Source organism: Pseudophryne corroboree, chromosome 10 (assembly GCF_028390025.1).
Source record: "Pseudophryne corroboree isolate aPseCor3 chromosome 10, aPseCor3.hap2, whole genome shotgun sequence".
Classification (NCBI taxonomy): Eukaryota; Metazoa; Chordata; class Amphibia; order Anura; family Myobatrachidae; genus Pseudophryne; species Pseudophryne corroboree.
Window position 1 is genome coordinate 28,234,956 of NC_086453.1, and position 144,179 is coordinate 28,379,134.

Here is a 144,179-nt window from a genome sequence, read left to right on the forward strand (position 1 = left end):
TGGGAATAGTAACCTGTGCCGAGCGCAGCGGCAGAGGAGTGAGGCACCTTGCTCAAAGCATGGCGGTCAAAGCAAGCAATGCGAGGGTCACGATGCACTGATTGGGTTTCCCGGTCCCTTTACGCAGAAAATGACGCCTAAAAACCTTTAAAAACTCATTTTGACCTTTTACATGTCGATCGGTCAACCACATCAACTTTTTCATGTGTTGACCTAGTGCCTGTAGACCAATAGTGGTCAACCTAAATAGGGTCGACCCAACAAACCCGTTCTCAACGGGCAGGTGCGAATGAGTCCTGATAGTGAGAGAGAGCACCTATCACAAGCGGATGAATAGCGGTGGGGTGATCTATTGTACATAGATTTTGATAACTCTGAATACAGCCAGAGATTTGCTCACCACGTGTGGCCATAAGTCCACTTTCTGTGTTTCCTCCTCCAGCAATACGCATCACACGTGCTATGCAGAGTTTCCTATGTGTAACTCTACATTCTACAGTACGTAGAGGGGGAGAATCTGAAAATCTGTTCTGATTGGTCGACATTCATTATTGCTTTCCTCTGTTGTGGGGCAGGGACGCTAAGATACTTACCACTTTAACTGTAAGTGCCTGTAACATCTTGGTAAGAGAGCCATACTGTAAGTAACTTTATGTCCATTATTTATCCTTACAAGGAATTAAGGTTCAAAGAGGGTTGCGATTACCTAAAGGATAAAAAAATTGGGCAGACTAGGTGGGCCAAGTGGTTCTTATCTGCCATCAAATTCTATGTTTCTATGTTTCTATGTTACACTGCTACTAAGAAGAAAAGTCTATCTTTTTTACATACTGTAATCTTGCCAAATCTAAATGTGCATTTTTTAAATTCCAAATTTAGATTTTATAAAATGGGCACATAGTTCTGGACTTCTTGCCGCTCATAGGGGGTCATTCCGAGTTGTTCGCTCGCTTAGCAGCATTGCACACGCTAGGCCGCCACCCTCCGGGAGTGTATATTAGCTTAGCAGAATAGCGAACGAAAGATTAGCAGAACTGCTAATAAATATTTCCCTGCAGTTTCTGAGCAGCTCCAGACCTACTCCTAGACTGCGATCACCTCAGTCCGTTTAGTTCCTGGTGTGACGTCACAAACACGCCCTGCGTTCGGCCAGCCACCCCCCGTCCCCCGTTTCTCCAGACACTCCCGCGTTTTCCCTGACACGCCTGCATTTTTTAGCACACTCCCGGAAAACGCTCAGTTACCACCCAGAAACGCCCCTGTCAATCATTCACCGATCAGCAGTGCGGCTGAAAAGAGCCGCGGGATCCACAACAAATCTACTATGTTTTTAGTTAAATAACTAAGCGCAGGCGCCCTGCGTATCTTGCGCATGCGCATTTTGCAACAAATCGCAGCATAGCGAAAATCGGCAACGAGCGAACAACTCGGAATGACCACCATAGACTAGAGCTGTCAACTACACATTGTCTTATAGAGCATGTAAACACAGCCACCTCTTACAGCACAATACAATTATGTACCTGTATTTCTCACTCCTAATAAACAGTTTTGCAGTTCCCATTGGCAGTCATGATTTCCACACCTACGGGAGTATTACTAGCAGGGTGGGTAAACTGGAGCTCCTTAGAACACAATGGTGATGGCAACTTTGGAAATCTAATTTAATTAAGGCTTGGATAGTTTACTTATATATACAATCATATTTATAAACATTAATTAGTAGACATTATGGGGATAATTAATGCAAATGTTTGTTTATTCTTAAGTGGTTTCAGTATTAAGACATCTAATACAAATTACACAATGGTTTCTGGAGGAATATATTTATGTTATGCTTACTCCATTTGACATATAAACAGTGTATATGTACAGGGGGTTATTGAGGTTTGTTAGCAAACCGAAAAAGCACACTAATGGTCAAAACCATGTTGCACCGCAGGTGGGGCAGATGTAACATGTGCAGAGAGAGTTAGATTTGGGTGGGTTATATTGTTTTTGTGCAGGGTAAAGACTGGCCGCTTTATTTTTGCACTGCAATTTAGATTTTAGTTTGAACACACCCCACCCAAATCTAACTCTCTCTGCACATGTTACATCGGCCCCACCTGCAGTGCACATGGTTTTGCCCATTAGTGTGCTTTTGTGGTTTGCTAACAAACCTGCATAAGGCCTACAGTATGTAAGTATATTGGGGCTTGTTGTGGACAAAGCCACTCTTACACCATAGAGCATTGATTTCCGAACTTCTTTTGAATCACAGTGCCCTAGAGTAACAGAATTGTTTTCACGGCACCCCTAGGCCAAACGATTCTTATTAAGAAATGTAGGAAAATTATTACATTTCAGTAAATTGGGCAGTACGGATGGTGTAATGGTTGGCATTACTGCCTCCCAGCACTGAGGTCATGGGTTCGATTCCCACCATGGCACTAACTTTGTGGAGTTTGTATATTCTCCCTGTACTTACGTGGGTTTCCTCCCACAATCCAAAAATATACTGGTAGGTCAATTGGATCCCAACACAAATTAACCCTACTATGAATGTGTACTCGTGTACATGTGATAGGGAATATAGAGTGTAATCTCTACTGGGGCAGGGACTGATGTGAATGGGCAAATATTCTCTGTAAAGCGCTGCGGAATATGTGTGCGCTATATAAATAACTGGTAATAAATAAATAAAATAATAAATTCTATTTACATGTCATCCTTAGGTTTTATTATATGGTGAGGGACAATATCTGATTCTGTTTGTCCACATATTATATAATTGGCAGCTACCAGCCTATAACATTGACCATAAATAATTTGGTATGGTCCTGGACCACCAACCTGAGGCACCCCTGTAAGTGTCCTAAGACACCCCAGGATGCCGCTGCACACAGTTTGGGAACCACTGCCATAGAGTATTCAAGGGTTTTTCTAAATAAACTTACAGTATTTGATGCTGACAAATGATGATGTTGAGTATGACAGATTATAGCTTCCAGCTTGTTTCTGTGTTTTGACTTTTGACAAGTGAAGACACTTGTTTATACTGTAGCTGGATGTATATGCAAAACAATTAGACTTGTACGCACCCACATATGCACCTTTTAGGACGAGTATAACCTGCTGTGCTGGACATCAGGGATAACAATACTCAGTGTTTATAATGGCAAGTACTAGCTACAGTTGTCCTCTGTCATTGTCTGATTGCGTAATAGTACTACTTCCTAACTCCCAGTTATGCTGCATACATTTGAAGATCTCTCTTTTAAAAAACAAACAAAACAAAAACATGAATGCAACTGGAATTTGGTTTTTATTTAATTGATATGCATTTTGTATTTGTTTATGTACAGTATATACAGATATTTCATCATAGATCTAGTGTCTTTTCGCCATATAGGGTGAGACGCTTGGTACGGCTTAGATGCTCCAACATGGGTAGCAATGTGTACTTTTTCCTAAATATTGCGCATTAGTCGTATCATAGCCACATACAGAGCCACTCACAGTGTAACGGGAGTGCTAAGTTAACACTTTTGTCTCAAAGGCATTGATATATAATGGGGGATATTCAATTGTTTGAAAAGTCGGTTGGGTGTATGTTTTTCCTGTCTATTAGATAGGAAAAAAACAACTGAAACAATTGAATACCGCCCAATGTGAATAAGCATAACAGAACGTGGTGGGCGGAATGGCAGCGACTGCTCATATTGGAACCATTTTTTCACAGATTTGCAAAGCAGAACAGATTCTGCAATTGTTAGCATTACTGCCTCACAGCACTGGGGTCATGGGTTCAATTCCTGTGTGGAGCTTGTATGTTCTCCCCATACTTGCGTGGGTTTCCTCCGGGTACTCCGGTTTCCTCCCACAATCCAAAAGTATGGCTCCCAACAAAAATGGACCCTAAGACTTTAGCATCTACCATTACCACTACAGTGATAACGTTATTAGGCCACATCTCTATGCTTTCTCTACAACCATTCTACTTTATCATGAGATGTAATTAGACACACTTGTTTTTGTTAGGGATCGACGTGTACGCAAGTATTGTTAGTGCATTTAGTGTATTTATTTTTATGTTTAATTATACATTCATATTTAGTAATTAGTACAGCTTTTATAGGCAGTCTATACATGTCCTACCCATCCGCACCCCATTCAAGAGAGCATACGGTACAATGTAGTATAAGTATTTTATAGTTACTGGTAAATTTCAGACTGACAGTAATAAAACATTTGTCCACATGCCTCATGTGCTTAATTGGTAATGTACCACTGGTTCTATGGTGAATTCAGCCCTGCACAGACCTCTGGCAGTGAGGTTGATGCATTGTACAGCCAAATTAATAACGCAACATTCTGATTTTTGCCAATTATGACAGGTGTTGCAATAGTAATTAAACTCGGTTACTGGATAAATTCAGTGCTGCACTAAATAAAGCAGGGAGAGGATAGAACTGGTGTATTCTGGCACACTTATGCAATCAGGGAGGGTGTAAAAAGTACACAATGTTCTTCAGAAATATTAGATGTTTAGATAAGTAAAACAGTTTGTGTTGTTGTGCCGCTCTCACAGATATCCAGTTCAGCAGGCTTGTACTGGCCCACAGGGGTACAGGGGAAACCACCGGTGGGCCCCACTGCCGGGGGCCCCCACCTCCTGCTCTAAGGATCAGGTTCCAGACTATGCCCTTGAATTATACATTATACATATGTTGCCTTATACTGGACTATGGTGTATTTTCTACAGTGCATTGCTGTTATTACTCTGTTATTAATCTGATACATTATCATGCATGCAGCAGCTGAATTTACTGAATATATTTATGAAGGGGCCCAGACGTTGCACTCTCTAATGGTTAGTCAAACCGATGAGGTGGCAGGCCACCCCCCCTCTGCAGACTGGTTACACCCCTAACATGTGCCCCTACCACTGCATTTCCCCGGTGGGCTCTACATACCCCAGTCCGACACTGCAGTTTAGTCAATTAGGCTGAGATGCACTGGATCTCAAGGCAATCCTGTAATGTCCAGAGACCTACATATGGTTTCGGGTACATAGGAGAGCACTCACCAGGCTTGTCTTTGAAGTTGAAAAACAAGTTTTTTAACTCATAGCAGCAAAATATAGTAGTCAATGTTTTGATCCTCTCGGGGACCTTTGTTAAGACGTGTAAAGTGTTTTTGCACCTTCTCACAAAGCACTTTACAAGAGGCAAGGGTGACAGGTGGTTTGCACTTCCCCCAGGGGCAAACGCAGGAATTGTGAAGGATGGTTTCCTAAGAGGGGGTGGAGCCAAGCATAAGGGGTCGGAGACTGAGGTAGTATGCATTCTGTAACCTGCTGCGGTGCCTTCCAACAGTAATGCAATATGCAAAATGCAGTATAGAAATGGTGGCACGTACAGACTTTTCGTCACCCAGAAATGAAGACCCACTGGCGCCCGCAGGCTAGTCAAACATTTTGCTTTATAATAACCTTCGTCAGGGTATCCCTGACAATTGTTATTACAAAGGAAAATATAGTCCTAGGGGAATCCTTAATCCTGCCCTACAATAGAAGCCAGAGGTATCCAAAAATGAATTCACTGTTGTATGTATAATACGGGTGGTCTTCAGTTTGCAGGCTGTCGGGATCCGGGCGCACAGTATACCGGCGCCGGAATCCCGACAGCCGGCATACCAACACTTCTTCTCCCTCTAGGGGGTCCACGACCGCCCTGGAGGGAGAACAGATAGCATGGAGAGCGCAGCGAGCCCACAAGGGGCTCATCTGTGCTCACCCAGCTGTCGGTATGCCGGCGATCGGGATTCTATTGCCGGAATGCTGGCCGCCGGGAGCCCGGCTGCCAGGATAAACGTACTACACACGTATAATATTATACCATTATATAATTTATTAAATGTTTGCTCCCCCTCCACCCCCAGGGGGTCTGCCACACGCTGCACAGACATTGCAGCTTTTCCTGCTGCTGTCGGGACCCAGGACCTCAGCACAGAGGAACACAGTCTCTGGCAGGAGCGGTGAGATCTCTGAGGAGGACAGCAGAGTGACCGGCCGGAAGATATCACCCCCAACCCCTGCCAAGCTCTACTCCATACTGCTGCTCTGTCTCCCCCCCCCCCCCAAAAAAAAAAAAAAAAATCGGTCTACTATGGCAATGGATCGGTGGCAGAGGGGGTTTCTAGGTACTCTGACCCCCCCCCCCCCACACCCCCCGGGTGCGCTAGTGTCCCAATACAGTGCCGGATTTCCAAACAGGCAGAGAAGGCACCGATCTATGGACCTTGCACCTTTTAGGGGCCCCCTCGACAACCGATTAAAATAATATTGATTTGATCTTGAATGAAAATTACAATGAAGCTTTCTTAAATTACTACAGTAATACATGGGAGTGACCTTTTTGTTATGATGGAACGAGGGGATGTAAGTGTGTATGTGTTCGGACACTCCTGCATTAATCAAATATGGAATGGGAAAATACATATGCATAAACTTACCATACTATGTCCCAGATTTATCAAGCCTTGGAGAGTGATAAATTACACGATGATAAAGCACCAGCCAATCAGCTTTATTATCGTGCAATTTATCACTCTCCAAAACTTGATAAATCTGGGCCTATCTATGTAAACTGGAACACTCATGAATTACACAGGTTCTGTGATTGATTAAAACCAGGTGAAATGCAGCAGGGGGTGTAACTAGAAATTTTTCTCCCCCAAGCTAAAACATTCCCTGGCGCCACCCCACTCATAATTGGCACTAGTAAAGTGATGAATATGCGTGTGCCGTAAAAAAGGGGAGTGGCCTTGCTTGAATGGGTGTGGCTTTTCTTTAAGGGTCGTAGTATTGCAAGAAAATGCTACCTTATACCCCAGTTTTGCAACCTGCACACCCAGACGTTGGCCATCACAAAAATAATAATCCTGATTCATGCCCCTTACATTATTTGTAATTTTTCCTCCTTATAGTAATGCCCAGTATACATTATGCCATATACTGCAATGGCCCTTAGACATTATGCCACACACAATAATGCACATGACACAATATGCACACACCATAATGCCCCCGACACAATATGCACACACTGTAATGCCCCCGACACATTATGCCACAGACCATAATGCCCCCAACTAGTGATGTGCACTGGAAATTTTTCGGGTTTTGTGTTTTGGTTTTGGGTTCGGTTCCGCGGCCGTATTTTGGATTCGGACGCGTTTTGGCAAAACCTCACCGAAATTTTTTTGTCGGATTCGGGTGTGTTTTGGATTCGGGTGTTTTTTTCAAAAAACCCTAAAAAACAGCTTAAATCATAGAATTTGGAGGTAATTTTGATCCCATAGTATTATTAACCTCAATAACCATAATTTCCACTCATTTTCAGTCTATTCTGAACACCTCACACCTCACAATATTATTTTTAGTCCTAAAATTTGCACCGAGGTCGCTGGATGGCTAAGCTAAGCGACACAAGTGGCCGACACAAACACCTGGCCCATCTAGGTGTGGCACTGCAGTGTCAGGCAGGATGGCACTTCAAAACAATTGTCCCCAAACAGCACATGATGCAAAGAAAAAAAGAGGTGCAATGAGGTAGCTGTTTGACTAAGCTAAGCGACCCAAGTGGCCAACACAAACACCTGGCCCATCTAGGAGTGGCACTGCAGTGTCAGGCAGGATGGCACTTGAAAAAAATAGTCCCCAAACAGAACATGATGCAAAGAAAAAAAGAGGCGCAATGAGGTAGCTGTGTGACTAAGCTAAGCGGCCCAAGTGGCCGACATAAACACCTGGCCCATCTAGGAGTGGCACTGCAGTGTCAGACAGGATGGCACTTCAAAAAAATAGTCCACAAACAGCACATGATGCAAAGAAATAAAAGAGGCACACCAAGGTCACTGTGTGACTAAGCTAAGCGACCCAAGTGGCCGACACAAACACCTGGCCCATCTAGGAGTGGCACTGCAGTGTCAGACAGGATGGCACTTGAAAAAAATAGTCCCCAAACAGCACATGATGCAAAGAAAAAAAGAGGAGCAATGAGGTAGCTGTTTGACTAAGCTAAGTGACCCAAGTGGCCGACACAAACACCTGGCCCATCTAGGAGTGGCACTGCAGTGTCAGACAGGATGGCACTTCCAAAAAATAGTCCCCAAACAGCACATGATGCAAAGAAAAATGAAAGAAAAAAGAGGTGCAAGATGGAATTGTCCTTGGGCCCTCCCACCCACCCTTATGTTGTATAAACAGGACATGCACACTTTAACGAACCCATCATTTCAGTGAAAGGGTCTGCCACACGACTGTGACTGAAATGACTGGTTGGTTTGGGCCCCCACCAAAAAAGAAGCAATCAATCTCTCCTTGCACAAACTGGCTCTACAGAGGCAAGATGTCCACCTCATCATCATTGTCCGATTCATCACCCCTTTCACTGTGTACATCCCCCTCCTCACAGATTATGAATTCGTCCCCACTGGAATCCACCATCTCAGGTCCCCGTGTACTTTTTGGAGGCAATTGCTGCTGGTGAATGTCTCCACGGAGAAATTGAATATAATTAATTTTAATGAACATCATCTTCTCCACATTTTCTGGAAGTAACCTCGTACGCCGATTGCTGACAAGGTGAGCGGCTGCACTAAACACTCTTTCGGAGTACACACCGGAGGGAGGGCAACTTAGGTAGAATAAAGCCAGTTTGTGCAAGGGCCTCCAAATTGCCTCTTTTTCCTGCCAGTATACGTACGGACTGTCTGACGTGCCTACTTGGATGCGGTCACTCATATAATCCTCCACGATTCTTTCAATGGTGAGAGAATCATATGAAGTGACAGTAGACGACATGTCAGTAATCGTTGGCAGGTCCTTCAGTCCGGACCAGATGTCAGCACTCGCACCAGACTGCCCTGTATCACCGCCAGCGGGTGGGCTCGGAATTCTTAGCCTTTTCCTCGCACCCCAGTTGCGGGAGAATGTGAAGGAGGAGCTGTTGACGGGTCACGTCCCGCTTGACTTGACAATTTTCTCACCAGCAGGTCTTTGAACCTCTGCAGACTTGTGTCTGCCGGAAAGAGAGATACAACGTAGGTTTTAAATCTAGGATCGAGCACGGTGGCCAAAATGTAGTGCTTTGATTTCAACAGATTGACCTCCCGTGAATCCTGGTTAAGCGAATGAAGGGCTCCATCCACAAGTCCCACATGCCTAGCGGAATCGCTCCATTTTAGCTCCTCCTTCAATGTCTCCAGCTTCTTCTGCAAAAGCCTGATGAGGGGAATGACCTGACTCAGGCTGGCAGTATCTGAACTGACTTCACGTGTGGTAAGTTCAAAGGGTTGCAGAACCTTGCACAACGTTGAAATCATTCTCCACTGCGCTTGAGACAGGTGCATTCCACCTCCTTTGCCTATATCGTGGCCAGATGTATAGGCTTGAATGGCCTTTTGCTGCTCCTCCATCCTCTGAAGCATATAGAAGGTTGAATTCCACCTCGTTACCACCTCTTGCTTTAGATGATGGCAGGGCAGGTTCAGGTATTTTTGCTGGTGCTCCAGTCTTCTGTACGCGGTGCCTGAACGCCGAAAGTGGCCCACAATTCTTCGGACCACCGACAGCATCTCTTGCACGCCCCTGTCGTTTTTTAAATAATTCTGCATCACCAAATTCAAGGTATGTGCAAAACATGGGACATGCTGGAATTTGCCCAGATGTTATGCACGCACAATATTGGTGGCGTTGTCCGATGTCACAAATCCCCGGTAGAGTCCAATTGGGGTAAGCCATTCTGCGAGGATCTTCCTCAGTTGCCGTAAGAGGTTTTCAGCTGTGTGCCTATTCTGGAAAGCGGTGATACAAAGCGTAGCCTGCCTAGGAACGAGTTGGCATTTGCGAGATGCTGCTACTGGTGCCGCCGCTGCTGTTCTTGCAGCGTGAGGCAATACATCTACCCAGTGGGCTTTCACAGTGATATAGTCCTGAGTCTGCCCTGCTCCACTTGTCCACATGTCCGTGGTTAAGTGGACATTGGGTACAACTGCATTTTTTAGGACACTGGTGACTCTTTTTCTGACATCTGTGTACATTTTCGGTATCGCCTGCCTAGAGAAATGGAACCTAGATGGTATTTGGTACCGGGGACACAGTACCTTAATCAAGTCTATAGTTGGCTCTGAATTAACGATTTCTCACCGCCCAGGCTGCCAAGGCCTCAGTTATCAGCTTTGCAGCAGGATGACTGCTGTGATATTTCATCTTCCTCGCAAAGGACTGTTGGACAGTCAATTGCTTACTGGAAGTAGTACAAGTGGTCTTCGTACTTCCCCTCTGGGATAACGATCGACTCCCAGCAGCAACAACAGCAGCGCCAGCAGCAGTAGGTGTTACACTCAAGGATGCATCGGAGGAATCCCAGGCAGGAGAGGACTCGTCAGACTTGCCAGTGACATGGCCTGCAGGACTATTGGCTTTCCTGGGTAAGGAGGAAATTGACATTGAGGGAGTTGATGGTGTGGTTTGCAGGAGCTTGGTTACAAGAGGAAGGGATTTAGGGGTCAGTGGACTGCTTCCGCTGTCACCCAAAGTTTTTGAACTTGTCACTGACTTATGATGAATGCGCTGCAGGTGACGTATAAGCGAGGATGTTCCGAGGTCCTTACCCCTACTTATTACAGCTTGACAAAGGCAACACACGGCTTGACACCTGTTGTCCGCATTTGTGTTGAAATAATTCCACACCGAAGAGCTGATTTTTTTTGTATTTTGACCAGGCATGTCAATGGCCATATTCCTCCCACGGACAACAGGTGTCTCCCCGGGTGCCTGACTTAAACAAACCACCTCACCATCAGAATCCTCCTTGTCAATTTCCTCCCCAGCGCCAGCAACACCCATATCCTCATCCTGGTGTACTTCAACACTGACAACTTCAATTTGACTATCAGGAACTGGACTGCGGGTGCTCCTTCCAGCACTTGCAGGGGGCGTGCAAATGGTGGAAGGCGCAAGCTCTTCCCGTCCAGTGTTGGGAAGATCAGGCATTGCAACCAACACAATTGGACTCTCCTTGGGGATTTGTGATTTCAAAGAACGCACAGTTCTTTGCTGTGCTTTTGCCAGCTTAAGTCTTTTCTTTTTTCTAGCGAGAGGATGAGTGCTTCCATCCTCATGTGAAGCTGAACCACTAGCCATGAACATAGGCCAGGGCCTCAGCCATTCCTTGCCACTCCGTGTCGTAAATGGCATATTGGCAAGTTTGCGCTTCTCCTCAGACGCTTTGAATTTTGATTTTTGGGTCATTTTACTGAACTTTTGTGTTTTGGATTTTACATGCTCTGTACTATGACAGTGGGCATCGGCCTTGGCAGACGACGTTGATGGCATTTCATCGTCTCGGCCATGACTAGTGGAAGCAGCTTCAGCACGAGGTGGAAGTGGATCTTGATCTTTCCCTATTTTTTTTAACCTCCACATTTTTGTTCTCCATATTTTAATGTGTGGAATTATATGCCAGTATCAATAGTCTAAAATAGTCTAAACTAGTCTAAAAAAAAGGCACCACAGGTATACAATGTAGATGGATGGATAGTATACTTAATGGATGACGAGTGACGACACAGAGGTAGGTACAGCAGTGGCCTACCGTACTGCTATATACAGTATAATGGACCTGGTGGACACTGTCAGCAAACTGCTAAACTAGTCTAAAAAAAAGGCACTAGAGGTATACAATGTAGATGGATGGAAAGTATACTTAATGGATGACGAGTGACTACACAGAGGTAGGTACAGCAGTGGCCTACCGTACTGCTATATACAGTATAATGGACCTGGTGGACACTGTCAGCAAACTGCTAAACTAGTATAAAAAAAAAGGCACCACAGGTATACAATGTAGATGGATGGATAGTATACTTAATGGATGACGAGTGACGACACAGAGATAGGTACAGCAGTGGCCTACCGTACTGCTATATACAGTATAATGGACCTGGTGGACACTGTCAGCAAACTGCTAAACTAGTATAAAAAAAGGCACCACAGGTATACAATGTAGATGGATGGATAGTATACTTAATGGATGATGAGTGACGACACAGAGGTAGGTACAGCAGTGGCCTACCGTACAGCTATATATAGTATACTGGACCTGGTGGACACTGTCAGCAAACTGCTAAACTAGTATAAAAAAAAGGCACCACAGGTATACAATGTAGATGGATGGATAGTATACTTAATGGATGGCGAGTGACGACACAGAGGTAGGTACAGCAGTGGCCTACCGTACTGCTATATATAGTATACTGAACCTGGTGGACACTGTCAGCAAACTGCTAAACTAAAATGCACCACAGGTATAGGAATGTAGATGGATAGTATACTTAATGGATGACGACACAGAGGTAGGTAGGTAGGTAGGTACAGCAGTGCACTCTGCACTGTACTCCTCCTATATAATATTATTAATTATACTGGTGGTCCCCAGTCCCCACAATAAAGCAGCACACTGTGAGCACAGATATGGAGTGTTTTTCAGGCAGACAAACGTATACTGGTGATTACTGTCAGCAAAACTCTACTGTACTCCTGCTATAGCTGCTCCCCAGTCCCCACAATTAAGCAGTGTGAGCACGCAGCACAGATATATCATGCAGCACACTGAGCACAGATATGGTATAGAGCGTTTTTTTCAGGCAGAGAACGGATAAAAACTGGTGGTCACTTATCAGCAAAACTGTGCACTGTACTCCTAACAGCTGCTCCCCAATCCTCCCCACAATTAGTAATAAACAACTACAATCAACTGTCTCTTCTACAATAAATAAACGGAGAGGACACCAGCCACGTCCTCTCCCTATCATCTCCAATGCACGTGTGAAAATGGCGGCGACGCGCGGCTGCTTATATAGAATCCGAATCTCGCGAGAATCTGACAGCGGGATGATGACGTTCGGGCGTGCTCGGGTTAACCGAGCCATACGGGAGAATCCGAGTATGGCTCGGACCCGTATAAAAAGGGTAAAGTTCGGGGGGGGGGGTTCGGTTTCTCGGAAACCGAACCTGCTCATCACTACCCCCGACACATTATGCCACACACTGTAATGCCTGTGACACATTATGATAGGAATCGCAATGCCCGTTATACATTATGCTACACACTGCAATGCCCCTGATACATTATAGCACATACAATGCCTGTGACACATTATGACACACACCGCAATGATCCTGAGACATTATACCACATACCACAATGCCCGTGATATAGTATACCACACACCGTAATGCCTGACACATTATGCCACACACTGCAATGCCCAAGACATTATAGCACATAAAATGCCTGTGATACAGTACACCACACACAGTCATGCCTGTGACACAATATGACACACCGCAATGCCCGTGATATCGTATACCACACACTGCAATGTCCGTGACACATTACGACACACACCGCAATGTCTGTGATACATTATGCCAGGGGTTTCATGTGCTAGGTGTTATGCTTGTTGCCAGGGGGTAATATTCGTTGCCAGGGGTTTCATGCACTGCTTGTCATGCTCGTTGCTAGGAGGTAATGCTTGTTGCTAGGGAATTCATGAGCTGCGTGTCATGCTTGTTACCAGGGGGTAATGCTTGTTGCTAGGCCTGTGCCTCCATGGTGCCAGAAACACATATGACCCCAGAGCCACATATGCCCCCCCCCCCCCTTAATGCCAGCTACATACCCTCCCCCGCTGCTGTGCTGCCCAGAAAGGAGGGTAGTGGTACAGTCCAGGAAGTAGCCAGAGGGCACAGCGCGTGCCTGTCCTGTGTCTCCAGCAGCGTGTCTGTCAAATGACTGCGGGTTCGTGAGCCAATCAGAGCTCGCAGACTGGCAGCTACGGCTCCTGATTGGCTGCCAGTGACGTGCTCTGATTGGCTCACGAACCGTCACTTCATTTGACAGACGCTGGCGCCCGCCGCCACAGGAGAGGCGCGCATTTGGCCTCCGGCTCCTTCCCGGACTCAGTCACTGCAGCAATCAGTGACGGTGCCCCCGCAGCCTTGCGCCTCCGAGCCTCCGCAGTGGCTGCGGGGACTGTAGTTACGCCGCTGAAATGCAGGCTTGAAGCCAGAAAGCCTGTTAATTCATGAGTGTCCCAGTTTAAAGCAATAGTATTGTGATGCCCTAACTATGGAAAGTGCCATTGTGTCCACAAGGACCCCTATGCAACAATAATACTATCTTGGGCGGATCTAATATGGCTTGTGCTGGCTAGTGTGACAGTTGGAGGTCACATGCAGCTCCAGAGAGAGGCTGGCTCATGCTGGCTAATGTGACAGTTGGCAGCAGTTGGAGCGGCCATCTTAGGTAGGAGTACGAAGAGGGGAGTGGTGATAAAGCTCTTCCCCTGGAGGTCTGTAAAAAAGAAAGAAACCACTGCATATATTAAACCATTCTAGCTGCAGCCAAAATGAATCCTTTACTTCATGGAATAGTGAACATTCTATTTGTTAAATACAGACACACTAGCTGTCATCCAGACTCCTGCACTGACTAAAAGTTTAGATGCCACAGCCAGGAGCAGCTTAGACCCTTTGAGCTGCTTGAGTACAGGTCTGTTTTTTTCGTATGGGCTCAATGTGCAGTTTCCCAAGGGCCCCAGGAGTATAACAGTGCTAGGTTGACAGCTGAGGGTCCCCTTTTTCCAGCAGTACCAGATGTTTGAAAATTGTCGCTGGGGAACTGAAGATACCTGACTGCAAAACAGTGGTCCCCATCCAAGCCTGTTAATTGCTCTTCCAAGCCAGATATCTCAGGTTCTGTCTGACTTTTTATGAGGGTATGCTCCAAAAGCTGGGACTCTCCCCTTTTGGTGTGCAGCTTATGTCTACTATGCCCAGAACCAAATCTATTAGGCTTCCAGCAGCTGGTCCCTGCTCCAGCTCCACACGCCTGGTATGTCCTTTTATATTTTCGTCAGTGGATTGCTCCGGCTCCTGAACTCTGATCCCCAAGGCCTCAGTACCTACTGAAAGATGTCACTCTCTAGTTTTTTTTTTTTTATCCCATTGAAAACTACTGTAAGAAATCTATTTCCAGGAAATGGAGATATCTGCAGACAATCAAGCTGTTCTCCCATCAGAAAATGATGAATATTAATCCCACTCCACTATCCACCCCTTCCCTGTGTATTAAACACCCCCTACCACCCTGGAAGTTAGTACCGGGGCCCCTTCATTCAGCCCAATACCCCCTTCTACAGTTTAGTGTTCTCCCTCCCACCCCATTTCCCAACATCTGTGCAGTAAACGAGTAATTAATTACTGCTCCAGGTCCTTCATGTGGAGCGGTACATAGGACACCTATCAGGACATAAAAGTTGCCACTGATAGCACTCCTCATCCCTTCCGCTGGAGGATGGGTAGGAGCCCCAGTGCATTACTTGGTCCAGGGGCCTACACTGCTGTTAAGACAAGCCCTGCCTTGGTGACTTTTACATAGGAGTTAGATCTGGTCTGTGATCTGTGTTTCCTATAGGCCAGGGAACAGATCTATGATGAAATAACTAGAACCACCTAATCCTGCTCTTCACTTCTAGCAGCCACTTTTCCCACAAAGTGCACTAGGCTTGCCGGTTCTCTGTTACCATAAGGATTTAAGGACGATGATCTAACCTGTAGTGGAACCCTGTGCCACAAACAGAGGACATAATATAGGAGACTGTGCAATGTAAGAATAAGTGGCAGACTCACAGATAGCAGTCCAGATGAACAAACTCTGGGGAGTGTTACAGACAAGCAGTCAGAGCTAGACATGAATATCGAATTTTTGTGGTTTACCACAATCAATGTATTTTTTGTGACTGTAGTGCATCTACTGTACCTTTCGATGGTGGCTATGGTAACTGACACCAAATGGTGTGGAAGTGATTGCCGTTCAATGTTAAAATTCAGCTGCATCCTACTATTTTATATGGAGAATGTGCAATGTTTTTTTTTTTGTCTTCCATCAAATTCTTTTTATGCAATGGATAATTATCAATTATAATTAACAATGTATCAAAAGCGTCAAAGGTGGAAGCCCATGGCGGGCTTCTGATGTCCATCTCTACTCCAATCCAGGCAGGCAACAGACCATACAAGCAAACGTTTGTAACTCCTTCTCCAGGATGACCATGATAGATGGACAACAAAAGTCTCACCATCAGGGCCCCTCCTCCTGCTGTTTTGCCACAATTCCTGGTCTTGCTTTGCTGGAGGCGGAGCTATGATAATGCAATTCATATTGAATCTATAATTGTGTCGCTTGCCCACTTCACTGAAGAAGAACGTTGGGGAGAACTGATAACTTTTTCAGGAGCTGGGAGACTCCCCAAAGACCTTTGGCAGAGAAAGCAATGGAAAACTACGGGACTTGAATTACTAGAAGAACATGCTGATCTTTGTTATTTTCTACCAGTGATGCAATTTTAAGTAAACTCAGTAACTGCACAATAACAAACGTGATACACTAATTACAGCACACCAGCAGAAAGCGGATATAATTGGTGTAATTACTAGTCGCTCAGAAGTAGGACAATATTATGACAGTTGTTTTGAAACTTGGAAATAAACTTTGTAGATTAAAAAAAATGTTTTTCTTTTAATCACAAATGGATGAATTGGTTTTAGATATAGACAGGGCCGGCCCAAGCCTAAATTTTTTGGTAAGCGAATATAGATTGTGGCGTGTCCCCCCCATGGATGATGGAAAATATTATACACACAAAAGCTTAAACCGCATTAAGCGAAATATGGGTGTAATCAACTGTCTACCATAAAGTTAAAACTTCCCAATATATTCAATAATCTGATCTCAACCCACTCAGGCACGCATTTCACTTGCCGAAAACAAAGATAAATGCAAGACACAAAAACCAACTGAAGACAGCTGCAAAGCATAACAAAGGAGGAAACACAGCATTTGGTTATTCTCAGCAAAGTATTACAAATGAACACCGTGATCGCACTGAGCCAAAAAAAATAAATTTAAATTTAAAAATTGGGGTCCTACCAGTCTTTTTCTGGGTCCCATCGGAATGAAGGTTCGTATTAATCTTAATCTTATTTGGACACTACAAAAGTGTTGCAAGCTGGGGTGATGGGGTGACAATGCTGCTGGGCTGCGTAGCATGCAGGACACCCTGCACCAGAGGTGTAACTAGACATTTTGGTGCCCTTAGGCAGAAAGTGAATTGGTGTTCCACCTCCCAGACTGCATAGCATAGGCAGTGCGCACCGAAGGAGTGGAGCAAAATTTTAGGGGCATGGCTTCATGGTGACGGGGCGTGACCACATAATAGTGCCAATTCACATTACACCACACAGTAGTGCCGCTTATACACATTGCACCAGGTAGAGCACATATAAACATTGCACCAGGTAGAACACTTAGACACATTGCACCAGGTACAGCACATATAAACATTGCACCAGGTAGAACACTTAGTCACATTGCACCAGGTAGAGCACATATAAACATTGCACCAGGTAGAACACTTAGACACATTGCACCAGGTGGAGCACATATAAACATTGCACCAGGTAGAACACTTAGACACATTGCATTAGGTAGAGCACAAATAAACATTGCACCAGGTAGAACACTTAGACACATTGCACCAGGTAGAGCACATATAAACATTGCACCAGGTAGAACACTTAGACACATTGCACCAGGTAGAGCACATATAAACATTGCACCAGGTAGAACACTTAGTCACATTGCACCAGGTAGAGCACATATAAACATTGCACCAGGTAGAACACTTAGACACATTGCACCAGGTAGAGCACATACAAACATTGCACCAGGTGAACACTTAGTCACATTGCACCAGGTACAGCACGTTATACACATTGCACCAGGTAGAGCACATATACACATTGCACCAGGTGACCACTTAGACACATTGCACCAGGTACAGCGCGTTATACACATTGCACCAGGTGACCACTTAGACACATTGTAGCCACCATCTCGGACCCCCAGTTGTCATCCCCAGACACAGTGATCGCGGGTGTCAGTGGAGGGGGTGTCTACAGTGATTGTCGGTGTCAGCGGGGGAGGGTGGTGTCCACAGTGATTGCGCGGGAAAGGGGTGTCCATAGTCATCGCATGTGTCAGTGGAGGGGTGATCGCGGGTGTCAGCGAGGGAAGGGGGTGCCCACAGTGATCGTGGGTGTCAGTGGGGGTGCCGAGGGGAGGAGTGGTGACTGACATGTAGTGCAGCAGCTCTGGTCCTCTTCCTGCTCTGGTGCTGCAGCGATGGCCACTGATCCCTGTGTGATAGATGTAGGAGTCCGCTCTAAACCCCCCACCCAGCACTGTTGGAAAGGAAAGTGTACAGGCTACAGCATCATGAATATTATTTTTTCATATATATAAAAAATATATATTCACTTGCACACACACACATATATATATATATATATATATATATATATATATATTAGAGATGTGCACCGGACATTTTTCGAGTTTTGTGTTTTGGTTCTGGATTCGGTTCCGCGGCCGTGTTTTGGATTCGGACGCGTTTTGGCAAAACCTCCCTGAAATTTTTTTGTCGGATTCGGGTGTGTTTTGGATTTGGGTGTTTCATTTCCAAAAAACCCTCAAAAACAGCTTAAATCATAGAATTTGGGGGTCATTTTGATGCCATAGTGTTATTAACCTCAATAACCATAATTTCCACTCATTTCCAGTCTATTCTGAACACCTCACACCTCACAATATTATTTTTAGTCCTAAAATTTGCACCGAGGTCGCTGTGTGACTAAACAAAGCGACCCAAGTGGCCGACACAAACACCTGGCCCATCTAGGAGTGGCACTGCAGTGTCAGACAGGATGGCACTTCAAAAAATAGTCCCCACAGAGCACAAGATGCAAAGAAAAAAGAGGTGCACCAAGGTCGCTGGATGGCTAAGCTAAGCGACCCAAGTGGTCGACACAAACACCTGGCCCATCTAGGAGTGGCACTGCAGTGTCAGACAGGATGGCACTACAAAAAAAATAGTCCCCAAACAGCACATGAAGCAAAGAAAAAAAGAGGTGCAATGAGGTAGCTGTGTGACTAAGCCAAGCGACCCAAGTGGCCGAAACAAACACCTGGCCCATCTAGGAGTGGCACTGCAGTGTCAGACAGGATAGCAGATTTAAAAAATAGTCCCCAAACAGCACATGATGCAAAGAAAAAAAGAGGTGCACCAAGGTCGCTGGATGGCTAAGCTAAGCGACCCAAGTGGCCGACACAAACACCTGGCCCATCTAGGAGTGGCACTGCAGTGTCAGACAGGATGGCACTTTAAAATATAGTCCCCAAACAGCACATGATGCAAAGAAAAATGAAAGAAAAAAGAGGTGCAAGATGGAATTGTCCTTGGGCCCTCCCACCCACCCTTATGTTGTATAAACAGGACATGCACACTTTAACAAACCCATCATTTCAGCGACAGGGTCTGCCACACGACTGTGACTGAAATGACTGGTTGGTTTGGGCCCCCACTAAAAAAGAAGCAATCAATCTCTCCTTGCACAAACTGGCTCTACAGAGGCAAGATGTCCACCTCCTCCTCATCCTCCGATTCCTCACCCCTTTCACTGTGTACATCCCCCTCCTCACAGATTTTTAATTCGTCCCCACTGGAATCCACCATCTCAGGTCCCTGTGTACTTTCTGGAGGCAATTGCTGGTGAATGTCTCCATGGAGGAATTGATAATAATTCATTTTGATGAACATCATCTTCTCCACATTTTCTGGAAGTAACCTCGTACGCCGATTGCTGACAAGGTGAGCGGCTGCACTAAACACTCTTTCGGAGTACACACTGGAGGGGGGGGGGGCAACTTAGGTAAAATAAAGCCAGTTTGTGCAAGGGCCTCCAAATTGCCTCTTTTTCCTGCCAGTATACGTACGGACTGTCTGACGTGCCTACTTGGATGCGGTTACTCATATAATCCTCCACCATTCTTTCAATGGTGACAGAATCATATGCAGTGACAGTAGACGACATGTCAGTAATCGTTGGCAGGTCCTTCAGTCCGGACCAGATGTCAGCACTCGCTCCAGACTGCCCTGCTTCACCGCCAGCGGGTGGGCTCGGAATTCTTAGCCTTTTCCTCGCACCCCCAGTTGCGGGAGAATGTGAAGGAGGAGATGTTGACGGGTCACGTTCCGCTTGACTTGACAATTTTCTCACCAGCAGGTCTTTGAGCCTTTGCAGATTTGTGTCTGCTGGAAAGAGAGATACAACGTACGTTTTAAATCTAGGATCGAGCACGGTGGCCAAAATGTAGTGCTCTGATTTCAACAGATTGACCACCCGTGAATCCTGGTTAAGCGAATTAAGGGCTCCATCCACAAGTCCCACATGCCTAGCGGAATCGCTCTGTTTTAGCTCCTCCTTCAATCTCTCCAGCTTCTTCTGCAAAAGCCTGATGAGGGGGAATGACCTGACTCAGGTTGGCAGTGTCTGAACTGACTTCACTTGTGGCAAGTTCAAAGGGTTACAGAACCTTGCACAATGTTGAAATCATTCTCCACTGCGCTTGAGTCAGGTGCATTCCCCCTCCTTTGCCTATATCGTAGGTAGCGGTATAGGCTTGAATGGCCTTTTGCTGCTCCTCCATCCTCTGAAGCATATAGAGGGTTGAATTCCACCTCGTTACCACCTCTTGCTTCAGATGATGGCGGGGCAGGTTCAGGAGTGTTTGCTGGTGCTCCAGTCTTCGGCACGCGGTGGCTGAATGCCGAAAGTGGCCCGCAATTCTTCGGGCCACTGACAGCATCTCTTGCACGCCCCTGTCGGTTTTTAAATAATTCTGCACCACCAAATTCAATGTATGTGCAAAACATGGGACGTGTTGGAATTTGCCCACATGTAATGCACGCACAATATTGCTGCCGTTGTCTGATGTCACAAATCCCCAGGAGAGTCCAATTGGGGTAAGCCATTCTGCGATGATGTTCCTCAGTTTCCGTAAGAGGTTGTCAGCTGTGTGCCTCTTCTAGAAAGCAGTGATACAAAGCGTAGCCTGCCTAGGAACGAGTTGGCGTTTGCGAGATGCTGCTACTGGTGCCGCTGCTGCTGTTCTTGTTGCGGGAGGCAATACATCTACCCAGTGGGCTGTCACAGTCATATAGTCCTTTGTCTGCCCTGCTCCACTTGTCCACATGTCCGTGGTTAAGTGGACATTGGGTACAACTGCATTTTTAAGGACACTGGTGACTCTTTTTCTGACATCTGTGTACATTCTCGGTATCGCCTGCCTAGAGAAATGGAACCTAGATGGTATTTGGTACCGGGGACACAGTACCTCAAGCAATTCTCTAGTTTCCTGTGAATTAACGGTGGATACCGGAAACACGTTTGACACCACCCAGGCTGCCAAGGCCTGAGTTATCCGCTATGCAGCAGGATGACTGCTGTGATATTTCATCTTTCTCGCAAAGGACTGTTGGACAGTCAATTGCTTACTGGAAGTAGTACAAGTGGTCTTCCGACTTCCCCTCTGGGATGACGATCGACTCCCAGCAGCAACAACAGCAGCGCCAGCAGCAGTAGGCATTACATTCAAGGATGCATCGGAGGAATCCCAGGCAGGAGAGGACTCGTCAGACTTGACAGTGACATGGCCTGCAGGACTATTGGCTTTCCTGTCTAAGGAGGAAATTGACACTGATGGAGTTGGTGGTGTGGTTTGCAGGAGCTTGGTTTCAAGAGGAAGGGGTTTAGTTGTCAGTGGACTGCTTCCGCTGTCACCCAAAGTTATTGAACTTGTCAATGACTTCTGATGAATACGCTCCAGGTGACGTATAAGGGAGGATGTTCCTAGGTGGTTAACGTCCTTACCCCTACTAATTACAGCTTGACAAAGGCAACACACGGCTTGACAAATGTTGTCCGCATTTCTGTTAAAATAATTCCACACCGACGAGGTGATTTTTTTTGTAATTTGACCAGGCATGTCAATGGCCATATTCGTCCCAGGGACAACAGGTGTCTCCCCGGGTGCCTGAATTAAACAAACCACCTCACCATCAGAATCCTCCTTGTCAATTTCCTCCTCAGCGCTAGCAACACCCATATCCTCATCCTGGTGTACTTCAACAGTGACATCTTCAATTTGACTATCAGGAACTGGACTGTGGGTGCTCCTTCCAGCACTTGCAGGGGGCGTGCAAATGATGGAAGGCACCACCTCTTCCCGTCCAGTGTTGGGAAGGTCAGGCATCGCAACCGACACACTTGGACTCTCCTTGGGGATTTGTGATTTAGAAGAAAGCACAGTTCTTTGCTATGCTTTTGCCAGCTTAAGTCTTTTCATTTTTCTAGCGGGAGGATGAGTGCTTCCATCCTCATGTGAAGATGAACCACTAGCCATGAACATAGGCCAGGGCCCCAGCCGTTGCTTGCCACTCCGTGTCGTAAATGGCATATTGGCAAGTTTACGCTTCTCCTCAGACGCTTTTAATTTAGATTTTTTTGGTCATTTTACTGAACTTTAGTTTTTTGGATTTTACATGCTCTCTACTATGACATTGGGCATCGGCCTTGGCAGACGACGTTGATGGCATTTCATCGTCTCGGCCATGACTAGTGGCAGCAGCTTCAGCAAGAGGTGGAAGTGGATCTTGATCTTTCCCTATTTTACCCTCCACATTATTGTTCTCCATTTTTTATTGTGTGGACTTATATGCCAGTAATATATCAATAGCAATGGCCTACTACTATATATACTGCACACTACTTAAATGCACCACAGGTATGGATGGATAGTATACTTGACGACACAGAGGTAGGTAGAGCAGTGGCCTACTGTACCATACTGCTATATTATATACTGGCGGTCAGCAAAATTATGCACTGTCCTACTTCTATATATACTGCGCACAACTTAAATGCACCACAGGTATGGATGGATAGTATACTTGACGACACAGAGGTAGGTAGAGCAGTGGCCTACTGTACCGTACTGCTATATATTATATAATGGTGGTCAGCAAAATTATGCACTGTCCTACTACTATATATATACTGCGCACAACTTAAATGCACCACAGGTATGGGTGGATAGCATACTTGACGACACAGAGGTAGGTAGAGCAGTGGCCTACTGTACCGTACAGCTATATATTATATACTGGTGGTCAGCAAAATTATGCACTGTCCTACTACTATTTATATACTGCGCACAACTTAAATGCACCACAGGTATGGATGGATAGTATACTTGACGGACGACACAGAGGAAGGTAGAGCAGTGGCCTACTGTACCGTACTGCTATATATTATATACTGGTGGTCAGCAAAATTATGCACTGTCCTACTACTATATATATACTGCGCAGAACTTAAATGCACCACAGGTATGGATGGATTGTATACTTGACGACACAGAGGTAGGTAGAGCAGTGGCCTACTGTACCGTACTGCTATATATTATATACTGGTGGTCAGCAAAATTATGCACTGTCCTACTACTATATATACTGCGCACAACTTAAATGCACCACAGGTATGGATGGATAGTTTACTTGACGACACAGAGGTAGGTAGAGCAGTGGCCTACTGTACCGTACTGCTATATATTATATACTGGTGGTCAGCAAAATTATGCACTGTCCTACTACTATATATATACTGTGCACAACTTAAATGCACAACAGGTATGGATGGATAGTATACTTGACGACACAGAGGTAGGTAGAGCAGTGGCCTACTGTACCGTACTGCTTTATATTATATACTGGTGGTCAGCAAAATTATGCACTGTGCTACTACTATATATATACTGCGCACAACTTAAATGCACCACAGGTATGGATGGATAGTATACTTGACGACACAGAGGTAGGTAGAGCAGTGGCCTACTGTACCGTACTGCTATATATTATATACTGGTGGTAAGCAAAATTATGCACTGTCCTACTACTATATATATATACTGCGCACAACTTAATTGCACCACAGGTATGGATGGATAGTATATTTGATGACACAGAGGTAGGTAGAGCAGTGGCCTACTGTACCGTACTGCTATATATTATATACTGGTGGTCAGCAAAATTATGCACTGTCCTACTTCTATATATACTGCGCACAACTTAAATGCACCACAGGTATGGATGGATAGTATACTTGACGACACAGAGGTAGGTAGGGCAGTGGCCTACTGTACCGTACTGCTATATATTATATACTGGTGGTCAGCAAAATTATGCACTGTCCTACTACTATATATATATACTGCGCACAACTTAAATGCACCACAGGTATGGATGGATAGCATACTTGACGACACAGAGGTAGGTAGAGCAGTGGCCTACTGTACCGTTCAGCTATATATTATATACTGGTGGTCAGCAAAATTATGCACTGTCCTACTACTATATATACTGCGCACAACTTAAATGCACCACAGGTATGGATGGATAGTATACTTGACGACACAGAGGTAGGTAGAGCAGTGGCCTACTGTACCGTACTGCTATATATTATATAATGGTGGTCAGCAAAATTATGCACTGTCCTACTACTATATATATACTGCGCCCAACTTAATTGCACCACAGGTATGGATGGATAGTAAACTTGATGACACAGAGGTAGGTAGAGCAGTGGCCTACTGTACCGTACTGCTATATATTATATACTGGTGGTCAGCAAAATTATGCACTGTCCTACTACTATATATACTGCGCACAACTTAAATGCACCACAGGTATGGATGGATAGTTTACTTGACGACACAGAGGTAGGTAGAGCAGTGGCCTACTGTACCGTACTGCTATATATTATATACTGGTGGTCAGCAAAATTATGCACTGTCCTACTACTATATATATACTGTGCACAACTTAAATGCACAACAGGTATGGATGGATAGTATACTTGACGACACAGAGGTAGGTAGAGCAGTGGCCTACTGTACTGTACTGCTATATATTATATACTGGTGGTCAGCAAAATTATGCACTGTCCTACTACTATATATATACTGTGCACAATTTAATTGCACCACAGGTATGGATGGATAGTATACTTGACGACACAGAGGTAGGTAGTGCAGTGGCCTACTGTACCGTACTGCTATATATTATATACTGGTGGTCAGCAAAATTATGCACTGTCCTACTACTATATATATACTGCGCACAACTTAATTGCACCACAGGTATGGATGGATAGTATACTTGATGACACAGAGGTAGGTAGAGCAGTGGCCTACTGTACTGTACTGCTATATATTATATACTGGTGGTCTGCAAAATTATGCACTGTCCTACTTCTATATATACTGCGCACAACTTAAATGCACCACAGGTATGGATGGATAGTATACTTGACGACACAGAGATAGGTAGAGCAGTGGCCTACTGTACCGTACTGCTATATATTATATACTGGTGGTAAGCAAAATTATGCACTGTCCTACTACTATATATATACTGCGCACAACTTAAATGCACCACAGGTATGGATGGATAGCATACTTGACGACACAGAGGTAGGTAGAGCAGTGGCCTACTGTACCGTTCAGCTATATATTATATACTGGTGGTCAGCAAAATTATGCACTGTCCTACTACTATATATATACTGCGCACAACTTAAATGCACCACAGTTATGGATGGATAGTATACTTGACGACACAGAGGTAGGTAGAGCAGTGGCCTACTGTACCGTACTGCTATATATTATATACTGGTGGTCAGCAAAATTATGCACTGTCCTACTACTATATATATATATACTGCGCACAACTTAATTGCACCACAGGTATGGATGGATAGTATACTTGATGACACAGAGGTAGGTAGAGCAGTGGCCTACTGTACCGTACTGCTATATATTATATACTGGTGGTCAGCAAAATTATGCACTGTCCTACTACTATATATACTGCGCACAACTTAAATGCATCACAGGTATGGATGGAGAGTATACTTGACGACACAGAGGTAGGTAGAGCAGTGGCCTACTGTACCGTACTGCTATATATTATATACTGGTGGTCACTGGTCAGCAAAATTATGCACTGTCCTCCTACTATATATACTACAATGCAGCACAGATATGGAGCGTTTTTCAGGCAGAGAACGTATAATACTGGTTGTCACTGGTCAACAAAACTCTGCACTGTCCTCCTACTATATAATACTGGTGGTCCCCAGTGCACACAATAAAGCACACTGAGCACAGATATTTGCAGCACACTGAGCACAGATATTTGCAGCACACTGAGCACAGATATTTGCAGCACACTGAACACAGAAACTGAGAGAACGCCAGCCACGTCCTCTCACTATCATCTCCAATGCACGAGTGAAAAATGTCGGCGACGCGCGGCTCCTTATATAGAATACGAATCTCGCGTGAATCCGACAGCGGGATGATGACGTTCGGGCGCGCTCGGGTTAACCGACAATATGGGAGGATCCGAGTCTGCCTCGGACCCGTGTAAAATGGGTGAAGTTCGGGGGGGTTCGGATTCCGAGGAACCGAACCCGCTCTTCTCTAATATATATATATATATATATATATATATATATATATACATATACATACATACATATAGTTAGTCTATATATATATATATATATATAGTTAGTTAATATATATATATATATATATATATAATTAGTTTATAATTATTACAGAGGAAGCAACCTTCTGCACGTGAGTTGTTGCAATTTTTTCGTGTGGCATTATAATTAATGAGGGGGCCATGCCATCTGCAAGTTTTGAGCCCCCTGCCGACTGAAAAAAATTGCAACAGCACACATGATGTGCACTCCCTCTGTAATAATTATTGACTAGTATGTCTATATATATATATATATATATATACTGTATATATATATATATATATAAACTCCCAACGGCGGCACTCCGGACAGGTGAAATAATTTCAAATAAACTGCAAAGAAATGCAGTTTATTTGAAATTATTTCACCTGTCCGGAGTGCCGCCGTTGGGAGTTTATATGAGACACGCCATTTGACATGTTCTCTGGAGGGCACCCGGTAAAGCTACAAATTTGATCTCGTGGAGTGCCGGATCTTGGGATACGTATATATATATATATATATATATATATATATATAGCAATTGTTCCACAGTGTGGAGGGTGCACTCACGCATGTGTACAGATCAGTCCATACATAAAAGAAAGAGATTTTATTGTAGTCGTCAAAAAGCCTTGGTGTCGACGTTTCGGTTCGATGACGAACCTTTCTCAAGACCGGCAACACATAATAGTTATATCAACATCAATTGCCATAGGTTTGTAATGTGTCTATAACAGAAACAAACACACATATTAGGAGACTCCGCCTCCCAGGCCATATGACATCCAAATCTAAAAACAAATAGGTAGTTACCAATACGACAGTTCATAAAGTGTCTATATCCACATCACAGCCCGCCACCAACTATATAGGTGATATAGGAACGCAGGAACGCATACTGCTGGGCAATACACTATATATTCACTTGCATATATAATATAATATATTATATATATATAGACAGAGTAGTCTAGAATTATTACAGAAGGAGCAATCTTCTGCACATGTGTGCTGTTGCAATTTTTTCAGTGGGCAGGGGGCTCAAAACTTGCAGATGGCCCCCTCATTAGTTATAATTCCACTGTGCCCACTGAAAAAATTGCAACAGCACACATGTGCAGAAGACTGCAGTGCTCCCTCTGTAATAATTATAGACTACTCTGTCTATATATATATATATATATATATATATATATATATATAATATATTAAATATGCAAGTGAATATATTTATTTAATATATATTAATATTTATATAGGGACGGCCCTGCGCTGAGCCTGCCAGCCCAGGAATCAGGATAACACTCTGCACTACGTGAGACTGACTCCAGTCTCTACCTCCTCTCTCCGGCAGCCGGGCAGCGGATGCCAGCTGGGAAGCGAGAGCAGTGCGGCCTGTGTGCGGGAGGGACCCGCTCAAAGATGTCTCCACTCTCCGGACTCCGGCGGCAGCGGATGCGGTCAGGGCCGTCAGGCAAGCAGCACGCTGCACGCACCACTATGACAGTGACAGTGAGTGGCGGCAATGGCGTGTCTCTTTCTGTGGTGGGCAAGGTGGGAGAAGCTATGGTCACAGTCTGTATACTGAAATGGTTTGATTCCAGGGTGTTTGTAGAAATGCAGAGTAAGCTTGTCAGAGGCCCTCATTCCGAGTTGTTCGCTCGCTAGCCGCTTTTCGCAGCAGTGCACACGCTAAGCCGCCGCCCTCTGGGAGTGTATCTTAGCTTAGCAGAAGTGCGAACGAAGTATTCACAATATTGCGAAAAGATTTTACTTTGCAGTTTCTGAGTAGCTCGAGACTTACTCCTACACTGCGATCAGCTCAGTGCTTGTTGTTCCTGGTTTGACGTCACAAACACACCCAGCGTTCGCCTAGACACTCCCCCGTTTCTCCAGCCACTCCCGCGTTTTTCCCAGAAACGGCAGCGTTTTTCCAAACACTCCCCTAAAACGGCCAGTTTCTGCCCAGTAACACCCACTTCCTGTCACTCACACTACGATCAGCAGAACGAAGAAAAAACCTCGTAATGCCGTGAGTAAAATACCAAACTTCTTAGCAATTTTACTTGGCGCAGCCGCAGTGTGAACATTGCGCATGCGCAGTTTGTGGAAAATCGCTGCGATGCAAAGAAAAAGAACGAGCGAACAACTCGGAATGTGGGCCAGAGTTGGCAAACTTCCACATGCAGCCTTCCCAAGTCCACTGATAACCAATGTAGCCGCATTAGCATAAAGTCACAAACTCAACTGCAGCAAAAGATGCAAGGCAGGCCACAATTGCCTCCATTTTAGAAGGAGTATACCTCAGACCTCATCTTCTCAACAGGCCCATCCCTATTAGGGCTCCATCCAGAAATGTATGTAGGGCCAGCGCAACCTGTTCAGTGGCAACTGCTACACATGTGCATTATGTGTATAAAGGGGCGCTACTACTGGGGGCATTATGTGTATAAGGGGCGCTACTACCGCGAGCATTGTGTATAAGGGCCACTACTCTGTAGCGGAACGTATAAGGGGCACTACTGTGTGGCATAATTTGAATAAGGGGAACTACTGTGTGACATCATGTGAATAAGGGACACTACTATAAGGTGTAATGTGAATAAGATTGTGCTGCTGTGTGGCGTAATTTGAAATGTGGATATTATCGTGTGGCCACGACGCTTCTTTGTGACACCTCACCCCTTTTTGCAGCAGATTATCCCTTTGCAAAGTTTGGGAGGGAGGGCACAAATGTATAGTTTGCAGGGGGGTGCCAAACACCCTGGCACCGGCCCTGTATGTGTATACAATATGTATATGGAAACTCCCTTCCAAATCCTGTATTTGCCTATGCCTTGGACTAATGAATTAATCTGACCCAATCAAAGAAAGGTGAGTGAATATAGGGGATGTGGTTAGGCTCCAGTTATTCCGCTCTATCATCAGAGGCATCACTAGTTGAATGCAGAGGATGTGACCGAACCTGATTGTCACCTTCCGAGAGGTGACACCAAAATGCCGGCTCCTTCTCAGTGACAGGGAGCCAAGTGCCCCACTGTTAAATTATTTTGCAGCACACTGCTCCTGTCATTGAGGAGGTGATGGCCAGGCAGGGCAGGCAGACGAGTCTCCGGTTGCAGTCCCTCGAACTGATGACCCCAGTGTCCCCTCTGTCTATCATACCCATAATGTAGGTTGTGTTCCTTTATATTGGCAGGTGGTCAGATGATGTTAGGTTACATTTATACTGTATATTATTGACAGTGACCTGAAAAAGATTGAGGGGTCTATTTACTAAGCCTTGGATGGAGATAAAGTACCAGCCAATTGGCTCCTAACTGTAATTTTTCAAACACAGCCTCTAACATGGCAGTTAGAAGCTGATTGGCTACGATTTTGGGCGACATGTACTAAGCAGTGATAAAAGTGGAGAAGTTGACCATGGCAATCAATCAGCGTCCCTGTATACTTTTATAGTATGCAAATTATAAAAGTTACGTCAATGCTGATTGGTTGCCATGGACAACTTCTCCTCTGGCTTCCTTCTCCACTTTAATCACTGCTTAGTACATCTCCCCCTTTATCTCCGTCCACTGTATCTCCATCCTTGGCTTAGTAAATAATAGAGATGAGCGGATTTGGTTTCCTAAGAACCGAACCCCACCGGACTTCACTACCTGAGCTCGGAAACCAGAACGAGGCAAAATGTCATCATCTTGCTGTCGGATTCTCGCTGGGTTTGGATTCCATATAAGAAGCCGCGCGTCGCTGCCATTTTCACTCTGGCATTGGAGAGTGTAGAGAGAGGACGTGTCTCCGTCCTCAGTGTCCTGCATCACTACAGTGGTAGTGTCTTGTGATGCATCAGTCCAGTCACAGTGGTGGTGTCCTCTGCTGCCATATGTCCAGTGCTGCTGTATAAGTCCAGTCCAGTGGTGGTGTATTGTGCTGCATCAGTTCAGTGGTGGTGTATTGTGCTGCATCATTAGTCAAGTCACAGTGGTGGTTTCCCCTGCTACCATATGGCCAGTACTGCTGTATAAGTCCAGTCCATTGCAGTGGTGCTGTGTTGTACTGCATCAGTACAGTGGTAGTGTCCAGTGGTACTGCCGTATATGTCCAGTAGTACTGCCGTATATGTCCGGTGGTTCTGCCGTATATGTCCAGTGGTACTGCCGTATAAATCCAGTCCAGTGATATTGCCGTATATATGTCCAGTGGTACTACCATATAATTCCAGTGATACTGCCGTATATGTCCAGTGGTACTGCCGTATAAATCCAGTGGTACTGGCGTATAAATTCAGTCCAGTGATACTGCCATATATATCCAGTGGTACTGCCATATAATTCCAGTGATAATGCCGCATATATCCAGTGGTACGGCCATATAAATAAAGTGGTACTGGTGTATAAATACAGTCCAGTGATACTGTAGTATATGTCCAGTGGTACTGCCATATAATTCCAGTGATACTGCCATATATGTCCAGTGGTACTGCCGTATAAATCCAGTGGTACTGGCGTATATGTCCAGTAGTACTGCCGTATAATTCCAGTGATACTGCTGTATATGTCCAGTGGTACTGGCGTATAAATCCAGTGGTACTGGTGTATAAATCCAGTCCAGTGATATTGCCGTATATGTCCAGTGGTACTACCATATAATTCCAGTGATACTGCCGTATATGTCCAGTGGTACTGCTATATAAATTCAGTGGTACTGGCATATTAATCCAGTCCAGTGATACTGCCGTATAATTCCAGTGATACTGTCGTATATGTCCAGTGGTACTGCCATATAATTCCAGTGGTACTGCCGTATAATTCCAGTGTTACTGCCGTATAATTCCAGTGGTACTGCCATATATGTCCAGTGGTACTGCTATATAAATTCAGTGGTACTGGCATATTAATCCAGTCCAGTGATACTGCCGTAAAATTCCAGTGATACTGTTGTATATGTCCAGTGGTACTGCCGTATAATTCCAGTGATACTGCCATATATGTCCAGTGGTACTGCTATATAAATCCAGTGGTACTGGCGTATATGTCCAGTAGTACTGCCGTATAATTCCAGTGATACTGCCGTATATGTCCAGTGGTACTGGCGTATAAATACAGTGGTACTGGCGTATAAATCCAGTCCAGTGATATTGCCGTATATGTCCAGTGGTACTACCATATAATTCCAGTGATACTGCCGTATATGTCCAGTGGTACTGCTATATAAATTCAGTGGTACTGGCATATTAATCCAGTCCAGTGATACTGCCGTATAATTCCAGTGATACTGTTGTGTATGTCCAGTGGTACTGCCATATAATTCCAGTGGTACTGCCGTATAATTCCAGTGGTACTGCCGTATAATTCCAGTGGTACTGCCATATATGTCCAGTGGTACTGCTATATAAATTCAGTGGTACTGGCATATTAATCCAGTCCAGTGATACTGCCGTATAATTCCAGTGATACTGTCGTATATGTCCAGTGGTACTGCCATATAATTCCAGTGGTACTGCCGTATAATTCCAGTGGTACTGCCGTATAAGTCCAGTCAAGTGGTGCTGCCATATAAGTTCAGTGGTGCTGTCCTGTGCTGTATATTACTTACTCCAAATAAAGGGCTTATTAATATTTAATCCAACTAATTTTTACAGGGTTTGCCCTGTGTGGTATAGAGGTACACTCTCCTGTTCTGCATATTGTTATATAACTCCAGAAAAACAATGGAGAACAAAAATTTGGAGGATTAAATAGGGAAATATCAAGAACCACTTTCTCCTAATGCTGCTGCTGCTGCTGTTGTTGCTGCTGGGAGTCGATCGTCATCCCAGAGGGGAAGTCGGAAGACCACTTGTACTACTTCAACTAAGCAACTGTCTGTCCTTTGCGAGGAAGATGAAATATGACAGCAGTCACCTTGTTGCAAAGCGAATTACTGAGGCCATAACAACTATGCTGGTGTTAGACGTGGATCTGCTAACCGCGATTAGTGCAGTGGGATTGCAGTGCCACTCCTAGATGGGCCAGGTGTTTGTGCCGCACACGTGTCGCTTAGCTTAGTCATACAGCTTCCTCATTGCACCTCTTTTACTTCTTTGCATGATGTGCTGTTTGGGGACTAGTATTTTTAAGTGCCATCCTGTCTGCAACAGCAGTGCCACTCCTAGATGGGCCAGGTGTTTGTGCCGCACTCTTGTGTCGCTTAGCTTAGTCATACAGCTACCTCATTGCACCTCTTTTACTTCTTTGCATGATGTGCTGTTTGGGGACTAGTATTTTTAAGTGCCATCCTGTCTGCAATGGCAGTGCCACTCCTAGATGGGCCAGGTGTTTGTGCCGCACATTTGTGTCGCTTAGCTTAGTCATACAGCCAAAGAAGGAATTGTGGAATCTATAGTGAGCGCTATTCTCCTTAAGGAAGTTGCAATCAAGATGAGTCCTACAGGAGGATCCCATTTTGAAAGAACATTTACCCAAAATGCCAAAATGTATCTATAGACGAGCACCGGATAGGAGATAGTGATAGTTTATCATCTTTTTGTACCCATCTTAATGCTAATCATTTCAATATTTTATTAACTTTTCAGACCAGTGAACAGACGGTCTCCTTTCTGGATTTAAATATTTATATAAAGGATAATGTTTTGTCCACACGTATATTCAGAAAGGAAACCGATTCAAACTCCTATATTGATGTGACCAGCCAACATCATCAAAAATGGTTAGAGGGAATACCATTGGGTCAATTTAAAAGAATAAAAATAAACTGTACAGAGGAAGAAGTATGTCAAGCAGAGATTGAGTTTGTCAGTGAACGTTTTAGAAATAAAGGCTATCCCGCAAGAAATATTCCAAACGCAAAAGCGAAAGTAAATGAGATCAATAATGATGATCTCCTTAAGTCAAATAAGAAAACCCTTAAAGATGATTCTTCTTTACCATGGGCATTTATATGTCAATATGGATCCCATTTTAGAATATTGGAAAAAAGTATACAAAGAAACTGGAGAGTCCTACAGGAGGATCCCATTTTGAAAGAACATTTATCCAAAATGGCAAAATGTATCTATAGACGAGCACCGTCACTTAAAGACAAACTTCTTAAAAGCACCTTATATGAATCTAAAACCACCAGTGAGAGAACAAAGGGTTTCATAGATGTGGCTCATGAATGATGTGTCGCTCAACAAGTAATTCTTTTAATTCCAGAAAAACCTCCACATTTGAGTTGAAAAATAAAACATATACCATAAATAGCTTCATCACCTGTCACTCTAGGAATATAATTTATCTAATCGAGTGCATGTGTGGACTACTATATATAGGAAAGACCACCTGTAATTTAAAAACCCGTATGTGCAGAGCATATTTATAAACATAAAAAAGGACAATTAAATCATCCATTATCACAACATTTTAAAATGTCACACAATAACTGCAAATTCAACATTAAAAGGTTTATTGGTATAGACCAAATAATAGAATCAAGAAGACAAAGAGAGGTCGATATGCGCTTAGCGAAAAAAGAAATGGAATGGATATATACTTTAAACACTTTGGTTCCAAATGGTTTGAATTCAGATTTCGAACTAAAGTGGTTTATGATGTAATGGATTTTAAACTATGTTTGTACCTTTATCATTATGTTTTCTCTAAATTGTCTTTTTATTCCATTCCTTTGCATGATCAAATATGGAAACAACGTTGCCGTTAGGGAAGGACTTCATGGGAATACTAAGTACCAAGTAGATAAGTAGGCAACTTGTATTTCCATTATTACTTCTGAAATCAATCCTCCATCCTGCTTATAACATCAGGAAGATTCATATCCACCCTGAAGGTATAATAGTATCTACATTGAAGCCTAATGCACATTTCCTGATCGGATGTGGAACGCAACACCATGAATTGAACCGCATAAGATTCTCTTCCTATCTTCTATTGATGTTTGTAACTAGTGGAACGCATGTTTCCGGTTCCGATCGAGAGGTGGAACGCAAGTTGCCAGGACCAATAATTTCTTCTACTTCCGCTGACAATCGCGGCCGGTGGAACGCATACTTCCGGTTCCAGTCGGGTGGTGGAATGTAAACCGTGGGAACTACAAAATTTGGTATTTCCGGATCAGGACCTCGAATAGGGCTGTAGCAAACACTTTCACATATGCACTTGAAAAAGGATGACCTATCCGAAACGCATTGTGCTAATTCCGGGACTTTATTCTTCTTGGACTCTCACCGGTCTGCTGTATCCATCTGCATTGGGCAAAGTGTGTGGTGTGTTGCTGGGCTGCCTGCTGGAAACCCACCTTTTCAACATCAAGGCACACACCACATACTCAAAATGGTATGAGCTAGAGATGAGCGCCGGAAATTTTTCGGGTTTTGTGTTTTGGTTTTGGGTTCGGTTCCGCGGCCGTGTTTTGGGTTCGACCGCGTTTTGGCAAAACCTCACCGAATTTTTTTTGTCGGATTCGGGTGTGTTTTGGATTCGGGTGTTTTTTTAAAAAAACCCTAAAAAACAGCTTAAATCATAGAATTTGGGGGTAATTTTGATCCCAAAGTATTATTAACCTCAAAAAACATAATTTACACTCATTTTCAGCCTATTCTGAACACATCACACCTCACAATATTATTTTTAGTCCTAAAATTTGCACCGAGGTCGCTGTGTGAGTAAGATAAGCGACCCTAGTGGCCGACACAAACACCGGGCCCATCTAGGAGTGGCACTGCAGTGTCACGCAGGATGGCCCTTCCAAAAAACCCTCCCCAAACAGCACATGACGCAAAGAAAAAAAGAGGCGCAATGAGGTAGCTGACTGTGTGAGTAAGATTAGCGACCCTAGTGGCCGACACAAACACCGGGCACATCTAGGAGTGGCACTGCAGTGTCACGCAGGATGTCCCTTCCAAAAAACCCTCCCCAAACAGCACATGACGCAAAGAAAAAAAGAGGCGCAATGAGGTAGCTGTGTGAGTAAGATTAGCGACCCTAGTGGCCGACACAAACACCGGGCCCATCTAGGAGTGGCACTGTAGTGTCACGCAGGATGTCCCTTCCAAAAAACCCTCCCCAATCAGCACATGATGCAAAGAAAAAGAAAAGAAAAAAGAGGTGCAAGATGGAATTATCCTTGGGCCCTCCCACCCACCCTTATGTTGTATAAACAAAACAGGACATGCACACTTTAACCAACCCATCATTTCAGTGACAGGGTCTGCCACACGACTGTGACTGATATGACGGGTTGGTTTGGACCCCCCCCAAAAAAGAAGCAATTAATCTCTCCTTGCACAAACTGGCTCTACAGAGGCAAGATGTCCACCTCATCTTCACCCTCCGATATATCACCGTGTACATCCCCCTCCTCACAGATTATCAATTCGTCCCCACTGGAATCCACCATCTCAGCTCCCTGTGTACTTTGTGGAGGCAATTGCTGCTGGTCAATGTCTCCGCGGAGGAATTGATTATAATTCATTTTAATGAACATCATCTTCTCCACATTTTCTGGATGTAACCTCGTACGCCGATTGCTGACAAGGTGAGCGGCGGCACTAAACACTCTTTCGGAGTACACACTTGTGGGAGGGCAACTTAGGTAGAATAAAGCCAGTTTGTGCAAGGGCCTCCAAATTGCCTCTTTTTCCTGCCAGTATAAGTACGGACTGTGTGACGTGCCTACTTGGATGCGGTCACTCATATAATCCTCCACCATTCTATCAATGTTGAGAGAATCATATGCAGTGACAGTAGACGACATGTCCGTAATCGTTGTCAGGTCCTTCAGTCCGGACCAGATGTCAGCATCAGCAGTCGCTCCAGACTGCCCTGCATCACCGCCAGCGGGTGGGCTCGGAATTCTGAGCCTTTTCCTCGCACCCCCAGTTGCGGGAGAATGTGAAGGAGGAGATGTTGACAGGTCGCGTTCCGCTTGACTTGACAATTTTGTCACCAGCAGGTCTTTCAACCCCAGCAGACCTGTGTCTGCCGGAAAGAGAGATCCAAGGTAGGCTTTAAATCTAGGATCGAGCACGGTGGCCAAAATGTAGTGCTCTGATTTCAACAGATTGACCACCCGTGAATCCTTGTTAAGCGAATTAAGGGCTGCATCCACAAGTCCCACATGCCTAGCGGAATCGCTCCGTGTTAGCTCCTTCTTCAATGCCTCCAGCTTCTTCTGCAAAAGCCTGATGAGGGGAATGACCTGACTCAGGCTGGCAGTGTCTGAACTGACTTCACGTGTGGCAAGTTCAAAGGGCATCAGAACCTTGCACAACGTTGAAATCATTCTCCACTGCACTTGAGACAGGTGCATTCCACCTACTATATCGTGCTCAATTGTATAGGCTTGAATGGCCTTTTGCTGCTCCTCCAACCTCTGAAGCATATAGAGGGTTGAATTCCACCTCGTTACCACTTCTTGCTTCAGATGATGGCAGGGCAGGTTCAGTAGTTTTTGGTGGTGCTCCAGTTTTCTGTACGTGGTGCCTGTACGCCGAAAGTGTCCCGCAATTCTTCTGGCCACCGACAGCATCTCTTGCACGCCCCTGTCGTTTTTTAAAAAATTCTGCACCACCAAATTCAAGGTATGTGCAAAACATGGGACGTGCTGGAATTGGCCCAGATTTAATGCACACACAATATTGCTGGCGTTGTCCGATGCCACAAATCCACAGGAGAGTCCAATTGGGGTAAGCCATTCCGCGATGATCTTCCTCAGTTGCCGTAAGAGGTTTTCAGCTGTGTGCGTATTCTGGAAAGCGGTGATACAAAGCGTAGCCTGCCTAGGAAAGAGTTGGCGTTTGCGAGATGCTGCTACTGGTGCCGCCGCTGCTGTTCTTGCGGCGGGAGTCCATACATCTACCCAGTGGGCTGTCACAGTCATATAGTCCTGACCCTGCCCTGCTCCACTTGTCCACATGTCCGTGGTTAAGTGGACATTGGGTACAGCTGCATTTTTTAGGACACTGGTGACTCTTTTTCTGAGGTCTGTGTACATTTTCGGTATCGCCTGCCTAGAGAAATGGAACCTAGATGGTATTTGGTACCGGGGACACAGTACCTCCAACAAGTCTCTAGTTGGCTCTGCAGTAATGATGGATACCGGAACCACGTTTCTCACCACCCAGGATGCCAAGGCCTCAGTTATCCGCTTTGCAGTAGGATGACTGCTGTGATATTTCATCTTCCTCGCAAAGGACTGTTGAACAGTCAATTGCTTACTGGAAGTAGTACAAGTGGGCTTACGACTTCCCCTCTGGGATGACCATCGACTCCCAGCGGCAACAACAGCAGCGCCAGCAGCAGTAGGCGTTACACGCAAGGATGCATCGGAGGAATCCCAGGCAGGAGAGGACTCGTCAGACTTGCCAGTGACATGGCCTGCAGGACTATTGGCATTCCTGGGGAAGGAGGAAATTGACACTGAGGGAGTTGGTGGGGTGGTTTGCGTGAGCTTGGTTACAAGAGGAAGGGATTTACTGGTCAGTGGACTGCTTCCGCTGTCACCCAAAGTTTTTGAACTTGTCACTGACTTATTATGAATGCGCTGCAGGTGACGTATAAGGGAGGATGTTCCGAGGTGGTTAACGTCCTTACCCCTACTTATTACAGCTTGACAAAGGGAACACACGGCTTGACACCTGTTGTCCGCATTTCTGGTGAAATACCTCCACACCGAAGAGCTGATTTTTTTGGTATTTTCACCTGGCATGTCAACGGCCATATTCCTCCCACGGACAACAGGTGTCTCCCCGGGTGCCTGACTTAAACAAACCACCTCACCATCAGAATCCTCCTGGTCAATTTCCTCCCCAGCGCCAGCAACACCCATATCCTCCTCATCCTGGTGTACTTCAACACTGACATCTTCAATCTGACTATCAGGAACTGGACTGCGGGTGCTCCTTCCAGCACTTGCAGGGGGCATGCAAATAGTGGAAGGCGCATGCTCTTCACGTCCAGTGTTGGGAAGGTCAGGCATCGCAAACGACACAATTGGACTCTCCTTGTGGATTTGGGATTTCAAAGAACGCACAGTTCTTTGCGGTGCTTTTGCCAGCTTGAGTCTTTTCAGTTTTCTAGCGAGAGGCTGAGTGCTTCCATCCTCATGTGAAGCTGAACCACTAGCCATGAACATAGGCCAGGGCCTCAGCCGTTCCTTGCCACTCCGTGTGGTAAATGGCATATTGGCAAGTTTACGCTTCTCCTCCGACAATTTTATTTTAGGTTTTGGAGTCCTTTTTTTTCTGATATTTGGTGTTTTGGATTTGACATGCTCTGTACTATGACATTGGGCATCGGCCTTGGCAGACGACGTTGCTGGCATTTCATCGTCTCGGCCATGACTAGTGGCAGCAGCTTCAGCACGAGGTGGAAGTGGATCTTGATCTTTCCCTAATTTTGGAACCTCAACTTTTTTGTTCTCCATATTTTATAGGCAGAACTAAAAGGCACCTCAGGTAAACAATGGAGATGGATGGATTGGATACTAGTATACAATTATGGACGGACTGCCACGGTTAGGTGGTATAAAAAAACCACGGTTAGGTGGTATATATTATAATAATAATACAATTATGGATGGACGGACTGCCTGCCGACTGCCGACACAGAGGTAGCCACAGCCGTGAACTACCGCACTGTACACTGGTTGATAAAGAGATAGTAGTATACTCGTAACAACTAGTATGACACTATGACGACGGTATAAAGAATGAAAAAAAAACCACGGTTAGGTGGTATATATTATAATAATAATACAATTATGGATGGACGGACTGCCTGCCGACTGCCGACACAGAGGTAGCCACAGCCGTGAACTACCGCACTGTACACTGGTTGATAAAGAGATAGTAGTATACTCGTAACAACTAGTATGACACTATGACGACGGTATAAAGAATGAAAAAAAAACCACGGTTAGGTGGTATATATTATAATAATAATACAATTATGGATGGACGGACTGCCTGCCGACTGCCGACACAGAGGTAGCCACAGCCGTGAACTACCGCACTGTACACTGGTTGATAAAGAGATAGTAGTATACTCGTAACAACTAGTATGACACTATGACGACGGTATAAAGAATGAAAAAAAAACCACGGTTAGGTGGTATATATTATAATAATAATACAATTATGGATGGACGGACTGCCTGCCGACTGCCGACACAGAGGTAGCCACAGCCGTGAACTACCGCACTGTACACTGGTTGATAAAGAGATAGTAGTATACTCGTAACAACTAGTATGACACTATGACGACGGTATAAAGAATGAAAAAAAAACCACGGTTAGGTGGTATATATTATAATAATAATACAATTATGGATGGACGGACTGCCTGCCGACTGCCGACACAGAGGTAGCCACAGCCGTGAACTACCGCACTGTACACTGGTTGATAAAGAGATAGTAGTATACTCGTAACAACTAGTATGACACTATGACGGTATAAAGAATGAAAAAAAAACCACGGTTAGGTGGTATATATTATAATAATAATACAATTATGGATGGACGGACTGCCTGCCGACTGCCGACACAGAGGTAGCCACAGCCGTGAACTACCGCACTGTACACTGGTTGATAAAGAGATAGTAGTATACTCGTAACAATTAGGATGACACTATGACGGTATAAAGAATGAAAAAAAAACCACGGTTAGGTGGTAGGTATATAATAATAAATAATACAATTCTGGTCGGACGGACTGCCTGCCGTGTGCCGACACAGAGGTAGCCACAGCCGTGAACTACCGCACTGTACACTGGTTGATAAAGAGATAGTAGTATACTCGTAACAATTAGGATGACACTATGACGGTATAAAGAATGAAAAAAAAACCACGGTTAGGTGGTAGGTATATAATAATAAATAATACAATTCTGGTCGGACGGACTGCCTGCCGTGTGCCGACACAGAGGTAGCCACAGCCGTGAACTACCGCACTGTACACTGGTTGATAAAGAGATAGTAGTATACTCGTAACAATTAGGATGACACTATGACGGTATAAAGAATGAAAAAAAAACCACGGTTAGGTGGTAGGTATATAATAATAAATAATACAATTCTGGTCGGACGGACTGCCTGCCGTGTGCCGACACAGAGGTAGCCACAGCCGTGAACTACCGCACTGTACACTGGTTGATAAAGAGATAGTAGTATACTCGTAACAATTAGGATGACACTATGACGGTATAAAGAATGAAAAAAAAACCACGGTTAGGTGGTAGGTATATAATAATAAATAATACAATTCTGGTCGGACGGACTGCCTGCCGTGTGCCGACACAGAGGTAGCCACAGCCGTGAACTACCGCACTGTACACTGGTTGATAAAGAGATAGTAGTATACTCGTAACAATTAGGATGACACTATGACGGTATAAAGAATGAAAAAAAAACCACGGTTAGGTGGTAGGTATATAATAATAAATAATACAATTCTGGTCGGACGGACTGCCTGCCGTGTGCCGACACAGAGGTAGCCACAGCCGTGAACTACCGCACTGTACTGTGTCTGCTGCTAATATAGACTGGTTGATATTTAAAGAGATATTAGTAGTATACAACAATACTATACTGGTGGTCAGGCACTGGTCACCACTCCTGCAGCAAAAGTGTGCACTGTTAATTAATATAATTGTACTCCTGGCTCCTGCTAACAACCTGCAGTGCTCCCCAGTCTCCCCCACAATTAATTATAAGCTTTTAATTTATACATTGATGACTGTGCAGCACACTGGGCTGAGCTGAGTGCACACAGACTGAGTCACACTGTGTGACTGACTGTGCTGTGTATCATTTTTTTTTTCAGGCAGAGAACGGATATAGCAGAGAGAAGTGAACGGATATATTATATTAAATAAAAGTTAACTAGCTGCTGCACTGGTCACTGACTGTGGTAAACTAACTCTGTCTGCGACTCTGCACAATCTCTCTCTATCTAATCTATCTATCTCTATTCTAATGGAGAGGACGCCAGACACGTCCTCTCCCTATCAATCTCAATGCACGAGTGAAAATGGCGGCGACGCGCGGCTCCTTATATAGAATCCGAGTCTCGCGATAGAATCCGAGCCTCGCGAGAATCCGACAGCGTCATGATGACGTTCGGGCGCGCTCGGGTTAACCGAGCAAGGCGGGAAGATCCGAGTCGCTCGGACCCGTGGAAAAAAAAGTGAAGTTCGTGCGGGTTCGGATTCAAAGAAACCGAACCCGCTCATCTCTAGTATGAGCCAGAGGTTCTGCACTTGAAAATAATCTGAGTACATAGACTGTCCTTGAATGTTTACAAGCCATTGTTTACTAAAAGGTTCTGTGCAATATATTGTCTTTTATTTTTATGTACTGTTTGTTAAATCCATGTTTCATGTGCACTGTGTCACTTTATAATCATGGATACTTGACTAAATAAATTACATATCTTTTTGTCATAAATAGACTTTGTTTACATCGTGATTGCAACTTCCTTAAGGATAATAGCGCTTACTATAGATATCACAATCCCTTCTTTTGCATATTTTAATATTTTGGCACGGGTGTTTGTGCCTATTTGTTATCTCAATAGTTTGCACAAATTTTCCCTTAAAGTGCACACCATCCCACCAAACCACTATTTAGATTAGTCATACAGTGACCTGGGTGCAACCTTTTGGCCTAAAAACAATGGGGGTCATTCCGAGTTGTTCGCTCGGTATTTTTTTCTCGCAACGGAGCGATTAGTCGCTAATGCGCATGCGCAATGTCCGCAGTGCGACTGCGCCAAGTAAATTTGCTATGCAGTTAGGTATTTTACTCACGGCATTACGAGGTTTTTCCTTCGTTCTGGTGATCGGAGTGTGATTGACAGGAAGTGGGTGTTTCTGGGCGGAAACTGGCCGTGTTATGGGTGTGTGTGAAAAAACGCTACCGTTTCTGGGAAAAACGCAGGAGTGGCCGGAGAAACGGAGGAGTGTCTGGGCGAACGCTGGGTGTGTTTGTGACGTCAAACCAGGAACGACAAGCACTGAACTGATCGCAGATGCCGAGTAAGTCTGGAGCTACTCAGAAACTGCTAAGAAGTGTCTATTCGCAATTCTGCTAATCTTTCGTTCGCAAATTTGATAAGCTAAGATTCACTCCCAGTAGGCGGCGGCTTAGCGTGTGCAAAGCTGCTAAAAGCAGCTTGCGAGCGAACAACTCGGAATGACCCCCAATATTGTGAGGTGTGAGGTGTTCAGAGTAGACTGGAAATGAGTGGAAATGAATGCTATTGAGGTTAATAATACCGTAGGATCAAAATTACCACCAAATTCTGTGTTTTTAGCAGTTTTTATGTTATTTTAAAAAATCAGCTAGATCCAAAACCAAAACACGAAAGGGTGGTTTTGGCAAAACCAATCCAGATGCAAAACACGAACATGGAACCGGAACCAAAACCAAAACACGAAAAGTGCCCGCCGCACATCTCTAGTAAATAGAGCCCTAATGTTTTTGACCAGAAGACAAACATACAGTAAGACTACTTACTTTGAGGGATAAAAGAGCAAGAGAGCACCTAATAATACCATATAAGCCTTAATAAGCTGTAAAAACAAAGTGCACAGTGATGCAGAAATAGTGGACCTGTTGTGGTTGGGTCTGGTACGCTCCATATCATACTAATGGAAACTAAACGTTCTTGGACTGCAAACATGGCATCTTAGGTTTTGTAAAACTCTGGAAATAACCTATTTTTCTTAATCTTTATGCAAATGTATGGGTGTGTACAATGTATAGTAGCAGGACATAGATAATTGGTTGCTCTTACAACATGCTAACAAATAATACTAGGGCACATTGTGGGTGTGTGTAACACAGGAGGGTGTGCAAGCTCTTTAAGAAGGAAATACATGATTAAATAATGAATACAGTTGATGTGTACCACCTATTCCTGGCTCATATAAATATAGCTCACCTGCCACAGATGTAGACAGAGCATCCCAGAAGCTGGATCCTGACTGGTAAGGTGGAACATATATCATTATCATTCTCTTTTGAACTTTTATTGTTGCTGATTTTTATCGTATTGTAGGTAATTTAGGAAAGTGTGATCTGATCCCAACATAACCAGGTACTCCAGGGAATGAGGAATATCAACGGCTGTCTTCAGAAATGAAGTGTCTGCAGTCAACCTTCTAAGCAAAGCCCCAATCTGTTGCAATCTTCATTAGGCAATCACAATACAGTGCTCATTGGTGGCCAGTAAACATTATAGAACACATTTGGGTGAATCGTATGAAAAGCAGACTTCAATGTGATGTTTAGTATAGTATAGTATAGTATGGTGTAGTGTCTTGTACTGTATATATAGGAATCTCCATTCTGGTGGCTATTGTATGGTAGGACCTTTCATCTGATGGTGTGCTAGGACTTCCAATATGGCAGATTAAAGTGGTTTATGAAATCTCAGCAATGAAAGCTCTCATTCATCCTTGAGGAGTGGTACTGTACATTGGAACCCAAGACAAATGTGGCCCACAAAGCCTTGCTTAGGTCCATACCACAAGGCTCCCTTTTTCTGACAATCTCTGGGGCTGGGTAAGGTGGTCCATCCTGCATTTCTATGATGTCATTACTGGGCATATACATATTTTATCCTGTTGAGACATGTCTTCTTTGTCACAAGTCTGTACCTAACACTAATAGAGACAGATTGGAAGGATAGCCACATGGGTCTGTATACATATTATAGTATGGAGAACCTGCTCCAAATAATGAAAAACAGTCTGATGTTCATATGTGGGGAAGACCAGGACTACACAATGGGGTATACTTACTAAGCATTGGTTAGCTACTAAGCATGTTTTGAGTGTTATCTGGTCAATCAGGAGGAGAGGAATACACTTATAGTGACAGAAATGACTATGTTTTATATAATGAGATTAATACTGTTACATTGATAATTCTATTGTGTGAGAGAAATACCTTTTTGTACTAAATATATTAGTGGGAAAAGGTTTCTTTCATTTTATTAAGAGAGCAATATTATGCATTCATTATCTGAAAGTGGCAAAATTTATTGCTATTTAAAAATGTTTTTATTGGTGAGGGCAGCATCTTATGTGATTAACTTTTTTATGTAGCCACAAAATAATAAATGCTTCCATTGTCATTAAATACATTTTCAAACACAGTTAACAATTTATTAAGTTTGTCCCTTTAATCTAAGTAATAATAATAAGATTGCTCTCAATGAAATGAAACAATAATTTCCCTTACTAACCTATTACTAAAATACTATTTCCTTCATAAGAGAATATCAACGTCTATCTATCTATCTATCTATCTATCTATCTATCTATCTATCTATCTATCTATCTATCTATCTATCTATCTATCTATCTATCTATCTATCGTATCTATCTATCTATCTATCTATCTATCTATCTATCTATCTATCTATCTATCATCTATCTATCTATTATCATTATTCAATACATAATGTGTGCATAATTTGCCATGCAGCAAATGTATTTTGATTCTACTGCTTCTGATCGATTAAATTGGATCCAGTCAGCATTATGGCGGTCAGGATGCCAGCAGTTGAAATTCCGAGGCCGGAATTCTGACAATAGTCAGAAGATCGACTCTAGGATCCCAGACATGGATCACAATGCTGGAGCCGGAATCCCGGCTGCCGCATCCTGATCTTAAGTAAGCTGGGGCAGATTAGGAAAAGGCTGCTGGGGGGGAGAGGGGGTTTAGGCTGCGGGGAGATGGTTAGGGTTAGGCTGCAAGGAGGGAGGGTTAGGTTAAGGCACTAAGAAGGGGGATTAGGCACTAAGAGGGGGTAGTTAGGATGAGAAGAGGTGGTTAGGGTTAGGCTGCAGGCAGTAGTGGATCTTGCTACGGGCACACAGGATTTTTGCCCGGGGCGCCGCCTTCCAGAGGCCGCCGCTGCTGTGGCAAGAGCCGTTGTGTTGCCCCCCCCGGTGCCTGTACTGCTGTGTGGTGCGAGCGGCACTTAGACACTAGGGGTCATGATTGACCTCTAGTGTCTATGCGGTTCTATGGGAGAGACATCATGACGTCTCTCCCATAGATCAGAGGAGCGGCGCCAGCGGCCAGAGATGGAGGGCAGCAGCGGTCGGGCATCAGGAGTGGGGATGGTAAGTATTAATTTTTTTTTAACGCGGCACAAATGGGGGCAATACTACTGGGGCAGCAAACGGGGGCAGTACTACTGGGGCCACAAATTGGGGCAATACTACTTGGGCCACAAACGGGGGCATACTACTGGGGGCACATTGACCACACCCCTTTATGAAGCCACGCCCCTATTTTTGCCCAGGGCGCCACAAGGGCTAGAACCGGCACTGGCTGTAGGGAGGGAGGGCTAGGCTAATGCACTATGAAGGGGGGTTAGGCACTAAAGGGGGGGTGGTTAGGCTGCGTTGAGAGAGGGTTATGGTTAGGCACCTTTGGGGAGCATCATTACTTCTAAAAATCTCGTACTTTAGTCAATATACCCCTTAGTCACAAACAAATGGTCAATGCTTTTCAATTGCACATGTGTCTAAGTAGCTAAGAAGTCACACAGCACATGTGTCCTATGGTGTGTACGCACAGAGTCACAGTAGTGACTGAGATGCATAGTCTCTGAAATGTATTGGGCAGTGACTGGCAGGTGGTTATTCACTCAGACGCACGAAAATGCACTGCCTCATACTGTAGGTGTGTTATTGGAGAGTATTGTTCATGTTGCACAACGGGTTGCAAATTCAGATCACTTATATTGGAGGCAATATACTGATGGAGAATCTGCACCTAGTATGGGGCAGGTGTTAGTTTCAGTGGTGCATCCGACGGTTGCTTCTAAAGATACACCAAACGGGATTGTTGCTTCTAAAGATGCTCAGAGTGGGCATCTCAGTTCTCAGTCCAAGAAAAAGTCTGATACTAGTATTAGCATAAAGTCACAGATGCTACTACAACAGAAGACAGTAAAGTGTCCACAGCAGTGTGCGACTCTGGATCAGCCCTTTATAATACTGTATTTACAGTATAATATTAGTGTTTTATAGATGACACTGCTTTCTAGTGTGATAGTACATGCTGTCTATGCTGGATGTTTAGGCTGAAATTTGTATTCACTATTATTTACAGTAGTACTTTTGTCTTGTTATTTATTAGTGAACTGTTGGCAACTTACCCCAGACGTCTATCTCAGATATGGGCTTCTTGACATTCACAGCGTTTTTTATCATTACAAGTAAGTACAGTGTTTCCTTAACTAAGTTATTATCTACCTTGTGTTTTTTTCTGTGTCAATTATCGTTATGTTTCACATGACATTGTTTCCTGGCAACCCACTGTATGGTGTCATTGCCGGCACACATGGCTGGTGAACAGAGATCCCTGTTGCCCACCCATGTGGCAGTTAGAGGTCCACATGGCTTTGAGGGAGTAGCAGTCGTGAAGTCTCAGCTCCTGCAATGCCAGAGATACAAGAAACCACTTATGTGATACTAGTAGTCGGATTCCTGTGACTTCTCCGTTGTCCAGATATACGTATGATTTGCCTGCAATGACCACAGTTGGCAAATATTGTACAGTATGTATACATAGCTTTAATGTTCTGTGTGACTGGAGGAGTTGAGGGCACACATTAGGTCCAAAAATGTGTCAAGATAGCCACTACTGCTCTAGATTTTGTAATTTTATTTATAAATGATTTTAAGTTTACTCGAAAATGTTTAAGCAATGTTATTCATCCATATAGTGCCAACATACACAGGTGTTGTGCAATTTAAGTAGAAATTAAATAAATATTTGTATACGTTTTTATATAAGCTTACATCTTCTCAGGGGGAGAACAGCATATTGTAGGACCCCATAGCAGAATTTGGGCATGGTCAAAGAATTGCCAATCTAGTATCCTGGAATCATGTGCAGGGGTGGCTGATGCATTAAATACTTTACTGGAGACTGAGCATGTGCCTGACACAAACATGCTGAGACGGGCCCTGTGGGGATCATAGGGAAGCACTACCTGTTCTGATGACCTCCTGGACCCATAGTGGTCAAACCATTAGCCTTGGTGGTAATTTCACCGCTGCACATTCCTCTAATTACATCTAATTTTTTTATAAATCTTTAGCCGATTAATCTCTCATGTGATTTAACACATAAAAATGTTATCAGCTGCTTCTCCCCATTCTCATATAAATAACTGTCTATGAAGGTTCAACAAAGAAGAATATGCTATTGTACAGGGCTGCCATCAAGCATTGTGGGGCCTGGTACTGACAAAATAGGCAGGCCCGTCTCACCCTTCTTGAACCTCCGGTGTGTCTGGTAAGGTCTCCGGTGTCTGCAGCACTGGCTGCACTTCTCTGCCGTACCTTGCTTCAAGGGAAATGTGTTCTTTTTTATGGCAAATTATATTTGATAGACGAAAGGGTTGAATTTTTCAACAAAAGAATCTACCTAACCTATAAATGGGTAGGGACAGAGACACACATGAGTAAGGACAAAGGGTATGAGCCAGGGATTGACTGGGGCTCCAATTCGGCCCTGGTATTTGTGATGTACACCTGCATGCCGGAGGGCGGCGGCACGCACTTCCCAGGGGCACGTGGACATGACGCACGGAGGCATGCTGTGAGTTAGGGAGAGTGGACTCGCGGCACGCACCCATTACCATGGAAATGCACATCCCGGTGGGCACGCGAACATGATGCATGGGGGTGTGCCGCGAGTCAGGGGGTATGGAATTGCGGCAAGCCCCCATTTCCATGGAAACACACAGATCAGAGAGCCAGAGGCTGTGCTGTGCGCGGCCTTCCTGGCTCTCTGTGGGACCGTACTGGCCCATCTGCCCATCGGCCCTTCTGGCTTATGCCACAATTGCCATATGTGCAGTCCGGCCCTGGTAGGGGCAGAAGCAGACATGGGTAGGGGCAGAGGCAGACATGGGTATGGAAAAATTCACACGTGGGTAGGGGCAGTGGCACACATGGGTTGGAGCAGAGGTACCCATGGGTAAAGGCAGAAGCACACATGGGTAGGGGCAGAGGCACACATGGGTAAGGGCAGAGGCACACATGGGTAAGGGCAGAGGCACACATGGGTTGGGGCAGAGGCACACATGGGTAAAGACAGAAGCACACATGGGTAGGGGCAGAGGCACACATGGGTATGGAAAAAAGCAGACATGGGTAGGTGCAGAGGAACACATGGGTAGGTACAGAGGCATACAGGGGTTGAGGCAGAGGCACACACATGGGTAGGCAGACGGAGACACAAACAAAGCTAGTGATAAAGGGTAAATACAAAGGCAGAGACAGACAGTGGGTGACAACTACGGGCACGCAGGGGGATGATGTCAGGGAGAAGCAGACACAGACTGTTAGACAGACAAGCAGTGAGAGTCCACATCAGAGCAGAATGCAGAGCAACCAGACAAATAAGTGAAAATCAGTCATGAATTATTCAGTCCAGAAAATGGGAGAGATTAGAGGTGGAGTCACTGGCCAGACAAAAGAATGAAAATAGAGGAGGGGGTGGGCTTTGGTTGTGCTTTAAGTCGGTGCTTGGTTAGCAGTGCTGTTCTGCTATGTATAATATAGCCGCGCGCTTCCTAATTACAGCAAGTATCAGCCACAGGACCCTTCTCCTGCTCCACGGGTTACCCTGCTGGAAAACCAATATGCATTATGTAGCACATCCTCATGTATTTACTCCCTATTTCCCTCTTACATATCTGTCTGTTATTACCCAGTCTCATTGTATTTAATAAATGTATATCTTGGTGTTACTGCTTCCTACAGACATATGTTAACATTCAGTGACTGAATATTAATACAGATCTTTTTCTTCCAGTCTTCTGGCAACAGGTTGATTGTGCTACAACAGCAAGTAAGTGAAATGTGTTACTTTAAAAGCTATGTTGTAATAATTATAAAATACTATTAAAGTTTAAAGGCGAGTCTCTGGTGAGTGTGGCTGATGTTTTAAAGAGGCAGTTATGTAAAAGACAAAACCAATCTGGTTTTGCCTTTTAAATGATTAGCCCTTTAAAACAGGGAACTTGCTGATGCCATCATCCTGCAGCCTATTTCATGACCCCCCCAGACCTTTATTGGGTTACATGTACAGGATAAACTCAAAGGTATTTTGCAAATAGATTAATTATCTTATTTGCAGTTACATGTTAGATACAGCCTCTGGGTGAGTGCATCTAGCACTTACAGCTCCACAGGTCCAGTGATATCTCCATCTGGACCTACCTCCACATCATCAACCAGACATTATGTGTTATAAGTGGAGCAGGCCACTAGCTCTTCACTATTAAGTAAGTGCTTTAAATGCTGACACATAGTATAGGGGTAATATTTGCAAAATAACCTTTTGATGCCTGAATTTAGAGCTAGAAACAGGTGTATTTACGGGAATATATATATATATATATATATATATATATAAAACCAAAGAAATCAGGTGGCACTCACAGACTTGTAGTTTGTAGTGAAAACAAACTTCACTCCGTGAAGAAATTTATTGTGAAACAGGTAACGTTTCGGGGACGTATCCCCTTCCTCAAACAATTCAACAATGCGAAATACAGTGTATAAATACTATAAAATGACCCCACTTACCCCCACCGTCACGACTCCCAGCTGCGTGGACCACGGCGTGTCTCGGCGTCTCCCGGCCCGCACTTCCGGCTTCGACGTCACCGCCCAACCGGAAGTGACACGTTCAGGCTTCGCCGGTCACCATGGCAACGCGCTGGGAGCCCTGTGGATACAAACAAAACATGGCACAAATTCATCAATATAAAAACACTGAACATATGTAAAAAAAATGACACACTTCTCAACAGCGCTCACTTGGAGCTAGAGTGTCAATAAAAATGTGCATATAATGATCAAACATAACACAAAAAGATATAGACATCTAAAATCCTAAATAATCGTTTAAAACCCACTTAACAGAACCAGTCTGGTGCAGATGAACCTGGTATATAGACTATGCTCACGTGTGACAAATATCACTGGGTAACACGGGACATGGATGGCTCAATTAATGGGGGAACCATGATATCTATCAATAGGCTGTTCTCCTGAACATTACCCCACTGAGTGTAATAACTATACAAAAACCATGTGATAAGACTGTGCAAGACATGCTCACTCTAAGACATGATTAATTAGCAGGGACTGATTTCTTGTGAAGAACATTTTTCTAAAAAGATGTAAACATTAGTATATGGACTCACATGAATCTTAAATGACCTAGAGGAAGTTAATTAGTCCTAGGGACTCATTTAGTCCTCTGGGGGCTAGACAATCCAGGCGAAAAATCCACCTGGATTCTAGCTGTAACAATTTTTTCCCCCAGTCACCACCCCTTATGGACGCTGGAACGTGATCAATGGCCCTATATCTTAAGCTTGCCAACGTGTGGTGCTGTGTGGCAAAATGCCTAGCTACAGGTTGGTCACTGGTCCCTGATACTAGGGCTGCCCGTATGGCGGACCTATGTTGGGTAAGTCTAACCTTCAATTGGCATTCCGTTTTGCCCACATAATAGAGCCCACAAGGGCACACTATTATGTAGATCACGAACCGGGAAGTGCAGGTGAGTGGCCACCTAATTTTCAGTCGTTGGCCCGTATGGGGATGAGGAAAGGTTTCGCCCACTAGGAAAAATGAGCATGTCGTGCACCCCAGACATTTAAAACATCTGTTTTCTTACTTAAAAAATGCTTGGGTGCACTCTTGGCGTCAAAGCCCGTAATGTCGGTCTTGACAACCAAATCCTTCAAATTTTTCCCTCTCGCAAAGCTCGCCATGAGTCTGCTGTTTTGAAAACATTTTAAATCAGGGTCCGTGGTGACCATTTGCCACATGCCCCTGACTTGCTTAACCAGAGCGGGACTGTTGGCGTTATACTCAGTCACCCATGGAATGGTCTCCCTGGGCAGTGTTTTGTGGCGCTGCTTGGTGCGTTTCTGAAAATTATTCAGAGCTCTATCTCGTGCTTTTTTAAGTTCTGATAATGCATATCCTCTCTCACTGAATTTCATTATCATCTCTTCTAGCTGCACCTCACGTGTGGTGGGATTGGTATTATTTCTGCAAACCCTAAGGAGTTGAGAATAGGGCAAACTGCGGATCATTGCTTTGGGGTGGGAGCTCTCTGCCCGGAGAACGGTATTGCGATCCGTGGGTTTTTTATAAAGGGCTGTCTCAACTCGCCCCTCTACCAACTGAATCCGAACATCCAGATAGCAGATGTCAGTTTTGCTCAATGTCCAAGTCAATTTAATAGGACCATTAGTGTTGTTGTGTTTCGAAATGATCGATATTAGTTTTTGTATGTCATCATTCCACAGGATCAGGAGGTCGTCGATGTAGCGGAAATAAAGTAAAATTTTACTTGAAACATTCACGTCTACAAAGAACAAATCCCACTCCACCTCCCACATAAAACAATTGGCAAACGATGGGGCCACTGGGGACCCCATCGAGCAGCCCGTTAGTTGTCTGTAAAACTTCCCATTAAATAAAAAGAAATTATGCGTCAATGTGAAGGTAAGCAGCTCAATAAACAGATCGATATCAGGACCCGCATAGAGGCCATTGCCCGTGATCAGCCGTCTAACCGCCTCCAACCCAGCCTCATGGGGGATACATGAGTCAAGAAACAAAGACACATTTCTGCAGCCATGTATTCAAGCCACTTTTTCTTATTTAAAGGATACTAACATGTTGTTAGAGAGATTAGCTGGGTTAGGACTAGTTCCCAGTGAAACCACCATGGTAACATTGGACGTGACCAGCCTCTATACATGTATCCCCCATGAGTCTGGGTTGGAGGCGGTTAGACGGCTGATCACGGGCAATGGCCTCTATGCGGGTCCTGATATCGATCTGTTTATTGAGCTGCTCACCTTCACATTGACGCATAATTTCTTTTTATTTAATGGGAAGTTTTACAGACAACTAACGGGCTGCTCGATGGGGTCCCCAGTGGCCCCATCGTTTGCCAATTGTTTTATGTGGGAGGTGGAGCGGGATTTGTTCTTTGTAGACGTGAATATTTCAAGTAAAATTTTACTTTATTTCCGCTACATCGACGACCTCCTGATCCTGTGGAATGATGACATACAAAAACTAATATCAATCATTTCGAAACACAACAACACTAATGGTCCTATTAAATTGACTTGGACATTGAGCAAAACTGACATCAGCTATCTGGATGTTCGGATTCAGTTGGTAGAGGGGCGAGTTGAGACAGCCCTTTATAAAAAACCCACGGATCGCAATACCCTTCTCCGGGCAGAGAGCTCCCACCCCAAAGCAATGATCCGCAGTTTGCCCTATTCTCAACTCCTTAGGGTTTGCAGAAATAATACCAATCCCACCACACGTGAGGTGCAGCTAGAAGAGATGATAATGAAATTCAGTGAGAGAGGATATGCATTATCAGAACTTAAAAAAGCACGAGATAGAGCTCTGAATAATTTTCAGAAACGCACCAAGCAGCGCCACAAAACACTGCCCAGGGAGACCATTCCATGGGTGACTGAGTATAACGCCAACAGTCCCGCTCTGGTTAAGCAAGTCAGGGGCATGTGGCAAATGGTCACCACGGACCCTGATTTAAAATGTTTTCAAAACAGCAGACTCATGGCGAGCTTTGCGAGAGGGAAAAATTTGAAGGACTTGGTTGTCAAGACCGACATTACGGGCTTTGACGCCAAGAGTGCACCCAAGCATTTTTTTAAGTAAGAAAAACGGATGTTTTAAATGTCTGGGGTGCATGACATGCTCATTTTTCCTAGTGGGCGAAACCTTTCCTCATCCCCATACGGGCCAACGACTGAAAATTAGGTGGCCACTCACCTGCACTTCCCGGTTCGTGATCTACATAATAGTGTGCCCTTGTGGGCTCTATTATGTGGGCAAAACGGAATGCCAATTGAAGGTTAGACTTACCCAACATAGGTCCGCCATACGGGCAGCCCTAGTATCAGGGACCAGTGACCAACCTGTGGCTAGGCATTTTGCCACACAGCACCACACGTTGGCAAGCTTAAGATATAGGGCCATTGATCACGTTCCAGCGTCCATAAGGGGTGGTGACCGGGGGAAAAAATTGTTACAGCTAGAATCCAGGTGGATTTTTCGCCTGGATTGTCTAGCCCCCAGAGGACTAAATGAGTCCCTAGGACTAATTAACTTCCTCTAGGTCATTTAAGATTCATGTGAGTCCATATACTAATGTTTACATCTTTTTAGAAAAATGTTCTTCACAAGAAATCAGTCCCTGCTAATTAATCATGTCTTAGAGTGAGCATGTCTTGCACAGTCTTATCACATGGTTTTTGTATAGTTATTACACTCAGTGAGGTAATGTTCAGGAGAACAGCCTATTGATAGATATCATGGTTCCCCCATTAATTGAGCCATCCATGTCCCGTGTTACCCAGTGATATTTGTCACACGTGAGCATAGTCTATATACCAGGTTCATCTGCACCAGACTGGTTCTGTTAAGTGGGTTTTAAACGATTATTTAAGATTTTAGATGTCTATATCTTTTTGTGTTATGTTTGATCATTATATGCACGTTTTTATTGACACTCTAGCTCCAAGTGAGCGCTGTTGAGAAGTGTGTCATTTTTTTACATATGTTCAGTGTTTTTATATTGATGAATTTGTGCCATGTTTTGTTTGTATCCACAGGGCTCCCAGCGCGTTGCCATGGTGACCGGCGAAGCCTGAACGTGTCACTTCCGGTTGGGCGGTGACGTCGAAGCCGGAAGTGCGGGCCGGGAGACGCCGAGACACGCCGTGGTCCACGCAGCTGGGAGTCGTGATGGTGGGGGTAAGTGGGGTCATTTTATAGTATTTATACACTGTATTTCGCATTGTTGAATTGTCTGAGGAAGGGGATACGTCCCCGAAACGTTACCTGTTTCACAATAAATTTCTTCACGGAGTGAAGTTTGTTTTCACTACAAGCTACAAGTCTGTGAGTGCCACCTGATTTCTTTGGTTCTACATTGGTAGGCCTGCCGGTCCACAAGGAAGGGCACCACAGCCAGTTGTTTTGGAGGAGTGACGGGGCAATTCTGGGAAATATATATATATATATATATATATATATATATACACCTTGCATCACATTTTAAGCTGTGTAAATCGGGTGTGTACAGCCTCTTGATTAACTTTCGCATGTCCCATTTGAGATGCTTATATATTTGTGTTTCATATTTTATATATGGTCCTTTCCAAGCATAATTGCTGCACCTATACAAAAGTCTGCAGTTTGTGAGTTGATGATGATTTGAAGATAAATTGAGCCTTTCATGTGTGTACATTAAAAGACCGAAAACAAACTTATGTTCAAATTAGCTGCTTTGTGTCTTTCTTCACATTTAACACCTTGATGACAAAGTCAACAGAAGTGGAAATATCCTTTAACTCCTTTGTGGCTGAAGATTATTTTCAGAATTAGAATGGAACCATTTTTTGCATTGACTTCAGTAATACACAGGGAAAAAAACTTCTAATGCTACAATAATCCTAAAGTCAATTAGAACACTGGATAAAGCACTGTTAAATTACTAATAAGAAATCCACATTGGTCCAAAGGACTTCTAGTATGAACTCCAGAAAATCCCACTTCAAATATAGATTGGCAAAATGAATGTTCCCTCTACAGTAATTTATTCTACAGCAGGCATCAGAGATTAAAAAGGTTCACAGTAAACTTTTATCTGGTACAGTATCAGACTGTCACAAAATTCATAAGCCGTATGTAAACTGTGTTATCTGACTTTGTTATTGTCACAGCGCAGCCGAACCTGGCTCTCACTTACCAGATTCGGCAGTACTGGGGTCCTGGCCGGCGATGGACAGCAGGCTGGGAGTCCTGGTACCCGCTGCTGTGCTCTCTTCTCCGGGCTTCCCCTCCTCTAGCAGCTTCACTGCACAAGTGACCATGACTTTCTATAGTGTTGTGCATGCCGCTCTGTGTAAAGATTTAAAGGGCCAGAAATGCCAAAAAGGGTGGTCTTTGTTGGTGCAGGGATTGGGTTTAACCTATAAAAAGAAGTTCCTGTTCCAGTGTATGGGCTCATACCTTGCTCCAGCATTCATGACCTCGGCTATTTCTAGTGACCCATCTCTGCCTCATCCCTTGGTACTGTATTGGGTAATTCCTGGTTTGACTTCTGCTTTCCTTGTGACCTGATTCTGCTTTCTCCTGGTACTTCACTGTCTGATTGGTTCTGACCTGGCTTGTCGGCTACACTGTGTACGCCTGAATATGTTCTTCTAGCTACACTCTAGAGGAAGCCAGTATCTGTAAAGAGAACCTGGGCAGAGAGCTGCAACCTGCTTTTCAGGTTCAGTTAAGTCCATAGCCCCTTATTGGGGACCTTGGGGAAAACCACCAGAGCGCTAGACTCCATGCCTCTGTTGTGGGTCTTTGCCAATCCCAAGTACAGGCAAGCTTTCATTACCCTTCTGTGACTCGTGACTGAATACTCTGGCCTAAAAAATGGATGCTGCTGGTAACCTCTTGCCACAAGAATTGCTTGAGAACCTCCTAGTGTGCAACTGCAGACTTCACTGTCATTGCAGTGGATGGGAATAAGCTTCCTTTGGCTACCATCCATTCTCTGATGATGGAAGTTACCATGCAACTTGGCACTCTCCAATAGGAAGTCATATCTTTCTACATACATCCTATGGGTGACAGTTCTGCTATCCTGAGTCTTCTGTTGCTGCGAAAGCATGCTCAAACTCTGGACTTGAGTGAACCCTTAAATCCTGTCATGGGAGTGCAGTGCCATCAGTATTGTCCACCTACGATGAGACCTACGCATTGATTAACCAGAATTCAGTCATTTCACCAGATGACTCTCTGCCAGCTACGTATCAGTCCTTCAGGGATGTGTTCAGCAAGGAAGCCGCTGAGATTATACCTGCACATTGAGAATGGGATTGCTTAGTCGACCTAGAACCTAGAGTGATACAGCTCATTAGGAAGTCCAAGTCCCCTGCAGGAGCAGGTCTCTTTCTTTATTAAAAAAAGGATGGAGGCCATAGACCATTTATTGATTACCAGGATCTGAATGCCATTACCATCAAGGACCGGTACCAACTATGCCTGATCGCCGAACTCTTCAACCAAATTAAAGGGGCAAAGATTTTCTCCAAGCTGGCTCTTTGTGGGGCATGCAACCTACTTAGGATCTGAGAGGAGGATGAGTGGAAGATGGCCTTCAACACACGAGATCGGCACTACAAGTACCTGGTCATGCCTTTTGGATTAAGCAATACACCTGCTGTTTTTAAAAAGTTCATAAATAACATCTCACGAGAACTGTTGTACAACTATGTGGTGGTGTATTTAGATGACATCCTTATCCTCTCTAAGGACTTAGAGGGCCACTGCAAGCATGTATGTTAAGTTCTGTCATGGCTTTGGGATAACCAATTGCTCTGCAAGCTTGAGAACTGCTCCTTCAAGCAGATATGGCATTTCTAGGTTACATAATTTTGGGCGCTAGTGTCCAAATGAACTCAGAGAATCTGTCTGCAATTGTCAACTGGTATTGTCTGGTGGGGTTAAAAGCAATACAACATTTCCTGGCCTTGTATAACTTCTACTGGCAGTTCCTCAGGAACTATTGGTCTGTTGCAGCCCCGATCACTGCTCTTATCAAGATGGGTCAAGACAACAGGGTGTGGCCTTCTGAGGCAGAGGAAGAATACAGCTGCTTAAAGCAGTGTTTCATCTCTGCTCGCATCCTGGGGCAACCCAACTGTGATCATCCCTTCTTTCAAGAGGTGGATGCCTCTATAGTTGGAGTTGGGGCTGTACTTTCGCAGAAGGATGAGGAGGGAAAATGGTACTGCTGTGTGTTCTTTTTCTGTAAATTCTTAGCACCAGAAAGGAACTACACTATTGGGGATAAAGAATTGTTATCCATCATGCTGGCCTTGTAGCAATGGTGATACCTGTTGGAGGGGGCTAAATTTCCTGTGATGGTTTACACTGACCACAAGAACTTTACTCACCCTCAAGACTGATCACTGTTTGGACTATAATCAGTACAGATGGCCACTGTTCTTTGATCGTTTCAATCTGGTGATCACCTTCTATCCAGGCAGCAAAGGCATCAAAGCTGATGCCTTATCCCATTCATTCAGTTTTGCTAAGGATGAAAAAGTTCAAGAATATAAGCCTATTCGAAAACCAGCCTGCTTTGCAGCAGTCAATACCAAGTTTAGGATCCCTCCAGGACAGACATTTGTAGCCCCTGAACTAGACACAACTGCTACAATGGACACATGTTTCGCACTTCACTGGTCATGCAAGTGTTAAAAGAACCCTGGAGCTAGTCCTCAGACATTATTAGTGGACAACGGCCTGGCAAGATGTCAAGGACTTTGTGTCAGCCTGTCCTACTTGTGCTCATCTTAAGGTTCCACTGCATTATCCCTCAGGTTCCATGCATCCATTACCTGTGCCTGATTGTTCATGGACCCACATTTCCATGGATTTTGTCACTGACTTACTGTCCTGTCAAATCTTCAATAACATCTGGGTGCTAGTGGACCGGTTTTCCAAGATGGCTCACTTCATTCCATCCAAAGGTCTTCCTTCAGCCCAAAAGCTAGTGGAAGTTTTCATATGAGAAATCTTAAGATTGCACTGATTTCCCAAGGACATCGTCATGGACCATAGGGTGCAATTTACCACCAAATTCTGGAGAGCATTGTGCAAGTGCTTTGGGGGTAATATGAGCTTCTTATTGGCCTACCATCCCCAGAATAACGGTAAAACAGAGCAGGTGAACCAGGATTTTGAGAAATTCATTCAAATGTATGGGTCAGCAAGTCAAGATTGAAGTCAATTTATTCCATGAAACATCAGGCCACTCTCTGTTCTTTATTCCATACTGTCTGCAACCTGTATTTCTGGAATTGCCAGCCTTCCGATCAGTATCACTTCCAGTCATCCGTGATACAGAAAATCGGGTTCTCAAAATCTGGAGAGAGATAAATAAGAATCTGTCCAGAGTTTCTTCTACTTATAAGATGTTTGCGGACAGAAAAATTAAAAAGGTTCCATTATTGAGTGCCAGTGACTGTCTGTTTGCCAACCAAACATCTGCGACTAAAGGTGCCCACGACAAAATCTGCTCTTAGGCTCATTGGGCCATTCCAGATTCTCAAAGTGATCAACATGATGGCATACCACCTGAAACTTCTTGGTACACTCAGAATACCAAATTCCTTCCATGTTTCCCTTCTGAAACCGCTGGTACGTAATTAGTTTTTGACATCCTGCCACCCTCCTTCGACTATTCCAGTGGACTGTTAGTAGGAATATGAGGTTAGACAGACTATGGACTCCAGAATATCTTGAGGTACAGTCTAATTTCTAGTGGACTGGAAAGAATATGGTCCAGAGGAATGCTGTTGGGTCAAAGCCTTGGATATTCATGTGCCTCAACTCCTCCAGAAGATTAATCCGAAGTTACCTTACAGACCATTTGTGAGATGTTTGGTGCCCACCCATAGAGGGAGGGTAATATCACAGCATTGCCGAACCCAGGTCTCACTTACCAGGTACGGCGGTGTTTTGGTCCCGGCCAGTGATGGGCAGCTGACAGTGAGTCCTGGTGCCTGCTCCTGTGCTCTCCTCTCTGGTCTTCCTCTCCTCTGGCAGCTTCACTGTACAGGCAACTGCAGTCTCCATAAGGACACTTTACATTCTGATCAGGAGAATGTAGGTTAATACAAAGGCAGGCCTAAATGGCACTCCTGAATGGGAGTTGTTGAGACACAGTAATCAGTTCAGATGACAAATATCAAGGTAAATGTGTTATTTTTAAATCCTTGAAAAAAGTTTGTAGTTAAATAAATGGCAAATGTAATATCTAGATCGGCGAAGGAGAAATCATGCCACAGCTCCGATCCCCCTCCAGAGAGCTTATTAGCACGGAGGGCCAAATTCAGATGTGGTTGGAGGTACTATCACATCCTTAGAAGCAGCAGTGATAGTGCTGTATGGTAATGCAGCAGGAGGAGCCTATTACAAGCAGACACCTCCTGCTGCAGTAGTGATCGAGATCACTGGACTCACCATCGAGCGGCTTGAGGCACCCACGGCAACGTGCAAGCTGCCTGTCGCCTAAATAAGGATTTTTATTTTGCAACCACGGAGATCCCTGGCCTCTTCCCTTGCCCTATATGGTGGTGACAGACATCTGTTTTCCCCCTCCCTGCCCGGAAATTGGCATCAGACTGTCAACCACTGACAGTCTGATGCCGGCGTGAGTGCTACATCGCAGGATCCATTTGCGCATGCACAAAGTACAGATAATTAGTATTTTGTGCATCCCATAGCACTTGTTACGGCATCTGAATAACCCCCAGAGAGAAAAGACACAGAATGGAGAGGCACACTCTCTCTTTCACAGTAAACAACTTACATTAGAAAGAATAACTTACCCTTATCTAGCAAAATACAATTGGAAAGAAACAGGGGTCGCCATTGTGACAACTATATCAATGTCCAGGAATTCTTCTGATGCTCTCCTTACCCCAATATGTTGTTCAGATTCCCCTATTGGATAGTTGGTCTTGTGTATGAGTTACAATTTCGAAGTAGAAACATTAATTAACTAAACAGGCTTAGCTAATTTTTTCCACGGTCAGATTGACAATGGGCCACATGGAGCCAGGCCTCCACATAAACATAGACACAATCATCATAGCAGCATTATAATTAGGGCTGGTCTAGGGTGTTTTATGCCCCTCTGCAAGCTATAAATTTGAGCCCTCCCTCCCATACCTTAGATAGGCACAGTGCACGACGACAGTGTGCAATTCAAAAAAGGGGTGTGGTCTCATAAGGTAGGTGCAACAGAACCCCATTTCAAATTACTCCAAAAAGTAGCATAATCTTATTAACAGTATACAGCATGTAGTGCCCCTGATTCATATTACACCACATACTGTAGTAGTGCCTATTATTCATATTACGCAACACAATAGAACCCCTTATATACATTATGTCCCTTACATACGTTACGTCATGTCACACAGTAGTGTCCCATATAGACAATGTTCACAATGCCCACAGTATTAGTGCCCCTTATACAAGGACCACAGTAATAGTGCCGCTTACACACATAATGCCCACAGTAGTGTGACTTATACACATAATGCTCATAGTAGTAGTGATCCATTAACATAATGCCCACAGTAACGGTGCTTACACATTATGCCACCTAGACACAGCAGAGGCAGATTCAGAAAAGATTACAGTGGGCACCATGATAGGGGGAAGTGGAGGTTAGTGGTACTTGGTACAAGTAAAGGGGCATGGCTGCACTACAAGGGGCAGGGCAGAGGGACATACACAGGATGACAGAGGGACATACACAGGGTAACAGAGGGACATAAACAGGGTGACATACACAGGGTGATATAGGGGCATACACAGGGTGACAGTGGTGCATATACACGGGGTGACAGAGGCACATATATGTGCAGAGATAGAGGGACAAACAGTACACATGATGACAATGCATGTCCCGTCCCCCCTTCTCTAAATTGAGTTATACAGCCCCCATATTTTTTTTCTCCTAACCTCATTAGCCACTGACCTGGCCGGACACCACTGCAGTGTGTTTCCTGGCTGCATGAGGTCCTATGCTGTTGTACCGGCAGGCTGGAGTTAACTGCTGATGGAAGGCTCTAGAAAGCCGCTGGGTCCTAGTGCCCGGTGGCTGTGGCTGAATCCCCTATGGCAATACTGCGGCGATTCACAAATGCAGGTTGGAGGAGCAGAGAGGGAGGGGGGACTGGAGAGCAGAGCAGCGCTTCTGGGCTCATGATGCCGACGCCGACGCCTGTTATAGAGTTTGAGAGATGCATTGACGGCAGGCAGTACCACATCAGACAGCATCAGGGTAGCAGAGCAGGGAGGGCGCCTCTCCAGGATAGGCCTACAACATATGGTCAACAACCACATCACAGTCTTCCTTCAAAATATTACAATAAATTGTCATGCTCATCAACCACGTCACGGTCTTCCCTTTTGGTGAGTCCTCTTCACTGACTCTCCAAAAAATTTGAGCATTGCTCTGCATTACTGGGCTCAGGATATCACACAGATTTTAAATACAACTTATCCTTCTTCAATGGTTTTTGAGAGTCAGTGAAGGGACTCACCAAAAGAAAATACTGTAAACACATTGAAGAAGGATATGTTGTGTTAAAAATCTGTGTGATATCCTGAGCCCAGTAGTGCAGAGCAATGCTCATATGTTTTGGAGAGTCAGTGAAGAGGACTCACCAAAAGAGACGTGGATGATGAGCATGAAAATTTATAGCAATATTTTGGAAACTAACATTCTTTGATTTTAGATGAAATACAGTTTGGAATTTAATTAGGTGATGTTTGAGTATGTATGATTATTTCATTTAAATGGTGGTTTAAAAAAATTGCTAGCCCTCCCAGCACAACTGAAATCTAAATGTAACTATTACATCACTTATTAATACGTACATCATGCACACTGTATATCGATAAGCCATGCCCTCATCTGTTCAGATATAAAATCTCAAAGTCTACCTAGCCTGTGGCATTTGTAGTTACAAATCTGGAAATGTTGAGTACTTGGAAATCTACCTGCTTGGCCTGATTCTGAGGTGGGAGTAATACAAAGAAAAGCAAGTAACTTGGCATTTGGGTAAAAGCTGCAGGGGATCACTGGCATATCTATAATGGGTGCACACAGGCCCGAGTCAACGGGGGGCCCACACCACACACACTGCGCCCATTTTTTTAATACTCACCCCTCCGGAGTCCCTCGCCGACATCACCGGCACTGTTAAAACCCTGTAAAAATGGTGCAGCGGGCATTTTCATGGAGTTCTGCGCATGTGCACTAGAGAAATCACTGGAAAAATGGCCGCCGCACTATTTTCCCAGAGATCTGCACATGCGCAGTAGAGTCTGTGCCTTCTAGGGCTCAGACTCTACAATGCTCCCGGCAGAGAGGAGGGGGCCTGAGCAGAGGAGGCTGGACGCAGGCCTCCTACTCTCTTAAAGTGCCCCTAAGGGGGGGACAGATGTAACATGTGCAGAGCGATTTAGATTTTGGAGGGGAGTGTCCAAATGCAATGTATAAATAAAGTTGCCCAGCGTTCGTGGGCTACATACAGAAGCGGACAGTATATACCCTGCATGTTTACCTTGTATACTTCTTTTCCTTGTCACAGGTACAGCCCATACTTTAAGTTCGACAACCGACCACAATACATCCAGCAAAGGTAGGTAGCAGCAAGATAAGAAAAACATGACGTTAAGATAAAATGATAATAATGCCGGGGTAAATAGCTCTTGCGTGACTTGCACCATTCCTTTATCTACTAAACAGACTTAGCTAATTCTGTCCTGGTCCAGATTAACAATGGGCCACATGGAGTCAGGCCTCCACAGAAAAATAGGCCCATCATCATGGCAGCATTATGATGTCCATCTGCCTGGCTGGTTACACAGCCATAAACCATAAATATTAAAATGTTATTTCTAATTATCTCACAAAATGAGCATTTTTTATTTGTTATGTATTTAACAGTGGGGCTGATAGAGAATGGAGTGTAGATGCCCACATGGCACTGGCCACACCCACACAGAACTGGTCACACCCACAGGGTACTGAACACACCCACACAGCACTGGTCACAGCTTCTTCTCTTCTCAGTATAGGCCCTTGAACATTTTTAGCCACAGGCCCATTTGGCCTTTAATCCTGCCCTGTTTCTCTCACGTCATGTAACCTCCAACCCCAGTTTTCCTTTGGGGTCAGGAACCATTAGCTACAGTACACTAACACTGGTAAAAAAAAAAAAAAAATCAAAGTGGAATTTTGTGAAATATATTAATATCCTGATAAATTTTTGAAATTAAACCTTATTTTTGCAGTATACAGTAGTTGAACACTATTGTGATATTTACATTTTCACTACAGTAGATGTCTGTCAATCTACGAGGATAAACCAGAAAATAAAGACCATTTGGCTGTGGAAAAAAACAAAACCTTTGTCTACTGTACTTTTCCCCATAATCACATCTTTCATATAATCACGTACAGTATAATAACTGCACGAGCTCTAGAATCCCCTGTGCTTTTTCCAGTCCATTAAACCAGCTTCAGTTCATAATCACTTCCAAATCATTTTGCGACTAAAAAAATCCTTGGAACAAGGTCCACACTATAGGGTGGATTATCGAAAAAAAATCCCACCCAAACCTGTGACAAGTGATGGCCGTCCAGGTCCATCTTCGTCATGCACGTTTGTACGTCCATTACTGAACATTGCACACCATTTTCTCACACCACCATACGGTACACCTACTTTAATTGATCTACACCCTTCACTTCACAGTCAGAGAGATTTTGGATCATAGGGAATTATTTTAACAATACCCAGCATCACCAAAAACAACCATGAACGCACACCACTCACAGAGTACAGGTTAGGGAGACTGCCCGACCAGGAATTGGGGAAGGTAAGTGACCTGCATTGTGGGAATGCACAAATGGTCCTTATTTCCTGGTTTAAAGGTTGACAAAGTCAAAAGGTTGACATAATAATAGCTGTCACACAGATGGTCGACATAATTTATTTGGGGTTTTTGTGGGACAAATCTTGTATATTTCATGTTATCTGACCACCATCACTACAAACGTGTACAGTAGCCTCACAGGCTTTCTTTGCTCATCACGCTTCAGGCAGGTTACTATTCCCAATGGATGTCCACATGGATACTAAATAAAGCAAATGTTGGGCAAACATGTGAAACCCCCCCAAAAAACTTGTGTTGACCATTTGTGTGTTGACCATTGTCCTGTTGACCAACCTGTCAACCTTTTGTACCTGTCGACCTTTTGTATCTGTCGGCATAATGCGTGTTGACCATATGGTGTTGACCTTTTGACTATCAACCGGTACACCGTTGATCTATCATCCAGAAAACTTTTCATAATATGGAATGCTGATTCACTTGGAACCAGTACCAATGGGCAAAACCTGGTGGCCACCTACAGCACAAATGGTTAGTAGCGCCTAAAACACTGTGGGCCCCGTTCTGTGTCAAACGCAAATGAAAATACAGGCGGATCTAGCCAACATCTGCAAACTGTGCAGGTGCCACAGAAAGTGATCCCCGAGTGTGTGTGCACCTGACAAGTCATACGCACACAGACATGTGCGTATGACAGGCCGCAGCCTAATCCTAACCCTCGGAGGGGGTACCTAACCCCAACCTCCCATCTCCCCAGTCTAAACCTAACCTCCCCCACCCCACCGCAGCTTACCTCCTCAGTGGCGCGGTGTGGGGATGTTTTGCATCCCGGCTGTCGGGATTCTGACGCTGGGATGTCTACCTATTTGGGATGCCGGTGTTAGCTTTCCGAATAGTGTTGAGATTCCGGTGTCGGTAATCTGACTCCCGGGATCACGACAGGCAAGATCCTGACTGCATCCCCTCAGTATCAGTTATACACTATAACATCAATAGGAGATGATAACTGAGAAATTGGCGTAACCCCCAGGATTGCACTAGACTTTGTATGGAGTAATTGTATTTGTACTGTATTGTATAGATTTGTGCCAAGGTTCTAAACCACGTATTTGCTAAATAAGTTAGAAAATTGAAGATGTTATTCTAAAAGATAATGTACTGTATGAATTTGTTTTTCAACAGGTCTCAGATGCCCAGCAAACAGTCAGCTTGGGATGGTTTCAGATTGTGACGAGACCTGTGACACTATGCTTTTCGATTTCAAATGCTCGGGTGAACGGGTGGAAGGATGTATATGTACTCAAGGACAGTATGCACAGAGCGGGACTTTTGGTGAATCTGTAGTCTGTGTCACCTCTGATAAGTGTGAGGCAAAGTGTGGCCCTAATATGCATTATGAGAAGGAGGCATCAGGCTGTCAAGCAACCTGTGATCATCGACATCACAAAATATGTTTGAAACCCCATTCTCGAAAATGTGTTTGCGATGCCGGGTATATCCTGGATCACAAACATGAAGAGAAATGTGTAAAAGAAGATGAGTGTTAGCAATAATGACTTCATATACTTCTCTTACCCTGCACCCCCCTCATCCCCAACGTTCCCATCCACACTATAGCAGGCTGAGTACATTATCATGTGTAATGGGTTTAGGGGTACATTTACTAAGCAGTTATAAGAGCGGAGAAGTGAGCCAGTGGAGAAGTTGCCCCATCAACCAATCAGCAGCTCTGTATAATTTTATAGCATGCAAATTATAGATGTTACTTCAGTGCTGATTAGTTGCCATGGGAAACTTCTCCACTGGTTCACTTCTCCGCTCTTATCACTGCTTAGTAAATGTCCCCCTTAGTATGAAATACCTACAATCAAAATCCCGACGGTCAAAATACTGACAACAATTGACCAACGGTCAAAATCCCAACAAGGTAAAAATACCAACATTTAAAATACCGTCAAGGCCAAAATACCGAAATTTAAAATGTTGGCAGGTCAAAAAGTCAACACAAGTTTATCATTGTTTTTTAGTGTGTATGTTGACATAGGTTGACATGGACACCATATAAGTGTACCGCGTCCCCTCGCTGAGCTGGGCACACTATTATATTCCCACTCAAGGACCACTGGGATGGTATGACCAAGTCGGTTTCAATAAAAACAATCATGAAAAACTCATGTCAACATTTTGACCTGTCGACATTTTACATGTCAGTATTTTGACCTTGTCAGTATTTTAAATGTCGGTATTTTGACCTTTTCAGGATTTTGACCGTCGGTCAATGGTTGTCGGTATTTTGACCGTCAGGATTTTGATTGTAGGTAAATTGTCCGCGTCCCTCTCTAATAGTGCTGCCTTTATCCTCCAGGTGCTGGAAATGATTAACCCATAAATGAAAGGCTTTGTATGCTCAAATATGCTCATTTCCCTCTAACCAAAATCAGTCATTATTGTACTAATGACAATAAAAATGTGCATAAATATCTATTAAATAATGCCGTGTTGCTTCTTAAAGACAAAATTTGACATCACAAACTGAAAATAAAAATAAAAATGTATTAACAACATAAAGGTTCATTCTGGTGCTAAGTGACTAAAAAGCAATATTGTACCAATTCTAATGTGTACTACTATGTATGGTACTGAGGCTAAGGGCCAGCAACAGAAATTTTGGGGCACGGTACACGGATATCTATGGGGCCCCCATCCATCAACCCCTCACATACCAGCCAATAGACTGAGTATTTAGAAATCAATTTTTTGAGGATTTTGGTGCTTCAAATTGGGGTTCTGCCTGCTGCACAGAGGTAGAACTCTGGGAGGCAACAGAGTCATCTGCCGCCGGCCTCCTGCTCTGAAGGGGGGCACCTCTCCTCCCATTCTGTGACACCATTGAATTAAGTTAATTGATACTGTAGCTGTCACTGTCTTTTCAGTGGCCGACTTCCTCACTGGTCCCTGCACACTACAAATCACACCCTGTTTTATTATACTGTAGATACATATTTTACAGGTATCACACCCAAGATTAGAAACCACAACCTATTACACTGGAAGCAGACACCTTACTGATGAAGCTGTTTGCTCCCGTATAGGCAATATGAGAATTTTAACTACAGTATATGAAGATACTTCTCTGACAATTACACGTAACTTCATATAGGTAGAATTCTCATGCTTCCTCTACAGGAGCAAATAACTCCATCAGTAAAGTGTCTGCTGTCAGTGTAACAGGTCATGGGTTCTAATCCTGGGTATGACTGCTAAGAATTGTGTGATTTAAAATAAAAGACAATTAAATGTATAAATACAGTATATAATTTTTTTTCAGCACACACACACACACACACACACACACACACACGCACACACACGCACACACTTATTTTAATATAGGAAATAGGGGGGCACCAATATTTATCTTGCCTCCGGGCGACTGTGACGAACTTACGCCACTGCTGCTGCTAGTCGTATGGGGTTATCCCAGAAAACCGCGAGGAGTGTAAGACCATTTTTAACGATAGTATTGTTTGCTTGGCGCTCCACTTCAGCCAGGGGGAAAGTGACAAATGATGGAGGGAAAGGAAAAAAAAAAGAAAAAAAAGATCAGAAAATATATAAAGATCCAGACTTCCCTTGAATACTTTTGTTGACTCTCAGATCTTGTCCCAGGTAGTGAGGTTTTCTTCAGCAAATTCTCAGCACAATCAAGAAGATATGCGAAACAAATAAAAAATGCAATGTGTAGTAGGTTCCCAGAATAGGAAACACACTATAAAATTCTTTGGATAGATTTCAATTCTGGTATGGCGTACCAGACGTATCAAGGTATCTTTAAAATGACACAATGGTGCGTACCGGTACTCACAGAAACTGTAAGTTTTTCAAACTCATCTTGGTCTCATCTTTTCCTCCATTATTCCAATACAGGCAAAAATATGATGTTTTCAAAAAATGCATTTTTTTTTTAATATACAAAAAGAAAAGTAAAAACACACATCATAGTGTGTACAGATGAACACCACAAAAACATATTCAAAAGATAAAATATCTTGTGTGAAGGCTGCTCTAAAGTGTATCTGTGCTAATATTGTGTCAATAGTCCGGATTATTGTCACACCTAGATAAAAAATAGAGAGCCGTCTATACCTCCTTATAAGAGTGGGTCATCTGAGGGAACTGCTAGGCCAACATGTTTCAGGACTCATGTCCTTTTATCAAGGCTTGCAAGCAGTGTCCCCAGAACTGGTTTATAAATGATTTCCAAAGGTCACTTCCGGTTGCGTGACTTCCCGACCGAAAGTACACGTTAATACATGATTACATGATTCTAAAAACAATCAAGTGTCTCCCTATTTGCATGGTTCACATTTATATGAGGCTGTCCGAAAGAACCGCTGGCCCATCAGTGGTAATAGCGCTGCTTTCATCAGTCCTTTCCTGAACTTGGCCGCGACGGGAAGTGACGTTTTATCTAGTGATTGATGGGAAATGTAGTTCAATATATTAAATTGTGATTATATGGAATTCCACCGATACCGGAAGGGACGTCCTGTTTTTCTGATGGTTGATGGGATATGTAGTTCAGCAGGTTCTAATGCTAAATTAAACATTGTCCAGCTGTATTACCATTCTTTAGATGTAAACTCCCCGACACATATTCTGGAAAAAAAGGGAAACATAAACAATATATCCATTGTGTACTCTTTTTTTATAAGCTATATAAAAGTAGATATGAATGGGTAATTTATATATCTATAGCTGTGCCGACATAGTGATAAAGTATAGATATTTGTGAACACTGAGACAATAAAGAAATGCTATGGGATATATGAAAATGTCCACAATGGCTCTATCAATTGTTTGAAAAATAGAAAATTGATATAAAATGGATTTTTAAAGAAACCATTTCAATTCGAAGTCATGGTTAAGACCTGTTGGAGTGAGAGTCTTTAATCTGAAGATCCATTTCATCTCTGTAGTTGCTAAAATGTTCTCAATGTTTCTCAGTTTCCATGTTTTCTGAACATTCTGAATGCCATAAAAATTCTTCATATGTTGAACAGAACAATCATGTGTTTCTTTGAAGTGTTTAGATAAATGATGGGTAATAAGGCCTTTTTTATGTTTGGCTATCCTAACTTTCAAAGGTCTGATAGTCTGACCAACATAAAACAATCCACAAGAACATTCAATTAGATAAACAACATTCAGAGTGTTGCATGTGATGAAGTTCTTAATTCTGAAATTGTAGCCATTTACTATAACTTCTGTGAATTTTGAAGTGCTGCTCCTGATGTTTCTACACCCTAATCGTTGGCAGGTACTTCAGCCCGGACCAGATGTCAGTTTTCGCTCCTGACTGCCCTGCATCACCGCCAGCGGGTGGGCTCGGAATTCTTAGCCTTTTCCTTGCAGCCCCAGTTGCGGGAGAATGTGAAGGAGGAGATGTTGACGGGTCACGTTCCGCTTGACTTGACAAGTGTCTCAGGGGAAGAAATGGGTGCAGATGCACTATACAATCATTACTATAAATTACAGTATATAATATACTAAGAGGTTGTTAGCATATAATTGGCCAATGATACGGGGTTGCTCACCGCGTCGAGGTCACCTCAATCGAGCAAGTCCCTAACACTTTTGGGGTTCACACTGGGACGCAGGGCACCCCCAAATCAGCCCAGCCATGAAGTGTTAGGGTGTGATGCCCTGGAGTGGCCCAGACAGAACAGTTCAGGGGACCGCACGTCCCAATGCTTACCCCCAAATAGACTGACACTGTATGAAAATAATAGGACTTACTTTGTATTACGCCTGAATCATTGATGTGCAGTCAGTTGTAGGTCCCTGCTTAAAATCAGAACTGTTCTGTCTAGGCCACTCCAGGGCATCACACCCTAACACTTATAGTCACTATTTTTTCACTACCTCCTAAGTGTGTCATTTTATCCATGTATTTTTTTCACCCACTTTATATCTAATTTTAAAACACTTTCTACACTCCGTAACTACCTATGCTTCTCTTATACTTTATTACACCTCACGATTTTCCACTAGTGTGATGCCTTGGGGGGGTTCATGGCTGGGCTGATTTGGGGGTGCCCTGCGTCCCAGTGTGAACCCCAAAAGTGTTAGGGACTTGCTCGATAGAGGTGACCTCGACGCGGTGAGCAAGCCCGTATCATTGGCCAATTATATGCTAACAACCTCTTAGTATATTATATACTGTAATTTATAGTAATGATTGTATAGTGCATCTGCACCCATTTCTTCCCTTGTATTACCATAAAATCTCAGCAGATAGCACCTTTCATTACAACCACTAGGGTGTGCAGTCTAGACCCATTCCCTTGACAAGTGTCTCACCAGCAGATCTTTGAACATCTGCAGACTTGTGTCTGCCGGAAAGAAAGATACAATGTAGGCTTTAAACCCAGGATCGAGCACGGTGGCCAAAATGTAGTGCTCTGATTTCAACAGATTGACCACCCATGAATCCTGGTTAAGCAAATTAAGGGCTCCATCCACAAGTCGAACATGCCTAGCGGAATCGCTCCATTTTAGCTCCTCCTTCAATCTCTCTAGCTGCTTCTGCAAAAGCCTGATGAGGGGAATGACCTGACTCAGGCTGGCAGTGTCTGAACTGACTTCACATGTGGCAAGTTCAAAGGGTTGCAGAACCTTGCACAACGTTGAAATCATTCTCCACTGCGCTTGAGTCAGGTGCATTCCCCCTCTTTTGCCTATATCGTAGGCAGATGTATAGGCTTGAATGGCCTTTTGCTGCTCCTCCAGACTCTGAAGCATATAGAGGGTTGAATTCCACCTCATTACCACCTCTTGCTACGGCTGATGGCGGGCAGGTTTAAGAGTGTTTGATGGTGCTCCAGTGCCGAAAGTGTACATCAGGAGGGTAAAATCTCCTCTGATGAAACGACCAGTGCTAAGGTCGAGAAACGCGTTAGGATGGCTACCAGAGTGACCTCACTACAGAATATCTACCGACTATCTTTGGACAACTTTTATACAAGCTGCCCCAACTGCCAGCAGCCTGCTACAAACACCTGTGCACGTTCCGAGCCTCCCAAGGACAATCCAGCTGCACTGCCTGGGAATCACCCAGACAGTACAACACACGGCGGCTCGCAGCAGCACAGCGTCAATTGTGTCCCGACGGTACACTTATCTGGGCAGCGGCTTCACAATCTTCAGTGCCATCTGACCCTACGGGACCTCAGAAGCTCCTTAACGGCGGACGGACTTATTATGGATCTCAGCCTCACTTAGGTATAAATGTGCAGCTTCATAGCAGGATCCTGATCGTATAAGACCATTAGCTCCACGGCAGGACCCTGACTCTACGGGACCCCGCAGCGCGGTGGATGTCAGGCGGCCAATTATGGGTCCCAGCTATATCGAGACACAGGATTACAACCCCACTGCAGCTTTGATCTATCAACTAGCACAGCTGCAAACTTGATTTCTGGAAGCTTACAGGCAGGCCCGGCGCTACCCGCTCAGCAAAGGGATGCAAAGCAGGTAGGCGCCGGGTAGGAGAGGCGATCTGCCTGCTTTGCATCCCTGTGCTGCGCCTGGCACCCTGCTGCTGCTGCTGCTGCCGGCTGCTGTGCCTGTCACACTGACAGGCAGTGGCGCTGGCAGCATGATGAAGCCTCCTCCTTCCTATGAGAGCATTACGTCACACTCCACGGCCCAGTCCGAAAAGGGGGCGGAGCTACACGGCGCCGGGGGCGGAGCTACATGGGACCAGGATGCAGAGGAGGACAAACAGCATGGTAAATTGGGGGAGAGTGATTGAAAAAGTGTGTGTGTGGTGGTGGTGGGTGGGGGGATGCGTGTGTGGGGGCGGAGGGTGTGCATGTGTGGGGGGGAGGGGTGTGTGTGAGGGGGGGAGGTGGGGGTGTGTGTGCCAGGTCAGCATTCAGCAAACCCCACCCCTCCAGCTCACCCAGTGTGATTGCAGCAAGCACCGCCCCCTCAAGCACCTCATATTGCTGCTGCTGCAATCAGCCACGCTGTGCCCCTCCGCTGCCGCCATGAAGCACCCCCCCAGAGTCTTTACAGCTGCGGTGATCGGCGCACAAGGGGAAACGCGCTCGCCTGGCCCCAAGTAAGCAGACCAGCATTGTGGTGGCCGCTGTGGGCAGAGAGAGACAGGCAGCGCTGAGGCAGATATCTGGTATCCCGAGTGGGCGGCTCTGAGCGATGCACAGCAGGTCAGGTCATTCGGCAGGGGGAGGGTACGGCCCGGGCTGCAAGCTCCTAGGGTAACGTACCCACTGAGATCTCGTGATATTACAGACACCCTGATGTCACGCTGTACCCCCCCTCCTCTGTGTTCTGTCACTGTCACCTCCCCCCCGTGTTCTGTCACTGTGTCACCCCCCCATGTTCTGTCACTGTGTATCCCCCCCCGTGTTCTGTCACTGTGTCACCCCCCCCCGTGTTCTGTCACTGTGTCACCCCTGTATTCTGTCACTGTGTATCCCCCCCGTGTTCTGTCACTGTGTCACCCCCCCCGTGTTCTGTCACTGTGTAACCCCCGTATTCTGTCACTGTGTATCCCCCCGTGTTCTGTCACTGTGTCACCCCCCCGTGTTCTGTCACTGTGTCACCCCCCCCCGCCCGTGTTCTGTCACTGTGTCACCCCCGTATTCTGTCACTGTGTATCCCCCCCCCCGTGTTCTGTAACTGTGTCACCTCCGTATTCTGTCACTGTGTATCCCCCCTGTGTCCTGTCACTGTGTCACTGTGTATCCCCCCCATGTTCTGTCACTGTGTCACCCCCCCCGTGTTCTGTCACTGTGTCACTGTGTATCCCCCCATGTTCTGTCACTGTGTCACCCCCCCCCCGTGTTCTGTCACTGTGTCACCCCCGTATTCTGTCACTGTGTATCCCACCCATGTTCTGTCACTGTGTTCCCCCCCATGTTCTGTCACTGTGTCACCCCCCCCGTGTTCTGTCACTGTGTCACGACCCCCCCGTGTTCTGTCACTGTGTCACCTCCCCGTGTTCTGTCACTGCGTCATGACCCCCCCGTGTTCTGTCACTGTGTCACCCCTGTGTTCTGTCACTGTGTCACCCCCGTATTCTGTCACTGTGTATCCCCCCCGATGTTCTGTCACTGTGTCACTGTGTTCCCCCCATGTTCTGTCACTGTGTCACCCCCCCCCCGTGTTCTGTCACTGTGTCACGACCCCCCCCGTGTTCTGTCACTGTGTCCCCCCCCGTGTTCTGTCACTGTTTCACCCCCCTCGTGTTCTGTCACTGCGTCACCCCCCCCCATGTTCTGTCACTGTGTTCCCCCCCCATGTTCTGTCACTGTGTCACCCCCCCCCCCGTGTTCTGTCACTGTGTCACGACCCCCCCGTGTTCTGTCACTGTGTTCCCCCCCATATTCTGTCACTGTGTCACCCCCCCGTGTTCTGTCACTGTGTCACGACCCCCCCGTGTTCTGTCATTGTGTATCCCCCGTCATGTTCTGTCACTGTGTTCCCCCCCCATGTTCTGTCACTGTGTATCCCCCCATGTTCTGTCACTGTGTTCCCCCCCATGTTCTGTCGCTGTGTTCCCCCCCCATGTTCTGTCACTGTGTTCCCCCCCATGTTCTGTCACTGTGTCACCCCCCCGTGTTCTGTCACTGTGTCACCCCCCCGTGTTCTGTCACTGTGTCACGACCCCCCGTGTTCTGTCACTGTGTATCCCCCCCATGTTCTGTCACTGTGTCACCTCCCCGTGTTCTGTCACTGTGTCACGACCCCCCCGTGTTCTGTCACTGTGTATCCCCCCCATGTTCTGTCACTGTGTCGTCCCCCCCGTGTTCTGTCACTGTGTCACGACCCCCCCGTGTTCTGTCACTGTGTATCCCCCCCATGTTCTGTCACTGTGTCGTCCCCCCCGTGTTCTGTCACTCTGTCACTGTGCCCCCCCGTGTTCTGTCACTGTGTCACCCCCCCCTCTGTGCCCTGTCACGTCACTCTGTCACCCCCCTCCCCCAGTTTGTGTTATGTCATTATGTCACAATCCCCCCCTCTGTGTTCAGTCACAGTCACTGTGTCACTCAGTTGCTTTGTCGACCCCACCTCCATATGTTCTCTCACAGCCACTGTGCCGCCCTCCCCTAGATACCCTGCACAGGGCCGTAACTAACACTGTGCCAGTGGTGCCTGGCACAGTGCATATGCACTGTGGGCACAGAGCCGCTGGCAGTAGCCTCACGGACCTGCCACCGCTGCACCATCAAACACATGGGAGAGAGGGCGCAATTTAATAGTTTGCAGGGAGGCGCCGAACACCCTAGCACCGGCCCTGCTTACAGGTACTCACAGTTGGTCATTATTGACCATTTAATCTTCACTGACTGCTGGTTATTATTACATCTGAAATTAGAGCAAGTTCAGCTGATTTAACTACCAAATAGGCTGGCCAGCCTAAAAGTTATATCAATTATACACCAATCTCTTGGACTACAAAACAATAAACATTTGATACTTTTTCCTGATAATACAAGGTTACTATATTAAGCTACTTCACAAGAGTTTGTATTAATTCTTTAATATTAGAGCTTCTTTGAAACAAAATTTCTATATAGACATTGGTAGATATTCTAGACGAAATCATTACAGTTCCATTTAATGTTAACAACATGGTCACTCTGAGGTTATTTTAAATATTCAAATTTTTTAAGTATTAAAACTTTTTAAAAACATTAATTGTACATTTTTCCTTCTGCGCACATATTGGTATTTGTTGTTTCTGTTTGTCTTTCCAATCGAGGGGCTGGCAATTTCCCCTCATTTCCAATATATGCAGCATTAGGAATCCCCTTGGATTAAAAAGCATAGGTGCCTTCTTTTTCTCTTTTTTTCTTTTTGACTGTTCCATTTTTTTGTGTTCTTTGAGGAACACATTACGCAGGTTCTGGATCTTTTTCTTAACCCAGTCCTTGTCAGCAATGGACACAAAGGCTTGCTGTACTCCACTAGCTCCCCCAAGGCCGCATTCCACCGCACTTTATCTGAATACCCCTTTGCTTTGACCTTCCATAGACATTCATGGCCACGGTACATGTCTAGTAGGCCGGTGATAGAGTCTAAGGCCCTCATTCCGAGTTGATCGCTCGCAAGGCGAATTTAGCAGAGTTGCTCAGGCTAAGCCTACGCCTACTGGGAGTGTATCTTAGCTTCTTAAAATTGCGACCGATGTATTCGCAATATTGCGATTACAAACTACTTAGCAGTTTCAGAGTAGCTTCAGACTTACTCGGCATCTGCGATCAGTTCAGTGCTTGTCGTTCCTGGTTTGACGTCATAAACACACCCAGCGTTCACCCAGACACTCCCCCGTTTCTCCAGCCACTCCTGCGTTTTTTCCGGAAACGGTAGCGTTTTTATCCACACGCCCCGAAAACGCCGTGTTTCCGCCCAGTAACACCCATTTCCTGTCAATCACACTACGATCGCCGGAGCGAAGAAAAAGCCGTGAGTAAAAATACTATCTTCATTGTAAAATTACTTGGCGCAGTCGCAGTGCGATTATTGCGCATGCGTACTAAGCGGAATTTCACTGCGATGCAAATTACCGAGCGAACGACTCGGAATGAGGGCCTATGTCTTGATCCAGAGACATATCTGTAAGGAAAAAAAAGTGGTGCAAAAACTGTTATATATTTTCTTTTTCAAAATGGTTTTACTTAAGGTATATGGTTAAATGTTATATGGTTATGGTTATATGGTTACATTTGGATAATATATGGTTTTAAAATAAAGTTTTTGATTTTTTTTCAAAATGGTTTTACTTAAGTTTAAAAATATACTTTTGAAATGTTTTGATATATGGTTAAATTTGGATAATATAGGGTTTTAAAATAAAGTTGCTTTTTGAAAAGTTTCCTCATTACCCAAACATGAACGGTGCAGCATTGTGCTACAGTGGCGGTGAAAACACATGGCCATTAGGGGGTTAAAATTACTTTGGGGACACAGAAACGCAAGGTGAAGCATTGGGGTACAGTGGCGGTGAAAACATATGGCAATTAGGGGGTTAAAACTACTTTGGGGACACAGAAACACAAGGTGCAGCATTGGGGTACAGTGGCCATTAGGGGGTTTTGAAATGACTTTGGGCCCACAGAAATGAATAAAATGTGAACAATAATTTAGACTACATTGGTGGACAGTGTGATTGCATTGGTGGAAAGTGTGATATACATTGGTGGACAGTGTGCTAGGTGGACAGTGATATTGGTGGTCAGTGTGGATTAAATACATACTTGGGGCAATGGAAATCCAATCAAATCCTATTGATGCGCTCTCCTTCTGCGTCATAGCGTGCTGCTGATGCTGATGCCACTGATGGGAGTGTCCTGAGAATGCCAGTCAAACTTCCTACGATATATTGCATGTGATATATTGCAGGCACAAAAAAACACACCTTTTTCCATACGATTCCATGCGATTACGATATATCATGAATGTAGTACTTGCGACCTAGGGGCTCTGATCCGACACTGACGAGGCCGCGCATCGGATCGGATTAGATGAAAACCACATACGATTTGAAACTTTTCATCTGATATATCGGACCGAAAGGTCGAAATCGCATGTAATCGGGCATTATTGTTAGAGATGAGCGGGTTCGGTTCCCTGAGAACCGAACCCCCCCAAACTTCACGTCCCGAGCCCGGTACCGAGCCCGGCTCGGGTTTTCCCGCCTGACTCAGAAACCAGAATGATGCAAAACGTCATCATCCCACTGTCATATTGTTGCAGAGTTTGGATTCCATATAAGGAGCCGCACATCGTCGCCATTTTTACTCCGGCATTGGAGAGTGTAGCGAGAGGACGTATTTCCGTACTCAGTGTCCTACATCAGTTCAGCGGTAGTGTCTTGTGCTGCATCAGTCCAGTCACAGTGGTGGTGTCCTTGTGCTACTTTATATGTTCAGTGATACTGCCGTATATGTCCAGCGGTACAGCCATATAAATCCAGTGATACTGCCATATATGTCAAGTGGTACTGCCATATAATTCCAGTGATACTGCCGTATACGTCCGGTGGTACTGCCGTATAAATCTAGTGGTACTGGCTTATAAATCCAGTCCAGTGATACTGCCGTATATGTCCAGTGGTACTGCCATATAATTCCAGTGATACAGCCATATATGTCCAGTGGTACTGCCGTATAAATCCAGTGGTATTGGCGTATAAATGCAGTCCAGTGATACTGACGTATATGTCCAGTGGTACTGCCGTATAAATCCAGTGATACTGCCATATATATCCAGTAGTACTGCTGTATAAATCCAGTGGTACTGGCATATAAAACCAATCCAGTGATACTGCCGTATACGTCCAGTGATACTGCCGTATATGTCCAGTGGTACTGCTGAATAAGTCCAGTGGTACTGCTATATAATTCCAGTGGTACTGGCATATAAATCCAGTGATACTGCCGTATAAATCCAGACCAATGGTACTGCTGTATAATTCCAGAGATACTGCCATATACTGTAAATCCAGTGATACTGCCATATAAATCCAGTCCCGTGGTAATTCCGTATAATTCCAGTGATATTGCCGCATAATTCCAGTGGTACTGGCGTATAATTCCAGTGGTATCAATCCAGTTACACTGCCGTATAAATCCAGTCCAGTGGTACTGCTGTATAAATCCAATGGTACTGCTGTATAATTCCAGTGATACTGCTGTATAATTCCAGTGACACTGCCGTATAATTACAGTGGTACTGGCGTATAATTCCAGTGGTACTGGTGTATAAATCCAGTGATACTGCAGTATAAATCCAGTCCAGTGGCACTTCCGCATAAGTCCAGTCCAGTGGTGCTGCCATATAAGATCAGTCGTGCTGTCCTGTGCTGTATATTATTTACTCCAAATAAAGGGGTTAATAATATTTCATCCAAATAATTTTCACAGGGTTTGTTCTGTGTGGTGTAGAGGTACGCTCTCCTGTACCGCATATTGTTATATAACCCCAGAAAAATAATGGAGAACAAAAATTTGGAGGATAAAATAAGGAAAGATCAAGAAACTCTTCCTCCTAGTGCTGACCCTGCTGCCACTAGTCATGACATAGACAATGAAATGCCATCAACGGCGTCTGCCAAGGCCGATGGCCAATGTGATGGTAGAAGGCATGTAAATCCAAAAAGCCAAGTTTAGAAAAATGACCCCAAAAAATTTATTTAAATGGTCTGAGGAGAAACGTAAACTTGCCAATATGTCATTTACGACACGAAGTGGCAAGGAACGGCTAAGGCCGTGGCCTATGTTCATGACTAGTGATTCAGCTTCACATGATGAAGGAAGCTCTCATCCTCCCGCTAGAAAAATGATAAGAGCAGGCAAAAGCACAGCAAAGAACTGTGCTTTCTAAGATGGTATCTCAAATCCCCAAGGAGAGTCCAAGTGTGTCGGCGGGTGCGATGCCTGACCTTCCCAACACTGGACGGGAAGAGGTGGCTCCTTCTACTATTTGCACGCCCCCTGCAAGTGCTGGAAGGGGCACCCACAGTCCAGTTTCTGATATTCAAATTGAAGATGTCACTGTTGAAGTACACCAGGATGAAGATATGGGTGTTGCTGGTGCTGAGGAGGAAGTTGACGATGAGGATTCTGATGGTGATGTGGTATGTTTAAATCAGGCACCAGGGGAGACACCTGTTGTCCATGGGACGAAGAAGCCCATTGTGATGCCTGGGCAAACTTCCAAAAAATCCACCTCTTCAGTGTGGAATTATTTCTCCACAAATCCGGACAACAGGTGTCAAGCCGTATGTTGCCTCTGTGAATCTGTAATAAGTAGGGGTAAGGACGTTAACCACCTAGGAACATCCTCCCTTATTCATCACCTGCTGCACATTCATCAGAAGTCAGTGTCAAGTTGTGAAACTTTGGGTAAGAGCGTAAGCAATCCACTGACAGCTAAATCCCTTCTTCCTCTAGGTTCCACTTCACTAGGCAGGCAATACCGAGAATGTACAGAGATGTCAGAAAAAGTGTTCTCAGTGTCCTAAAAAATGCAATTGTACCCACTGTCCCCTTAACCACGGACATGTGGACAAGTGGAACAGGGCAGACTAAGGACTATATGACTGTGACAGCCCACTGGGTAGATGTATTGCCTCCCGCAGCAACAACAACAGCATACCCAGTAGCAGCATCTCGCAAACGTCAACTTGTTCCTAGGCAGGCTACGCTATGTATCACCGCTTTCTGTAAGAGGCACACCGCTGACAACCTCTTATGGAAACTGAGCGATATCATCGCACAATGGCTTAACCCAATTAGGCTCTCCTGTGGATTTGTGATATTGGACAACGCCACCAATATTATGCGTGCATTACATCTGGGCAAATTCCAGCATGTCCCATGTTTTGCACATACAATTAATTTGGTGGTGCAGATTTTTTTGAAAAATGGCAGGTACGTGCAGGAGATGCTGTTGGTGGCCCGAAAAATTGTGGGCCACTTTCGACATTCAGCCACAGCGTGCCGAAGACTGGAGCACCATCAAACACTCCTGAACCTGCCCTGCCATCAACTGAAGCAAGAGGTGGTAACGAGGTGAAATTCAACACTCTATATGCTTTAGAGGATGGAGGAGCAGCAAAAGGCCATTCAAGCCTATACATCCACCTACAATACAGGCAAAGGAGAGGGAATGCACCTGACTCAAGTGCAGTGGAGAATGATTTCTGTCTTGTTCAAGGTTCTCCAACCCTTCCAACTGGCCACACGTGAAGTCAGTTCAGACACTGCCAGCTTGAGTCAGGTCATTCCCCTCATCAGACTTTTGCAGAAGCAGCTGGAGAAATTGAAGGCGGAGCTTAGATGGAGCGATTCCGCAAAGTATGTGGGACTTGTGGATGGAGCCCTTCATTCGCTTTGCCAGGATTCAGGGGTGGTCAATCTGTTGAAATCAGAGCACTACATTTTGGCCACCGTGCTCGTTCTTAGTTTTTTTTTTAAATATATTTATTGAGTTTTCACAATAAAGCAGAAAAAATACAAACATTTGTGCAGTCTCCGAAACGGGATAAGGGGTATATACAAGCAATATAATAGGAAAATATATATATATACTATGATGCCCCGTAAGAGAAATATTACAGTACAATAGGCTCAAAGATCCAGTATCAGATTAGGCTTGTAGTAATAACCACAACGAAATAGCCAAGGATCAGACATTCAATCAAGTAATATAGTGGACATGCCTAAATATAAATAGTACATAAGACAGATTAATAAAAGAGAGATGACAAACAGAGAAAGAGCAAGAGGGACGAAACTAAAAAGGGAAGGGAGGGAGGGACATAGGGTACGGAGTCACAGTCAGTAGATGCATATAAAACTTTTCTGTGATAGACATATGACAGGATGAGACCAAAAATATGACAGGTCTCACAATACATACAAAAAGATGAGCATTAAGTGATCAAGCAAGTATCGTTAAGGTTCATTGGCAAGTTGGTGTAATAAGGACCATTTCGTCGAATCAAACAGAGACAACACATGTTGTTGGTGAGAGGAGTCCAAGGATTCTATAAATTGGCCCCACTTTTTGTAAAATCGTATGACATTACATTCAACATTAGGCAAAGTGGACTGGCGATCTAAGTATAAGGTACGGAAAAGGCAAGATAGTAAAGTATCAAGTCTAGGGATTTAATAATCCAATTAGTAAGAATCAGTTTTTTCCCTAATGTTAGAATAACATAGAACAGTGGAATATGGTGTCTCTTTTGTGGCGGAATGCCCCAATCAGAAAAGAGCAGACCAAGCATTGCTTTGCAGTCTAGCTTCAACCTAAGTTGAAATGTGGAATTGATGAACCATAAAACCTTGTACCAGAATTTCTTTATTTTGGGGCAGCTCCAAAAACAGTGTAGGAATAAAGCATTGGGAGTTCCGCACTTTTGACATTTCCCAGATTCAGAAGGGACCATATGTTTCCTCTAGCCAGGCATGATATAGGCTCTGTCCATAAATTTAACATGTGTCTCCTGTAGCTGTGTCGAGTGGAGCGCTTTAAGAATATTAGAAAGATTATCTGTCAACTCTTTGTGTGTTATGGGAAAGAGGTAATCAGCTTCCCAACTCCTGACTGTCGAAGACTACAGTTTTGTTTCAAACCCAGACAAAATGTCCCAATAAAGATAAGATGTTCTATAAGGTGAAAGCGATACTAAAGCAACAATATGTGTAAGAGGGTCAATGTCAAGGATCGGGTCACATGAGGGAGGTAGGGAAAGGACTTAGGGGTAAATGTATGAAGCGGTGATAAGCGTTGAGAAGTGATCCAGTGGAGAAGTTGACCATGGCAACCAATCAGCTGCTCTGAACAATTGTATAGTATGAAAATTATAAATGTTACTTCAGTGCTGATTGGTTGCCATGGGCTACTTCTCCACTGGTTCACTTCTCAACTCTTATCACTGCTTCATACATTTACCTAATAATGTCTTAGTTGCAGGTACATAAAGAAGTCTACAAGTGGGACCTGGTATCTATCGATTAAATCAGAAAAGGACAGTAAGACACCCCCTGGGTCGAAGACATCCCTATTTAAGGCAATGCCCTTTTGCTGCCAGTGAAAGAACCTCACATTATCTAGTGCTGCTGGAAAACATGGATTGCCACAAAAAGAAATACATTTGGAGTGAGCCGGGTTCCTTTTAAGTGACTTGTTGATAGACCACCATGCCAAATAAGCATCCCAAAAGAGAGGGTTAGTACGAGCTAAGGAAGGAAGGATAGCTTTAGGGGTGTGAAGTAAAGCACGGAGATCATACAGAGCACAGAGTGTTTGCTCTAAATAATAATTAGAGTAGGTAGAGTGAGATAGCAACCAGTCAAAGATATATCGAAATTCCACTGCGTAGGTAAAAGCGGATATATCTGGCACAGACAGACCACCCGTACTTTTGCGTAACTTGAGTTTAGCCAGAGCTACGCGGGGTCTGTTTACCAGACCATAGAAATTTGGTAAAAAGTTTTTCACAGTATCGGAGATCTGGCTTTATCAGAGCATACGGTAACATCTGGATAAGATAAGAAAGTATAGGAAAAATAATGCTTTTCAGCACAGCAACCCTCCCCATAAGGGATAAGTGTAAAGATGACCAGGCATCTAGTTGTGTAGCAATATTCTGTAGAATGGGAGTGAAATTAAGGGCATAGATATTAGACAAAGACGGCGGGATATAAATGCCCAAATATTTCTACCTGTGCATAGTGTGTTTAAATATAGATAGGACAGAGGAGGAGGAAGAAGACAGAAGAGCAGACACAGAAGAGGTTAGTGGGAGGAGTTACGACTTATCAAAATTAATTTTAAACCCAGAAAAGCTGCCAAATGAATTAATGGAGTGTAAAATGGCTGGAATGGAGGTGAGGGGGTCAAAAAGGAACAGCAACATATCATCTGCAAACAGCGGGACCTTGAGGGAATGATGGCAATTTGTATACCGCGGAATTCAGGTAAGGAGCGAAGAGCAATCACTAGGGGTTCAATGGCCAACCGGTAAATCCTTTTCTCCTAGTCCGTAGAGGATGCTGGGGACTCCAAAAGGACCATGGGGTATAGACGGATCCGCAGGAGCTTGGGCACACTGAAAAGACTTTGACTGGGTGTGAACTGGCTCCTCCCTCTATTATAGACCTCAGTTATAGACCTCAGTTATAGGAACTGTGCCCAGGAGAGATGGACATTTCGAGGAAAGGATTTTTGTTTAAACCAAGGGCAAGAAAACCTACCAGCCCACACCACAAACATACCGTACAACCGGAGTATCAGGAAACCAGATAACAGTATGAAGTAACAACAGCAACAAGCTGAATACAACTAATACACAACCCGCGTGTAAACAATTTTTAACCAGTAACAATACACTGCAAGTAACAGTCCGCACTGGGACGGGCGCCCAGCATCCTCTATGGACTAGGAGAAATGGATTTACTGGTAGGTACTAAAATCCTATTTTCTCTTACGTCCTAGAGGATGCTGTGGACTCCAAAAGGACTATGGGGTCTATACCAAAGCTCCAGACTGGGCGGGAGAGTGCGGATGACTCTGCAGCACCGATTGAGCAAACATAAGGTCCTCATCAGCCAGGGTATTAAACTTGTAGAACTTAGCAAACGTGTTTGAACCCGACCACGTAGCTGCTCGGCAAAGCTGAAGTGCCGAGACCCCTCGGGCAGCCGCCCAAGATGCGCCCACTTTCCTGGTAGAATGGGCCTTTACTGACTTCGGCACCGGTAGCCCAGCCGACGAATGAGCTTGCTGAATCGTACTACAAATCCAGCGTGCAATAGTCTGCCTAGAAGCAGGATGACCAATCTTGTTGGAAGCATACAGGATCAACAGCGCCTCCGTTTTCCTGGCAACAGCCGTTCTTGCGACGAAAATTTTCAAAGCTCTTACAACATCAAGAGACTTCGGCACTGCCACAGCATCCATAGCCACAGGTACTACAATAGGCTGGTTAATGTGAAACGCAGAAACCACCTTTGGCAGAAATTGTTGACGAGTCCTCAATTCTGCTCTATCTGAATGGAAGATCAAGTATGGACTCTTGTGAGATAAGGCCGCCAATTCTGACACTCGCCTGGCAGATGCAAGAGCCAACAGCATGACTACCTTCCAAGTGAGAAACTTTAACTCAACCTTACGCAAAGGTTCAAACCAGGGAGAGATAAGAAACTGCAAGACCACGTCAAGATCCCATGGCGCCACAGGGGGCACAAACGGAGGATGGATATGCATCACTCCCTTTAAAAATGTCTGAACCTCTGGAAGGACGGAAAATTCCCTTTGAAAGAAAATAGAAAAATCCTTAATCAGCACTTTGATGGAACCCAATTTCAGGCCTGCATCGACGCCTGCCTGCAAAAAATGGAGAAACCGACCCAAGTGAAAATCCTCCGCAGGAGCAGTTTTGGTCTCACACCACGAAACATACTATCTCCAAATACGGTGAAAATGTTTCGCCATAACCTCCTTCCTAGCCTTAAGAAGAGTGGGGATGACCTCCCCAGGAATACCTTTACGAGCTAAGATTTGGCGCTCAACTTCCATGCCATCAAACGCAGCCGTGGTAAGTCCGGAAACGCGCATGGTCCCTGCAACAACAGATCCTCTCTTAGAGGAAGCGGCCAAGGATCTTCCACAAGTAATTCCTGGAGATCCGGATACCAGGCCCTTCTTGGCCAATCTGGGACAACGAGAATCGCCTGAACCTTTGTTCGTCGAATGATTCCAACCACCCTTGGAATGAGAGGAAGCGGAGGGAATACATACACCGACTGAAACACCCACAGAGTCACCAGGGCGTCCACTGCGCTGGCTTGGGGGTCCCTTGACCTGGAACAATACCTCGGAAGCTTCTTGTTGAGGTGAGAAGCCATCATGTCGATCAGCGGAGTTCCCAGCGCCTTGTCACTTCTGCAAATACCTCTTGGTGAAGAGCCCACTCTCCTGGATGGAGATCGTGTCTGCTGAGGAAGTCTGCTTCCCAGTTGTCCACTCCCGGGAGGAAGACTTCTGACAGAACGCTCACGTGCTGTTCCGCCCAGCGAAGGATTCTTGAGGTTTCGGCCATAGCCGCCCTGCTCCTTGTTCCGCCATGACGGTTTATATGCGCCACCGCTGTTATGTTGTCCGACTGGATCAGGACAGGACGACCCTGAAGAAGACTCTTTGCTTGTAGTCGGCCATTGTAAATGGCCCTTAACTCGAGAACATTTATGTGGAGACAAGATTCCTGGTCCGACCATCTCCCCTGGAAATTTCTTCCTTGGGTGACTGCGCCCCAGCCTCGGAGACTTGCATCTGTTGTCAGTAGAACTCTGTCTTGAATCCCGAACCTGCGCCCTCCTAGGAGGTGAGAGCTCTGTAGCCACCACAGGAGAGAAATCCTGGCCCTGGAAGATAGACTTATTTTCCGGTGCTTGTGCAGGTGAGACTCGGACCATTTGCTCAGCAGATCCCACTGAAACGCCTGGGCATGAAACCTGCCAAACGGAATGGATTCGTACGCCGCAACCATCTTCCCCATAACCCGAGTACATTGATGAATCGACACACTTGTCGGCCTCAGAAGCTCCCTGACCATTGTCTGTAGTTCCAGAGCTTTGTCTTCTGGAAGAAATACTCTCTGCAGTTCCGTGTCTAGGATCATGCCCAGGAAGGGCAGCCGAGTGGTCGGAATCAATTGAGACTTTGCCAAATTTAGAACCCAACCGTGTTGTCGCAGAACCGACAGAGACAAATCCACACTTCTTAACAATCGTTCCTTGGACCTCGCCTTTATCAGGAGATCGTCCAAGTACGGGATAATTGTAACCCCTTGCTTGCGAAGGAGAACCATCATTTCTGCCATGACTTTGGTGAAAATCCTCAGGGCCGTGGAAAGCACAAACGGCAACTTCTGAAATTGGTAATGAACATCCTGTATCGCAAACCTGAGGTAAGCTTGATGCGGAGGATATACCGGGACGTGTAAGTAGGCATCCTTTATGTCGACTGACGCCATAAAATCCTCCCCTTCGAAGCTGGAAATCACAACTCGCAGAGATTCCATCTTGAACTTGAAAACTTTCAAGTATGGATTGAGGGATTTTAGGTTCAGAATCGGTCTGACCGAACCGTCCGGCTTCGGCACAACAAAGAGGCTCGAGTAGAACCCCTCCCCCCGTTGGGACGGGGGAACGGGAACAATGACCCTCTGTTGACACAACTTTTGTATTGCTGCCTTCACCACCTCCCCGTCCGGAAGAGACACTGGTAAGGCCAAAATGAAAAACCGGTGAGGGGGCATCTTCTGAAACTCCAGCCTGTATCCCTGAGACACTATTTCTAGGACCCAAGGATCCAGGCCTGATTGAACCCAGACCTGACTGAAGATCAGCAGACGGCCCCCCACCGGTCCGGACTCCCTCAGGGAAGCCCCAGCGTCATGCGGTGGACTTGGTAGAGGCGGAGGAGGACTTTTGGTCCTGGGCGCCTGATACTGTAGGCGACTTTCTTCCCCTTCCTCTACCCTTTGAAGTGAGGAAGGACAAACCTTTTCCTCGCTTGTATTTATTTGGGCGAAAGGACTGCATCTGCTGATGGGGTGCCTTTCTCTGCTGTGCATTCCATTGATGTATCCGCAGCGCCCTCCTGGCCGAGATCGCCATGGCATTGGCTCCTGATCCCAAGAGACCAACATCCCTCGCCGCATCCTTCAGGTAATCTGCAGCGTCCTTGATATAACCAAGAGTCAAAAGAATATTATCTTTATCAAGGGTATCCATATCAGAAGCTAAATTATCAGCCCATTTAGCAATAGCACTACTCACCCATACCGACGCCACAGCAGGTCTGAGCAATGCACCCGTATTAACGTAAATGGCCTTCAGAGATGTCTCCAGCTTGCGATCCGCCGGATCCTTGAGAGCTGCCGTGTCAGGGGACGGAAGTGCCACCTTCTTAGACAAACGGGATAGAGCCTTGTCGACATTCGGAGACGACTCCCATTTTTCCCTGTTATCAGAGGGGAAAGGATACGCCATGAAAATTCTCTTGGGAATCTGCCACCTCTTGTCGGGTGACTCCCAAGCCTTTTCACAAAGAGTATTCATTTCATGAGAGGGGGAAACTTCACCTCAGGTTTTTCCCTTTAAACAAACAAATCCTTGTTTCCTGCACCGCAGGCTCATCAGAGATACGTAAAACATCTTTAATAGCCACAATCATGTACTGAATACTCTTAACTAGCCTAGGGTGTAAAGTAGCCTCAGTGAAGTCGACATCGGAATCAGAATCCGTGTCGGTATCCGTATCTACCAACTGGGTAAACGAACGCTTTTGCGACCCTGACGGGGCCTGCACCTGAGACAAAGCATCCTCCATGGATTTCCTCCACACCTGTGTCTGAGACTCCGATTTATCCAATCTTTTAGACAATGAGGCCACATTTGTATTAAGTGCACTTAACATTGTAAGCAAATCAGGTGTTGGCTGCGCCGACAGAGCCATCTCCAGACCTGCATCTGCGCCCCTAACCACCTCCTCCGGGGAGTTACACTCAGCTTCAGACATGCTGACACGTAGTACCGAAACACCGACACACACACACAGCCTCAGTCAGGGGACAGACCCACAAGGAAGCCCGGATAGAGAAAACAGAGAGGGAGTATGCCAGCTCACACCCCAGCGCCCATATATCCCACCAAATGATATATGTGTAAAGCGCTGCTGTTATATATGTATACAAGCACCAAATATCTCTGCCCCCCTCCCCCTTCCCCCCGATTTGCTCCCTGTTACTTGAAGTGGAGCTTGGAGGTCCCGGGCCAGCGTCTCATGCAGCGGCTGTGGTTGAGAAAAAATGGCGCTGGTGAGCCGTGCGGCTAAGCCCCGCCCCTTCCCGGCCCGCTTCAGTCCCGCTAAAATTTAAACTTGCAATACTGGCGGGGGTATGAAAAACGGTGCCCGAGCAACAAAAATGCCTTCTGCCAGCCTGAAAGACCCAGTAACATGCTGCCCAGGGCGCTCCCCCCCAAGCAGTAGCGGATCTTGCCACGGGCAAGCAGGCCTTTTCCCCAGGGCGCCGCCTTCCGGAGGGCGCCGGCGCCATCCGGAGGGCGCAGCACCATGGCAAGATCTGCTACTGCTGTCAGTGCTGTGCCCCCCGCTGCCGCTGCCCCCCGCCGTGAAGGGAACTAGACGCTACGCGTCTAGTTTCCCTTCGTGGAGAGGACCTTTACTGTGCGGTGCGTGATGACGTCATCGCGCACCGCACATCATTTCAGCCACGCCGCTATTGCCCGCCCGTGGCGCTGAAAAGCCTGGAGCCGGCTCTGTCCCCAAGCGCCCTGCACCTGCAAGCAGAGTCGGCCATAGCTATAGGCAAACTAGGCAATTGCCTAGGGCATTTGATATGCCTAGGGGCATCTGCAGCTTCTGCTGATTAAAATGATATGCGGCATGCCTATATTCTGTGTGTAGCATTTCATATGCAGATACAGTCACAGTCTCACACAGCATATTGGCATGCTGCATATCATTTTAATCAGCAGAATCTGCTTGTGCATCCTAGCCACATAGCAATGCAAATAAGATGCATTTTCATAAAAAAAAGGTGCCCGACGTTAGCATTGAGGCAAGATTTATGAGTACACATCTGTATCCAAGCAGAGGCAGAGGTCACAGTGTTAGTGGAAGTGTGAGTGCTGTGTGCATGTGAGTGGGTTGGTTGTGCAGTAGTGTTCAGAATATGTGTAAGGAGCATTATGTGTGTCATGTAAAAATGCATTAATAATGTGCAACACATGTGTAAGGGGCACTATGTGTGTCATTATGTGTATAAGGGCATTAATAATGTGTGGCATATGTGTAACAGGGTACTACTGTATGTGTGTCATTATGTGTATAGGGGCACTAATAATGTGCAGCAAATGTGTAGGGGGCACTATGTGTCATTATGTGTATAAGGGCATTAATAATGTGCTGCATATATGTAAGGGACATTATATGTAAAAGGGCATTAATAAAGGTTGTCATAATGTGTAAGGCACATTATGTTTATAAGGACATTAATAATGTGTAAGGGGCATTACTGTGTGGAATTATGTGTATAAATGCATTACTAATGTGTGGCATTATGTGTATAGGGTGCTCTACTATGTGGCGTTGCGTATAGAAAGGGCACTACTGTATCATCTAATATGAATAAAGAGCAATAGGGTGTGGTGTAATGTGAATAAGGAGCAATTCAATGTGATGTTATGTGAATAAGGGGCTCTACTGTGAGGAGTAATGTTTATAAGGTAAAGTAATACTACTGTGGGATGTAATATGAATTATGGACACTATCGCATGATCAAATGTGAATAAAGTTGCAGTACTGTGTGGCGTAATTGGAATTGGGGTTACTATTGTGTGGCCATGCCCCTTGCCAGCAAAAACACACCCTTTTTGGGCTGTGCGCCAAATGTGCGAACTGTTCCTATTTAAAATATAGGGGGTACAAACACCAAAATAAGGACTGCTATGGGTGAGGGGTGATGGTGCTGGGAAAGAGGTGCAACCAGTGGTGGTGCTAGGGGGCACTAGCCAAAATCTTGTCTAGGGCATCATATTGGTTAGGGCCGGCCCTGCCCGCAAGTGCCGTTGGTGAAGTGTGTGGGAGCATGGAGCGCAGCGCTACCGCTGCGCTGCTACCTCGTTACTGAAGTCTTCTGCCGTCAGATGTCTTCGGATCTTCTCATACTCACCCGGCTTCTGTCTTCTGGCTTCTGTGAGGGGGGAGACGGCGTGGCTCCGGGAACAAGCAGCTAGGCGAACCAAGTGATCGAACCCTCTGGAGCTAATGGTGTCCAGTAGCCTAAGAAGCAGAGCCCTTAACTAAGTAGAAGTAGGTCTGACTTCTCTCCCCTCAGTCCCACGATGCAGGGAGCCTGTAGCCAGCAGGTCTCCCTGAAAATAAAAAACCTAACAAAAGTCTTTTCTAGAGAAACTCAGGAGAGCTCCCCTAGTGAGTGTCCAGTCACTCCTGGGCACAGAATCTAACTGAGGTCTGGAGGAGGGGCATAGAGGAAGGAGCAAGTTCACACCCAGTCAAAGTCTTTTCAGTGTGCCCAAGCTCCTGCGGATCCGTCTATACCCCATGGTCCTTTTGGAGTCCCCAGCATCCTCTAGGACGTAAGAGAAAGTGGGGAGAGAGGACAGCCCTGTCTAGTTCCCCTGCCCAAGTGTATAGGGGCTGACAGGTATCCATTACAAATAATTTGAGAGTGGGAGTTATTATATAATATACGTAGGAGAGAGATCAATTGATCAGGGAAGCCAAATTTATTAAGGGTGGTAAATAAATGGTCCCAGGAAACCAGATCGAACGCTTTTTCAGCATCGAGCGATGGCAATTAAGAAGCACTAGAGCCTTAAGAGGAGCCCAGGTAATGGGAAGCTGCAATGACCTTACAGATATTAGCTGACGGGGGGCAGAGAGGAAGCGCAGCATTCAGCGGGTGAGGTAGTTCATATTGCTCAAACGACTTGAATCCATCTATTTCTGAAGAACCGGGGCCTTTTTTCAGTCACTTCCGGCCTTTGGAACGCAAAACCACCGGTGGAACGCAAGCAGCACTTCCGGAAACGGCCACTTCCGGTTCCGTGACGTCAGACCGGAAGTCAGCGGCAAAACACGCGGTGGCGTGTCATTTTACAATCCCAGCGCCATAAAGGCACCCCAGCACAGAGGGCAACCTGCTTTGAAAAAGGGACAGGATAGTCCCAAAACGCGTCAGCGCTGCCCTGTTGTGCCTGTCTTCAACACGGATGGACATTCAGAGCTTCCTATCCACGGCTGGTGGGATTAAACTCTTTGGAGCCTAAGCAGGGCATATCCCGGGATACCTTGCTTGTCTGACACCAGTGGCTCCATTTGCCTTCACCGGTATGACTTTTTTCTGCCAGTACAGTCTCCACTCTTGTTTTTAGTCACAATTTCACATGTTTTTATTGTGCATATCAATTTTTCATTAAATATCTATTATTTTAATTGCTGATATCTGTTACTGACACCCAGCAATAGGCTGTCACTGATTTCGGGCGTCACACGAATAAAAGGGAGCGAACCTTTCTACCATTGCCAATTTCTCCAGAGTCTATAGGGGACTCCAATAGCCCCCCTTTCGGGCAGGCCCGGCAATTTCATACAGCGCCATAACCACTCTCACCCTTCTCTTTTTCACCTCATTAGCTGGGGAATGCCTACCGACTATGAAGCCCGCTTGGTCCGAATGAACAACTCCAGGAAGCAGATATTTTATCCTGTCCGTCAGAAGCTCCGTGAACAATTTATAGTCTACATTGAGTAGAGATATGGGACTATAAGAGCCAGGTAGGTGGGGGGGTTCCTGCCCGGTTTTGGCAGCAGGCTCGATCCTAGGTTTAAAGCCTACATTGTATCTCTCTTTCCAGTAGACACAAGTCTGCAGAGGTTCAAAGACCTGCTGGTGAGAAAATTGTCAACTCAAGCGGAACGTGACCCGTCAACAGCTCCTCCTTCATTTTCTCCCACAACTGGGGATGCGAGGAAAAGGATAAGATTTCTGAGCCCACCCGCTGGTGGTGATGCAGGGCAGTCTGGAGCGAGTGCTGACATCTGGTCAGGGCCGACCGGCCCATTAAGCAAGTTATGCAGCTGCGTATGGCGCCATCGCGGAGAGGGCGAAGTCATGGTCAACTGCACACAATTCGACCTGTCACCCATAGCTGCCACTGCTCACCCGCCCGCCAGCTTGCAGGCGCCTCCAAGACACAGCAGCTGAACTGGAAAGGGGAACTGGCGGCTAGTGGCAGCTGTGACGGATCCAGAGGGAAGTGGGGATCGGGGAAAAGACAGAGCCGATGGAGGAGTCTGCCGCTGGGGCTATGCATGCCGGGGCACAAGGTGCAGACAGGAGCAGGGACAGGGGTGTCTGGCAGCAGTGCAGAGAGCAAAGCCTGTGCTGCATACCGGACGGCACCCAGATGGTGAAGACCAAGCGGTGCGCCCTGAACTGCCCGGCATAATCTTCATCTCATCCCCCACCTGGGCAAGTGCACAAGGTGAGGGGGGGTGAACAATTGAGGCAGGCAGGAAGAGCAGCCTTTGTTGTCTTTCTCTATGTGATTTTCATGTTGTTTCTCTATGATTAAGTTGCCTCTGTATTATTATTATTATTATTATTATTATGGACTTTATGCAGTGGCCATCAAGTCTGTTTTACACACACTGGGCAGGATGTACTAAAGAAAAAATGCGGTAAAACCAACGTTTTCGGGGGTTTTACTGCATTTTCAAATGTACTATCACCCGACCGCCACGTTTTCGACGATGAGGGTATCACCATCTCTGGACGGTGATACCCTATAGAATCCTTTGTGCTTCTTTTCGCCGGCTGCCGTAACCCACCACAGACGCCGACACCCCTTCCCCTCGGCATACCTTCCTCCAGGAAGCCTGGAGCCGGAAGGTAATCTCCTCTTCCCCCTAGAAATGCAGCCGGAGGTTCTTCCGGCTGCAGGGGGGAAGAGGAGGCGCTGGGGACAGCCTGCTGCCTGCTTCCCAGCAGGGGAGCAGGTGAAGATCCCGGGGAGGTGACGGAGACCCTCCGCACACCACCTCACAGGTATCGCGGGGAGCCTCCGTCACCGCATTGCGATATTGATTGTATATGTTAGTACATATGCGATCAACATCGCTGCTAGGGGCGGCGTTGTATCTTAATACATCCCGCCCGCTATATGCCGTATGTAATAGAAAGTGAGACGCCCGGAGCTCCAAGACTATGGCCAGGCTCGTACTTTTTTTAAAGCTGCAAACATTTACAAGGCATAACCAAGTTGGTTTTGCCTTCCAAATGTTTGCTGCTTTAAAAAAAATTTAAGAGTTCGGCCGGAGTCTCAGAGCTCCGGGCGTATATATATATTCTCTTCTGTGTTCTGTCTATTTTTAAGATGTCTCTTTAACATCTCTGTTACTTTTATTATCATATCTACCAGTCACCCACTATCTCCCTGTCACCCCTGTCTCCACAGTCACTTACTATCTCCTGTTACCTTTGGGCGTACTAATGTGTGGCCACACCCCGTGCGCTATCCCTTTCATAAAACTTATCCCATCAAGGAGCACCAAAATGTACATTCGCTTACCAAATTTTTTTTAACTTGGGCAGGCCCTGCATCTGGTCTGGACTGAAGGACCTGCCAATGATTACTGACATGTCTACTGTCACTGCATATGATTCTGTCACCATTGAAAGAATGGTGGAGGATTATATGAGTGACAGCATCCAAGTAGGCATGTCAGACAGTTCATATGAATACTGGCAGGAAAAAGAGGCATTTTGGAGGCCCTTGCACAAACTGGCTTTATTTTACCTAAGTTGCCCCCCCTCCAGTGTGTACTCCGAAAGAGTGTTTAGTGCAGCCGGCAACCTTGTCAGTGATCGGCGTAGGAGGTTACTTCCACAAAATGTGGAGAAGATGATGTTCATCAAAATGAATTATAAATTCCTCCAGGAAGACCTTGACCACTAATTACCTACAAAAAGTACACAGTGACCTGTGATGGTGGATTCCAGTGGGGACGAATACTCTGTGAGGAGGGGGATGTACATGCTGAAAGGGGTGAGGAATCGGAGGATGAGGATGAGCTCGACATCTTGTCTCTGTAGAGCCAGTTTGTGCAAGGAGAGATTGATTGCTTCTTTTTTGGTGGGGGCCCAAACAAACCAGTCATTTCAGCCACAGTCGTGTGGCAGACCCTGTCGATGAAATGATTGGTTTGTTAAAGTGTGCATGTCCTGTTTATACAACATAAGGGTGGGTGGGAGGGCCCAAGGACAATTCCATCTTGCACCTCTTTTTCTTCTTTGCATCATGTGCTGTTTGGGGACTAGATTTTTAAAGTGCCATCCTGTCTGACACTGCCATACAAGTCCAGGGGTACTGCCGTATAAGTCCAGGGGTACTGCCGCATAAGTCCAGTCCAGTGGTGCTGTCTTGTGCTGCCATAATTCCAGTGGTGGTGTCCTGCGCTGTATATTATTTACTCCCAATAAAAGGGTTATATGCATTACTTATATTATTATCCGAATAATTTTTACAGGGTTTGCCCTGTGTGGTGTTGGGGTACGCTCCCCTGTGCTGCATATTATTATAATAGCTTCAAATAAAAGGGTTATTATTATCCAAATTAATTTTACAGGCTGTGCCGTGTGTGCGTGGTTTAGGGGTACGTTCTCCTGTGCCACCAATAATGTGCGTGTATTACATCTGGGCAAATTCCAGCACATCCCAAGTAGTTTGTGCCGCACACTTGTGCCGCTTAGCTTAGTCATACAGCTACCTCATTGCACCGCTTTTTTTTCTTTGCATCATGTGCTGTTTGAGGCCTAGTTTTTTAAAGTGCCATCCTGTCTGCAACTGCAGTGCCACTCCTAGATGGGCCAGGTGTTTGTGCCGCACACTTGTGTCGCTTAGCTTAGCTATCCAGCCCCCTCATTGCACCTATTTTTCTTCTTTGCGTCATGTGCTGGTTCGGGCTTATTTTTTTTAAATCTGCCATCCTGTCTGCCACTGCAGTGCCACTTTTAGATGGGCCAGGTGTTTGTGCCGCCCACTTGTGTCACTTAGCTTAGTCATACAGCCACCTCGGTGCAACCTTTTGGCCTAAAAACAATATTGTGAGGTGTGAGGTGTTCAGAATAGACTGGAAATGAGTGGAAATGAATGTTATTGAGATTAATAATACCGTAGGATCAAAATTACCCCAAATTCTGTGATTTTAGCTTTTTTGTGTTTTTTTTTCTCACAATCATCCAGATCCAAAAACTAGCATGGAACCAGAACCAAAACCAAAACACAAAACACGAAAAGTGCCCACCGCACATCTTTAATTATCGTTCTAGTGTATGGGGCCTTAAGGCCATACTCCAGGCATGTTCAAACTGCGGCGCTCCAGCTGTTGTGAAACTACATATCCCAGCATGCCCTGACACAGATTTGCTGTCAGAGAATGTTAAAGCTGTGTCTGGGCATGCTGGGATGTGTAGTTTTTCAACAGCTGGAGGACAGAAGTTTGGACATGCCTGCTATACTCAGAATAATACTCAGACTAATTTGAAACAATAATTACAAGATGAGTTCTGAGAACTAATTGGAACTCTTGATCTGTCTCTGCTATCACATGTCAATGTGTCACTGTTTTTAACCCTTTCAGCACCATAACTAGTATTAGATTAGTGATGAGCGGGTTCGGTTCCTCGGGATCCGAACCCCCCCGAACTTCACCCATTTTACACGGTTCTGAGGCAGACTCAAATCTTCCCGCCTTGCTCGGTTAACCCGAGCGCGCCCGAACGTCATCATCCCGCTGTCGGATTCTCGCGAGATTCGTATTCTATATAAGGAGCCGCGCGTCGCCGCCATTTTCACTCGTGCTTTGGAGATGACAGCGAGAGGACATGGCTGCGTTCTCTCACTTTCTGTGTTCAGTGTGCTGCAAATATCTGTGCTCAGTGTGCTGCAAATATCTGTGCTCAGTGTGCTGCAAATATCTGTGCTCAGTGTGCTGCAAATATCTGTGCTCAGTGTGCTGAAAATATCTACGTTCTCTGCCTGAAAAATGCTCCATATCTGTGCTGCATTGAAGTATATAGTAGGAGGACAGTGCAGAATGTTGCTGTGACCACCAGTATACATATAGCAGTACAGTACAGTAGTCCACTGCTCTACCTCTGTGTCGTCAAGTATACTATGCATCCATACCTGTGCTGCATTTTAGTTGTGCACAGTATATAGTAGGAGGGGACAATGCAAAATTTTTCTGTGACCACCAGTATATATATAGCAGTACGGTACAGTAGTCCACTGCTCTACCTCTGTGTCGTCAAGTATACTATGCATCCATACCTGTGCTGCATTTTAGTTGTGCACAGTATATAGTAGGAGGGGACAATGCAGAATTTTTCTGTGACCACCAGTATATATATAGCAGTACAGTACAGTAGTCCACTGCTCTACCTCTGTGTCGTCAAGTATACTATACATCCATACCTGTGCTGCATTTTAGTTGTGCGCAGTATATAGTAGGAGGGGACAGTGCAGAATGTTGCTGTGACCACCAGTATATATATAGCAGTACGGTACAGTAGTCCACTGCTCTACCTCTGTGTCGTCAAGTATACTACAAAAGTTCAGTAAAATGACCCAAAAATCAAAATTAAAAGCGTCTGATGAGAAGCGTAAACTTGCTAATATGCCATTTACGACACTGAGTGGCAAGGAACGGTTGAGGCCCTGGCCTATGTTCATGGCTAGTGGTTCAGATTCACATGAGGATGGAAGCACTCATCCTCTTGCTAGAAAACTGCAGTGCCACTCCTAGATGGGCCAGGTGTTTGTGTCGGCCACTTGTGTCGCTTAGCTTAGTCACACAGCTACCTCATTGCACCTCTTTTTTTCTTTGCATCATGTGCTGTTTGGGGACTATTTTTTAAATCTGCCATCCTGTCTGACACTGCAGGGCCACTGCTAGATGGGCCAGGTGTTTGTGTCGGCCACTTGGGTCGCTTAGCTTAGCCATCCAGCGACCTTGGTGCAAATTTTAGGACTAAAAATAATATTGTGAGGTATGAGGTGTACAGAATAGACTGGAAATGAGTGGAAATTATGGTTATTGAGGCTAATAATACTATGGGATCAAAATGACCCCCAAATTCTATGATTTAAGCTGTTTTTGAGGGGGTTTTGTAAAAAAACACCCGAATCCAAAACACACCCGAATCCGACAAAAAAATTTCAGGGACGTTTTGCCAAAATGCGTCCGAATCCAAAAGACGGCCGTGGAACCGTATCCAAAACCAAAACACAAAACCCGAAAAATTTCCGGTGCACATCACTATATTAGATGGAAGTCTTTGGTGTGTTTCACATAGGAGTTAAATGTGGGCTGTGATGTCTGTCAGTCCAGGACTAGAATCAGAGAACTAGAACCACCTAATCCTGCTGTTCCCTTCTAGCAGTCCCTTTTCCCACAAAGTACAATACACTCCTCGGTTGTCTGTTACCATAAGGATTCAATAATGCTGATCTTACCTTAAGTGGAACCCAGTGCTACAACAGAGGACAAACTAAAGGAGACAAGCAGGGCCGCCATCAAGGGGGTGCCTTGTGTACAGTTGTCCCGGGCCCGGCCACTCTGACAGAGTGGAGGGCCCGGGCTGCACACACAATATTCCCCCGGAGGCAGCCGCCGCTGCAGACAGTGAGTCACGATCCGCTCCTGGCCACCGCTGCCCGGCGCCCACTGACATCTCCGGCGGTAGTGAAGTCTATCTTAAATTCGGCGCCGGCCCGTGAGCCATCGGAGCTCACGGACCGGCAGCTGAGGCTCCTGATTGGCTGCCGGACGGCGAGCTCTGATTGGCTCACGGGCCGGCGGCGAATTGAAGATAGACACCGCCGCTGGAAATGGAGGGGTAGGAGAGGCGCACGCTGCGCTCTCCTCCCCTTAGGGCCCTTACAGCAGCAGGTGAGAAGCAGAGGGGGGGAGGCACTGTGGGGGTATGTGTATAGGCACTGTGGGCATATCTGGCACTGTGGAGGCACTGTGGGGGCATGTGTATCAGCACTGGGGGTAAATATGGCACTGTGGGAGGCACGGTGGGGGCATGTGTATCAGCACTGGGGGCACATCTGGCACTGTGGGGGCATGTGTATCGGCACTGGGGGCATATCTGGCACTGTGGAAGCATGTGTATCAGCACTGGGGGCATATCTGGCACTGTGGGAGGCACTGTGGGGGCATGTGTGTCAGCACTGGAGGCATATCTGGCACTGTGGGAGGCACTGTGGGGGCATGTGTATCAGCACTGGGGGCATATCTGGCACTGTGGGAGGCACTGTGGGGGCATGTGTATCAGCACTGGGGGCATATCTGGCACAGTGGGGGCATGTGTATCTGCACAGGGGGCATTTCTGTATCTGGCACTGGGGGCAATGTATATCTGGCACTCTGGGATCATTTGTGTATCTGGCACAGTGAGGCAATGTGTATCTGGTACTGTGGGGCAATGTGTATCTGGCACTGTTGGGCAATGTGTATCTGGAACTCTGGGGGCATTTGTGTATCTGGCACTGTGGGGCAATGCATATCTGGCACTGTGGGGCAATGTATATCTGGCACTGTGGGGCAATGCATATCTGGCACTGTGGGGCAATGTATATCTGGCACTGTGGGGCAATGTATATCTGGAACTGTGGGGCAACGTGTATCTGGCACTATTGGGGTCATATGTATCTGCCCCTCCCCCAATATGTGTATCACGCCCCCATTTTCATTGGCCACGCCCCATGTGGCCACACCTATTTTTTGGCGCGCACGCCGACACAGTGCCTGTAAGACATTTTTTCTATTTGATGGTGGCGGGGGCTTCTGTGCTGGGGAGATGTATTAAACCTTAGAGAGAGAAAGTGGCGAGAGAAAAAGTTCCAGCAAATCAGCTTCTGTCAGGAAAACTTTGTGATACCCCAGTACACCGGCCAACGTAAAAGGAATAACCACAAAATTATGCCCATGCTACCATGTTAACAATGCTTCCTTAGACTACCTATGGCTTCTATAGTAATTCCAGCCATACACAGACTACTGGCAAAGAGAGGGTTAAAGTCAATGTTGCTGCAATAGAAGGAATTGAGGCCCTCCTTCCGAGTTGTTCGCTCGCTAGCTGCTTTTAGCAGCCGTGCAAACGCTAAGCCGCCACCCTCTGGGAGTGTATCTTAGCTTAGCAGAAGTGCGAACGAAAGGATCGCAGCGCTGCTACAAAAATAGATTATGCAGTTTCTGAGTAGCTCCAGACCTACTCCTAGCTAGCGATCACTTCAGACTATTTAGTTCCTGTTTTGATGTCACAAACACGCCCTGCGTTCCCCAGCCACGCCTGCGTTTTTCCAGCCATTCCTGCGTTTTTATCTGGCACGCCAGTATTTTTTCACACACTCACCGAAAACGGTCAGTTACCACCCAGAAACACCCACTTCCTGTCAATCACTCTGCGGCCAGCAGTGCGACTGAAAAGCGTCGCTAGAGCTTGTGTAAAACTGCTTCGGCTTTTGAGAAAGTACGACGCTCGTGCGCAGTGCGCCCCATACGCATGCGCAGAATTGCCGTTTTTTTGCCTGATCGCTGCGCTGCGAACGAATGCAGCTAGCGATCAACTCGGAATGAGGGCCTGAATTAATAGAAGAACACGCCGAAACAGGATTAGTCGGTCAGTTTTGATTCCTGGAAATAAACTAGTGATGAGCGCCTGAAATTTTTCGGGTTTTGTGTTTTGGTTTTGGGTTCGGTTCCGCGGCCGTGTTTTGGGTTCGACCGCGTTTTGGCAAAACCTCACCGAATTTTTTTTGTCGGATTCGGGTGTGTTTTGGATTCGGGTGTTTTTTTTCAAAAAACCCTAAAAAACAGCTTAAATCATAGAATTTGGGGGTCATTTTGATCCCAAAGTATTATTAACCTCAAAAACCATAATTTCCACTCATTTTCAGTCTATTCTGAATACCTCACACCTCACAATATTATTTTTAGTCCTAAAATTTGCACCGAGGTCGCTGTGTGAGTAAGATAAGTGACCCTAGTGGCTGACACAAACACCGGGCCCATCTAGGAGTGGCACTGCAGTGTCACGCAGGATGTCCCTTCCAAAAAACCCTCCCCAAACAGCACATGACGCAAAGAAAAAAAGAGGCGCAATGAGGTAGCTGTGTGAGTAAGATTAGCGACCCTAGTGGCCGACACAAACACCGGGCCCATCTAGGAGTGGCACTGCAGTGTCACGCAGGATGTCCCTTCCAAAAAACCCTCCCCAAACAGCACATGACGCAAAGAAAAAAAGAGGCGCAATGAGGTAGCTGACTGTGTGAGTAAGATAAGCGACCCTAGTGGCCGACACAAACACCGGGCCCATCTAGGAGTGGCACTGCAGTGTCACGTAGGATGGCCCTTCCAAAAAACCCTCCCCAAACAGCACATGACGCAAAGAAAAAAGAGGCGCAATGAGGTAGCTGACTGTGTGAGTAAGATAAGCGACCCTAGTGGCCGACACAAACACCGGGCCCATCTAGGAGTGGCACTGCAGTGTCACGTAGGATGGCCCTTCCAAAAAACCCTCCCCAAACAGCACATGACGCAAAGAAAAATAAAAGAAAAAAGAGGTGCAAGATGGAATTGTCCTTGGGCCCTCCCACCCACCCTTATGTTGTATAAACAAAACAGGACATGCACACTTTAACCAACCCATCATTTCAGTGACAGGGTCTGCCACACGACTGTGACTGATATGACGGGTTGGTTTGGACCCCCCCCAAAAAAGAAGCAATTAATCTCTCCTTGCACAAACTGGCTCTACAGAGGCAAGATGTCCACCTCATCATCATCCTCCGATATATCACCGTGTACATCCCCCTCCTCACAGATTATCAATTCGTCCCCACTGGAATCCACCATCTCAGCTCCCTGTGTACTTTGTGGAGGCAATTGCTGCTGGTCAATGTCTCCGCGGAGGAATTGATTATAATTCATTTTAATGAACATCATCTTCTCCACATTTTCTGGATGTAACCTCGTACGCCGATTGCTGACAAGGTGAGCGGCGGCACTAAACACTCTTTCGGAGTACACACTTGTGGGAGGGCAACTTAGGTAGAATAAAGCCAGTTTGTGCAAGGGCCTCCAAATTGCCTCTTTTTCCTGCCAGTATAAGTACGGACTGTGTGACGTGTCTACTTGGATGCGGTCACTCATATAATCCTCCACCATTCTTTCAATGGGGAGAGAATCATATGCAGTGACAGTAGACGACATGTCCGTAATCGTTGTCAGGTCCTTCAGTCCGGACCAGATGTCAGCATCAGCAGTCGCTCCAGACTGCCCTGCATCACCGCCAGCGGGTGGGCTCGGAATTCTGAGCCTTTTCCTCGCACCCCCAGTTGCAGGAGAATGTGAAGGAGGAGATGTTGACAGGTCGCGTCCCGCTTGACTTGACAATTTTCTCACCAGCAGGTCTTTCAACCCCAGCAGACTTGTGTCTGCCGGAAAGAGAGATCCAAGGTAGGCTTTAAATCTAGGATCGAGCATGGTGGCCAAAATGTAGTGCTCTGATTTCAACAGATTGACCACCCGTGAATCCTTGTTAAGCGAATTAAGGGCTCCATCCACAAGTCCCACATGCCTAGCGGAATCGCTCCGTGTTAGCTCCTCCTTCAATGTCTCCAGCTTCTTCTGCAAAAGCCTGATGAGGGGAATGACCTGACTCAGGCTGGCAGTGTCTGAACTGACTTCACGTGTGGCAAGTTCAAAGGGCATCAGAACCTTGCACAACGTTAAAATCATTCTCCACTGCGCTTGAGACAGGTGCATTCCACCTCCTATATCGTGCTCAATTGTATAGGCTTGAATGGCCTTTTGCTGCTCCTCCAACCTCTGAAGCATATAGAGGGTTGAATTCCACCTCGTTACCACTTCTTGCTTCAGATGATGGCAGGGCAGGTTCAGTAGTTTTTGGTGGTGCTCCAGTCTTCTGTACGTGGTGCCTGTACGCCGAAAGTGTCCCGCAATTCTTCTGGCCACCGACAGCATCTCTTGCACGCCCCTGTCGTTTTTTAAATAATTCTGCACCACCAAATTCAAGGTATGTGCAAAACATGGGACGTGCTGGAATTTGCCCATATTTAATGCACACACAATATTGCTGCCGTTGTCCGATGCCACAAATCCACAGGAGAGTCCAATTGGGGTAAGCCATTCCGCGATGATCTTCCTCAGTTGCCGTAAGAGGTTTTCAGCTGTGTGCGTATTCTGGAAACCGGTGATACAAAGCGTAGCCTGCCTAGGAAAGAGTTGGCGTTTGCGAGATGCTGCTACTGGTGCCGCCGCTGCTGTTCTTGCGGCGGGAGTCCATACATCTACCCAGTGGGCTGTCACAGTCATATAGTCCTGACCCTGCCCTGCTCCACTTGTCCACATGTCCGTGGTTAAGTGGACATTGGGTACAGCTGGATTTTTTAGGACACTGGTGACTCTTTTTCTGAGGTCTGTGTACATTTTCGGTATCGCCTGCCTAGAGAAATGGAACCTAGATGGTATTTGGTACCGGGGACACAGTACCTCCAACAAGTCTCTAGTTGGCTCTGCAGTAATGATGGATACCGGAACCACGTTTCTCACCACCCAGGATGCCAAGGCCTCAGTTATCCGCTTTGCAGTAGGATGACTGCTGTGATATTTCATCTTCCTCGCAAAGGACTGTTGGACAGTCAATTGCTTGGTGGAAGTAGTAAAAGTGGTCTTACGACTTCCCCTCTGGGATGACCATCGACTCCCAGCAGCAACAACAGCAGCGCCAGCAGCAGTAGGCGTTACACGCAAGGATGCATCGGAGGAATCCCAGGCAGGAGAGGAATCGTCAGAATTGCCAGTGACATGGCCTGCAGGACTATTGGCATTCCTGGGGAAGGAGGAAATTGACACTGAGGGAGTTGGTGGGGTGGTTTGCGTGAGCTTGGTTACAAGAGGAAGGGATTTACTGGTCAGTGGACTGCTTCCGCTGTCACCCAAAGTTTTTGAACTTGTCACTGACTTATTATGAATGCGCTGCAGGTGACGTATAAGGGAGGATGTTCCGAGGTGGTTAACGTCCTTACCCCTACTTATTACAGCTTGACAAAGGGAACACACGGCTTGACACCTGTTGTCCGCATTTCTGTTGAAATAGTTCCACACCGAAGAGCTGATTTTTTTGGTATTTTCACCAGGCATGTCAATGGCCATATTCCTCCCACGGACAACAGGTGTCTCCCCGGGTGCCTGACTTAAACAAACCACCTCACCATCAGAATCCTCCTGGTCAATTTCCTCCCCAGCGCCAGCAACACCCATATCCTCCTCATCCTGGTGTACTTCAACACTGACATCTTCAATCTGACTATCAAGAACTGGACTGCGGGTGCTCCTTCCAGCACTTGCAGGGGGCGTGCAAATGGTGGAAGGCGCATGCTCTTCACGTCCAGTGTTGGGAAGGTCAGGCATCGCAACCGACACAATTGGACTCTCCTTGTGGATTTGGGATTTCGAAGAACGCACAGTTCTTTGCGGTGCTACTGCTTTTGCCAGCTTGAGTCTTTTCATTTTTCTAGCGAGAGGCTGAGTGCCTCCATCCTCATGTGAAGCTGAACCACTAGCCATGAACATAGGCCAGGGCCTCAGCCGTTCCTTGCCACTCCGTGTGGTAAATGGCATATTGGCAAGTTTACGCTTCTCCTCCGACAATTTTATTTTAGGTTTTGGAGTCCTTTTTTTACTGATATTTGGTGTTTTGGATTTGACATGCTCTGTACTATGACATTGGGCATCGGCCTTGGCAGATGACGTTGCTGGCATTTCATCGTCTCGGCCATGACTAGTGGCAGCAGCTTCAGCACGAGGTGGAAGTGGATCTTGATCTTTCCCTAATTTTGGAACCTCAACATTTTTGTTCTCCATATTTTAATAGGCACAACTAAAAGGCACCTCAGGTAAACAATGGAGATGGATGGATACTAGTATACAATTATGGACGGACTGCCGAGTGCCGACACAGAGGTAGCTACAGCCGTGGACTACCGTACTGTGTCTGCTGCTAATATAGACTGGTTGATAAAGAGATGTAGTATGTATGTATAAAGAAGAAAGAAAAAAAAACCACGGGTAGGTGGTATACAATTATGGACGGACTGCCGAGTGCCGACACAGAGGTAGCTACAGCTGTGGACTACCGTACTGTACTGTGTCTGCTGCTAATATAGACTGGTTGATAAAGAGATGTAGTATGTATGTATAAAGAAGAAAGAAAAAAAAACCACGGGTAGGTGGTATACAATTATGGACGGACTGCCGAGTGCCGACACAGAGGTAGCTACAGCCGTGGACTACCGTACTGTACTGTGTCTGCTGCTAATATAGACTGGTTGATAAAGAGATGTAGTATGTATGTATAAAGAAGAAAGAAAAAAAACCACGGGTAGGTGGTATACAATTATGGATGGACTGCCGAGTGCCGACACAGAGGTAGCTACAGCCGTGGACTACCGTACTGTACTGTGTCTGCTGCTAATATAGACTGGTTGATAAAGAGATGTAGTATGTATGTATAAAGAAGAAAGAAAAAAAAACCACGGGTAGGTGGTATACAATTATGGATGGACTGCCGAGTGCCGACACAGAGGTAGCTACAGCCGTGGACTACTGTACTGTGTCTGCTGCTAATATAGACTGGTTGATAAAGAGATGTAGTATGTATGTATAAAGAAGAAAGAAAAAAAAACCACGGGTAGGTGGTATACAATTATGGACGGACTGCCGAGTGCCGACACAGAGGTAGCTACAGCCGTGGACTACCGTACTGTACTGTGTCTGCTGCTAATATAGACTGGATGATAATGAGATGTAGTATGTATAAAGAAGAAAGAAAAAAAACCACGGGTAGGTGGTATACAATTATGGATGGACTGCCGAGTGCAGACACAGAGGTAGCTACAACCGTGGACTACCGTACTGTACTGTGTCTGCTGCTAATATAGACTGGTTGATAATGAGATGTAGTATGTATGTATAAAGAAGAAAGAAAAAAAAACCACGGGTAGGTGGTATACAATTATGGACGGACTGCCGAGTGCCGACACAGAGGTAGCTACAGCCGTGGACTACCGTACTGTGTCTGCTGCTAATATAGACTGGATGATAATGAGATGTAGTATGTATAAAGAAGAAAGAAAAAAAAACCACGGGTAGGTGGTATACAATTATGGATGGACTGCCGAGTGCCGACACAGAGGTAGCTACAGCCGTGAACTACCGTACTGTGTCTGCTGCGACTGGATGATAAATAATGATATAAAATATATATATATATCACTACTGCAGCCGGACAGGTATATATTATATAATGACGGACCTGCTGGACACTGTCTGTCAGCAGAATGAGTTTTTTATAGAACACGACGAGTGTTTAACTTTTTCAGGCAATCACAATATAGTATACTACTAACTATACTGGTGGTCAGTGTGGTCAGGTCACTGGTCAGTCACACTGGCAGTGGCACTCCTGCAGCAAAAGTGTGCACTGTTTAATTTTAATAATATGTACTCATGGCTCCTGCTATAACCTATAACTGGCACTGCTCCCCAGTCTCCCCCACAATTATAAGCTGTGTGAGCACAGTCAGATATATACATAGATGATGCAGCACACTGGGCTGAGCAGTGCACACAGATATGGTATGTGACTGAGTCACTGTGTATCGTTTTTTTCAGGCAGAGAACGGATTATATTAAATAAAACTGCACTGTCTGGTGGTCACTGTGGTCAGTCACTAGTAAACTCTGCACTCTCTACAGTACTCCTAAGCTCCAGTAAATCAAGTGTCTCTGTCTCAAATCAATCTCACTCTCTCTCTTCTAATCTAAATGGAGAGGACGCCAGCCACGTCCTCTCCCTATCAATCTCAATGCACGTGTGAAAATGGCGGCGACGCGCGGCTCCTTATATAGAATCCGAGTCTCGCGATAGAATCCCAGCCTCGCGAGAATCCGACAGCGTCATGATGACGTTCGGGCGCGCTCGGGTTAACCGAGCAAGGCGGGAAGATCCGAGTCGCTCGGACCGGTGAGAAAAAACATGAAGTTCGGGCGGGTTCGGATTCAGAGGAACCGAACCCGCTCATCTCTAAAATAAACCAGTACAGTGTGATGATTAAAAATAAATAAATCTATTGATAGCAACTGGATTTATTAGTTTTAATTATATACATACAGAACGGAGCAAACACATCATATACAAGATAAAGCAATTGAGCAAGGCAATTGCAAAACAATACGGGGCAGATGTACTGAACAAAGCCTTGGAGAGTGCTAAAGTTGGAGAGAGATAAAGTACCAACCAATCAGCTCCTAACTGCCATTTTTTAAACACAGCCTGTAACATGACAGGAGCTGGTTAGTTGGTATTTTATTTCTCTTCACTTTAGCACCTAGTATTTTTCCCTTCATTTTTAATGCTATCGATGTACGAGGTGTGGCTATTAAATAACAAGACTGATGCTACTGAATAATTTACATTTAATTATGTTGAGTACATTTTAACTCCTTTCCCCTTCTATCTACACCCCTTTTGTACCCACAACCACAACCGCTGCATTCTTATTTTCTATTGGTCAAAGCCGTGCTATAGCTCATTATCTGTCAGCTGTCTCACCAGCTCCATCGTTTTCTTCTTTACTTCAGTAACTGATGTAAAACAGGTTCCCTGAGTATAGATGTGACTTTAGGGAAAAGAACGAAGTCAAATGGTGCTAGGTGAGTATGGAGAGTGTTCTAGCACTGCAATCTGTTTTTCGGACAAAAACTGCTTCACAGAGGTGGTAATTCCGAGTTGATCGCTCGCTAGCAGTTTTTAGCAGCCGTGCAAACGCTATGCCGCCGCCCACTGGGAGTGTATTTTAGCTTAGCAGAAGTGCGAACGAAAAGATCGCAGAGCGGCTACAAAGTTTTTTTGTGCAGATTCAGAGTAGCTCAAAACCTACTCAGCGCTTGCGATCACTTCAGACTTTTCAGTTCCTGTTTTGACGTCACAAACCCGCCCAGCGTTCACCCAGCGTTCGCCCAGCCACGCCTGCGTTTTTCCTGGCACGCCTGCGTTTTTCCGAACACTCCCTGAAAACGGTCAGTTGACACCCAGAAACGCCCACTTCATGTCAATCACTCTGCGGCCACCAGTGCGACTGAAATGATTTGCTAGACCCTGTGCAAAACGACATCATTCGTTGTGCCCGTACGACGTGCGTGTGCATTGCGCCACATACGCATGCGCAGAACAGCCATTTTTTAGCCTGATCACTGCGCTGCAAACAAATGCAGCTAGCAATCTACTCGGAATGACCACCAGAGTGCGCTGTGTGGGCTGGTGCATTGTCCTGATGGAGGATGAAACCATTTTTCCACATCACTGGCCTCTTTCTTCTGATTCTTTCCAGCAATGTTGCCAGAACATATTTGTAGTAATGTTGATTCACTGTTGCGCATTATGGTACAAGTACAGTTTAGTTATTTAATAGCCACAGCTAATCTATTCCTCTGGCCAGGCCCGGCGCATACGGCTCAGCAAAGGGATGCAGTGCAGGTAGGCGCCAGGGGGGAGAGGCGCTCTACCTGCTCTGCATACCTGTGCTGAGTTCCCCTGCCCAGCTGACGCCGGCCGCTGCGCCTGTCAAACTCTATGACAGGCAGCGGCGCCGGCATCATGAAGCCTCCTCTCCTCCTCCCCTGTCACATACTCACAGTGCAGCCAGTCACAGTGTGCTGGGCAAATCGAAAAGGGGGCGGAGCTTCATGGGAATAAGGGGCGGTGCTACACGGGACCAGGCTACAGCCTGCCTCACAGGAGGATGAGTTTCCAGGCTTTTTTATGTAAGTGGCTGGAAAGAGTGTGTGTGTGTGTGTGTGTGTGTGTGTGTGTGTGTGTGACTGTATGTATGTATGTATGTACAGTGGGGGTCATTCCGGCCCGATCGCACGCTGCACTTCTTCGCAGCCGTGCGTTCGGGTCAGAACTGCGCATGCGCGGTGGCTGCATTGCGCAGGTGCGTCGTTGCCCGGCGACAAAGAAAGCTGTCGCAGTGGCGACCGCAAGAAGATTGACAGGAGGAAGGCGTTCCAGGGCGTCAACTGACCTTTTTCTGGGAGTGGTTCGGTGAACGCAGGCGTGTCCAGGCGTTTGGAGGGTGGATGTCTGACATCAATTTCCGGGACGTGCATCGCTGGATTGATCGCACATGGTAACTATTACCCTGGTCTAGTTCTACACAAAACTTTTTTTGTATAGCAGGGCTGCACAAGCGTTTACAGCCTTGCTATGCAAAAAAGCCACCCCCCATAGGCAGCGTCGAGTTGATTGCATGGGCAGCAAAAAGTTGCTACGTGCGATCAACTCGGAATGACCCCCAGTATGTACATGTGTGTGTATGTATATGTGTATGTGGTGTATGTGTGACTGTGCAGCATAATGTGTGTAAGCGTTACTGCTTTAGGGGGCGTTGCGTCTTGTATAAGCATCACTGGTACAGGGGGCGTTGCGTCTTGTATAAGCATCACTGGTACAGGGGGCATTACGTGTGCAAGCGTTACTGGTACAGATGGCGTTACATGTGTAAGCGTTACTGGTACAGGGGGCGTTATGTGAGCAAGCATCACTGGTACAGGGGGCGTTATATGTGCAAGCGTCATTGCTACAGGGTGCGTTACGTGTGTAAGCGGCACTGGTACAGGGGGCATTACGTGTGTAAGCGGCACTGGTACAGGGGGCGTTACGTGTGTAAGCGTCATTGCTACAGGGTGCGTTACGTGTGTAAGCATCACTGCTGCAGGGGGTGTTACGTGTGTAAGCGTCACTGGTACAGGTCGCATTATGTGAGCAAGCATCACTGGTACAGGGGGCGTTACATGTGCAAGCGTCATTGCTACAGGGTGCGTTACGTGTGTAAGCATCACTGCTGCAGGGGGTGTTACGTGTGTAAGCGTCACTGGTACAGGGGTCGTTGCGTGTGTAAGCATCACTGGTAAAATATTGCCCAAACAAAGAACATATTGAATACTTCATGGAACAGTTTTGAAAATGTTGCTCAAGGATGAGCAACATTTCATCCCTTGTCCCAAAATAGGGAACTCCTTATTTGTAATTAGGTGGAGAGATTTGCATAGATGCTAATTAATAGAGACCACCTAATATTACCAAATATCCACCTGTGAAGAAAAACACCTTAATACGAATACGCTGTAAAAGAAAGTCCACAGGGATGCAGAAATAGTGACCCTGTTGTGGTTGTGTGACGAGGTTGTGCAGCACAGTGCTGTCTGATACGCACCCAATCATACTGACGCAGACTCAGAGGCGGAACTACCGGCAGTGCAAGCAGTGCGTTGCACTGGGGCCCGGCTCTGTCCAGGGGCCCAAGCATGTAATGAGTCAAACTGACTCATTACATGCCGCTGTGCGCTGCAGGCAACCGCTGCCCGCAGCGCACAGCCGCCCGGAGAGGAGAGGAGCAGCGGCACGGACGGGGGAAGGAGGAGGAGGGAGGTGAAGGAGGGTGCCGCAGCAGCGCTTTGTTACTGGTGGAGGCGCTGCTGCTACTGCCCCTCTGCTTCACTATAGGCTGTCTTCCGAGAACAGCCTATAGGGAAGCAAAGGGGCAGCAGCAGCAGAGCCTCCACCAGTAACAAAGCGCTGCTGCGGCTCCCTTCTTCACCTCCGTCCTCCACCTCCTCTACTGCCCGGGAATCGTCTGACGCGGCTGCACTGAGGAGCCTGAGCCGGCGGAGAGGGTAAGTATAATTCTTCTTTCTTTCTTTTTCTCTTTTTCTTTCTTTCTTTCTCTTTCTTTTTTCTTGTGCCTGCCTGCCGCTATGTGTAAAAATGGGGGACTGCCTGCCGCTATGTGTAAAAAGGGGAATCAGCCTGCCGCTATGTGTAAAAATGGGGGACTGCCTGCCGCTATGTGTAAAAAGGGGAATCAGCCTGCCGCAATGTGTAAAAAGGGGGGACTGCCTGACGTAATGTGTAAAAAGGGGGAATCAGCCTGCCGCAATGTGTAAAAAGGGGGGACTGCCTGACATAATGTGTAAAAAGGGGGAATCAGCCTGCCGCAATGTGTAAAAATGGGGGACTGCCTGCCGCTATGTGTAAAAAGGGGTAATCTGCCTGCCGCTATGTGTAAAAAGGGGTAATCTGCCTGCCGCTATGTGTAAAAAGGGGTAATCTGCCTGCCGCAATGTGTAAAAATTGGGAATCTGCCTGCCGTAATGTGTAAAAATGGGGACGCTGTCTGCCGTAATGTGTAACAAGGGCACGCTGTCTGCCGTAATGTGTAAAAAGGGGACGCTGTCTGCCGTTATGTGTAAAAAGGGGATGCTGTCTGCCGTAATGTGTAACAAGGGCACGCTGTCTGCCGTTATGTGTAAAAAGTGTACACTGTCTGCCGCTATGTGTAACAAGGGCACGCGGTCTGCCGTTATGTGTAAAAAGGGCACGCTGTCTGCCGTTATGTGTAAAAAGGGCACGCTGTCTGCCGTTATGTGTAAAAAGTGCACGCTGTCTGCCGTTATGTGTAAAAAGGGCACACTGTCTGCCGTTATGTGTAAAAAGTGCACGCTGTCTGCTGTAATGTGTAAAAAGAGGAATCTGTCCGCTGTAAGGTGTAAAAGGGTCTCTACCTGGTGTAGTGGTGCTACTGTGCGGCGTAATTTGAATAATGGAGACTACTGTGTACCGTTTTATGAATTGGTATTATTTTGTGGCCACACCCCTTCCCCACGAAGCCACGCCACTATGTATTTTTGCGCGCGCCTACGGCGCGCACTGCCTCTGTTTTGCATGCAGGGGTGGGGCTCCGATGCCGTTTCTTGCACACAGTGCTAAAATTTCTAGTTACGGCACTGTTGCTATGTATCCATTTCTCTGGCCCTGAGCAGGTCCCCCTCACCAGATCCTCTCCAGGGGTGAGGGGGTGGACTTGGATGGGATGTGTGTGGGGGGGGGATGTGTGTGTGGGGGGGGGGGGCAAAGCATTTTGTCGCACCTGGGCCCACCGCTTGCTAGTTCCGCCACTGCGCAGACTAAATGTTCTTGGACTGCAAACATGGTTTCTTAGGTTTTATTAAAAGTCTGGAAACATTTTTTTTTCTTAATCTGTATGCATACAATATATGGGTGTGTGTACAATGTATAATATATGAGTATAGATAATTGGCTGATGTGTCAACATTCTAAAAATAATACCAGGGTACATTGTGGGTGTGTGTAACATAGGAGGGTGTGTAAGCTTTTTAAGAAGGAAATACGTAATTACAAAATGAATACAGTTGATATTTACCACCTATACCTGGCTCATATATATATGTAGCTCACCTGCCACAGATGTAGACAGAGCATCCCAGAGGCTGAATACTGACTGGTAAGGTGTAACATGTATCATTCTTTTTTGGACTTTTATTGTTGCAGATGTTTATCGTATTGTAGGTAAATCAGGAAAGTGTGAGCTGATCCCAATATAACCATGTACTCCAGGGAATGGGCATATCAAGGGCTGTTTTCAGAAATTAAGTGTCTGCAGTCAACCTTCTAAGCCAAGCCCCAATATGTTCTGGATCTCCATTCTGGTGGCTAGCGTATGGTAGGTCCTCTCATCTGGTGGTTTGCTAGGACCTCTAATATGGCAGATTAATGTGGTTTATGAAAGCTCAGCAATGAAAGTACAAATGTGTTCCACAGAGCCTTACTTGTGTCCATACCACAGGCTCCCTTTTTCTGACAATCTCTGGGGCTGGGTAAGGTGGTCTATCCTGCATCCCTATGATGTCATCGCTGGGCATATACATATTTCATCCTGCCAAGACATGGCATCTTTGTAACAAGTCTGTACCTAACACTAATAGAGACAGATTGGAAGGACAGCCACATGGGTCTGTATACATATTAAACAATGGAGAACCTAGTCCAACTAATGACAAATACTCTAATGCTTATATGTGGGACCAGGATCACACAATGGGGTATATTTATTAAGCGTTGGTTAGTTACTAAACATGTGCTATCTGGTCAATCAGGAGGAGAGGAATAGCTATACACTTATAGTGACAGAAATTACTATATATTAAATTATGAGACAGCTGTTTCAGCCAACAAGGTTTGCCTCAGGGTCCTCAGCCCCTGAGGGAGACCTTGTTGGTTGAAACAGCTGTTGGGCCACAGCTGCTAAGATTGTGCTTCACATGGATTTTTCTTGAAGAATAAAACTCTCTTCACTTTCATCTAACTGTGAGTGCTGGTCATGTCTTTTTCTAAATTGCTGAAAAAGTGAGTGTAAATATATATTTTTTTTACCCTGCACCACCAACTTGCCAATGATTTACAATAGCTTTGGGTGCTGTCTTTTTCGAGAAATATATATATATATATATATATATATAAAGACAAATACTCTCCCTCTGCGCTTTAACACAACAAGAAAATGGGGAATTAGATATGGCTGCCCAAATTCCGCTAAGTCCCTTGTTAGGAGGGACTAAAAATAGGAATATGTAGCAATAGAGGAATAGGCGCCTTTGGGATGTATTTCCTCCCAATAATAAATAGGATTCAGCAGGAATCTCTAGACGTATATTAATATATGTTTGCTCAATATTTTAGAGCATAAAAATCACATTAACATGTTCCATATAAAATTTATTAAAACATAAAAACACAAGCAATGGTACAATGAATTAAGTATCCATCCTTAACAAATGACACCGAACAATTATACAGAGGACAAGTAGAATAACTTTTACAGACTCCTCCTTCTCCTTATAGCAAGTTTGGAGATTGGTGTGACAAATAGAAAAACCCAACGCGTTTCGTCTTGCTCAAAGACTTCATCAGGGGTATATCTCGAATGCTTGATAAAAATTGATAGACTGTCACATGAATTAACACATAGGCGTTCAGGATACTTGAATACTACCCACACATCAGTGGGATATATAGATGAAAAATAGATTGGGCCTTTTATTTCAAATGCTTGACTGACAAGTTCAAATACACAGGTCTAACAAGGGTTCATATAGATGTGTGACCCTCCAGCAGATCAGCAGTGTTCAGCTCAGTTGAACACTGGAACTGAGCTGAACACTGCTGATCTGCTGGAGGGTCACACATCTATATGAACCCTTGTTAGACCTGTGTATTTGAACTTGTCAGTCAAGCATTTGAAATAAAAGGCCCAATCTATTTTTCATCTATATATCCCACTGATGTGTGGGTAGTATTCAAGTATCCTGAACGCCTATGTGTTAATTCATGTGACAGTCTATCAATTTTTATCAAGCATTCGAGATATACCCCTGATGAAGTCTTTGAGCAAGACGAAACGCGTTGGGTTTTTCTATTTGTCACACCAATCTCCAAACTTGCTATAAGGAGAAGGAGGAGTCTGTAAAAGTTATTCTACTTGTCCTCTGTATAATTGTTCGGTGTCATTTGTTAAGGATGGATACTTAATTCATTGTACCATTGCTTGTGTTTTTATGTTTTAATAAATTTTATATGGAACATGTTAATGTGATTTTTATGCTCTAAAATATTGAGCAAACATATATTAATATACGTCTAGAGATTCCTGCTGAATCCTATTTATTATTGGGAGGAAATACATCCCAAAGGCGCCTATTCCTCTATTGCTACATATATATATATATATATATATATAATTCTATGTATCTATATATATATATATATATATATATATATTTGTACAATTTGCTATACAGCAAATGTACAGTATTTTAATTTCACTGCTTCTGATTGATCAGATAGATATATCAGTTTTATATTGATTTTACATCAGTTTCCCTATGAAACTGATATACAACAGACATTGATGGCAGTTTTGAAAACCTTATCAAAACTGCTGTATAGTAAATACAGTGGTGTGGTGAGGGATTTAAAAGCCATGACTGGCCTGATTCTTAGTAGTATATTCACTAGGGTGCGGGGTTTTACAAGTTGAGTTGTTGCCATAGCAACCAATCAAATTCTACTTATCATTTATCTAGCATTTTCTAGAAGATAATAGATAAAATCTGGTTGGTTGTTATTAGACACGTTGAGCTGTTGACATAGCAACCAATCAGATTCTACCTATCATTTATCTAGCATTTTCGAGAGGATAATAGCTAAAATCTGATTGGTTGCTATTAGACACGACTACGTCAAAAGACGATAAAGTGGTCGCAGTAGCGCGTGCCTTGGAATCAGCCCTTTAGTATTATATATAATATTAGCGCTTTATAGTATTACTGATTTCTAGTTTAATAGTAAATGCTGTCTAGGCTGAATATTGTATTAACTATTATTTACAACAGTAGTACATTTATCTTCTTTTATTTATTAGAGAACTGTGGGCAACTTACCGCAGACGTCTGTCTCAGATATGGGTGTCTTGATATTCACAGCGGTTTTTATTGTTGCAAGTAAGTACAGTGTTTCCTTTACTAAGTTATTATTTACCTTGTGTTTTTTCACAACAGTTCTCATTATGTTTCACGCGACAATTGCATGGTGTCTTTGTCGGCACACACACCCTAGCTTGCTACTCTATATTAGCTGTGCCAGCTACAAAGCTGAAGAACAGAGATCCCTGGTGCCCGAACGGCATTTAGAGGTCCCCACGGTCTTGTTGGAGTATTAGTACTGAAGTGTCAGCTCCCACTATGCCAGAGACCGTATGTGATATAGAGAACACTGACAGTATGTGATATAAGCCAGAAGCCGCATCCCTGTGACGTCTCCGTTGTTGTCCAGCTATAAATATGATTTGCCTGCAATGACCACAGTTGGCTAACATTGTACAGTATCTAAACATAGCCTAAATGTTCTGTATCACTTGAGGAGCTGTGGGCACGCATGAGGCCCCATAATCGTCAAGATAGCCAATACTGCTCTATATTTTGTAGCTTTATTTATACATTTATTACGTTTACTCGAAAATGTTTATGCAATATTATTCATCCATATAGTGCCATTAAACAAAGGTGTTGCACAGTTTAGCTAGAAATAAAAATATTTGTATAGGGTTTTCAATACTCTTACATTTACTCAGGGGGAAAACAGCGTATTGTAGGACCCCATAGCAAAATATGGGCAAGGTCAAAGAAATGCCACTCTAGCATCCTGGTAGCATGTGTAGGGTTGGCAGGTGCATTAAATCCTCGACTGGAGACTGACCATGTTCCCGACACACACAAGCTGAGAAGGGCCCTGCACCTTGCGGGGATCATAGGGAAGCACTACCTGTTCTGCTGGACCCATGTTGGTCACACCATCAGCCATGGTGGTAGTTTCACTGTGGCATATTCCTCTAATTACATCTCATTTTTTAAAAAAGTCTTCTGCAGATTAATCTCTCATGTGATTTAACATGAGAGATCTTTCTGATGTCTCTGATCTCTCATGTTTCTGATTGCAGCGGCTGCATGTGACACCACGCAGCCGCCACATTCATCCCTATGCCACACACCCCATTTTGATGACACCGCCCCCATTTCCCCGCCTACACCCCCGCAACACTCCGTCTCCACCTCTCCACCTAGGAAACAAAGCAATGCTGCCCCCCTCGCGCTGCAAACGCCTCCGCCAGAGGCGTTCTCATTTTCTGTGGGTGCATCCTTTTTATACTTTTTGCGGTTGGATCACTTATTGCGATTCAACTTGAATTAGCCCCATACCTATCTGTCTGTTATTACCCAGTCACATTGTATTTAATAAATGCATCTCATAGTGTAACTACAGAACATATGCTAACATTCAGTGACTGAATATTAATCTTTTCTTCCAGTCTTCTGGCAACAGGCTGATTGTGCTGCAACATCAAGTAAGTGAAATGTGTTTCTTTAAAAGTTATGTTGATCGTAAAATGCCATAAAAGGCTAAAGGAGAGTTTCTGGTGAGTCTGGCTGATGTTTTAAAGGGGCAGTTATTGTATGTAAGAGAAACTGAATGATTATATAAGAAAAGAGGTGGATTAAACCTCTAGGATGGGGGCTGGCGTGGCTGCTAATCAACTTGGTTTGGTAGCCTAACAGGCGTATTTTACAGGATAATCAGGGACGTGCAGTCAGGGGAGGCAGGGGAGGCAGTGTAATGATTACAGTAAAGTAATACAAAGAAGATACTTACGATACATTCTGTGTCATAAGTATCTCCTTTACATTATTCTAATCATTTTAAGGCTTTAAATTAGTTTGGGAGGCACTGATAGCAAGTGCCTCCCACTGACAACGGTAACAGGGATTGAGCGGGTGGGTGGGGCCAAGCACTGGGCTGTAAATGCCCATTGAAAAAAAGCTGTCAAAGCGGCACTTCTACATGTGCCTCGTTGACAGCGACAGGCTTCCCCTGCCAGCGAGACACATCTGATTGGACAGCGGATCCAGTGCTGGATCCGCTGTCCAATCGCCCATAGGAGGCGGCGGAACAAGGCTCACCTTTCTTCATTCCCCTGACTCCTGTCTCCTGCTGGGGCCTGGGTGATCCTTGCCTTCCTGCTGAGGAGCAGCGTACGCACGGTGCTCGCCGTTGTACCCCGCAGCTGGCAGCAGCGGATCATCAGCGGTGGTGGTAAGGCGGCGGCGCAACATTGTGCAGTAGATCATCTGCAGCGGCGGTAAGGCAGCAGCACGGCATTGTGCAGTGGATCATCAGCAGTGGCGGCATTGTGCAGTGGCGGCTGGCGCTCTAGCTCCTCCTGTCAGGTAACAGCCTCAGCAGTGCTGGCGCCTGCTGCACTCTCCCGCCGGCTCTACACACAGGCTGCTGGGGATGTACTGGAGAAGCCAGTGCCTCCCCAGCCATTGAAGTCACCGTACGTCACTGAGGATACTATATATGCATCTTGCATCACATTTTGAGCTGTGTGAATATGACACTTACAGCCTCTTGAGAAAGTTACGCGTGTCCCTTTGAGATGCTTATTTGGGTTAAATATTTTACATATGTTCCTTTCCAAGGATAATTGCATGAATACAAAATGTCTGCAGTTGTGAGTTGGTGATTTGAAGACATATATTCTGATCAGCAGGAATGAAGGTTGATACATTGGCAATCCTAAAAGGGAGTTGTCGAGACACAGTAGTCCATTCAACTGACAAAAATCAAGGTTGATGTGTTATTTATAAACCCTTGAAAAAAGTTTCCAGTTTACAGAAAAAAATGACAAATATGAGATCTAGATTGGTGAAAGAGAAAATGTGTTGCAGCTTTGATCCCCCTTCAAAGAGCTTATCAGCCCAATTCAGATGTGGTTGGAGGTGATATCACTTCCGCGGAAGCAGCAGTGATAGCGCTGTATGGTGACGCAGCAGGAGGCGCCTATTACAAGCAGACGCCTCCTGCTAAAGTAGTGATCCAACTTGCATCCTAGGATGCAGCATCCGATCACTGCACCCACGGTGACACGCAAGCCGCCCATCGCAGATGCTAAGAAATCTCTGTGCAACCACAGAGATCCCCGGCCTCTTCACTCCCAGTAAATGGCAGGACCCGTTTGTGCACAAGCAGAGTACAGATAATTGGTATTTTGTGCATTCCGTAGCACTTGCTACGGGATCTGAATAACCCACAGTGGGAAAGACACAGAAGGGAGAGGTGCATTCTCTCTTTTACAGGAATCAGCTTACAGTAACATAGAAACATAGAATGTGACGGCAGATAAGAACCACTTGGCCCATCTAGTCTGCCCCTTTTTTATCCTTTAGGTAATCGCAACCCTTTTTGAACCTTAATTTTTTATAAGGATATTCATATGTCTATCCCAAGCATGTTTACATTGCTCTACAGTCTTAGCCTCTACCACCTCTGATGGGAGGCTATTCCACTTCTCCACTACCCTTTCTGTGAAGTAAGTTTTCCTTAAATTTCCCCTGAACCTCCCCCCCCTCCAGTCTCAGTGTATGTCCTCGAGTTCTAATACTTCTCTTCCTTTGTTAAGACCTTTGGTATATTTGAAAGTTTCTATCATGTCCCCCCTTTCTCTTCTCTCCTCCAAACTATACATGTTAAGATCTTTTAGCCTTTCCGGGTAAGTTTTGTGATGTAGGCCATGCACCATTTTAGTTGCCCTTCTTTGTACACTCTCTAATGTATTTATATCCTTCTGGAGATATGGTCTCCAGAACTGGACACAGTATTCCAGATGGGGCCGTACCAATGACCTATACAGTAGAAAGAATAACTTACCCTTGTGTGCTACATGTTGACTTGACGCCTGTTTACCTTGTCACAGGTATGGTACATACATTGGCGTTTCTATAATGGGTGCAGTGTGTGTGCTGCACACGGGCCCCTGGGTCCAGAGCGGGCCCACACCGCACACACTGCATCCATTTTTCCTATACTTACCTTTCCGGAGTCCATCGCTGACCGTGTGTGGGCCCCCTCCTCTACCGTAGCCGTTGCGCCGCTGTTAGCGCACTGACCACTAGAGACTCTGGCACAGTGCTACAGCGCATGCGCAGGACTCTGAAAAAATGGTGCGGCGGTCATTTTTCGGAGTCCTGCACATGCACTGTAGACTCTGGCAACTGTGCCGGAGCCTACAGTGCTCAGAGCGCTAGCAGCGGCGCAACGGCTACGGGAGAGGAGGGGGCCCACACACAGAGTCTGCACACGCGTCCCCTCCTCTCTAGAGACGCCCCTGGGTACATAGTTTAAAATCAACACCCAACCACAATACATCCACCACAGGTAGGTAGCCGCAAGACACAACATGAAGATAAAATTAGGATAATGACGGGGTAACAAGTTCTTGCACCACTAGGAAATCATGTTCATTGTACTAGTAAAATACAACTGGAAAGGAACAGGGGAAAACATTGTGACAACTATTGTCATTGTCCAGGAATTCTTCTGATGCTTTCCTTACCCCAATATATCATTCAGATTCCGCTAGTGCAGTGTCGGACTGGGGTATGAAGGGCCCACCGGGGGGAAGCAGTGATAGGGGCCCAAACTTAAGGGTGTGGCCAGCCTACAAAGGGGGTGTGGCCAGCATGTACAGAGGCTTGAAATACACAATAGTCTAGTGCAGCATATCTACCATGTATAATATAAGTGCACAGTCTGGAACTTAATCCCTAGAGGAAGGAGTGGTCCCTCAGGCAGTGGGGCCTACCGGTGGTTTCCCTGGTACCCCTGTGGGCCAGTCCGACCCTGCCCTAGTGGATAGTTGGTCTTGTGTATGAGTTACAATTTGTAAGTAGAAACATTCATTTATCTACTAAACAGACTTATGGGCCCTATACACTAAGCGATAACACTGAAACATATGAATGATCATATCATATCGTTCGGTGTTTATGCACCAACGATGAACGATGCGCGGCTTATACCTGCAGGCCAATATGGACAATCTCGTTCATATTAGCATGCAGGGCTATAGGGCTGGGTGACAGGGAGAGTGAAGAAACTTCACTCCACCCGTCACCCCCCTCCCTCCCGCAGTTGGGCCGCCCATCGACCGTATCAGCCGTCAGGAACCTCAGCGGCACATCGCCGAGTGTGTAGGGCCTTTTAGTTCATTCTTTCCAGGGCCAGATTAACAATGGGGTGTATGGAGCCAGGCCTCCACATAAAAATAGGCCCATCATTATGGCAGTATTATGATGTCCAGCTGCCTGGCTGGTTACACAGCCATAAACCATAAATATTAACATTTTATTTCTAATTTTCTCCCAAAATGATGCAATTTTAAATTGTTATGTATTTAAAGAGACAATGGGGCTGACAGAGAATGGAGTGTAGATGCCCACATGGCACTGGCCACACCCACACAGAACTGGTCACCCCCACATGGCACTGGCTACACCCACACCACACTGGTCACAGCTCCTCCCCTTCTCAGTACAGGCCCTTGAACATTTTTAGCCCATGTGGCCCTTAATCCTGCCCTGTTTCTCTCACATGTCATGTAACCTCCAACCCCAGTTTTCCTTTGGAGCCAAAGACCATTAGGTATAGGGGGTCATTCCGAGATGATCGTAGCTGTGCTAAATTTAGCACAGCTACGATCATTCACAGTGACATGCAGGGGGGACGCCCAGCACAGGGCTAGCCCGCCCCATATGTCAGTGCCGCCCCCCCCCCCCGCCCCCCAGAAGTGCAAAAGCATCGCACAGCGGCAATGCCTTTGCACTTCAAGAGTAGCTCCTGGTCAGCGCAGCTTTAGCGTGCTGGCTGGGAGCTACTCATCACTCCCCAGCCCGCAGCGGCTGCGTGTGACGTCACGCAGCCGCTGCGGCCCGCCCCCCATTCGGTCCAGCCACGCCTGCGTTGGCCGGACCGCACCCACGAAACGGCAGCCAAACGCCACCGTTCTGCCCCCAACCCCCCCGCCCAGCGACCACCTCTGCCTGTCAATCAGGCAGAGGCGATCGTAGTGGCCTGACGGCCTTCGGCCGTCTGTCATGCACCGGCGCATTCGCAGTTCTGACCCGATCGCACCGCTGCGATAAACTGCAGTGTGCGATCGGGTTAGAATGACCCCCATAGTACACTAACACTGATAAAATATACTATTAACACAAGACGTTCCAAGGAAAAAATAGCTTTATATAATCCCTGTAACAAGTACCACCATATTTAAGACTTTTAAGAGTATATGAGGAACAGTATATTACATTATGCTTCCCGTACCATAGTGTGTGCTTATCAGATATATTCTGTTCTAGTGTTTGTGACTGTAGTAAACATTACTACAAAAAAAAAAAAAAAAATAGCAGAATTTTGTGAAACATATTAACACCCTAATAAATCTCAATACTAGTGATGACAGGTACAGGTATAAAAATAGTGGGTGGGAGGGGCTTCCACATGCAGAATATCAGCTCAGGTATCTGTTAAACAGGGGAGTAGTCTCGTATTAGCATAAGCTAGTAAGCAACCACAGACACATCATCCCCTGTATGAATGACAGAACGCTCTTGTACCTAGAGGTCGGCTGCAGTGATATTCGCGGCTCCCACTTCTCAGTATCAGTGATACATTATAACATCTACAGGAGATGATAACTGAGAAATTGGCGTAACCCCCAGGATTGCACTAGACTTTGTATGGAGTAATTGTGTTTGTACTGTATTGTATAGATTTGTGCCAAGGTTCTAAATAAGTTAGCAATTGAAGATGTTATTCTAAAAAATAATGTACTGTATGAATTTGTTTTTCAAATAGGTCTCAGATGCCCAGCGAACAGTCAGTTTGGGTTGGTTTCGGATTGTGACGAGACCTGCGACACTATGCTTTTCGATTTCAAATGCTCGGGTGAACGGGTGGAAGGATGTATATGTACTCAAGGACAGTATGCACAGAGCGGGACTTTTGGTGAATCTGTAGTCTGTGTCACCTCTGATAAGTGTGAGGCAAAGTGTGGCCCTAATATGCATTATGAGAAGGAGGCATCAGGCTGTCAAGCAACCTGTGATCATCGACATCACAAAATATGTTTGAAACCCCATTCTCGAAAATGTGTTTGCAATGTCGGGTATATCCTGGATCATAAACATGAAGAGAAATGTGTAAAAGAAGATGAGTGTTAGCAATAATGACTTCATATACTTCTCTTACCCTGCACCCCCCTCATCCCCAACGTTCCCATCCACACTATAGCAGACTGAGTACGTTATCATGTCTGATGGGTTTAGTATGAAATACCTACAATCAAAATCCTGATGGTCAAAATACCGACAACAATTAACCGACGGTCAAAATCCCGACAAGATCAAAAAAACGACATTTAAAATACCGACAAGGTCAAAATACAGGCATTTAAAATGTCGGCAGGTCAAAAAGTTGCCGCAAGTTCTTCATTGGATTTTAGTGTGTATGCCGACATAGGTCGACATGGACACCGTATAAGTGTATTGCGTCCCCACGCATGGCTTGCTGCGCTCGCCATGCTTAGGGCACGATAGCTCACTGTGCTCGGTACATTATTATATTCCCCCTCCAGGTCCACTGGGATGGTAAAGTATGAACAAGTTGGTTTCAATAAAAAAAAATAATGAAAACCTCATGTTGACTTTTTGACCTGTCAACATTTTAAATGTCGGTATTTTGACCTTATCAGGATTTTGACCGTCGGTCAATGGTTGTCGGGATTTTGACCGTCGGGATTTTGATAGTAGGTACATTGACCGCGTCCCTCTCTAATAGCGCTTCCTTTATCCTCCAGGTGCTGGAAATGATTAAACCATAAATGAAAGCCTTTGTTCCCCATATACTCATATCCCTCTAACCAAAATCAGTCATTATTGTACTAATGACAATAAAAATGTACAGAAATATATATTAAATAATGCCGTGTTGCTTCATAAAGACAAAATTTGACATCACAAACTGAAAATAAAAATAAAAATGTATTAACAACATAAAGGTTCATTCTGGTGCTGAGTGACTAAAAAGCAATATTGTACCAAGTCTAATGTGTAAACTATGTATGGTGCTGAGGCTAAGGGCTGTCTACAGTAGAAGTGGAGATGTTGTCCATAGCAACCAATCAGATTCTAGCTTTTATCTTATAGAAGATGCTAAACCTTCATGTCTTCAATGTTTATATGTACCAGTAAAAATATATTCCTCAATAAAAAGGAATATTACGTGATGATCACAAATACAAATATAACCACATTGGATATGTGATGCCGGCGGTCAGCATACCAATGCCGGGATCCCGGCCGCTAGAATGCCAGCAGGGGGGCAAGCACAACGAAGCCCCCTTGCGGGTTCACTGCACTCGCCACGCTGTGGACTTGGTGGGTAGTCCCTATTAGTCGGGATTCCGGCTGGCAGAAATATAACTACATCCAGGGACGGACTGGGGACAAAAAACGGCCCTGGCATGTGCGTGCATACGTGCGCACGTGCCAGGGGTACGCTGGCAACTAAATATGGGGCCATGCCGCAAGTCAGGGGGACGTGGACTCACAGCACGCCCACATTTCCATGGAGATAGGCCGGGAGGCCAGAGTACAGAGCCGGAGGCTGTGCTGGGTGCGGCCTTCCTGACTCTCTGCTTGACAGGACCGGCCCACCAGCCCATCGCCCCTTCTGGCATTTGCGAGAAGTGCCAGATGGGCAGTCCTGCCCTGATTACATCCCATATAACCCCACCCCCCAACCCTAACTCTCCCTAGCCACAGCTGAATCCTAACCCTCCCTAATCCCCCCACTGGCATCCCGGTGTAGGTATCAGCTGCCAGTATTTCCAATAGTGTGCAGGAGAGCTCGTATAATCCTAGTGTGGATCATCAGCTGGAGTGAATGAGCATGGCTGAATCCACGCTTAATTGTAAATCCAATAGTCCTGTCCTGCAGGTATATATCAGCCGTATATCAGCCGCTCTCCATTGAGTCTATAGCACCAGTACATAATTCACTTGCAGCAGGTAAGAGAGGTGCGGTCTGTTTAACACTACCCACCCAACACAGTGATCCTAATGAACTGAGGAATGATGTCAACGCGTTTCATCCCATGCTCTCCCGGGACTTTCTCAAAACTTTCTACAGCTTCACATGAATGCTTATATGTGCTTAGTGGTCCTGCCCTGCACAAGGCAGTCAGTGCAGCCACTACTGGATAGAATTGTGGTACTAAATGTTTCCATGCACCCTGACTGTCAAGTCATGCGGATATTTGTGGTTTCACAAGCGTCAGGATTCCTAAGCTTGCTGGAACTTATAGTTCCACAGTAGCACTTAAGTTTTTAACTAGTACTCTAGCACCGACCACCCTAGTGGTGCCAGAAAGTTGTGTTGCTCATTCACAGTATAATGATTTAATGAAGTATCAAATATGCAATAGAGAAAAGAGTCTGGACAGTTATTAATAGAGATGAGTGGGTTCGGTTCCCTGAGACCTGACCCCCCCCATCCCCCGAACATCACGTCCCAAGCACAGATCCGTGTCCGGCTCGGGACTTCCCGCCAGACTTGGAAACCAGAATGAGGCAAAACGTCATCATCCCGCTGTTGGATTCTCGCGAGATTTGGATTTCATATAAACAGGAGAGCGTCAACGTCATTTTCACTCTGGACTTGGAGAGTGAGGGAGACAGACCTATGTCTCTCTCTCTGGGTGATGGCGTCGGGTGGGGTTAGTGTGTGCTCTGTAGGGGTGCTGCTGCAGTCACTGTGGTGTACCTGTGATGTGTTAGGGGTGCTGTCCTGGCTGTCCTGGCTGTCACTGGTGTTTCACGTGCTGTTACGGCCGGGTGCTGCAGCTGTACATGAGTGTTGCTGTCCTGGCTGTCACTGTGTTGTACAGGGGGCAGGGGCACTGTCCTCCTCCAGTATGCTGGAAAATATAAGGGTTCTGCTGGCCCTGTACAGTATGTTGTAAAATTCAGGGGTGTCGTTATTAAAAAATTAAAAGCACACTGCTCTTGTATGCTTTAAAATATAGGGGTGCTGCTGTTCAAATAACATTACACTGGTCTTGTATGCTATAAAAAATCAGGGGTGCAGTTGTTTAAAATTAAAAGCACAATGCTCTTGTATGCTTTAAAATATAGTGGTGCTGCTGGACCTGTATGTTGTAAAAATTCAGAGGTGCAGTTGTTAAAAATTAAAAGCACACTACTCATGTATGCTGTACATTATTGGGGTGCTGCTGGCCCTGTATGTTGTAAAAATTCAGAGGTGCAGTTGTTAAAAATTAAAAGCACACTGCTCTTGTATGCTGTAAAATATAGGGGTGTTGCTGTTTAAATAACATTGCACTGGCCCTGTATGTCGTAAATATTCAGGGGTGCAGTGGTTAAAAATGAAAAGCACAGTGCTGCATGCTATAAAATATACGGGTGTTGCTGTTCAAATAACATTACACTGGCCCTGTATGTTGTAAAAATTCAGGGGTGCAGTGAAAATCAATGTACACTGGCCATGTCTTGTATGCTATAATTTTTCTAGGGTGCAGTGAAAATCAATGTACACTGGCCCTGTCTTGTATGCTGTAATTATTCTAGGGTGCAGTGAAAATCAATGTACACTGGCTCTGTCTTGTATGCTGTAATTATTCTAGGGTGCAGTGAACATCAATGTACACTGGCCAAGTGTCATTACTAGATATTTTAGCGCTGTGTGCAAGAAACGGCATTGGCACCCCCCGTTATGTAAAATAGGGGCAGTGCGCGCCTAAGGCGTGTGCAAAAAATATAGGGGCATGACTTCATGGGGAAGGGGTGCGGCCACAAAATAATAGCAATTCATATTACGGTGCACAGTAGTCTCCATCATTCAAAATACGCCGCACAGTAGCGCCACTGCAAAAGGTAGAGCCCCTTTTACACACCACGGCGGACAGATTCCTCTTTTTACACATTACGGCAGACAGTCCCCTTTTTACACATTACAGCAGACATCGTCCTTTTTTTACACATTACGGCAGAGTCCCCTTTTACACATTACGGCAGACAGAGTCCCCCTTTTTACACATTAAGGCAGACAGCATCCCCTTTTTACACATTACGCCAGACAGCGTCCCCTTTTTACACATTATGGCAGACAGCGTCCCCTTTTTACACATCACAGCAGACAGCATCCCCTTTTTACACATTACGGCAGACAGCGTCCCCTTTTTACACATTACGGCAGACAAAGTCCACCTTTTACACATTACGGCAGACAAAATCCACCTTTTACACATTACGGCAGACAGCATCCCCTTTTTACACATTACGGCAGCCAGTCCCTCTTTTTACACATTAAGGCAGCCAGTCCCCCTTTTTACACATTACGGCAGACAGCGTCCCCCTTTTTACAAATTACGGCAGACAGCGTCCCCTTTTACACATTACGGCAGACAGCGTCCCCTTTTTACACATTACGACAGATAGCGTCCCCTTTTTACACATTACAGCAGACAGCATCCCCTTTTTACACATTATGGCAGACAGCGTCTCCTCTTTACACAGTACGGCAGACAGCATCCCCTTTTTACACATTACGGCAGACAGAATATATAGATAGAGAGATAGATAGACAGACAGGCAGACAGATGGACAGATGGACAGACGGACGGACAGACAGACAGACGATACTTACCATCTCTCCGCTGGCTCAGGCAGTCAGGCTCCTCAGTACTGGCAGCTCCGGAGGCAGGGGAGAAGGAGGAGGAGGGAGGGGGACTCGGGAGCGCTGCCAGTCCAGTTGCTGATATTGAGATTGAGGATGTCACTGTAGAAGTACACCAGGATGAGGAGGATATGGGTGCAGCTGGAATGGCAGGGGAAGCTGACGATGAGGATTCTGATGGTGATGTGGTTTGTTTGAATAAGGCACCAGTGGAGACAGTTGTTTTCTATGGGATGAATAAGCCCATTGTGATGCCTTGGGCAAAATACCAAAAAAGCCACCTCTTCAGTGTGGAATTATTTCTCCACAAATCCAGACAACAAGTGTCAAGCCATCTGTTGCCTTTGTCAATCCATAATAAGTAGGGGTAAGGACATTTACCACCTAGGAACATCCTCCCTTATATGTCACCTGCAGCGCATTCATCATAAGTCATTGTCAAGTTCAGAAACTTTTGGTAATAGCGCAAACAGTCCACTGACACCTAAATGATGTGGTTTGTTTAAATATTATTTCTCAGTGAGGAAGAGGATGTAAACACTGAAGGGGGAGGGGGAATCTGAGGATGAGGACGACATCTTGCCTCTGTAGAGCCAGTTTGTGCAAGGAGAGATTAATTGCTTCTTTTTTGGTGGGGGCCGAAACAAACCAATCATTTCAGCCACAGTCGTGTGGCAGACCCTGTTGCTGAAATTATTGGTTTGTTAAAGTGTGCATGTCCTGTTTATACAACATAAGGGTGGGTGGGAGGGCCCAAGGACAATTCCGTCTTGCACCTCTTTTTTTTCTTTGCATTATGTGCTCTTTGGGGCCTAGATTTTAAAACTGCCATCCTGTCTGTAACTGCACTGCCACTCCTAGATGGGCCAGGTGTTTGTGCCGCCCATTTGTGTCGCTTATCTTAGTCATCCAGCTTCCTCTGTGCAAAATTTTGGCCTAAAAACAATATTTTGAGGTGTTCAGAATAGACTGGAAATGAGTGGAAATGATTGTTAGGATCAAAATTACCCCCAAATTCTGTGATTCTAGCTGTTTTTATGGGGTATTTTTTTTAAAAATCATCCAGATCCAAAAACAAAACCAAAACCCGAAAAGTGCCAACCGCACATCTCTAGTAAATGCAAAAGTCAATTTAAAAATAAATAAATAAATAAATACAAAATATAATTACAAGTAAATGAAATATACATTTCTGTTTTTTCCTCTTTAAAAATCAAACAGGAATTTTCATTCCTACAGTAGTGCACTCCGTGTATACATTTACATAACGTAATGTGACTAGATGGCTAAGAAATCCATACTTAACACAATTAATTAAGACATATTGGGCCTAATTCAGACCTGATTGCTAGGGTGCGTTTTTTGCATCCCTGCGATCAGGTAGTCGCCGTCTACAGGGGAGGGGGAAATCGCTGTGCAGGGGTGCGATCCCGTGTGCAGGAGAGCTGCACAAACAGAAGTAAGTTGCCATCCACAAATGGCCTTTGCCTGTCAATCACTTTGCGATCGCCTGTGCGATCACTTTTCTTGCATCATCCCATCGCTGCCCGCCGATCCCCGTCACTGCGGACTGACGCACCTGCGCATTGCGGTGCATACGCATGTGCAGTTCAGACCTGATTGCAGGCTGTACGAAAATGCAGCCTAACGATCAGGTCTGAATTAGTCCCATTTAGAGATGAGCTGGTTCGGTTTTCCGAGAACCGAACCCCCCCGAACTTCACGTGGTTTACACGGGTACGAGGCAGCCTCGGTTCTTCCCGTATGACTCGGAAAACCCGAACGGGTGAAAACATCATCATCCCGCTGTCGGATTCTCGCGTGATTCGGATTCCATATAAAGAGCCGCGCGTCGCCGCCATTTTCACTTGTGCATTGTCGAGAGAGCGAGAGAATGTGGCTACGTTCTCTGAGCGGAAAGCTCAGTATCAGCTCAATATCAGTGCTCAGTATCTGTGCTGCATTGTGGTGATCAGTATACTACAGTACAATAGTCCAGTGCTGTTCTCGCTGCCCAGTGTCAGTTCTAGTATCCTCATCAGTGCTCAGTATCACTACTCATTGTCTTGCTGCTGCATTGTGGTGATCAGTATACTACAGTACAATAGTCCAGTGCTGTTCTCGCTGCCCAGTGTCAGTTCTAGTATCCTCATCAGTGCTCAGTATCACTACTCATTGTCTTGCTGCTGCATTGTGGTGATCAGTATACTACAGTACAATAGTCCAGTGCTGTTCTCGCTGCCCAGTGTCAGTTCTAGTATCCTCATCAGTGCTCAGTATCACAACTCATTGTCTTGACGCTGCATTGTGGTGACCAGTATACTACAGAACAATAGTCCAGTGCTGTTCTCGCTCCTCAGTGTCAGTACTAGTATCCTCATCAGTGCTCAGTATCACTACTCATTGTCTTGCTGCTGCATTGTGGTGATCAGTATACTACAGTACAATAGTCCAGTGCTGTTCTCGCTGCCCAGTGTCAGTTTTAGTATCCTCATCAGTGCTCCGTATCACTACTTATTGTCTTGCTGCCATATTGTGGTGATCAGTATACTACAGTACAATAGTCCAGTGCTGTTCTCGCTCCCCAGTGTCAGTTCCAGTATCCTCATCAGTGCTCAGTATCACTACTCCTTGTCTTGCTGCTGCATTATGGTGACCAGTATACTACAGTACAATAGTCCAGTGCTATTCTCGCTGCCCAGTGTCAGTTCTAGTATCCTCATCAGTGCTCAGTATCACTACTCATTGTCTTGCTGCTGCATTGTGGTGACCAGTATACTACAGTACAATAGTCCAGTGGTGTTCTCGCTGCTTAGTGTCAGTTCTAGTGTCCTCATCAGTGCTCAGTATCACTACTCATTGTCTTGTGCTGCATTATGGTGACCTGTATACTACAGTACAATAGTCCAGTGCTGTTCTCGCTGCCTAGTGTCAGTTCTAGTATCCTCATCAGTGCTCCGTATCACTACTCATTGTCTTGCTGCTGCATTGTGGTGACCAGTATACTACATTACAACAGTCCAGTGCTGTACTCGATGCCTAGTGTCAGTTCTAGTATCCTCATCAGTGCTCAGTATCACTACTCATTGTCTTGCTGCTGCATTGTGGTGACCAGTATACTACAGTACAATAGTCCAGTGCTGTTCTCGCTGCCCAGTGTCAGTTCTAGTATCCTCATCAGTGCTCAATATCCCTACTCATTGTCTTGCTGCTGCATTGTGGTGACCAGTATACTACAGTACAATAGTCCAGTGCTGTTCTCGCTGCCTAGTGTCAGTTCTAGTATCCTCATCAGTGCTCAGTATCACTACTCATTGTCTTGCTGCTGCATTGTGGTGATCAGTATACTACAGTACAATAGTCCAGTGCTGTTCTCGCTCCTCAGTGTCAGTTCTAGTATCCTCATCAGTGCTCAGTATCACTACTCATTGTCTTGCTGCTGCATTGTGGTGACCAGTATACTACAGTACAATAGTCCAGTGGTGTTCTCGCTGCTTAGTGTCAGTTCTAGTATCCTCAGCAGTGCTCAGTATCACTACTCATTGTCTTGTGCTGCATTATGGTGACCTGTATACTACAGTACAATAGTCCAGTGCTGTTCTCGCTGCCCAATGTCAGTTCTAGTATCCTCATCAGTGCTCCGTATCACTACTCATTGTCTTGCTGCTGCATTGTGGTGACCAGTATACTACAGTACAATAGTCCAGTGCTGTTCTCGCTACCTAGTGTCAGTTCTAGTATCCTCATCAGTGCTCAGTATCACTACTCATTGTCTTGCTGCTGCATTGTGGTGACCAGTATACTACAGTACAATAGTCCAGTGCTGTTCTCGCTGCCCAGTGTCAGTTCTAGTATCCTCATCAGTGCTCAGTATCACTACTCATTGTCTTGCTGCTGCATTGTGGTGATCAGTATACTACAGTACAATAGTCCAGTGCTGTTCTCGCTGCCCAGTGTCAGTTCTAGTATCCTCATCAGTGCTCAGTATCACAACTCATTGTCTTGCTGCTGCATTGTGGTGATCAGTATACTACAGTACAATAGTCCAGTGCTGTTCTCGCTGCCCAGTGTCAGTTCTAGTATCCTCATCAGTGCTCAGTATCACTACTCATTGTCTTGACGCTGCATTGTGGTGACCAGTATACTACAGAACAATAGTCCAGTGCTGTTCTCGCTCCCCAGTGTCAGTTCTAGTATCCTCATCAGTGCTCAGTATCACTACTCATTGTCTTGTGCTGCATTATGGTGACCAGTATACTACAGTACAATAGTCCAGTGCTGTTCTCGCTGCCCAGTGTCAGTTTTAGTATCCTCATCAGTGCTCCGAATCACTACTCATTGTCTTGCTGCCGCATTGTGGTGATCAGTATACTACAGTACAATAGTCCAGTGCTGTTCTCGCTCCCCAGTGTCAGTTCCAGTATCCTCATCAGTGCTCAGTATCACTACTCATTGTCTTGCTGCTGCATTATGGTGACCAGTATACTACAGTACAATAGTCCAGTGCTATTCTCGCTGCCCAGTGTCAGTTCTAGTATCCTCATCAGTGCTCAGTATCACTACTCATTGTCTTGCTGCTGCATTGTGGTGACCAGTATACTACAGTACAATAGTCCAGTGGTGTTCTCGCTGCTTAGTGTCAGTTCTAGTATCCTCATCAGTGCTCAGTATCACTACTCATTGTCTTGTGCTGCATTATGGTGACCTGTATACTACAGTACAATAGTCCAGTGCTGTTCTCGCTGCCCAGTGTCAGTTCTAGTATCCTCATCAGTGCTCCGTATCACTACTCATTGTCTTGCTGCTGCATTGTGGTGACCAGTATACTACAGTACAATAGTCCAGTGCTGTTCTCGCTGCCTAGTGTCAGTTCTAGTATCCTCATCAGTGCTCAGTATCACTACTCATTGTCTTGCTGCTGCATTGTGGTGACCAGTATACTACAGTACAATAGTCCAGTGCTGTTCTCGCTGCCCAGTGTCAGTTCTAGTATCCTTATCAGTGCTCAATATCACTACTAATTGTCTTGCTGCTGCATTGTGGTGACCAGTATACTTCAGTACAATAGTCCAGTGCTGTTCTCGCTCCTCAGTGTCAGTTCTAGTATCCTCATCAGTGCTCAGTATCACTACTCATTGTCTTGCTGCTGCATTGTGGTGATCAGTATACTACAGTACAATAGTCCAGTGCTGTTCTTGCAACTCAGTGTCAGTTCTAGTATCCTCATCAGTGCTCAGTATCACTACTCATTGTCTTTCTGCTGCATTGTGGTGATCAGTATACTACAGTACAATAGTCCAGTGGTGTTCTCGCTGCTTAGTGTCAGTTCTAGTATCCTCATCAGTGCTCAGTATCACTACTCATTGTCTTGTGCTGCATTATGGTGACCTGTATACTACAGTACAATAGTCCAGTGCTGTTCTCGCTGCCCAATGTCAGTTCTAGTATCCTCATCAGTGCTCCGTATCACTACTCATTGTCTTGCTGCTGCATTGTGGTGACCAGTATACTACAGTACAATAGTTCAGTGCTGTTCTCGCTACCTAGTGTCAGTTCTAGTATCCTCATCAGTGCTCAGTATCACTACTCATTGTCTTGCTGCTGCATTGTGGTGACCAGTATACTACAGTACAATAGTCCAGTGCTGTTCTCGCTGCCCAGTGTCAGTTCTAGTATCCTCATCAGTGCTCAATATCACTACTCATTGTCTTGCTGCTGCATTGTTGTGACCAGTATACTACAGTACAATAGTCCAGTGCTGTTCTCGCTGCCTAGTGTCAGTTCTAGTATCCTCATCAGTGCTCAGTATCACTACTCATTGTCTTGCTGCTGCATTGTGGTGATCAGTATACTACAGTACAATAGTCCAGTGCTGTTCTCGCTCCTCAGTGTCAGTTCTAGTATCCTCATCAGTGCTCAGTATCACTACTCATTGTCTTGCTGCTGCATTGTGGTGATCAGTATACTACAGTACAATAGTCCAGTGCTGTTCTCGCTCCTCAGTGTCAGTTCTTATATCCTCATCAGTGCTCAGTATCACTACTCATTGTCTTGCTGCTGCATTGTGGTGATCAGTATACTACAGTACAATAGTCCAGTGCTGTTCTCGCTGCCCAGTGTCAGTTCTAGTATCCTCATCAGTGCTCAGTATCACTACTCATTGTCTTGATGCTGCATTGTTGTGACCAGTATACTACAGTACAATAGTCAATGCTGTTCTCGCTCCTCAGTGTCAGTTCTAGTATCCTCATCAGTGCTCCGTATCACTACTCATTGTCGTTCTGCTGCATTGTGGTGACCAGTATACTACAGTACAATAGTCCAGTGCTGTTCTCGCTGCTTAGTGTCAGTTCTAGTATCCTCATCAGTGCTCAGTATCATTACTCATTGTCGTGCTGCTGCATTGTGGTGACCAGTATACTACAGTACAATAGTCCAGTGCTGTTCTCGCTGCCCAGTGTCAGTTCTAGTATCCTCATCAGTGCTCAGTATCACTACTCATTGTCTTTTGCTGCATTATGGTGACCAGTATACTACAGTACAATAGTCCAGTGCTGTTCTCACTGCCCAGTGTCAGTTCTAGTATCCTCATCAGTGCTCAGTATCACTACTCATTGTCTTGCTGCTGCATTGTGGTGACCAGTATACTACAGTACAATAGTCCAGTGCTGTTCTCGCTGTCCAGTGTCAGTTCTAGTATCCTCATCAGTGCTCAGTATCACTACTCATTGTCTTGCTGCTGCATTGTGGTGACCAGTATACTACAGTACAATAGTCCAGTGCTGTTCTCGCTGCCCAGTGTCAGTTCTAGTATCCTCATCAGTGCTCAATATCACTACTCATTGTCTTTCTGCTGCATTGTGGTGACCAGTATACTACAGTACAATAGTCCAGTGGTGTTCTCGCTGCTTAGTGTCAGTTCTAGTATCCTCATCAGTGCTCAGTATCACTACTCATTGTCTTGTGCTGCATTATGGTGACCTGTATACTACAGTACAATAGTCCAGTGCTGTTCTCGCTGCCCAATGTCAGTTCTAGTATCCTCATCAGTGCTCCGTATTACTACTCATTGTCTTGCTGCTGCATTGTGGTGACCAGTATACTACAGTACAATAGTCCAGTGCTGTTCTCGCTACCTAGTGTCAGTTCTAGTATCCTCATCAGTGCTCAGTATCACTACTCATTGTCTTGCTGCTGCATTGTGGTGACCAGTATACTACAGTACAATAGTCCAGTGCTGTTCTCGCTGCCCAGTGTCAGTTCTAGTATCCTCATCAGTGCTCAATATCACTACTCATTGTCTTGCTGCTGCATTGTGGTGACCAGTATACTACAGTACAATAGTCCAGTGCTGTTCTCGCTGCCTAGTGTCAGTTCTAGTATCCTCATCAGTGCTCAGTATCACTACTCATTGTCTTGCTGCTGCATTGTGGTGATCAGTATACTACAGTACAATAGTCCAGTGCTGTTCTCGCTCCTCAGTGTCAGTTCTAGTATCCTCATCAGTGCTCAGTATCACTACTCATTGTCTTGCTGCTGCATTGTGGTGATCAGTATACTACAGTACAATAGTCCAGTGCTGTTCTCGCTCCTCAGTGTCAGTTCTTGTATCCTCATCAGTGCTCAGTATCACTACTCATTGTCTTGCTGCTGCATTGTGGTGATCAGTATACTACAGTACAATAGTCCAGTGCTGTTCTCGCTGCCCAGTGTCAGTTCTAGTATCCTCATCAGTGCTCAGTATCACTACTCATTGTCTTGATGCTGCATTGTTGTGACCAGTATACTACAGTACAATAGTCAATGCTGTTCTCGCTCCTCAGTGTCAGTTCTAGTATCCTCATCAGTGCTCCGTATCACTACTCATTGTCGTGCTGCTGCATTGTGGTGACCAGTATACTACAGTACAATAGTCCAGTGCTGTTCTCGCTGCTTAGTGTCAGTTCTAGTATCCTCATCAGTGCTCAGTATCATTACTCATTGTCGTGCTGCTGCATTGTGGTGACCAGTATACTACAGTACAATAGTCCAGTGCTGTTCTCGCTGCCCAGTGTCAGTTCTAGTATCCTCATCAGTGCTCAGTATCACTACTCATTGTCTTTTGCTGCATTATGGTGAGCAGTATACTACAGTACAATAGTCCAGTGCTGTTCTCACTGCCCAGTGTCAGTTCTAGTATCCTCATCAGTGCTCAGTATCACTACTCATTGTCTTGCTGCTGCATTGTGGTGACCAGTATACTACAGTACAATAGTCCAGTGCTGTTCTCGCTGTCCAGTGTCAGTTCTAGTATCCTCATCAGTGCTCAGTATCACTACTCATTGTCTTGCTGCTGCATTGTGGTGACCAGTATACTACAGTACAATAGTCCAGTGCTGTTCTCGCTGCCCAGTGTCAGTTCTAGTATCCTCATCAGTGCTCAGTATCACTACTCATTGTCTTGCTGCTGCATTGTGGTGACCAGTATACTATAGTATTATAGTCCAGTGCTGTTCTCACTCCCAAGTGTCAGTTCTAGTATCCTCATCAGTGCTCAGTATCACTACTCATTGTCTTGTGCTACATTATGGGGACCAGTATACTACAGTACAATAGTCCAGTGCTGTTCTCGCTGCCCAGTGTCAGTTCAAGTATCCTCATCAGTGCTCAGTATCACTACTCATTGTCTTTCTGCTGCATTGTGGTGACCAGTATACTACAGTACAATAGTCCAGTACGGTTCTCGCTGCCCAGTGTCAGTTCTAGTATCCTCATCAGTGTTCAGTATCACTGCTCATTGTCTTGTGCTGCATTGTGTGGTGCTCAGTATACTACAGTACATTTCTAATAGTCCAGTGTCTTGTGCTGCATCTTGCTGCTGTAGGGTGCTGTGGTAGTGTCCTTTCACTGTGCATAGGTCATCATCATTCCAATCACAGTGGTATCTGGGGGGTGACAATTGCAGAGGGCTTTTGTGCTGCTCACTAATACTAGTACAGTGTCTTGTGCTGCATCGTGCTGCTCAGTGGGGGTCATTCTGATTTGTTAGCTCGTTGCCGATTTTCGCTATGCTGCGATTTGTTGCTAATTGCTCATGCGCAAGGCACGCAGGGCGCATGCGCATAGTTATATAACTAAAAACTTAGCAGTTTTGCTGTGATTCCTGCGGCGCTTTTTAGTCGCACTGCTGATCGGTGAATGATTGACAGGAAAGGGGCGTTTCTGGGTGTTAACTGTGCGTTTTGCGGGAGTGTGTTTAAAAAATGCAGGTGAGTCAGGAAAAACGCGGGAGTGTCTGGAGAAACGGGGGAGTGGCTGGCCGAACGCAGGACGTGTTTGTGACGTCAAACCAGGAACTAAACGGACTGAGCTGATCGCAATCTGTGAGTAGGTCTGGAGCTACTCCGAAACTGCAAAGAATAATTTAGTAGCAGTTCTGCTAATCTTTCGTTCGCTATTCTGCTAAGCTAAGATACACTCCCAGAGGGCGGCGGCCTAGCGTGTGCAACGCTGCTAAAAGCAGCTAGCAAGCGAACAACTCAGAATGAGGGCCAGTGTCAGTTCTCCGTAGTATAATCAGTGCTCAGTAAAATTAGTGCTCAGTATAATCAGTGCTCAGTATAATCAGTGCTCAGTATAATCAATGCTCAGTAAAATCAGTGCTCAATATAATCAGTGCTCAGTATAATCAGTGCTCAGTATAATCAGTGATCAGTATAATCAGCGCACAGTATAATCTGTGATCAGTATAATCAGTGCGTTGTTAGATGTGTGCCCGTTATCCGCCATTAGTGCAGTGAGATTTAGACAATTGATGAAGTTATTGTGTCCCCGGTACCAAATCCCATCTAGATTCCACTTCACTATTCAGGCGATAGCGAGATTTTGCCAATTAATTCCAGTGATTTGGATGTAGCATTACAGTGATTTTACCAATTAATATCAGTGATTAATCATTATTAATTACAGTGATCTTGCCAAATAATTCTACTGATTTGGGCATATAATTCCAGTTGGAATTGTTTGTGTCGCTTGGCTTAGTCATACAGCTACCTCATTGCACCTCTTCGACATCTTTGCATGAGGTGCTGTTTGGGGCCTAGTTTTTGAAAAGTGCCATCCTGTGTGACACTGCCGTATGAGTCCAGGGGTACTGCTGTATTAGTCCTGGGGTACTGCCGTATAAGTCCACCAATTGCAGATTTTTTTTAAAGTGAGTGGAGCGTGCTGGAGATGCTGTCAGTGGACCGAACAATTGCGGCCCACTCTTGACATTCAGCCACTGCGTGACACTAATAGATGGGCCAGGTGGTTGTGTCGCTTAGCATAGGCCTACAGCAACCTCGGTGCACCTTTTTTTCATCTTTGCATCATGTGCTGTTAGGGGCCTTTTTTGATATCTACCCTCCTGCCTGACACTGCAGTGCCACTCCTAGATGGGCCAGGTGTTTGTGCTGACCACTTGGGTCGCTTAGCTTAGTCATCCAGTGACCTCGGTGCAACCTTTTGGCCCAAAAACAATATTATGAGGTGTGAGGCATTTAGAATAGACTGGAAATTAGTGGAAATTATGGTTATTGAGGTTAATAATACTATAGAATCAAAATTACCCCCAAATTCTATGATTGAAGCTGTTTTTGATGTTTTTTGAAAAAAACACCCGAATCCAAAACGCACCAGAATCCGACAAAAAAATCTTAAGGGAGGTTTTGCCAAAACGCGTCCGAATCCAAAACCCGGCCGTGGAACCGAATCCAGAACCTGAAAAATGCTCGCTGCACATCTCTAGTCCCATTTTACATTATGTCCTGCTGTAAGGCTATACTCAGAATAATACTCAGAGTAATTTGGAACTACAATTACAAGATGAGTTCAGGGAAGTAATTGGAACTCTTGATTTGTCTCTCCTATCACATGTCAATGTGTCAGGTTTTTTAACTCTTTCAGCACCATAACTACCATTAGATGGAAGGCCTTAGTGTGCTTCGCATAGGAGTTAAATGTGGTCTGTGATCTATGTGGGTGGTTCAAATCTGATCGCTGCTGTGCGTTTTCGCACAGCGCGTGATCAGGCACTAACTGCGCATGCATATGCACCGCAATGCGCACGCGTGTAAGACAACAACAACGGGCATTGCCGGTCAGCGAGATGAGATGGTGTGAAAAATCCGATCGCACGGGCGTTCGCAAGGTGATTGACAGGAGGAGGACGTTTGTGGGTGGTAACTGCCCATTTAATCGGAGTGTTCGGAAAAACAAAAGGCGTTCCCAAGTGTTTTCAGGGAGGGTGTCTGACATCAGCTCCAGCCCCGATCAGGCTGATGTAGGAGTAAGTCCTGGGCTGCGCAGAGACTGCACGAAGTGAATGTTAGCAGCTCGGCGTACACATGGGATCGCACACTTGCACAGCGAATTTACACTCCCCCTGGAGGAGGCGACTATATGAACGCAGGACAGCAAAGTTAGCAGCCCAGCGTTCAGGTCTGAATCCCCCCCAGTGTCTCTGTCAGGCCAGGACTAGGATAAGATAACTAGAACCACCTAATCCTGCTGTTCACTTCTAGCAGCCACTTTTCCCACAAAGGGGGTCATTCCGAGTTGATCCCTCGCTAGCTGTTTTTTAGCAGTCGTGCAAACGCATAGTCGCCGCCCACAGGGGAGTGTATTTTCGCTTTGCAAGTGTGCGAACGCCTGTGCAGCCGAGCTCTGCAAAAACATGTTGTGCAGTTTTTGAGTAGATCTGAACTTACTCAGCCGCTGCGATCACTTCAGCCTGTCCGGGCCTGGAATTGACGTCAGACACCCGCCCTGCAAACGATTGGACACGCCTGCGTTTTTCCAAACACTCCCAGAAAACGGTCAGTTGCCACCCACAAACGCCTTCTGCCTGTCAATCTCCTTGCGATCGGCTGTGCAAATGGATTCTTCATTAAATCCATCGCACAGCAACGATCCGCTTTGTACCCGTACGACGCGCCTGCACATTGCGGTGCATACGCATGCGCAGTAGTTACCTGATCGCTGCGCTGCGAAAAATGGCAGCGTGCGATCAGGTTGGAATGACCTCCAAAGTACAATACGCTCCCCGGTTCTCTGTTACCATAAGGATTTAATCATGCTGATCTTACCTATAGTGGAGCCAAATGCTACAAACAGAGGACAAACTAAAGGAGACAAGGGAGAGGGGGAGTTGTATCAAATTGTAGCGAGAGATAAAGTGGAGAGAAAAAAAGTACCAGCAAATCAGCTCCTGTCAGAAAAACCTTCTGACGCCCCAGTACACAGGCCAATGTAAAATGAATATATTAATAAATTATCCCCATGCTACCATGTTAACAATTCTTCCTTAGACTACCTATGGCTTCTATAGTAATTCCAGCCCTACACAGACTACTGGCAAAGAGAGGGTTAGAGTCAATGTTGCTGCAATAGAAGGAATTGAATTAATAGAAGAACACGCCAAAACAGGATTAGTCGGTCAGTTTTGACTCCTGGAAATAAACCAGTACAGTGTGATGATTAAAAATAAATAAATCTATTAATAGCAACTGGATTTATTGGTTTTCATTATATACATACAGAACGGAGCAAACACATCATATACAAGATAAAGCAATTGAGCAAGACAATTGGAAAACGTTACGGGGCAGATGTACTGAACAAAGCCTTGGTTAGTGCTAAAGTGGAGAGAGATAAAGTACCAACCAATCAGCTCCTAACTGCCATTTTTCAAACACAGCCTGTGACATGACAGTTAGGAGCTGGTTAGTTGGTACTTTATTTCTCTTCACTTTAGCACTCTCCAAGGCTTAGTATTTTTCCCTTAATCTTTAATGCTATCGATGTACTAGGTGTGGCTATTAAATAACAAGACTGATGCTACTGTATAATTAACATTTATGTTGAGTACATTTTATCTCCACTCCCCTTTTATGTAAACCCCTTGTGCGTCCATACACCGCTGCATTCTTATTTTCTATTGGTCAAAGCCGTGCTATAGCTCATTATCTGTCAGCTGTCTCACCAGCTCCATCATTTTCTTCTTTACCTCAGTAACTGATGTAAAACGGGTTCCCTGAGTATAGATGTGGCTTTAGGGAAAAGAAAGAAGTCACACGGTGCTAGATGAGTATGGAGGGTGTTCTAGCACTGCAATCTGTTTCTCGGCCAAAAACCTCTTCACAGAGAGCGCTATGTGGGCTGGTGCGTTGTCCTGATGGAGGATGAAACCATTTTTCCACAACTCTGGCCTCTTTCTTCTGATTCTTTCCCGCAATGTTGCCAGAACATATTTGTAGTAGAGATGAGCGGGTTCGAATGTAATGCCAGAATTAACGCCAGTTCGGTTTTATCCGGATGCTTCTTATTGGCTATCCAAAACACGTGACGTCCGTGAGCCAATAAGATGCCGTTTTGAGAACCGAGTAAATCCGAGTAAAACCGAACCCGCTCATCTCTAATTTGTAGTAATGTTGGTTCACTGTTTTGCCTTCTGGTACAAGTACACTCTCTCGTTATTTAATAGCCACAGCTACTCTATTCCTCTAGGCAAACATAACTTACAGTATATTCTAACATTTCTACGTATCAAAAACTCGCCTATACTTTTCACATACTCCAACTCTGATCAGTTTTATACTATTGTTTATTTTAAACTTCAACTTTGTAGTAGGAAGTGCGGCCACTTCCACTTGGCAATAGTACTGGTCTTTAGCGAGTTGTCTCAAAGTTTTTGCAGATCCAGGTTTGCGTGGACACAGTTTTCAGTTCCATTCATACTTTCCAATTCTGGTGAATTCTGAGAGGGGGTGGGGTGAGCTAGGTACAGATTACCTGGAAAAGAGTTTGTGTAGGGTGCCCAGTAGAGGTCTAGGACTGCTACTGCCTCCCTTCACTGTGCCACCATCATCACAGGGCACTATAGACAGCACGAGGCACACACCAAGACATTCCAGCACTCCCCCTCTTTAGCATTGGGTCACACCTGATTTCTTGGTGGCCCTGTTGGCCATTGAGTAGCACATAGAACGCCAGTGGAACAAGATTAATATATTGCCCAAACAAAGAACAAATTGAATATTTCATGGAACAGTTTTGAAAATGTTGCTCATCCTTACTCATCCCTAGTCGCAAAATAGGGAACTCATTATTTGTAATTAGGTGGAGAGATTCACATAGATGCTACTTAATAGAGACCACCTAATAATACCAAACATCCACCTGTGAAGAAAAAACTGCAAAGCCTTAATACGCTGTAAAACAAAGTCCACAGGGAGGCATAAATAGTGGACCTGTTGTGGTTGGGTGACGAGGTTCTGCAGCACAGTGCTCTCTGGTACGCTCCCTATCAAACTGACGCAGACTAAATGTTCTTGGACTATAAACACGGTTTCTTAGGTTTTATTAAAAGCCTGTAAATATTTATTTTTCTTAATCTGTGTGCATACAATATATGGGTGTGTACAATGTATAATATATGAGTATAGATAATTGGGCTGCTCTGTCTACATTCTAAAAATAATAGTAGGGTACATTGTGGGTGTGTGTAACATTGGAGGGTGAGTAACCTCATTAAGAATTAAATACATGATTACATAATGAATACAGTTGATATTTACCACCTATACCTGGCTCATATATATATAGCTCACCTGCAAAGATACAGACAGAGCATCCCAGAGGCTGGATCCTGACAGGTAAGGTGGAACATGTATCATTCTCTTTTGAACTTTTATTGTTGCTGAGTTTAATTATATTGTAGGTAAATCAGGAAAGTGTGAGCTGATCCCAATACAAACACGTACTTCAGGGAATTGGGCATATCAAGGGCTGTCTTTAGAAATGAAGTGTCTGAAATTCAACCTTCTAAGCAAAGCCCGAATCTGTTCTGAATCTCCATTCTGGTGGCTAGCGTATAATAGGACCTCTCTTCTGGTGGTTTGCTAGGACCTCCAATATGGCAGATTAAATTGGTTTATGAAATCTCAGCAATAAAAGCTCTCATTCCTCCTCCCTGAGGAGTGGTACTGTACATTGGAACCCAAGACAACATTGGCCCACAAAGCCTTACTTAGGTCCATACCACAGGCTCCCTTTTTTTGCCAATCTCTGGGGCTGGGTAAAGTGGTCTATCCTGCATCGCTATGATGTCATCGCTGGGCATAGGGTTCTTCACTGTTAGGGCAATCAGGATGTGGAATTCCCTGCCAGGGAAGGTGGTAATGGCGGACTCTGTAATTGGATTTAAAAAAGGAATGGATAAATTTCTGAATGAAAAAGCATCCAAGGTTATAATACTTAAAATATCAACGTGGTTAATCTGGGGGTAACATGAGTTATAGTAGCTAACTAGTCATAAAACATTGTTTAGCTAGTATGTAGAATCATCACAACTTAAAACAGGTTGAACATGATGGGCAATTTGCCTCTATACAACCTCAAATACTATGTTACTATTTTACTATATACATATTTCATCCTGCTGAGATACAGCATCTTTGTAACAAATCTGTACCTAACACTAATAGAGACAGATTGGAAGGACAGCCACATTGGTCTGTATACATATTATAGTATGGAGAACCTGCTCCAACTAATGAAATATACTCTAATGCTCATATGTGGGAAGACCAGGATCACACAATGGGATATACTTACTAAGCATGGGTTAGTTACTAAACATATTTTGGGTGCTATCTGGTCAATCAGGAGGAGAGGAATAGCCATACTGTTCACTTATAGTACAGAAATTATGATGTATTAAATAACGAGATTAATACTGTTACATTGATAATTCTATTGCGCAAGAAATACCTTTTTACTAATATATTAGTGGGAAAATATTTCTTTAATTTTATTAAGAGAGCAATAATATTAATTGTCTGAAAGGGGCAAAATTAATAAATTGTTAATGGTGTTTAAAAATGTTTTAATGGCAACAGCAGCATCTATTATTTTATGACATGGGTACCTTTTATATAGCCATACAATTGTAAAGGCTTCCCTTGTCATTAAAATCATTTGCAAACACTATTAACAATTCATTAAGTTTGCCCCTTTAATATAAGTAATAAAACTGTAAATAATAATTAAAAACATTGCTCTCTTAATGAAATGAAAAAAATAATTCCCGTACTAATATATATATATACACACACACACTTTGCACAATTTACTATAACAGCAAATGTATTTTTTTTCACTGTGTAACCCTTTTTACTGGTTATAAATATTTTACTATTAGTTATTGAAGTGCCTCCACCCAAACTTTTATTCTAGACGTTATGAGGTCTAGACTCAAAAGGGCTTTGTCTGGGAGAACCCTAAACTTATATACCTTTTCTTTTACAGGCAGAGGAAATCTTGAAGTTACCGTTGTGATTTATCACTAAACACTCTTCTTAACGGTAAGTATCATACACAATACTCAGTATAATTACTTTAGCTTATTTACTAAATTATATTTAGTATGCATATAGTCTTACAAGTTACTTTCACAGATCCAAAGATTTTTTAGTTAAATAGTTGTTGGTAACAATATCAATGTATTACATTAATCTATACAATATATATATCTTCTTTACCCTCTTATCTCCCTCCAATAGTCCTCTTACACACAAAGTCTTATTCCAATGAGAATGGTAGACAATATAGAATAGGGTTTTGTATATATAAATATGCATATATATAGCTAGATGTTCCTTTGTAGTCCCGTACACACTGTTCTACTACTGAATAAATAAATAAATATATATATATATATATATATATATTCTCCTTGAGTCTGAATAAGTTGAAATTCTTTGAAAAGACAGCTAAATCAGATGTTATACAATCCTGGATGAATGGCTACTCTTTGTTAAAAGTCTATTTGTGTCCAATAGTACTGGTGTAAATATATAGGGGGTAATTCCAAGTTGATCGCAGCAGGATTTTTGTTAGCAATTGGGCAAAACCATGTGCACTGCAGGGGAGGCAGATATAACATGTGCAGGAAGAGTTAGATTTGGGAGGGTTATTTTATTTCTGTGCAGGGTAAATACTGGCTGCTTTATTTTTACACTGCAAATTAGATTGCAGATTGAACACACCACACCCAAATCTAACTCTCTCCGTACATGTTAAATCTGCCTCCCCTGCAGTGCACATGGTTTTGCCCAATTGCTTTCAAAAATCCTGCTGCGATCAACTTGGAATTACCCCCATAACTGTGTATCCTTTTCTTGCAATTGTACCCTCTCTTTCCTCTTAGTTTTTCAATTGGTATTAATTATTCCCCACTAGGTGTCACTGCTCCCACACAATTTTCCTCAGCAGAAAAGAAAATATTTTCCTTCCACATTAAACTTTTGTAGCCATTGAAGAGCAAATATTTCCAATAGTACAAGGTAGCATTTCATAGAGAGAAATTAGTTCAGCTAACACTTTCACTTTGTTACAGGGCACTCTCTCACCTAAAGTCTCTAACTAGCTATCTCTTCCTCCGGTAAGTATATAATATTATCAGGGGTCAATGTGTTCAGTATATAAACTGCCCCATATACTTTAGTCTCTTGTTCTGTTTTTACTCTTAACTACCTCAGTTACAGTTCTTGTAGAATATCCGACACAGTTCATTGGGTGATAAGCAGATAGAGTATTCCTACTGTCCAAGTGTTATAACAAAGTTATGACTCTAGCCTAATGTTGTGGGTGCAGTGTAGGGTTCAGTCACAGACCTGAGATGTCTTCAATCACCGCTCCAGCAGGTGACCTATCGCTGCAGACTTGGCTCCGCCTCTCCTAGTACTCATAGGCAGATAACGAACTGTTCTGTATTCTTAGATCTCAGCTCTCCCCCGCTCTCATTGCTCAGCTAGGAGGCTGGTACTAACAGTGGTATGCTATATTAGTGAGTTCCTTGTCACAGCTCTCCCCCGCTCTCATTGCTCAGCTAGGAGGCCGGTACTAACAGTGGTATGCTATATTAGTGAGTTCCCTGTCACAGCTCTCCCCCGCTCTCTAATACAGCTAGGAGGCTGGGAACCACTATTACTAGAAGGTGGGAAAACATAAGCTGGCTTACTGAATCAGCAGTCCTTCTCTGTAGCTTCACTTCTTCTCGGTAGCTGACTCTCACTGTCCCATTGACATCTAGATGGACACAATCAGGGGTCCATTCTCCTGGCACTCCCCTGGCTAATTACTTCAGAGGCAGCCACCTCCCTCACTTGTAGTAGCGCCTCCTACTCTCCTTCTTCGGAGGGCTTTCCTGCTGGTTTGGCTCTGGGACGGGCGCCGCCTCTGCTCGTTGCCGCGCCTCCAACCCTCCTCTTCGATGATACTTCCCAGCCGAGGGCTCTGGTGACAGGACCCCCTGCTCTGTTTGCCACACATCCGGTCCTCCTCTGCAATGCTGCTTCCGGCCAGTGGCTGGAGATCTGTCACCGCCTCCGCTTCCCGCAGCACCCTGGTCTTCTTCCAAGCTGAAGAGGATATCAGCGGGGACGGCGCTACTCTTCTGGATGCCGGGTCTGAGGTAGGTCTCTTCCTCCCCCTCCATTGCTGCAATGTTTACAGCACAGCTCTTACTGTGTAGCGTGGAGGGAAGAGAGAAGCAGCCTCCTCAGCGGCTCCCTCACGACTCCCTCGTTGCCCCAAAACTCCCCCTTTTATACACA

The 144,179-nt window shown here is 45.2% G+C and overlaps 1 protein-coding gene across 2 annotated transcripts; it reads left to right on the forward strand.

The window, feature by feature from the left end:
- Nucleotides 1-13,974: 13,974 nt before the first annotated feature.
- Nucleotides 13,975-66,102, forward strand: LOC134966921 (mucin-5B-like). 2 transcript variants are annotated; one of them, XM_063943940.1, is made up of 5 exons: nt 13,975-14,406; nt 46,767-46,845; nt 49,458-49,493; nt 62,905-62,955; nt 65,396-66,102. In XM_063943940.1, the coding sequence occupies exons 2-5, from the start codon at nt 46,806-46,808 to the stop codon at nt 65,758-65,760; spliced, it is 492 nt and encodes a 163-aa protein (XP_063800010.1). In that variant the 5' UTR covers nt 13,975-14,406; nt 46,767-46,805; the 3' UTR covers nt 65,761-66,102. The 2 variants fall into 2 exon arrangements, with proteins under 2 accessions (XP_063800010.1, XP_063800009.1); XM_063943939.1 differs by lacking the exon at nt 13,975-14,406 and adding an exon at nt 43,517-43,594.
- The last annotated feature ends 78,077 nt before the right edge of the window (nt 66,103-144,179 follow it).

Excerpts from the sequence above, each read along its gene's own strand:
- LOC134966921 (XM_063943940.1), top strand. The coding sequence starts at position 46,806 with ATGGGCTTCTTGACATTCACAGCGTTTTTTATCATTACAA. Across the intron at positions 49,494-62,904 it reads TGATTGTGCTACAACAGCAA|GTACAGCCCATACTTTAAGT; the intron begins GTAAGTGAAATG and ends TCCTTGTCACAG. Across the intron at positions 62,956-65,395 it reads CCACAATACATCCAGCAAAG|GTCTCAGATGCCCAGCAAAC; the intron begins GTAGGTAGCAGC and ends GTTTTTCAACAG.